This window comes from Doryrhamphus excisus, chromosome 16 (assembly GCF_030265055.1).
Source record: "Doryrhamphus excisus isolate RoL2022-K1 chromosome 16, RoL_Dexc_1.0, whole genome shotgun sequence".
Taxonomy (NCBI): domain Eukaryota; kingdom Metazoa; phylum Chordata; class Actinopteri; order Syngnathiformes; family Syngnathidae; genus Doryrhamphus; species Doryrhamphus excisus.
The window spans coordinates 4214748-4322139 of NC_080481.1; the positions used below are offsets into that span (position 1 = coordinate 4214748).

General features: G+C 42.8%; 2 protein-coding genes across 4 annotated transcripts; one reads left to right on the top strand and one right to left on the bottom strand.

Moving 5' to 3' along the window:
- Window positions 1-1543: 1543 nt before the first annotated feature.
- On the bottom strand, window positions 1544-72353 carry samd10b (sterile alpha motif domain containing 10b). Of its 3 annotated transcripts, XM_058051355.1 has the most exons (5): window positions 72075-72336; window positions 34099-34283; window positions 21617-21785; window positions 14047-14187; window positions 3688-7178 (listed from the first exon to the last, which is right to left on the bottom strand). In XM_058051355.1, the coding sequence occupies exons 1-5, from the start codon at window positions 72085-72087 to the stop codon at window positions 7156-7158; spliced, it is 531 nt and encodes a 176-aa protein (XP_057907338.1). In that variant the 5' UTR covers window positions 72088-72336; the 3' UTR covers window positions 3688-7155. The 3 variants fall into 3 exon arrangements, with proteins under 3 accessions (XP_057907337.1, XP_057907338.1, XP_057907339.1); XM_058051354.1 differs by lacking the exons at window positions 14047-14187; window positions 21617-21785; window positions 34099-34283; window positions 72075-72336 and adding an exon at window positions 12477-12985 and having other exon boundaries at window positions 1544-7178; XM_058051356.1 differs by lacking the exons at window positions 3688-7178; window positions 14047-14187; window positions 21617-21785; window positions 34099-34283 and adding an exon at window positions 44080-46034 and having other exon boundaries at window positions 72075-72353.
- Window positions 72354-86236: 13883 nt separating this feature from the next.
- On the top strand, window positions 86237-104820 carry prpf6 (PRP6 pre-mRNA processing factor 6 homolog (S. cerevisiae)). Its single transcript, XM_058052055.1, has 21 exons — window positions 86237-86478; window positions 90442-90604; window positions 90683-90801; window positions 91268-91346; window positions 91455-91631; window positions 92407-92535; window positions 92723-92817; window positions 92888-93044; window positions 93178-93340; window positions 95823-95941; window positions 96043-96261; window positions 98517-98639; window positions 98741-98862; window positions 98961-99099; window positions 99677-99796; window positions 100115-100291; window positions 103155-103288; window positions 103397-103488; window positions 103555-103669; window positions 103750-103876; window positions 104127-104820. The coding sequence occupies exons 1-21, from the start codon at window positions 86291-86293 to the stop codon at window positions 104277-104279; spliced, it is 2910 nt and encodes a 969-aa protein (XP_057908038.1). The 5' UTR covers window positions 86237-86290; the 3' UTR covers window positions 104280-104820.
- Window positions 104821-107392: the final 2572 nt, after the last annotated feature.

The following is a 107392-nucleotide window of genomic DNA, read 5'->3' on the forward strand; positions in this document are numbered from 1 at the left end:
GATGCGCTAGGCAAGGTGTTGTGGGCCAACTCCACCCACACGAGTTGTTTAGCCCAAGAAGAGGGGTTTTGAGAGGCGAGGCACCGCAACTTTGTCTCGAGCACTTGGTTGATCCTCTCTGCCTGTCCATTAGACTGGGGATGAAATCCAGATGAGAGACTGACTGTGGATCCCAGCAAGACACAAAATTCCTTCCAAAACAAGGAGACAAATTGAGGACCACGATCGGACACTATGTCCTGCGGGAAACCAAAAATGCAAAATATATTGTTCAGCAGTGCCTCGGCCGTTGGCAGAGGGAATTTTAACAAAAGGAATGAACCTTGACATCTTGGAAAATCTGTCCACGACTGTGAGTACCACCGTCTTCTCCTCTGACGGGGGCAGTCCACAAACGAAATCCAACGAGATATGGGACCAGGGCCGGTGGGGAATAGACAAGGGCCTGAGTTCTCCCATGGGTTTCTGTGGTGAAGATTTGTTAGCCGCACAGACAGGACAGGCAGAGACATATTCAGAAACATCCTTCGCCATGTTGGGCCACCAAAAGCGTTGCTGGGTTACAAACATGGTCTTTTTCACCCCCGGGTGGCATGAGGTCTTATTGGTGTGAGCCCAATGAATGACTGAACCCCTCATGGTTTCCACAACAAATAATTTATCTGGAGGGCAGTTTGGGGGCCGAGGCACTTCAAGTCCTGCCTCCCTGACCTTATCTTCTATTGCCCACTGCACGGCAGAGACAAAACATGAGTTAGGTAGGATGGTTGCGACCTCAGGTTCCTTTTCCGACAGGAAAAAAATACGGGACAAAGCATCAGGCTTGGTGTTCTTGGAACCAGGACGGTATGACAAGGTAAAATTGAAACGGCTGAAAAACAATGACCACCTAGCCTGTCGAGAATTTAATCTCTTGGCGGATTTGAGATATTCCAGATTTTTGTGGTCAGTCCATACCTGGAATGGCAGCGTAGACCCCTCCAGCCAGTGTCTCCATTCTTCGAGAGCCGTCTTGACTGCCAATAATTCACGATCCCCAATGTCGTAATTGCACTCTGCTGAAGACAATTTTTTTGACAGAAAGGCACATGGATGCAGTTTACCGTCCTTAGGACCGATCTGGGACAGGACGGCTCCGACTCCAATATCTGACGCATCCACCTCAACCACAAACTGCAGATGGGGATCAGGGATGGCAAGCACCGGGGCTGTGGTGAAACCATCCTTAAGCTTCACAAACGCTTTCTCACACTCCGAAGTCCAGTGAAATGGTTTGTAAGGAGAGGTGAGAGCATGGAGAGGAGAGGCTACCGAGCTAAAGTTTCTGATATATTTACGATAAAAATTTGCAAATCCCAGAAATCTTTGAACGTCTTTACGCGACGACGGAGTGGGCCACTGTGCAACAGCGGAGACTTTTCCCGGATCCATCCTCACCTTCCCCTCGGATAGGATAAACCCTAAAAATGATACAGAGGACTGGTGAAAGTCACATTTTTCGGCCTTCACAAATAGGTGGTTGTCCAGGAGTCTTTGCAGAACCTTCCTGACATGCTGCACATGAGTAGATTCATCGCGAGAAAAAATAAGAATGTCATCAAGATAAACAAACACAAAAATATTTAACATGTCCCTCAAAACGTCGTTGACCAGGCCCTGAAACACTGCTGGAGCATTGGTCAGTCCAAAGGGCATCACCAAGTACTCATAATGTCGGTTGGGGTGTTGAAGGCCGTCTTCCACTCGTCCCCCTCTCGTATCCTGACAAGATGATAAGCATTACGCAAATCCAGCTTGGTGAAAATCTTAGCTCCTTCCAGGAGCTCAGTGGCGGTGGCAATGAGGGGCAGGGGATACCGGTTCTTGATGGAGATGTCGTTAAGTCCTCTGTAGTCTATGCATGGCCGAAGGGATTTGTCTTTTTTCTCTACGAAAAAGAAACCAGCCCCCGCAGGAGATGAGGAAGGCCTGATAATCCCTGCTGCAAGTGACTCCTGAATGTATTCCTCCATAGCACGACGTTCGGGAGGGGACAAGGAAAAGAGTCTTCCCCGTGGGGGTGTGGTTCCTGGCAACAGGTCAATAGCACAGTCGTGGACCCGGTGGGGTGGCAGTGACTTGGCCTTGACTTTACTGAACACAGCAGCTAAATCGTGGTAACACTCTGGAACAGAGTCTAGATTGACCTCCCCTTGTTCCATCACTGTTTTGGCACTCACCAAACAGTTGTCCTGACAGCCGGGCCCCCACGAGACGATCTGACCAGACGCCCAATCGAAGTGGGGGTTATGCTGCTTCAACCAAGGATGCCCTAAGATAACTTCATGATCAGAGCTAGAGAATACATGGAGGCTTAGTTTTTCTGTGTGATTGTCTGGAAATGAGATCTTGACCGGATGAGTTCTGTGACTAATTTTGCCCAGAGAACTTCCGTCCACCGCCTTCACCGTTAGGGGGTGTCGTAGAGGGCACAGGCGAAGCTTTAGTTTCCTGGCGAGAGAAGTACTAATGAGATTGGCATCTGACCCAGAGTCCACAAATACAGGTACCATGATGGATGTATGCAGAGAGCAAAATTGGATCAAAGGTTTATAGAGAGCAGGATTGCTGATAATGACATTAAGACTCACCGAGCCATGTCCCAGGTTGCTTGTTTTGCCCATCTTGACCCCACAATTAGCCACTAGATGTCCCCCTTGACCACAATAAAAGCACCTGCCCTCACTTCGGCGGCGGGTCCTTTCTTCTGGAGACAGGCGGGTTAGTCCTAGTTGCATGGGTTCGTCAGCAGAGGGCGCAGCAAGTGGCACGGCGACAGGGGTGGGCCGGACGTTGTTGACGTGCCCTAGGTTGCCACCCCAGTGTGTGGTGGAATCTCGCCAGCGTGACCTGCTCTCCTCCTCATGATCATGAAGGCGCTTCTCAATCATGACCGCCAAGGCGATGAGCTCATCAATTGTTCCTGGCAGTTTCAGAGGGATCATTTGTCTACGAATGTGGGGGGACAGTCCAAGAAAAAATGCGTCTAACAACGCGGGGGCGTTCCAGTCGCTGTTAGCCGCTAGAGCGCGAAATTCGACAGCGTAGTCGGTGACACGCTGACGCCCCTGATGTAGCTGGAGCAGGGAGCGAGCTGCTTCTCTGCCGGACGGCTGACGTTGGAACACTTGCTCCAGTGCCTTGGAGAATGCTGCGTAGGACTCGCACACAGCGGACCGACGGCTCCATTCCGTGGTGGCCCACGCTCCTGCCCTGCCCGTGAGATGGGAGATCACAAAAGCCACCCGGGCACGTTCTGACATGAACGCGGGGGCTTGAAGTTCGAAATGGAGTTCACACTTGGTTAAAAAGGGGCGTACGTCACCCGACTCGCCAGAGAACCACTCCGGCCGTGACAACTGTGGACACGTAGCGGCCGGCAAGGCGGAAGTCAGGACCGGTGGAGGGAGCGGAGCCGCTGCTGTATCCACTGGGGCCGCGTGTTGAGCAGCGGGCTGAAGAGCCGACTGCAGGGAGTTAAGCTGGGAGCCTAGATTCCCAGCCATGGCGTCCTGTCGCTCCGACAGGGATTGCAACGCCGTGCCTAGAGCGGCAAGCTGTTCCTCTTGTTGGCTCTGGCGCTGTCCTTGCGTCCGGAGTGCCTGTCGAACGGACTCCAACTCCGCTGGGTCCATGATGGCAAGTTCGTTCTGTCACGAGGGGACGTGGGAAGGAGGACCCAAAGGCAGAGTTGGCAGGTACTACACGAGGGTGAAGGTCGGTACACGGTAAGTCAGTCCAATAAGGCAAAGGTATCCGAGAGCGGCAGGCAGGAGGGGTGGTCGAAAAGCAGGCAAGGGTCGAAAAGCAGGCAAGGGTCGAAAACCAGGCGAGGCGATAACAAGGAGTGCTAGGACGAGACATGAATGTACAACGAACTTGCACCAGACAGGAGGCATCGGAGGCAATAAATAGCAAGAAGGTAATCAGGTGATGAGGGACACCTGAGCGCAATCAGGCAGGAGGCGGTGTCTCCAAGGTGAAGGCGGGGTAGGCGATGACAGGCATGACACACTCATTAAAATCACAACCCAGCTACAGTAAATGCTGCTTCTCTAATAGGCAAAGCATTCCCCATCAGCTACAACACTTATTACAAATAACTCCCGTCCCTCTTTATGTAATTACTACATGTATATTATTGCTTCATCAAGCATAGATAATATCATCACATTACACTTGTGCTCTTGGGATTTGTCCTGCTGAAACACCACTGAGCCTCTGTGACAACACACAGACGTACAATATGTTATTTTAACAATCCTTGAAATGTACACTACCGCTCAAAAGTTTGGGATCACTTGGAAATTGTTTTGGCCAGTCTGACATATGGCTATGGATATGGATATGGCATCCTGAAGTCGCCGCTTCACTGTTCATACTGACACTGGTGTTTGACGGCTACTATTTAATGCAGCTGCCAAACTACACACTCTCAGATATTTGTCTTCTTGCACAGTTGTGCATCGGGGCCTCCCACTCCTTTTTCTGTCCTTGTTAGACCCAGTTTGTGCTGCACTCTGAAGGGAGTAGTTAACGACTTGGTAAGAGATTTTTTAGATGGGTTTTCTAATAGTCTATTAGCCTTATAAAATGATGAAATAGGATTAGCAGCCATACCAGGAGATTGATGCAGAGGGCTGACAGTTGTTGATAGTAGGCCTCTATGCAAAAATGTAGATCCTTCTTTGAAAATCATCGGATTCATTTTCATTGTTTGTGAAATGAATGAAAATGTGTTTTTCTTTGGAAAACAAAGACATTTTGCAAGTGATCCCAAACTTTTGAGCGGTAGTGTATATTCGGCAGGGGTTGGGAACCTTTTGGCTAAGAGAGCCATTAAATCCCCCCCCCCAAAAAAGCACTTCTGTTAATATATAACACCAAATATATAAGTTGCTCTGGAGTACAAGTTGCACAAGGCCAAAATGCATAATTAGGAGGAAAAAAACATACATAAGTCGCACAGTCGCACTGGAGTACAAGTCGCATTTTTTGTAGGTAATTTATTTTACCAACTACTTGACCAAAACAGACATTACGTTCTCTTGGAAGGCAAGTTCTAACAATAAAAGAATAGAGAACAGGCTGAATAGGTGTAAGATATGCTAACACAATGGTTATTCAGCTACACCAAAAATAAACGTGAACAGAAAAGGTGTCCAGTGTTTATGTAACATAAACACTTTTTTCATTTATAAGTCGCTCTGGAGTATAAGTCGCAGGAACAGCCAACCTATGAAAAAAAGTGCGACTTATAGTCCGGAAAATACGATATATGCATTTTCACATAAAACCAATACTTTCAAAATATCGTAAGTCTCTGCATTTATTCTTTTGATTAAAGTTGTTGTACTGATCCATCATTAATATACTTAGCATAAATGTGACTTCTGGTGCTGCATGTTTTTGCTGATGGTTTTGTAGTCTGTTTAATACGTGGTGAGTTTAAGCTTCATGCAGGCGTGGAGGTTTCACTTAGCTTGCCATCATGGTGGTATGATCAGGCATGCCTTTTATCAATCTATCTATCCATCCATCCATCGTCTGTGCAGCTCATCCTCACTAGGGTCGCGGGTATGCTGGAGCCTATCCCAGCTGTGTTCAGGCGAGAGGCGGGTACACCCTGGACTGAGGATTAATGTTTTGACAAATTCGCCATCTGTGAATGGCTTTCCATTCCTCACAATTGCTGAAGTAGTTCAGTCAGTCCAGTCGGTTCCATGCGTGGAGTTGTTGCTTGCTAGCTTGCATTGGGAAGGCATCTCTTGTCATGCCTTGACTGTCCTCCGCTGGATATTCATTTGCAAATGTAGCATGTGTGTCAAAATACTGCATTATATTTGATGTTCCATCGATGAAATACAGTGCATATTAAGCACACGGCCAAACCTGCTCCGTCCACAAAGGCCAATTCCTCGGTCCATTCATGTTGAAATTTACTGCTACTTTCTTTTTGACATCTTCTTCAGCAAAAGTGTGAAGTTCACCTCTTGACCACTCAATGAACTGGTAAGCTACCGCATTAGCCAATTATCATCGTGCATTGGCGTCTGGCCGGAAATTACCCCAAGGCTAGCCATTGGTAGAAAATGGACAGAGGAGGGATTAAAATATATGATAATGTTTACGTTAATGTTTATGATAATGTTATATTTGGAATGTTTTTTTTAACATGGTCATTTCTGTAACACTTTACTTTCAAATGTTGAAAAATACATTAAAAAAAGTGATAGTGTTAAAAAACGTCTGATAACCAGACGCAGACAATAAAAGAGCCACATATGGCTGGCGAGCCATAGGTTCCCGACCCCTGCTATACGGTATAAAGCCTAGTTCGGTCACAATACAAAAAGTGGGAGAATAATAGGAGAATAATATCCACCATTAGTCACTCACCAGAGTTATCATTTCAAAATGAAATCCTGAGAGGAAAATGCACTATGGGTTTTGGGTGAGGGATGGATTCGTTTATAATGACATTAGTCCACTGCATTCAAAACCTCATGTAATGCCCTCCAAGCAGCATTCATTTTACAGCTTGGATGGGATTGATTATGTCCGGCATTCAATTTAGGTTGCGAAATGGTGCAAATGTATCAGGGTAAGAATGAACCCATGTTTTCAGCATCCATTTCCTCAAGAGAGGTTACTGTAACTACAACATTATATACACCTGCATCCTGGAAACATATGCTATCAGGTCTCTCAGTATGATAAAATGCAGTAAACCATAATAATGCGATGAAATACGCTGAAATCAATGTCAGACCTAATGGAGCATTATTATCCTGGTCAATGGAGAGAAGTTGTAGGTTGTGTGTTTCCCACAAACCACAAAAAGTAAGACTGTCCATCAGGTATGCATTTGCTTGAAGTAGGCGTAAACCAGTGCCAGTGCTACATCATCATTCTCCCATCTCATCACTATGCTACAGTTGGTACGCAGGCCTTGAGCGTGTCTTTGTTGCTGCCTTGAGGTCTGGTAAACCAGTGTTGGATGGCCACCGACTGCTTGGCTTGGCTTGTCCGCTTGATTCTCTGCTCAGAAATCTGAAGACAGAAGCTCTTCCATGGCTCCTGGAGTTTTTTTGAGAGAGTGGACCAATAGATGAGCTAAGAAAAGTTTCCAAAGGAGGCTGCAGGGAAGGAGAGAGAGAGGGGAGGGCAGTGCATAATTAGGGTTCATCCAGAATCAAAAAGCTCATAGTTAATATCATTAAAAATTCTCTCTGTACTATAGATATCTCACTGTATATGCATTGTTATAGTTGAGCATCATGAAACCACGCGTCTCTCGCAAGCCACGTCCCCAGCAAGTTGAACAGTTCAGTTCAGTTTAGCATGCTCGTGTGGGTGCATGAGTGACTCGGGCTAGATGAGTATACGTTCACCGTGGGATTATAGAGCACGGGAAGCACGTTTATTCTTGTACCCAACTCATCATACAGACATTCTCAACACACAGAGGACATACTACCGCCCTTCAAAATAAAAGCGCAGTTTGCCGTATAACTGTGTAAACAAGAGTGTTTGTAGACTCTGCTGAATTGAAATTTTATATTGCGATTTCGTGATATATCCCAAATATATCATGATATACTGTATGTATGCTAAGGTCCATACCGCCCAACCCTACTTTTCATCTATTTTGGTATACTGCACTGCTTTTTGCATTTAACATATCGCTAGAACAAGACAGATGCCTACTATCTGCTGGGTAAAAAACAGGAAAAATGATTGCCTTTTCCAAAGTTTTTCCACATGATCTAACTTAATAAAAGTGGCTATGTACCTACAGTATATGAATCCAGTGTCTCGAGGATGCATGTGCTAAAGGGGAATCTGTCTTCCTGGATAAGATCCTTGGGCAAGATTGTTTTTAAATATTATAAGATTTTTTTAAATACTGCCATTAGCTGGTTAAAGCCAAAGTAAAGCTAAAGGTAAAGCTAAAGGTAAGAAAACAATGGAATATATAAGGCAATTCGGATATATTCTTGTTGTTACAGCGTGGATAATTACAAGTCTGCATCACATTTGTAGCAATTGTCTTTTGTGACAGTACCACTCTAGAGCTCACTTTAACTCTCTTGTGTTGCAGTAGTTTTGTCATTCAAATGTATACTTTTTGTGGAAGATTGCACCATATTAGCACCGTGTTTATTTTGTGTGAGTAAGTGGTTGTCTGTGTAGCATTATAGAGTGTGCATATTCCAAGCTCACCAATGTTTAGAACATGGGTAGTCAGCAGTGTCTGCGTTATCACTCTTTGAGTCCATACACTGTAAGTTAGGGGTTTCCAAACCAGTAGCTCCTAACCAGTCGTTCTCCGAAGGGTTCACTCATTTATTTTCAACTCCTATATCGACAAGATTAAAAAGTGAGGTTCAGCACTAGTGCGGAGGTACTCTCGAGCGCTCGGGAGTGTGACCAATCACAGAGGAGTGGAATAAATGAAGACAGGCCGTTTTAGAAATCCAAGGAAATACAGCTGAAATAGGTGAAGATTCTGGAAGATGTAGAAAACTTTCTGTGCAGGTTATTGTGTGTAGCTGCTCTATAGGAATCCACAACTCAATACAAGGGACCGAAAATGAGCATAACAGGTCCCGTTGAAATGAAGTACACATTTACAGAATCTGTTAGACAACTCCTCCATATTCAGTTTTAGGATGCCCCACAATGCTCAATTGGGTTGAGGTCTGTCGGAGACATATTTTTCACACCATCACATTCAGCTTCAGCTTCCTGGTGCATACTGAACTCATATTCCCCTCAGGGAAACATAGCTCCCCAGTAGGAATGTGCAAAAAAATGTTATACAAACAAATTGTTATACAAATAAATTGCTCTGATCGACCCATGAACCTTGGTAAATACAACCATATTACAAAATATATAACTTGGGCTGTGAAAATCGGTCAACACAGTAGCCATTGACATTGTTTTGATAGTTAGAAAGTCTAGGGAATTAAGTCAACTGTCATATTTCCCATGTAGTATATGCCTGAAACTGCACTGCAGCAACACATTGCAATGTTGATGCTTATAATTATGCAAAATTCACTTCTATACACTGAGTACACAAGTCTCAGCCAAAACAAGCCTTCCTCCACAACGTCATTGTCTTTTTCCTTGAAAACAACAGAGGGTCCGAGCTGGTTTCCCTGACAACAAGCCAACTCTGACATGGAGTGTCATTAGACGGTCATCCGATCCTGAACTAAACAGTTGGCATTTTCAACTGCAAGCTCACATCCCCCTGATAGCCGACAAAGACGTGGCACCAAGTGAACCTGAGCCACGACATGGAGAAAGCAGAAGGGTGGAGCGGCTGGAGAAATGACTCGAGGCGATTCCAGATGCAGGGGGAAACACTTCTCTGATAGAAAATAGTTTAAATGAGCTCCCAGAGGAGTTATCACAGAAGAGGGGAGGGTGGGAGATTCACATAACTAGCCAAATTCCGTGCGGAGAAGACGATACATTCTCAACGTCAAACTTTCATTCATGCTCTTGAAGGAAATTCTAGCAAAAGCAAAATAACTGCACCTTCCTTGTGCTGCTTCCAATCCCTTTGTAGTAAAATAAGGGTGAAAGGTGGTGTGACGGCTTGTAACAGTCATCTGGTTCTCGCTAATTATCGCTGAGATGCTGAGGCATAGCAGATGGCTGCATGCTACAAGGACAGACTTTGATGAAAATTCTGTGTTGAGAAGGAAGGAGGAACTGACAAGTTACAGATATTATAATGATAAACCAAAAAGGAGAAGATGCAGGAAGAGGAGGCTTGATTCCCACTGGGCTCTGATCTAAGTACACCACTACCCCTCCCCCACACTCAGACACAAACAATTCCAAAGCTCTCCAGATGTTACAAACACCCCTGTAAAGCTCATGGTACATTCCTCTTAGACAGCCAAGAGGCTTTGGACTTGGGAAGGCTTCCCCTTTACCTTCCGCTGCACAAACTACAGAATCCACCAAGGCTGAAAATATGTGGAATATGGAAAGTGGAGAAATCTGTGCAAGGTTCATGCTGCAAATATGAAGGACACTACATTTCTTACATCAAAGGGGTGAGAAGTAAAGTACAGTAGTGAAGGTTGAACTCGTTCTTACTTCCTAAACATACATTTGCATTCTACTTTGATGCTCTGACTTGAATTTCCACACACATGAATTTTTAGATGCACTGACTTTAGAAATGGACTAGCATATTATTTAACCATGACCTTAAACTTTGCAATGCTTTTTTATGTGCTTCAACAGCAATTTTTGCCCAAGTTTCCACCACTAAACTCCTGCAAACTTAAAGAGGTACTGCACTTTTTGGGGAATTGGGCCCATCATTCACGATCCTTATTTGAAACATGATCACATTTTTCTTTCCCTTTTCTGTGCATTATAACACGAGACAAGTTAATATCAGCCAGCTTACAATGCTGTCATTGGATAAGGCTATTTCAACTATGAAGCCCTCTAAAAACCTCTAACATGCATTAACACGAGTACTGATGATAACATATAATAGTTGCAGTAGTATCTTGCTATATTTTACTGATTTATAATACTACCGAAACTTATTTTCTCACTGCATTGACATGCATACTTGTGCTACTTCTGTCAACAACACTTACAATGTCCACTCTCCTTAGGATGGCTGTGTCATCCAGCACAAGACGGGCATCTTATTGAGTCTGGGTACTCAAATGGAGAGCTGGATATCCACTCTTCAGTCTGTGAACGACGCTGAGACTAACAATTAGCCATGCGTCGTGTTAGTCCCCGAGATAATTTTTTTTTAATTGTTAGCTGCAACAATAATAATATCGCTGTAGGTTCATATACAAGTCAGTTATGTCAGTGGATTTTCTGTGAGGGCTTTCAGCGTCAAAATAGGTATTTCCCATGACGCCCAATGCTAGCTAGCTTATATTAACTGGTTATAGCTATATTAACTCGAAGGATTGTGATGGGCAACATTCCCAAAAAGTGCAGTTAAGAAGTTGTAGTTACTGTAGATTCAGTGTTTTCTGTTTCAGTAGGTTTTTTTTAAAGATGTTTATAGACGTCCATTGGTTTCATGTGACAGCCAAGCACAAGACTGCATGCTGGGTTTATTCTAGTTGAGTTATTCCGTTTACACTTCCAGTTCCACTGCTCGAACTCTCATATAACAACGAAGGAGAATTTCTCAGCTTCAGTCATTAAGTTATTATGTGGGGAATTTCAGCTCTGACGCCAATTGGTGTGCCACAATTAGTACAGTGAACAAGTGTGCCTGTCACAAAATGGAAAGTGAAGACACTCAGGCAGTGGACAAATGCGCTGACAGACACGTTTTTCTCCCTTCACGCTTCATTATCCTCTGATTTGTCAACGTCTGCCTGTGTATTTTTCTGTCATGCACCTCAAAGCCAATCACAGCACTGTCATTTTTTCTGTTTTTCTTATTGCATATTCAAGCATAACCCCCTGGGCTCCAAAGAAAACTGCATCCAGTTAAACATTATGCCACATTTTCATCAAGGTCAAACTCAGGTCCGGCTGCCAAATCCGGCCCACACTGTTTTTACTCTTGTAAAATACATTGAGTTGGCCCACCTCATGGACCTTATCAAACAAAGCCATTCCTCCGGGATAAACTACTTGTTAAACTACTCTACTACAGCATTTTGATTTGAAGTGGAAACAACATTCACAACCATTCTTAATAAGGATGCCAGATTCAGACCAAAAGCCAAGATAATTGAAGTGTACACAGTAGCACCTTAACTATGGCACGCTGTCTGTACAAAATAAGAGCTTAAAAGGGAATAACACAATCTAAAGTGATCATTTTCCCGACAGCAATGTTGAGTACTATAAATCTGTACATGTTGGCAGGTCTGCAAAACATGAAAAGTAATCCCTGTCTCGAAACCTCCCTCCCCTCCAGCACTGCCCAAGCTCATGTTCTTCTTTTAGCTTTTGTTTATGCTATTTTTTTACTGTCCTTTTCTTTTGTACTACAGCGTTGGTCATTTCCTTCCTAATTTTGATCAGTGGCATGGAGGTAGAAATGTTAGCTCTGTAATAAACATGAAAAAGATAAATTTTAATCTTATTCATTGTATGAAGTCAAAAGGCACCAAAAACCCACACAAAAATCTACTACACGGAGTTGTTCAGGAAAATACGGCAATTGTTTACGAGAACTTACTCTATGCAACGCTAGTTATCCTGTGAACATCTGTTCTCGCAGTGCCTACCAGAGTCAGGCTGAGCGGCACGCCAGACAGGATCAGGACCGGAGCCACAATGGATTCAGTGTGAACCAGGGGTAATAATGTTAAAAACCATATTTAGCATAGTAAGATGTTTTCTATGCTCTAGCTAAAAAAATATTTCATTTATAAAGAGGGAAACCTATTTTCTGAAAGTTCACTTACCACGGTCATCGTTGTGTAGGATCTGAACTTGTTAAAGCTGTCCGTCATGGTTATAGTAGATACTGAAATGGGGGCGCTTGTGTCTGTTCACACTATATCCCGCCCTCTTTCTGTTCAAGCAAGACTGCTAATTGTGGCGAGCGTCTCTGAGACTGCACATAGTACGTGCACACTAACTACAGGATGTGCCTGTCCACAAGCCAGCAGCCATTAACAACATTCCCTCTTTCTCGGCTGAACCACAAATCTCATTCAGTTGACCTCATAATAGTGAAGCATATAGACATTTTTGGATAATAAGTTCTCTGAAACATAAGAGTGGTGGTGGGTTTTTGGGGGTGGAAAAAATATAATTTGCAGCCCAAGAGAACACTTTTCATGATAAGTGGCGACTGGTTTGAAATTGGGAAAACATTTTAACTCAAAGATGGTGCATGTTGAATTTGTTTGATCTCTACTTGCTAGATCAGCAGACAGATAGCATGTTCCCAATCAAGGCTCCAGTTGAGTTTGATTTCAGAGCCTTTACATTACATTACATTACATTACATTACATTGCACTGCATTGCAGTAAAACTGAACATACAGAAATAAAGAATGTCAATTTTACCTTATTCAATCCCAGTCATTTTTCAAATGCCGCCCCTCTCGGTACCGGTCATTTTTGGATGATTTTGACTGATTTTCAAGGCACACAAAAATATTGTGTTCTTGGGCATCTTTTTTTGTACCTCTAACTATGTCATAACATAACACAAAAATTGTTGTATTATATGAAAATAAATGTTGTTTTCCAAATCCGTACAAAACCGTGAACTTCAAGCCTTTTCGCTTCCTGGTTGCTGCATAGCAAAGATGCAGGTCATTTTCTTATAAAATGCACTTCAACTTAAAACTGCACAAAACTCACGCAAAAAAAAAAAAATTATGTTCACTTGGCATGTTGCCATGTTGCCCTTAATTCGTCGCCACAGCGAGCCACTACGCGCCAATCACATAATCTTTGGCGCCAACTGGCCCCGGCCAAGTGGACTCCTAGCATCATGGTAGTAACTCGTAACAAACACTGTTATATGTATATATGTATGTATATGTATAGCACTACAGTGTGTTTTTGAGTATTAATGAGTTAATAGCTGTATAAAAATCTGCTTTCTGAATTAAAAAAGGGCAACATTAAGCCCTGCAACCCATTGAAAACAGGTCAGTGACCAACTTAGGTCACGACTCACTAGTTGAAAAACCCTGGTTCCCTCCCTGGTATTGAATACAACTGGATCTAAGCCAGCTGTAATGAACTGGGTGATTTTATTGATGAGTGGCTGGTAAAAATGTTTAGTGCAGCAGTGTGCTAGATGCGGGGCAGAAACTTAAGTGCTGCCATCAATAAAACCTCACGCCGCTGTTCGATGTCCATTTCCATGTACTATGTCATAGCAGGCACGCCACAGTCGTCTTGGCTGAATTTAGCCAAACTGACTATTAATTTTTTTTAATCTTTCAGCTTTTGTTTGTTGTCCACTGCTCCTCTGCACAAAAGTAAAAAAAAACTGATACTGTACATACTCACTTCGACTAAGGAGCTGCAGGTTGCGGACCTCTTCTCTAACCTGAAGCTGGAGGACTTGTTGGAGGACTTCCTGCCTTAGTGTCTCCTGGACGATTCCCATCCTGTGTAGCTTCTCCCCATTCAAACGTAGCAAGGCCCGTCCTGTGGGGGGAGGGATGTGTTAACATACAACATTTCTCTTGGGATTGTTATGGTTTTACCCCAAGACAATGACCTCTAGAAACTGCAGTTCTAGGTCATGTTTTCCTGGGTGCTGGTGTATTTATGTATTTTGTGTGTGTCAAAATGCGTCATGCCAAACCAATTTTAATCTGGATCTGACCCAGATTGTAGTGGTGGGGGGATCGATCCATTCATTCATTTATTTTCTATTCCGCTTATCCTCTTTAGGGTCGCGGGCGTATGCTGGAGCTGACGAGACAAACAACCATTCCCAACCACACTCATACCGATGGACAATTTAGAGTCTGCGATTAGCCTAGCATGTTTTTGGAATGGGGGGGGGAACCAGATTACCAGGAGAATATCCACGCATGGGAAACCTCCACACAGAGATACCCAAGCGGAGATTCGAACCCATATCTTCCCGGTCTCCGGACTGTGGTCAACACGCTAACCACCCCTCCACCGTGGGGCCCGGGTCAATCCAAATATCAATTCCAATTTTGGTATCAATATGAATTGACACCAAAGCAAAAAGATTGATACTTTGTCTTCAGTTGGTTTCCAGTCCAACTGCAGCGGTTTCATTGAAGATGCAACCTGTGTGTCTCCGCTGTCACAGCACAAAGAAATCTCAGTTTGCCCCCTTTTCTCCTCTCTGTCTTGTGTTTCATTTACCGTCACGCGACTCAGTGGCGACAGGCAACCAAACAGCGCCCACCACAACCACTACAGCACCTGCCAGCCTGGCCGTCAGGCAGGTCAGCCCAAACATGCTACAGAGAGAGCAGAAATAAAGAGGAGCGCTGCTTGGTTATATTTTCAGCTCGAAAATGAGACCACGGCAAGTGTATCGGTATCAGCTATACTGGCCTTGCAGTCACTTGGTATCACATCGATACCAAATGTAGAATCAGAATCGCCTTTATTGTCATTGTATTGCAAACAACAAAATTTGAGAGTACACCACTACCAGATTGCAGCAATTCATCATGTTAAAGGCAATTGACGTTTAGTGGTTTATATTTTTATTTTCTGGGTCTATTATTAAAGAGTGGGCGTTTAACCCAGGGGATACACTCATTGAACAAACCCACATATGTTCCTGCAGGAAGGTGATGTCCTGGAGGAATCCATCATACCTGTAGAAGCTACCAGATAATAATTCGACTCATTACTCATCTTTGTATTGCTGTTGTCTGTCCATCTATATCTCTGCATATTTAGCTATCTAAGCTAACCCTCATCCTCATCGCTCCATCACACCCAGCCATCATCATCGACCGCTGCATCAAGTACTGTTATTCCTCCATGGATAGACATAAAGTATCTATGTATTATGCTGGTATATATTATCATTCATCCATGTCATTGTACCCTCGGATACGATTAAGTATGCCTCAATCCCCATGTTTGTTTGTTTTTTACATTCCTGCTATTCCCTTCACCAACAGCAGTGTTTGACAACCCACCACATCCCCAATGCCACCCTAAGCATGGTTAAGCAAAACATCGGCGAAGGTATATATGAATGCTGCTTGTCGACTGTGATGGTGAATTCTCTGCTGCAAGTTAGTGGTGGGCGGATCAATCCATTGATTGATACCAATATCAAAAGATTGATATTTGGGCTTCAGTTGGTTTCCACAGGACCATACGACTCACTCAGAGTTAAAAGCCAGAGAATAAAAGTGGGTTTTAAGACGATACTTAAAGCTTTCGATGTTGGGGGCCTTTTTTACTTGGAAGGGGAGAGAGTTCCATAGCTTGGGGCCAACCGCAGAAAAGGCTCGGTCTCCCCTGGTCTTAAGTCTCGTCTTGGGCACCACAAGTTGGAGCAGAGTGCCAGGTTTCCTTACACAGGTGTGCAATGTGGGCCACATACACTCTCTGCCCCCCCCCAGACTCTGCTTCTCTGTTTACTGTGTTAGCAAGGAAGTGTGTCTTCAGTAACGCTACATTTGTTTACAATTCCTAATGAGGCAAGCATCAGGCAGAAGTGGTTGGGGTTCTTGTTTCCCTTCCAGCCAAAGAAACATATGTTAATCTATCAATGGCAATTCAGACTGGACTGTTTAGTGCAGGGGTTCACAAACTTTACCAACTCAGGGCCCACTTGAAAATCTAAAAAATGTCCACAGCCCACCTTTGTCCTACAAACAGTACATAGATGCTGCGTTCTCAGAGCACTTAACTTATTATTATTATTACTATTATTATTATTATTCCCATTTTTTGCAATTAGAATTGCAATTCGGTATGACGCCTGCACCGCTCTCTTGTAGTCACTTCCAGTGACACACGTTGATTCAATTGTTTTCGTTGGCTCTGCTATTCTTTTAGTTTATTTTCAAAAAAAAATCTTGTGACTTTGAATGAATATTTTTCTTGTTTAGTTTCCAGACGGCGGCGCAGCTAACAAGGTTTCAGAGCTTCATTAGACAGCACCACGCAGCACAACAGGCAGACAGGTTGTACGTTGTCGTCTGGCCCAACACTTGTAAAACCAAACGATATGTACTCACTGGAATATTTCCGACCACACCGCTTCTTCTGTTTTTCTTTTTACACCCGTAAGCCACTGCTCCATTTTTCCCGCCACTACATACTAAGTGCTCCTCCGTGAATGAGCTATGTTCCAATCATAAACTGTATAAGGTTCTTAAAATATTGTGACAGGTCAATAACACACAATAGGTTATTACTCAGGCCTATAAATATATATATATTTTTAAATCGTGCAATAAACACTTTACAATAAAAATAATTTTAAAAATAATATTTGCAAAAATGAATCATATTTTTAATTACCTCTCATGGCCCACCTGCAGTACCACCACGAGGAAGTCCTCATGAGCACAGGAGTGTGACCAACCAAAGCACAGTGGCCTTGGGTAGAGTAAAGTAAAATAGACCGTTTTCGCAGGAAGTACGAAATGCAAAGACATACAGCTGGAATAGGTGCAGACTCTGGAAGATCTAGAATCCTTTCTCTGCTGGTTATCGTGTGTAGCTGCTCTATAGGAGTCCACAACTCCTGAAAAATGAGCTAATAGGCCCCCTTGAAATGGCACCAGATAAATACACAAGTTCATTATGTACATTCTGCCATGTCGTTAAATTATTTGTACTTGTTCTGCCAGCATGTCACTGGCATACAGTAGATAGACATGGCATTTGTGCTAAATAAATAACTTTTAGACCAATTAAGTCCAATTGAATAATTTACCACGCCACACTATTGGCAAAGTAGTTGGGAATCACTGTCTTACCACCCCTCATCAAATAAGCATGCTATCAGAGTATACATCCAATGCCCGATTTTAGAGCTCATAAAATATAAATAACCTTAAAGCACACTGCACTTTTTTGGGGGACTTTTGACATCCACATGCACAATCCTTATGTGAAACATGAGCATGTATTTCATTCCCTTTCTGGTGTATTATCATGAGAGAAAACACGTTTGTATGAGCTAGCTAATAGTGCACGTCATTGGGATCCACCTATTTTAACTACAAAGCCCTTGAAAAAAACCTCAACCACAAAGTTTTAGCGTTTGATATACATGTGTACAAGTAAACTGATGATAACATGTACTTACAGTAATACTTACAATATCTTGTTGTCTTTTGAGGATTTGAAACATTAGTTTAGCATGCTAGTGTGGGTTACTATGACACTTTTATTCGGGAAAGCTCATCACTTGACTGGTCACCGTCCTTTCACCTCCACATGTAACAACAACACGCCGGGCCTTCAAAATAACAGCATCTCCTGTCATCCTACAAAATAAGAGTCTCATAAATAATATCTTAAATTAGCCAAGCTACATCCATTTTTGAATTGCAAAATTGTCCACTGATGTATTGCATCAATAAATGTAAGGATTTTTGCATTTTCGATTCAATACAGTATTAGGCTATGGCAACTATGGCAACTGTGGCAGCTACAACTGTATTGTATGTGCAGGCATTCAGTGTGAAACTACTCAATTCTGTGATGACAAATACAATACGTTGAAAATTACAAAAATAATCGTCCATTGATTTTCTGCGCGATACCCAATCAAATCCACATATTTAAACACACACCTTGTTCTTTCATCCATACAAATCAAGCTACCCCCTTTACGCCATCTCTCCCATCCCACAGCCTTCTTTTGTGTGAGCTTACGAAGCGGCGCACCAGAACGTCCCAGAGACACAATGCCCTTGCGATATGCGTGCATAAATGAGACAAAGCAGTAGAATGGAATTCAAATCAATTCCCCAAAGACGTTCTGCAGCTCTCATTAATTTCATGGCGATAGGGAGTGAAGTGCTGTCAGTGGGAGAAGAAAAGACAAAAACAAAAGCTGCTCAATAGCAATCACTACTCTCATTTTGCCTTCAAAGGAAATTGCTTATTAACAGTTCAAATTCTAAATGAGAGGCTTTTCTGAAAGACATTGTGAAAACCAAGGAAATAAATATCCCTTTTTAAAACAAAGGCAGTGTTTCTTTATCCTTGAACTTTTTGTGCATGAACCAATTCAAGAAATTGTTTCCTATGGGATTAAATGGCAATTAGATGATATTGTTTGAATTTGAGAAATTCTGATTCCTCATTTTGATTCCAGTTTCGTAACGATTCTTAAATTCGATTGTTTTCAGAGGTTGGGTCATAAAAGTTTGCATGGTTTAAATGAGTACGCTATCCAAAGTTCTTGGATGGAATGTTTGAATGTCTCCATGTTTTTTTTTTTTATAATATGACCTTTTTATGAATGATGAATTAAAATGAATTTCTCACAGTGTTATTAATAACCAGTATACAAGTATCAAACCACTGAACAGGAACATGAACCATTAAAAAACTCTCATTTTTCATTAAGAGTACATGTTCACAAATGATTTTTATTTTTGAAAAGCTTAAGAAAAAACAGTGACATATCCCACACGGCCTCGACACTGTACACTGTCCAAATGTACACAGCGCACATTCCCACGCTAAGTTTATTTTTATAAAACCCAACCTTTGCATAGAAAGCTGTGTTCAATCCCTGTTTTGTGTAGAAGCAAGTTTTATAAAGGAGGCCTCTGGTTGTGTGCCATCAGGGCTAGCAAAGCCTCGTCTGCTGAACACTCAGAAGCAGTGACCTATATTTAGAACTTGAATTAACATACTTGTTCCATGAAATTGTATTATTTTATTCCCAACAGTCTGTTATTTTTATTTCACAACTTGCCTTGACTGCACGGCTTTCAGTAATGTGTGCTCGTCTATGTTCAATTTTTTTTTTTTTTGTCCAATCAGATTTCAGCTTGCCACGTCAATGTAATCTACCCAGGGCCTTCAATATCAGGAGTGCTGGCCCATCACATACGCGCAGACGCCCAATCACTTCCACCCTCCCACAATATCGGCAATGGGGCTGTTTTAATAATCGCCCCATTAGCCTGCTAGCTGGCCCACAGTGGTGTCAGCATTTTCTGTTCTGTGACTGAAAAGCCTATTTCCGAATGCTGTGCTTGAACGCATCATTACATGAACAGTGCAAAATTAAAGAAAGACAGCACGGTACTGCATGTCATATTTAGTGCTTCAAAATTATTATTAAACATTTTATACTGAAGTGATGAAGTGTTTGAGCTTGTTTAGAATGAGCCGATAAGCTCCCATTGTAGTTGGGAAGGCCAAAATATATCACCCAGATTCACCTTTTGTTCTTCTGTTTGTACGTATACCGACAGCCAGTCATTAAATAATTATTGCACAGTTTTTGTAAATCCTATAAAGTTCATTCCACTTCTTATCGATCCCTGTGTTGGTCTGCTATATATACTATATTTACCTGGAATGGATGATCCCAACAACCAGTCATTTAGAAAGGACAATAGTGAAAGGGGTGCCCAAACTTTTACTCATACCACTGTAACATATACAATAAAAAGCGGTGGCCCAAATATTCAAACATTAACTTCAAAATGAATAGCGACACTGATCTCCTTCGGCAGCTTGTTCTGCTGTGGTGTGCTTGCTGAGAGACTGTGAGAGACATGATTACTTCTGGGCCACTGAACAAAGATGATACAGAGAGGAAATCCATCTCTAGGTTTTATTAGGATCCACTATCCTTCAGTGAACGTGCAAGGATGAAAATTCATATGCAAAACATGTATTGATACTGGCCATATGCACCAGCAACAACAACAATACAGAACACATTCAGGCCTCATCTTCACAAAAAGGCTGCTTATGACAAAGGCAAATAGGAATGCACTCTATGTACACAGTATTTATACACTATGTATGCTCTACGTATACTGTTTGTGAATCAGCATGTGAATACCTGAGGCCAATTGGATGTGTTTCCTTCTTTTTGAAAATGCCTACATACACATCCTGTAATCCTGTCATTACAACTACAGCCTCAATGGGACATCCTAACTGTTATTAAAAATGCTCTACTGTCTGTGTAAGAGAAAGAGAGAGAGAGACCATGTTGGGCTGTTACATGGTGTGGCACCCTGGGCAATATTGGTGACAAGAATTGTTAACTGTTTAATTGTTTGCCTCCCTACAATGTTTGTTCGTATTAATGTGTCCATTCATCCTGAGCAAAGAAAGACCCAATTGTTGATGCAGAGTTGCAATACTCTTTTTCGTCACCGGGGGGCAGCCATGTTTCTTTTTTGACGTCATGGGTGGCTCTGATTGGTTAAAATTGCCTCATGACTGCAGCGCCCCCTACTTTGGCATGCACATGGCAGCCAGTGTGTGCTATTGGTGTGGATAGAAATAGGTTTAAAACAGTGACACCAGAGGGGCAGATGTGCGTTTTTGAAAATATCCGTATTCATGTGGACATGGCCTAAGTGATATTTAGCAACTGTTAAAAGTTCACTAATGGGCTATATTTGCAAAGTGTACAGAAGATGCAGCTATATTGTATAACTTCATTATAAACTACGGTAGTAGCAGAGCACATATGACGCACTGTCCTCTTCATGAGTGCAACATGGCTACCAAATAAACATCTATGTGTCTCTGTGTGAACTTGTTTGAACTTGGGCTGTAATGACCCATCATATTTTGCCCCCATAGCTTAGCTTTTTATCTCCAAAAATAGTCTGCAGTTCTTTCATGACTGCACATGAACGCCTATTCAATCTCCTTTGGAGAGATTTGGCTGCAAACCTTCTTCCAGTTGAGCAAGCTAAGCTGTGGAGCCACAAACCAAGCTAAGCTCTGCATCCACATAACCTAAAAATAAAACTTCCAACACAATATATAGTGAGCATTTTTTATGGACCCTATTTACATTGTCTGGCTAAATAGTAACAAGAAAATCACACAAGGTGGAAGAACCGTCAAGTACGCCCCCATTCATTCCTTTCCTGTCATGCATGTTGTGTACCTGTACCTGTGATGGCGTGATGAGAGAAGGCTTCTACATAGGCCAGGTAGTTGTGAGGACAGTGTTTCTTAAGCCACTTGCAGACATCCTGCTGAGTCCACAGCACTACTGGTTTGGACAGACTTGACAACGTTGGGCTGGTGTGATACACAGTAAAAGCTTCACCTGGATGCAGCTGAAAATAAAACCACACAGATTAACAGATGTTGTAGGCAAGTGTTGGGTGTGGAAACAGAAATGACAAGCAAAAGCCTGCGGTAAAGCATTTATTAATTTATTAATATATTTATTGTACTTGCCGGACCATCACTCAATCAGGGCCCATAAACTAATTGCTTGTTATTTTCTAGGTCTTACAATTGATTCAAAATATTATGCAACAATATACAGTCATCAGACACAACATTATGTACATCTGCTCAAACCAACAGCAGATAAAAGAGTGCTGTCAAAGTCAGTTTTCACAAGGACAATGGTGCTCATTTTGAGGTGACATTGATTTGTCCATCCATCCATTCTCCTCCGCTTCTCCGGGTCAGTGTCGTGGGGGCAGCAGTCTAAGTAGGGAAGCCCAAACGTCTTGGTCCCCGGCCACCTCCTCCAGCTCCACCGGAACGACACCAAAGCCTCCCCTAGGCCAGCTGTGAGACATGATCCCTCCAGCGTGTCCTAGGTCTGCCCCGGGGCCTTCTCCCGGCTGAGCATGCCCGGAACACCTCACCAGGGAGGTGACCGGGAGGCATCCGGTCTAAATGCCCGAGCCAGTTGAGGTGTTTCGGGCTCCATGTGAAAGAGGAGCATCTCTACTCTGAGCCCCTGCTGGATGACTGAGCTCCTCACGCTATCTCTTAGGTTGAGTCCAGCCACCCTAAGGAGGAAACTCATTTCAGCCGCTTGGATCTGCCATCTCGTTCTTCTGGACACAAAGCTTATGGCCATAGGTGAGGGTGGGAATATAGAACGCCTGGCTCAGCTACCTTTTCACCACGACGGTACATCGACCGCATGACTGAAGCTGCTGCGCCGATCCGCCAGAAGCTTCACAATCAGATTCAAACCGTCCCAGTACACAGTGAAGGTCACCACCTGAAGAAGCCATCAGGACCACATCTAAGGCCTTTGAGAGGTTCGACCAACAATGTTACACTTTCCCATGAAGGCTGAGGAGTGTGATCCCACCCTAGTCTGCCAATACAAAGTTACTGTTCCCGACTTCCACGCAATGTTGAAGAGACGTGTCAGTCCCTCAACATAAAGAGCCTTGAGGAATTCTGGGCGACACTCGTCCAACCACTGAAGAGCATTTTGACCACCAGATACCTCAGCCACAGTGATGGAACTGTCCTCTGACTCTGCTTCCTCTATGGAAGGTACGTATGTCAGTGGGATTTAGAAGGGCCTCAAAGTATTCCTTCCACTGTCCGACTAGCTGGACTGCCTGGCTCCAGGGTAAGGCCCAGGTATCCCACGTCCGGACCTGTTTGTCTTGGGAGACCCTACCAGGGGCATATAGCCATAGCCAACATAGCTCCTAGGATCACTCTGGCAATCAAACCCCTCCAGGAGACATTGATTTGTATTATTTATTTTTCACATTTGGTGAGTGTATATAAATTAATTTACATTATTTAATGTGAATCCCAAATAATATAAACGTCTGAAAAAACCCTGACATTATGGTGCAGTGTCTCGATCCTCTCCATTGTCTTGTACTCTTGCCTCTGTCATGGTGTCAAACGTAATGTGAGCAGAATCCAACTCTTCACCTCCCTCTTCTCATAATCTTCCTCATTTACAAATACTAAATCCATGGATTAACGTCCGATTGAGTGAAGCGTAAAACATGACAGTAACAAAGAGCTGCTGCCAAATGTTCTACTTCATTATTGACGACATGCCCTGGGGATTATTTATGCAGACATGTCATACAAACAGCTGCAGCATACACATACTTTTGCAGTTTAATATAAATCCTTGACTTGGCACCAGTTGCAAGAACTATTTTTCAGTACAGTCCATATTAGACACTGATTTATAGAGCAGCTTTGTTTTATATTAACAGACATGATAATTGGATCTGTGTCGCAATATTACACCTACAACCATTTAGCCAACACCAATTAGCCCAGGTCCCACCCAGTCCACTCACTCAAAGGCTCAAGTACTGAGCAGTAGTGTAATTGATCATGTACAATAAACACATATGTACTTCTGTCAGGTTATTGTGGACTGAAACTCAAACTTGAAAAGGGTGAAGAAAATTCAGACTGAGCGGTAAAAATACTCCATCTTTGGACGCTGCAAGCATGTAAATATCATCACAATCAATGTAACAATTGTCAAAATGAGGATTAATCACAGTGATTATTAGTGCAAGTGAGCCCTGCAAGTGCCTGCAGACCAATCATCAACTACTGTTAACATCAGACAACACATTAATGTTGTGTGTTCTTTCTTCCTCTTTTTGTTTTGATGGGATGTTGATTTAATTTTGCATCCGAGAATTAAGTATTCGGAAGCACACTGGAACTCAAGTACAATTACATAAATTTTATTAAAGATGTTGCTTCATATTAAAGCAACCAAGGGGAGAACATTTTGTCTGGGCCTCTGGATTTCATGGAAGTTTAGAATAGTTTACATACTGACTACTCATGGTTGTAAATCAAATGGGAATCAACTGCATATTTAAAAATGTCAGTCAGTATCTGATGTGACCAGCATTTGCCTCATGCAGTGCAACGTAGAGTTCAGATTGTCAATTGTGGCCTGTGGAATGTTGGTCCACTCCTCTTCAATGGCAGTGCGAAGTTGCTGGATATCAGAGGGAACTGTTACACGCTGTCATATACGCTGGTCAAGCACATCCACAACATGCTCAAAGGGTGACTTATGCGGTGAGTATACTGGCTATGCAAGAACTGGGACATTTTCAACTTCCAAGAATTGTGTACAGTTCTTGGGGCAAGACAACAATATAGTTCATGGGGCCGTGCATTACCTTGCTGAAACATGAGTTGATATTTAGAGGTTATCACATGGTTTGTCTGGTATCAGGCCAGGTATCATGTCCCCAAGTGTCAGTATCAGCCAGAGACCGAAGGTTATTATCACGTACTTTCGTTTTTCCATCATGTAACGTGCCAGAGAGTTGAAATTTGATTTGAGAGAATCAGGCTCGTATTCATCCCCATTTTCTTTTCTGATTGATAAAACAATGTAGCGACCCGGACGTGTTCATGTTGACATGTTGTGCTCTTGAGTGTCTGACTGTTCCGCGTGACTGTGAATGCACCAGGGGTGGGGGCATGTCGTGTTGAGGAAGCACTGTTGCGTTGCGTTGTTGCTGGCGGTGGTTGCAACGGCGTGGTTACGGCCGACAGTAGCCAGTATTGTTGTGTAATAAAAGCTTGTTAGCGATCACAGTCGTGTCCTTTCCATCGCGTCGGCAACGACGTTACAATAAACATAGACACGTATTTGTCTAACTCAGGCGGGGGAATACTTTCTACCAGTCTTCGTTCGTTCTTGCAGTTGCAGTCGCCCTTGGTTTTCCAACTTGTATTTGCATTTTTAGTTTTTTCGATCATTTCAAGAGTGTCCTCCTCATTAATGGTGATAAAACGTTCTATTTCTAATATTCTGTTTGCTATTTTCCCTATTTGTCTTTCGCCGGGAGCGTCAACCGCTGACATGTTGACAGAGCACAGACGGCAGCAAAACAAACCCTCGTGCACTGTTCTCTGATTGGTTGTTTCACGGGCACGATACCAGAGCAGCGCGCTCTGATTGGACAGCTACGGGGGCTGATACTGACATGGTTAAACTCTATAGTTTATCAGTATCACTGCCCTGGGCATTGACACAGTATCATTTCGGCCTTTTCCCGTATCATTCATGGGCGGTTTCTAGGGTACAGGGCCAATTAACACTGTAGTATGTGATAATCATGGATATATGGCACAACAAAGGGCCTCTGGATCTCATCACGGTATCTCTGTGGATTCAAAATGCCATCTATAAAATGCACCTGTGTTCTTCGTCCATAACAGATGCCTGCCCATACCATAAACCCCATCACCACCATGGTCCACTCCATCCACAACATTGACGTCAGGAAAGCGCTCATCCACACGACGCCACACACGCACATGTCTGCCATCCGCCCTGAACAATGTAAACCGAGATTCATCCGTGAATAGAACACCTCTCTGCTGTAGCCTGAAGTGTTGGGGCGTAAGCACAGATGATGTTGACAAGGCCCTCCAATGTTGAGTGACGCAGATTGAGAATTCTCTTTGTGCCGTTTGGTGAAAGGTTGATCATCCGGAGCAGCGTGTTCTTTACGGCAAAGCCCACTCCATGTTCCTCCATGTTCATCAGCACTTTCCCTTGCCAGAAGAAGGTATAGCGTATTCCTCATTTAGGGATCCATTGTCATGGAGTCGTGTTTCCTGCAGGGCTGCGATGTCGATATTCAGCCTGTGCAGCTCGTGGTCAATCACTGCTGTTTTTCGAGCATCATCAATTGCTTGAAGATCCTCAGTCAGTCCAGGCCACATAGTTCGTACATTCCAGACCGCAATCAGAAGGAGAGTTGGTGTCATGGTTTTCTTCGTTCTTTGTTTGCCTGGTGCGTGGTGAATGATCTGCTTGTTGAGCTTTGACTCGAATCTACAGGTACCCACTAAGCTGACAGACCGTGGCAGGTCAGTACCTTACTTGAAATTAATCTTTTCACAAAAAGCTGTTTTTCTCCCTTTTTTTGTTGTGAACTGATTTTTTCCCGAAATTTACCCATGTTCTACTGCTGATTACTAAAGAATGGAAAACGCTAGAAACAACCTTATTTTTGGCTGATGAAAAACAAGAGTCTAATCATTGTTTTGGTAAGTTCCATGTTTATATAACCCTGGCACACAGTATTATATGCGCCTTGAAGATCAGATTAATGATGATTAACAAAATTTGCAGATTTTTTGATCATATTCAGGGAAGAAACCTAAGGTGAGGCGACCTTGGTAGTTGTGTACGCAAGCCCCGCCTACCATCTGAGTGCACACAGAGTTCGATTGTGTGTCGCCACTACTATAATGCTGTAAAAACATTTATGCCTGTGTCATGTCTTGATTGTAAATGTGACATCATTATTTTTGGTAATCAGACAAAATAATACAGCAGTGCCTTGGTTAGCATAAAATACAGCAGTGCCTTGGTTAGCATCATCAAATATGCAAAATTATTTACAATTATTAGACATTACTTTTACCTATTCCAAAAATCCAGGCTGAAAAAATAATATTTAGCATATCAGATCTTGAGGAAAATGTCGCATTAGCACTGAGGAGAAGATAAGTAAGCAGCCTATACACCTCTTATCCCGGTTCCCTGTTCGTGCAGTGCTGGGATTAGAGCATACCATATAATGCACCCTTGTGGTTGAGATTTCAGGTGGGTACAAAATGTGTATGACAGCTAGTGAATGTTTCTTTATGTGGAAATACATTTTTGTAAAACTCGTGTGGATGGAGCCAAGATGGAGGATTAGGTACCCAAACTCAGCAGGAGGTGATCAGACTTTTACAATGAAGCAGCCAAACTTCTCCTGGAGAAAGAAAGGCTGCAGTACTTCCTTTACAAATAAATTATATGCCGTATTTTCCAGACTATAAGTCGCCCCGTCGCATGATGCCAAACACGCATAATACATAAGTCACACTGGAGTACAAGTCGCATTTTTTTCAGGTAATTTATTTTGCAAATTATGTGACCAAAACATAGTTGTGAAAGTTCTAACATTAATAAAAGAATAGAGAAACGGCTGAATAGGTGCAAGATATGCTAACACAATGGTTATTCAGCTACACGAAAAGTAAACATGAACAGAAAAGGTGTCTAGTGTTTGTGACATAAGCAGTTTTAAATACAGTAATTATAGCCTAAAGAACAAAACAAGTGTACCTTTTAATATAATTCATAACAAGCAAACTCACTCCACATCACTAAATCTGTTGTATTCTTCCGTCCTCTGTGTCACTTCTAAATAACTCCGCCAACTCCGGAGAAAGACGAAGCGTAGCTTCCTCTTCTACGTGGCTGTCTTCAGACTCAGACTCAGTTGCAGTTCCAATTATTCCAGCCTTTCTGAATCCAGACAAGATGGTCTGTCACTGAATCCCACGCTATGTGGATCCATTCAATAGCTTGCAGAAAAGTTGCATGGCGCATCCTCCCGGTTGCTGTAAAGCTATGCTTGCCGTCCGTCATCCACTGCTCCCACAGGCGACGCAATACTGCCTTAAAGCTCCGGTTTACCGAGATATCAAGTGGCTGGAGTACTTTTGTTAAACCCCCGGGGATGATTGCAGGTATGGAATTGACAGCTTTAAGTTTCGTTTTGAACTGTGACGTGATGTGCGCTTGCATACTGTCCATCACAAGCAGAGCTTTGCATGTCCTGAAGAAGCCATCGGGGCGCCTAGTGTAGCATTTTGTAAGCCAAAAGTTCATCATTTCCTGATCATTTCACTGACAAGTCAGTGCACCGTCTAAACGATTTTGAGGCTTTAATTTCAAGGACAATTTGTTTTTGAGTGCACTGAGAATTGTGTTTACAGTTAACCGAGTAAAGCCATTTGATTAAGTATAAATGCTGGAAGAAAAGAATATCTGACTGGCTGTTGACCTTCAAGCTTTAAAAAAATATGCCACAAGGGCCCATTGTGCCTGAACAGCCTGGATCCCTTTTTTTCCGAAAAACAGAGACATGACTGGCTGTTACTTCCTGCATGATGACTGCCACAGTTACCCAATCACATCTAAAGGTGCTTCTTCTCTGTCAGACAGCATAATGGGCCACCCACAAACCTATGTCCTTTACCCCATCTGGAAAACAGTGTGCTGTAAGCATGGTATCGAGTGAATCAATCAAAAATCTATTTCGTAGTAGATTGCTTGCTTGGACGTACACCTGGAGCAATGCAATCTTTTTTAACAACCAATCATTTTAAAATGTATTGCTTGAAAAAATGGGGGTCAGTGGGATTGAGAAGGGCCTCAAAGTATTCCTTCCACCGTCTGGCTACATTCTCAGTTGATGTCAGCAGGCCCCGTCCCCACTATTAACAGTGTGGACCGGGCACTGCTTCCCTTTTCTGAGGTACTGCCAGGCCAAGCGGCATGCAGATGAGGCAGTTGTTGTGGCAAAAACTCGGGTGTGGGAGGAATTGGGTGAGGCCCGACTTTCAGTCGGCCTTGAAGAGGTTCTGTCAAACCATCCGACCCCTCAGAAAGGGGAAGTAGTGGCCGGTCTGGGGGCCTGCTGACCTCGTCTGAGGATGCAGTCGGACGGTGGAAGGAATACTTTGTGGCCCTTCTGAAACCCACTGACATACTTTCCTTAGAGGAAGCAGAATCAGAGGACACATACTCGGACAGTTCCATCACCGTGGCTGAGGTATCTAGGGTGGTCAAAATGCTCCTCAGTGGTTGGACGAGTTTCGCCCAGAATGCCTCAAGGCTTTGGATGTTGAGGGACTTGGCTGGGTCTTGGCTGACACATCTCTTCAACATTGCATCGAAGTCGGAAACAGTACCTTTGGATTGGCAGACTGGGGTGGTGGTCCCCCTCTTTAAGGAGGGTGACTGAAGGGTGTGTTCCAACTACAGGGGATCACACTCCTCAGCCTCCCTGGGAAAGTCTATTCCAGGGTGCTAGAGAGTAGGGTACCGACCGTTGGTCGAACCTTTGCGGTTTTCGTCCCAGTTGAGTCCAGAAACACTGGACCAGCTCTACACCCTTGCAAGAGTGCTGGGGGGTGCACAGGAGTTTGCCCAACCAGTATACATGTGCTTTTTGGACTTGGAAAAGGCATTCGACTGTTTCCCTTGTGGTACCCTTTGGGGCAGTGCTCCAGGAGTACGGGATTGGTGGTGCCATCCTGTCCTTGTACAAATGGGGCAGGAACTTGGTTCACATTGCCAGCAGTAAGTCCAGCCTTTTGTCACAGATTCTGTTCACAATTTTCATGGACAGAATTTCTAGGCACAGCCAAGGCGTCGAGTGAGTCTGGACCTTGGGATCTCATCTCTGCTGTTTGTGGCAACCTTCAGCGTTTACTGGGACGGTTTGTATCCAAGTGTGAAGCTTCACACTCCAAATCAGAGGCCATCGTTCTCAGTCGGAAAAGGGTGGCGCGCTCCCTTTGTGTTGGGAATGAGGTCCTGCCCCAGGTGGAGGAGTTTAAGTATGTGAAGTAGCTGAAATGACTTTCCTCCGTAGGGTAAGAAGAGACACCCTAAGAGAGGTGAGGAGCTCAGTCATCCAGGAGGGGCTCAGATTAGAGCCGCTTCTCCTTCACATTGAGAGGAGCCAGTTGAGGTTGCCCGTTTGCATCTAGTCCGGATGCCTCCCGGACGCCTCCCTTGTGAGGTGTTCCGAGCATGCCCAGCCGGGAAAAGGTCCTGGGACACACGCTAGAGGGATTATTACTAGCCTGTTAACTATCTCCAACCTTGACCAAGATGGCGGCGCACACAGACGCAGCGGCTCACGGCTCTCCCTTCCAGTGCTTTTTTTGTTTATTTTATATGTGTCCACGTATACATCGGCATTATACACCCATCAGGACCTTGTGGACATCAGCTACCGACACAAACTGGTAGTTTGCAGAGACTTACACCATCGACACAACATCCCAGACGAACAAAAGACACCACCAGGTGCTCCGTGGATTATTGTCTGGTCCGGAAAGAAACGCAGGCGGCGTCGGGAGAGGAAGCCAAAGCGCGGTCGCAGGTCCCTACTGCTATGGCTACGAAACAACCCACATAATCCACCCCAGCCGATCCTGTATCTCACCAACGCCAGATCCATTACCCACAAAACGGATGACCTGGAGTTACAGCTCGTGGGAAACAGCTACATTCGTGACTGTTGTGTTTTAATCATCACAGAGATCTGGCTCAAACTGAGGATCCCCAATGCTAGCGTGTAGCTAGACGGCCTCTCGAACAGAGGACTCCGGTAAGAACAGAGGTGGGGGGCTCTGTATTTACGTGCATGAGGACTGATGCAACAACAGCAAGATCAGAGAGACTCACTGCTCCCCTGATATTGAGTACATGTTTGTTAGATGCCGGCCGTATTTTCTCCCGAGAGAGCTAACTGTTGTGGTCATCACCGCTGTTTACATCCCATCGGATGCACTCACTCTCCTGCTGAATGTCATTAATGAACAGCAGCAGACCCACCCTGATGGAGTTCATATTATAGCTGGGGACTTTAATAAGGCCAATTTAAAGACTGTACTGCCAAAGTTTCATCAGCAGTCATCCCTGCCTGCCTGAAATCCGCCACAATCCTCTCCATCCCGAAAAAGTCACCCGCATCCAGCCTCAGTGACTATCGCCCTGTTGCCCTCAAACCCATTGTCATGAAGTGCTTTGAGAGACTGGTCCTTCAGCACATAAAAGACTGTCCCCCCCACACTCGACCCACCAGTTCGCATACCGGGCGAACAGATCCACAGAAGACGCCATAGCCCTGCACGCGCTGCTGAGCCACCTGGAACAACAGCACAGCTATGCCAGGATGCTCTTTGTGGATTGTAGCTCGGCTTTCAACACCATCATTCCGGACATACTAACCATAAAACTGAACACCCGAGGCCTCCCGCGCCTCATATGCAGATGGATCAAGGACTTTTTGACCAACAGACCCCAGACTGTGGGACTCGGCCCTCACCTTTCCTCCACCCGCAGTGTGAGCACCGGATCACCACAGGGCTGCGTGCTGAGGCCCCTCCTGTACTGCCTACACCTATGACTGCAGTCCGGCCCATGAGAACAACATCATCGTCAAGTTTGTGTCAGTGGTCGGCCTGATCTCACAGGGAGATGAGGCAGCCTACAGGGGGTTCAGAGGCTGATGACCTGGTGATCCGACAACAACCTGGCCTGAACACGCAGAAAACAAAGGAGATCATTGTGGACTTCAGGAGGAGTGACTTGCCCCCCCCCCCCCCACATCAACGACGAATGTCCACAAATTCAGGTTCCTTGGAGTCCAGATCTCCGACAACCTCTCCTGAACAGCCAACATCACAGCTGTCAAAAAGAAGGCCCAGCAGCGTCTACACTTCCTGAGAGTCTTGAGGAGGAACAACCTGGACAGAGAGCTGCTGCTGGCCTTCTACCGCTCGTCCATCCAGAACCTGCTGACCTACTGCGTCTCCACCTGGTACGGGAGCTGCACTGAGGCGGACAGAGGGAGGCTTCAGAGGACAGTCAAGACAGCACAGCGTATCAACGGCTGCCCTCTCCCCTCCCTGACGGACATGTACTCCACTTGGTGCCTCAGCATAGCTTGCAACATCATCAAGGACAGTTTACATCCCGGTGCTCAGCTGTTTGGCCTGCTGCCCTCTGGCAGACACTACAGGTGCATCAAAGCAAAAATAAACAGACTGAGAAACAGCTTCTTCCCAAGAGCCATCACCACCCTGAACTCAGACAAACAACAAGCCTGGTCATTAGCGTAATGCAAATGTGCAATATTTCCATCACTGCCTCTGTCACTACCTCGAAAACATATTTATTATAACTCATGTGCAAAACATTCATATGTGACTTTTTTATGTGACGCATTTGTATATACCATTTATCATTTGCACTAAAACCCACTAAAATGAATACATATTCTGGTGTCTGTGCAATACATATCTGCTCCTGTGCAGTATTATGTGTATATCTTGTATGTATCTATCTGTTGAACTGTCTTTTTTACTTTTACTTTTTGTATACTTTTTTAACTTAACATTTGCACTGAAAGGAGAAGATCTCCAATCTTGTTACATCTTTGTATAATGACAATAAAGGCCCGAAAAGGAAAAAAAAAGATTATGTTTCACAGCTGGCCTGGGAACGCCTTCGTGTCCTCCCGGTGGAGCTGGAGGAAGTGGCCGGGGACCGGGAAGTCTGGGCTTCGAACCCGGATAAGCGAAGGAAAATGATTGGATGGATGGAAAAATGGGGGTCGACAATACAGTAATGTTTGGCAATACCTTTTAAAAAAAAGATTTTAATTAAATCTTTTTTAAATTTTAATTTAAAAATTAAAAACATTTTTAAGGAAATTTTCTGAACCCGCAGGGTCCAAAACTGTAAGATAAATTACACATCTTATCAGATTTGCATTTGTAGCAATAATTTATATTCAACATTCTTTCAGTGATGAAGATCCAAAATTGTAGCACTTTTGCTGGTGATACATTTCATGTTCAAGTTTAAGCAGAAGTCTGCACTCCACTTTCCACATCATTTTTCTTACTAGTATTTTTGTCTCAAAAACTAATTGTAAAAGGGAGCAGCAGAGTATGTTTTTTTGTTTGACACAGAACAATGTTTAAATGTTATAAGATAAGGAAACATGCAATGTAAACCTAGAGAATAATCAACCCCTGAATGTGCTTACATTGCAGTCAATAAATACATTACCGGTAATTGTTTTTGTTTTATTTTTATTTTTTTTAAAGTTGATATTCCCAAGTATGTGTAGATGGTCTTAATTGTGTATGTGTTGTGATTCTCTAGAGTGTCTGGTGTCTGCAGGTGGTATTGTTAAGCAGAAGAGGAATATTGTCAAGGTCACTCCTTATACAGTATTCAGTCAACACTGAGCAGGCTTTACCTTCCCTCATTGGAGTTGATGTGTGCATAAACAGTGTAATGAAGAATGAACTAATCATCTCTCGCGAGAGGACTTAAGTCTACTCTCTATTAGTCTATAAGTCTACTCTACTCTCCCTGTGCCCAAAGGTTTGCAAAGAGGCAACTGATGGCCGTTGACTGTAGAAAAAAGTATGAATGCACAAACGTCTGAATGAATGAATTTTGTGAATTTAAAGCATCTTAAATGTATAATTGGCTTTGTGTACAATATATTTGGAAACCATAAATCCATCCATTTTCTATATTGCTTGTCCTCATTAGGATGAGGCCACCCCGGCTGATTTGGGGATACACCCGGGACTGGTCGCCAGTCCATCAGATATACGTGGACAAACAACCATTCACACTCACACGATGGACAATTTTGTGCATGCTTTAGGAATATGGGAAGAAGCCAGAGTACCCGGAGTCACTTCCATGTCAGCATGTCCCACTGGAGATTCGAACCTGGATCTCCAGATTATGAGGCAGACATGCTTGCCATTAATCCACCATGCTGTCTTGGCAGCGTACAGTATATAATGTATCTATCATGTAATCTATCATGTATTGGTACTGAGTTGACAAGCTCGTCATGAGTTCACTGATTCACGTAGTTCACTGGCTAACTGCCAAAGAAAGAGCTTGTAGTCCGGTGCGGCCGATATACTGTATGTTTCCGTTTCTGTCTCTAAATTCAGTCGGTGCGGCTTAAACACCAGCGTGTCTCATACACTGTAAATTACTTAGATCTCTCAGCTCGACTTCGGCATTCATACCTGAATGCCCTCCGTGCCAGGCTGCTGCAGAAGTTTGACCGTGCGCGTGTGTGCCGTCGCCTGTCCGCGCCCGTCATGCCAGGTCAGGTTGCTGCCTCCCGAGCGACGTGGTAGCTGGTAGCTCAGCTCTTCAGCAGACAGTGTGTGCTCCAGGGAGGCACGGCAAAAACTGAAGCTGGAAGCCGCTGTGAAGAGCAAAAGGCCGACAAGGAGGAGAGAAAAATTGAGACGTACGGGAGATAACTTCATCTGGATATGAGCTGGAGTGCATATTGTTCGACTAATAACACTGGGGAACAATATTTTTTCAACTTTCTGTTGCATTGGATTTTTTAACTGATTCTGAATGATTTTTAGGTGCTGATTTCAAATCTGAAATTATTTTTTCTCCATAAGCTCTAGTTTTCATGCAATTTGAGATAGATGAAATAGTCTAAATATATGAACTTACGTAACCCAAATCTATGCGTTTTGAGATTATATACATAGATTCCATTCCTGTTCCAGTTTTCAAAGGTTTGCCTTCATTAAACGATAAAGACATTGGACATGATACGAACGAGGAAGACAGTTGTGACAATGAATTGCCAGAAACTGAGTGGGAACAATCCGAGGAATGTTCTTCAGAGACTGAATCTCCCCCAGTCCCCAAGCCTCTTCACCAAACTGAACTGAATGACTTAGTTCGGGATTTAGGTCTTTCAAAGAAAGCAGCTGAGCTTTTGGCATCAAGATTACAAGGCAAAAATCTTGTTGATCACACTGTTAAAGTGTCATATTACAGAAAGCGCGACCAGCTTTTTGTGACCTTCTTTTCTGAAGACAGACAGTTTGTTTACTGCCATGATATCCCAGGTCTTCTCAAAGAACTGGGTGTTCCTCACTATGATCCAACTGAATGGCGGCTCTTTATAGACAGTTCTAAACGCAGTCTCAAGTGTGTTCTTTTGCATAATGGCAATGTTTACGGGGCAGTGCCTGTAGGTCATTCAGTTCATCTGCGGGAAGACTATGATGACATCAGAATGGTCATGGAATTCTTAAAATATCGTGAGCACAACTGGATCATTTGTGTAGACTTGAAAATGGTAAACTTCCTTCTTGGTCAACAGAAAGGTTTCACCAAGTTTCCATGTTTCCTCTGCATGTGGGACAGTCGAGCACGAGACAGACACTGGGTCCAGAAGGACTGGCCTGTTCGTGAAACCCTTGAAGCAGGCATGCCAAATATCACACATGACCCAATTGTTGACAGAGATAGGATCATCTTTCCTCCTCTGCACATCAAACTAGGTTTGATGAAACAATTTGTCAAGGCACTGGATACCGAAGGTGAATGTTGTCGTTCGATAAGATCAAAGCAGGTGTGTTTGATGGCCCACAGATTCGAACCCTCATTCGTGATGATCAGTTTGTTGCCAAGATGACCGCCTTGGAGAGGGCAGCATGGTTATCCTTTGTGGCAGTCGCTTAGAACTTCCTTGGAAACAACAAGGCAGAGAACTACAATGAACTTGTGAACAGAATGCTCCTCGCTTTTGGTGCTCTCAGGTGCAACATGAGCATCAAGCTTCATTTCTTGAACAGCCACCTTGACCAGTTCCCTGAAAACCTGGGGGCTGTGAGTGACGAACAAGGAGAGCGGTTCCACCAAGACCTAAAGATCATGGAAGAACGCTACCAAGGTCGCTATGTATGATGGCCGACTACTGCTGGAGTATTAAACGAGATTGCCCAGATGAAGTGTACAAACGCAAAAGTTACAAACGCAAATTCCTGCCTGACTAAAATACTGTACTGACAGAAAGTGATAAGCGTTATTAGCTGTGATTGACTCTTATCTGAAGAACGTTGTAAATTATGCTTATTTCACGTTGCGATAAAGACTGTTTTCTGAGAAACGCTTCCAGAAAAACATATGGCACTTCTAACAATGGTGTACTTTAATCTAAAATCACATTTTAATGTTCTGTTTCTTTTGCCTTGTTAAATATACTGATTTGTGGCTGACATTGCAATATCCTATAATAATGCTCGATTTTTTTCTATTTTTAATAAAAATTAAAGATTGCATAAAATCTGTAGCTTGCAGAAAAAAAACAACTTCAGATTTGAACCCAGCACACTTAAATTGACTAAAAACAAGTCTTACTTTAAATGCAACATTTTGAGTGTTCCCCAGTGTAATAGGCCATCCACAAAAAAGTATTGTGTATTAATATACAGCATTTTAGGAGAAACGTAAGAGTGTAGCCACGGAATTGGAACCACAAAGTCTTCTGACTTATATTTCTACTGAAGTTCATTTTGCCATTTTATGTTTGATGAAGTTCAATTGTGGCCACATTTGAACAAAATAGTATTATTGATGAATTAATAATATAAAATAGGGTTGGCTGATGTAGACCTTAGCATATATCACAATATTTTTAGGATGCATCACAATATGACGATATAAATTTAAATTCAGCGTCTTGTACAAAAAGCTACAAACCTTAAGCCATATCATGAAATACACTTGTTTCAAATGGTAAAGCACATGTATTTATTGGTACGAAACTAGCTAACCTTTCTAATAGGATGACAGCCTCTGCACACATTGCTGCTAAATCAACCAACTGTAATGTCTGTGCTCGTGATTGAGGAAGATGCAGTCAGCCATGCAATTCCAACTGGCCAGATGAGAATCTCAAGCTGAACTTGCTGTAATAATCCAGGATGAAGTCTTTCACCTTATGACACTTTGTTTTGTTTCCGCATGTAAACCCATGTCACATTTTGTAGGCAGGTAACAGAACCTTAATATCGAATCTCAAATGAACTGGGGGCCAGTGCAAGTTGGCTAGTACTGGAGAAATATGGTTGAATTTACACGTCCTTGTGAGGAGTTGCTTTTAAAATGAGATATTGGAAGGCAGGACGTGACAAATACATGGCATTGGCTCTCTGCTCCAGTGATGGAAAGAATAGGCCATATCTTAGCAATGTTGCAATGATGCAAAAATGCATTTTGGTAACATTCTTAATGTGCTTTTGAAAGGATAGAGTCAAACCAAACATGACATAATTGTTACTGAGTCACACTGGGTAATTATGCTAGGCTGTGGTGTCCTTAAACAGGCCACTGTTTAGCTGGGCAATAAGTAACATCTCAGTTTTGTCAGGGTATAAGAGTAAAAACTTACAGGACATTGTAAGAATATATTAGTCATAGATTAGCATGCTAATCGTAAAAATGACATGATCTGTGTGGTAGATAACATGGCTATGGTATATACTGTATGTATACACAGTGATAATAAATATGATATTGGTCATATGTAAACATAAATGTATTTCCCTGTGAGCCAACATATTATGTACTTGTGATAAACTTTATCTCCTGTATCCTCTAGACCAGGGGTGGGCAAACTTTTTGACTGGCGGGCCGCATTGATTTAACAAAATTGACGGGGGGCCAGACTCGATATTTTACACGTAACAGTCCAGCTGGAATTATTGTATCTGTACAAGTGTCATGCAATCTGCTATATGTGCACTTTGAGATCATTTATGTGATGTAAAGTGTGTTATAAATTTATAATAATAAATTGATTATTATTTGTTATTATTATTATTATGGACTGGCTCAGTAGCCAGCCCATAGACTGCTACTTGCAGTAGCAGTCTATGGGCTGGCTACTGAGCCAGTCCATATTGTTATTCCTTGTGGTGTTTACCAATTTTTATTATTCTTATATCTTAATCTTCCACTTTTTGTGCGCGTAATGCGGCCAAAACCGCAAGAAGGACCCCCACACATGTTACACCGTCGGAATCGTGACGCTCGGGACTACAGCGGTATTTATTTTTTGGAACGTTTCGTGTAACCATGGCGACGCTATTCGCGATAGAAAAAAAAATCGGCCACTAGATTAGGTACACCATTCTATTTTTAGAACAGCCGCATTCCAGAGAAAACGAGAATTTACAGACTTTTCACAGCCTTGTAGCTCAGCCATACGACCACGTAGAAACGTGGTTGATGGCTCATTTTTTAGATAAACTTCTGAACTCTCTCTGTGGCTAAATGCTAATTGCTAGCATGTTAGCATGTTAGCATTTAAGCTAATTTACTCATGTTTAAAGGCAAATACACCCATGGCATGATGCAGGGAGGTTCTAGGACAACCCTGGCAGTTTCTAAACTTGAGGCTCTCTTGCTAGGTGCTAGCATGGACCCGTTAGCATGTTAGCATTTAAGCTAATTTACTCACGTTTAAAGGCAATTGCACACATGACATGATGTAGGGAGGTTATAGGACAACCTTAGCAGTTTCTAAACTTGAGGCTCTCTTGCTAGGTGATAGCATGTTAGCCGTTAGCATGTTAGCATTTAAGCTAATTTACTCATGTCTAAAGGCAAATACACACATGGCATGATGTAGGGAGGTTATAGGACACCCTTGGCACTTTCTAAACTTGGGACTCTCTTGCTAGGTGCTAGCATGATGACTGTTAGCATGTTAGCATTTAAGCTAATTTGCTCATGTTTAAAGGCAAATACACACATGCATGATGCAGGGACGTTATAGGACATCCTTGGCACTTTCTAAACTTGAGGCTCTCTTGCTAGGTGCTAGCATAATGACTGTTAGCGTGTTAGCATATAAGCTAATTTACTCACGTTTAAAGGCAAATACACACATGGCATGATGTGGGGAGGTTATAGGACAACCTTGGCAGTTTCTAAACTTAAGGCCCTCTTGCTAGGTGCTAGCATGGTAGCCGTTAGCATGTTAGCATTTAAGCTACTTTACTCATGTCTACAGGCAAATGCACACATGACATGATGTAGGGAGGTTATAGGACAACCTTGGCACTTTCTAAACTTGAGGCCCTCTTGCTAGGTGCTAGCATGGTAGCCGTTAGCACGTTAGCATTTAAGCTAATTTACTCATGTCTAAAGGCAAATACACACATGGCATGATGTAGGGAGGTTATAGGACAACCTTGGCACTTTCTAAACTTGAGGCTCTCTTGCTAGGTGCTAGCATAATGATTGTTAGCATGTTAGCATTTAAGCTAATTTACTCACGTTTAAAGGCAAATACACACATGACATGATGTGGAAAGGTTATAGGACAACCTTGGTAGTTTCTAAACTTGAGGCTGTCTTGCTAGGTGCTAGCATGTTAGCCGTTAGCATGTTAGCATTCAAGCTAATTTACTCATGTCTAAAGGCAAATACACACATGGCATGATGTAGGGAGGTTATAGGACAACCTTGGCACTTTCTAAACTTGAGGCTCTCTTGCTAGGTGCTAGCATGACAACTGTTAGCATGTTAACATTTAAGCTAATTTACTCACATTTAAAGGCAAATACACACATGGCATGATGTAGGGAGGTTATAGGACAACCTTGGCACTTTCTAAACTTGGGACTCTCTTGCTAGGTGCTAGCATGATGACTGTTAGCATGTTAGCATTTAAGCTAATTTGCTTATGTTTAAAGGCAAATACACACGTGCATGATGCAGGGACGTTATAGGACATCCTTGGCAGTTTCTAAACTTGAGGCTGTCTTGCTAAGTGCTAGCATGGTAGCCGTTAGCATGTCAACATTTAAGCTAATTTACTCATGTTTAAAGGCAAATACACACATGGCATGATGTAGGGAGGTTATAGGACAACCTTGGCACTTTTTAAACTTGAGGCTCTGTTGCTAGGTGCTAGCATGACGACTGTTAGCATGTTAGCATTTAAGCTAATTAACTCACATTTAAAGGCAAATACACACATGGCATGATGTAGGGATGTTATAGGACAAACTTTGTAGTTTCTAAAGTTGAGACCATCTTGCTAGGTGCTAGCAGGGTAGCCGTTAGCATGTTAGCATTTAAGCTAATTCAGTCATGTCTAAAGGAAAATACACACATGGCATGATGTGGGGACACTGTAGGACTGCCCCAAACTTTTCAGGACCTGAGGCTGTTTTGCTACGTGTTAGCACGGTAGCCATTAGCATGTTAGCATTTTAGCTAATTTACTCAAGTTTAAAGGCAAATACACACTTGGCATGATGTGGGGACACTATGGGACTGCATCAACCTTTTCCGTACTTGAGGCTTTCTTGCTAGGTGCTACCGCGGTAGCCGTTGGCACACCGGGCCCGAGGTTCACAGCGCAGGTGGCCAGTCCATCAAAATTTCCGCGGGAATTTTCTAGTTTTTATTCTTATATCTTAATCTTCCACTTTTTGCGCGCGTAATGCGGCCGAAACCACATGAAGGACCCCCACACATGGTACACCGCCGGAATCGTGACGCTCGGGACTACAGCGGTATTTATTTTTTGGAACGTTTCGTGTAACCATGGCGACGGTATTCGCGATAGAAAAAAGAATCGGCCACTATATTAGGGACACCCCAGTTCTATTTTTAGAACAGCTCATGCCAGTGAAAGAAACGAAAATTTACAGACTTTTCACAGCCTTGTAGCTCAACCATACGGCCACGTAGAAACGTGATTGATGGCTCATTTTTTAGATAAACTTCTGAACTCTCTCTGTGGCTAAATGCTAATTGCTAGCATGTTAGCATGTTAGCATTGAAGCTAATTTACTCATGTCTAAAGGCAAATACACACATGGCATGATGCAGGGAGGTCATAGGACAACCTTGGCAGTTTCTAAACTTGAGGCTCTCTTGCTAGGTGCTAGCATGTTAGCCGTTAGCATGTTAGCATTTAAGCTAATTTACTCATGTCTAAAGGCAAATACACACATGGCATGATGTAGGGAGGTTATGGGACAACCTTGGCACTTTCTAAACTTGAGGCTCTCTTGCTAGGTGCTAGCATGATAACTGTTAGCATGTTAGCATTTAAGCTAATTTACTCACGTTTAAAGGCAAATACACACATGGCATGATATAGGGAGGTTATAGGACAACCTTGGCACTTTCTAAACTTGAAACCCTCTTGCTAGGTGCTAACATGGTAGCCATTAGCATGTTAGCATCTAAGCTAATTTACTCATGTCTAAAGGCAAATACACACATGGCATGATGTAGGGAGGTTATAGGACAACCTTGGCAGTTTCTCAACTTGATGCTCTCTTGCTAGGTGCTAGCATGGTAGCCGTTAGCATGTTAGCATTTAAGCTAATTTACTCATGTCTTCAGGCAAATACACATATGGCATGATGTAGGGAGGTTATAGGACAACCTTGGCACTTTCTCAACTTGATGCTTTCTTGCTAGGTGCGAGCATAATGATTGATAGCATGTTAGCATTTAAGCTAATTTACTCACGTTTAAAGGCAAATACACACATGGCATGATATTGGGAGGTTGAAGGACAACCTTGGCACTTTGTAAACTTGAAACCCTCTTGCTAGGTGCTAGCATGGTAGCCGTTAGCATGTTAGCATTTAAGCTAATTTACTCATGTCTAAAGGCAAATACACACATGGCATGATGTAGGGAGGTTATAGGACAACCTTGGCACTTTCTAAACTTCAGGCTCTCTTGCTAGGTGCTAGCATGACGACTGTTAGCATGTTAGCATTTAAGCTACTTTGCTCATGTTTAAAGGCAAATACACACATGCATGATGCGGGGACGTTATAGGACATCCTTGGCACTTTCTGACCTTGAGGCTCTCTTGCTAGGTGCTAGCATAATGACTGTTAGCATGTTAGCATTTAAGCTAATTTGCTCACGTTTAAAGGCAAATACAAACATGGCATGATGTGGGGAGGTTATAGGACAACCTTGGCAGTTTTTAAACTTGAGGCCCTCTTGCTAGGTGCTAGCATGGTAGCCGTTAGCATGTTAGCATTTAGGCTAATTTACTCATGTCTACAGGCAAATACACACATGGCATGGTGTAGGGATGTTCCAGGACAACCTTGGCACTTTCTAAACTTGAGGCCCTCTTGAGGCTGTCTTGCTAAGTGCTAGCATGTTAGCCGTTAGCATGTTAGCATTTAAGCTAATTTACTCACGTCTAAAGGCAAATACACACATGGCATGATGTAGGGAGGTTATAGGACAACCTTGGCACTTTCTAAACTTGAGGCTCTCTTGCTAGGTGCTAGCATGATGACTGTTAGCATGTTAGCATTTAAGCTAATTTGCTCATGTTTAAAGGCAAATACACACATGCATGATGCAGGGACGTCATAGGACATCCATGGCAGTTTCTAAACTTGAGGCTGTCATGCTAGGTGCTAGCATGGTAGCCGTTAGCATGTTAGCATTTAAGCTAATTTACTCATGTCTAAAGGCAAATACACATATGGCATGATGTAGGGAGGTTATAGGACAAACTTGGCACTTTCTAAACTTGAGGGTCTCTTGCTAGGTGCTAGCATGATGACTGTTAGCATGTTAGCATTTAAGCTAATTTGCTCATGTTTAAAGGCAAATACACACATGCATGATGCAGGGACGTTATAGGACATCCTTGGCACTTTCTAAACTTGAGGCTCTCTTGCTAGGTGCTAGCATAATGACTAATAGCATGTTAGCATATAAGCTAATTTACTCACGTTTAAAGGCAAATACACACATGGCATGATGTGGGGAGGTTATAGGACAACCTTGGCAGTTTCTAAACTTAAGGCCCGCTTGCTAGGTGCTAGCATGGTAGCCGTTAGCATGTTAGCATTTAAGCTAATTTACTCATGTCTACAGGCAAATGCACACATGACATGATGTAGGGAGGTTATAGGAAACCTTGGCACTTTCTAAACTTGGGACTCTCTTGCTAGGTGCTAGCATGATGACTGTTAGCATGTTAGCATTTAAGCTAATTTGCTCATGTTTAAAGGCAAATACACACATGCATGATGCAGGGACGTTATAGGACAACCTTGGCAGTTTCTAAACTTGAGGCTCTCTTGCTAGGTGCTAGCATGTTAGCCGTTAGCATGTTAGCATTTTAGCTAATTTACTCATGACTAAAGGCAAATACACACATGGCATGATGTAGGGAGGTTATAGGACAACCTTGGCACTTTCTAAACTTGAGGCTCTCTTGCTAGGTGCTAGCATGGTAGCCGTTAGCATATTATCATTTAAGCTAATTTACTCATGTCTAAAGGCAAATACACACATGGCATGATGTCGGGGGGTTATAGGACAACCTTGGCACTTTCTAAACTGGAGGCGCTCTTGCTAGGTGCTAGCATGATAACTGTTAGCATGTTAACATTTAAGCTAATTTACTCACGTTTAAAGGCAAATACACACATGGCATGATATAGACAGTTTATAGGACAACCTTTGTAGTTTCTAAACTTGAGGCTCTCTTGCTAGGTGCTAGCATGATAACTGTTAGCATGTTAGCATTTAAGCTAATTTACTCAAGTTTAAAGGCAAATACACACTTGGCATGATGTGGGGACACTATGGGACTGCATCAACCTTTTCCGTACTTGAGGCTTTCTTGCTAGGTGCTACCGCGGTAGCCGTTGGCGCACCGGGCCCGAGGTTCACAGCACAGGTGGCCAGTCCATCAAAATTTCCGCGGGAATTTTCTAGTTTGTTATTATTATTATTATGTGCCTGTGTCCCTCTTTTCAGGAGCACTTTGTAAATAACAGACCGCATCAAATAACAAAATTATTGTATCTGTAAAAGTGTTATGTAATCTGCTATGTGTGCACTTTAAGATAATTTATTTGATGTAAAGTGCGTTATAAATGTATAATAATAAGAATAAATTTATTATTATTTGATATTATTTGTTATTATTATTTTATATTATTATTTTTATTATTATTATTATTATTATTATTATTATTATTATTATTATTATTATGTAAAGTGCGTTATAAATTTATATTAAGAAGAATACATTTAGTATTATTTTATATTATTTGTTATTATTGTTTTATATTATTATTATTATTATTATTATGTGCCTGTGTCCCTTTTTTGGAGCACTTTGTAAACAACAGACCGCATCAAATAACGAAATTATTGTACCTGTAAAAGTGTTATGCAATCTGCTATATGTGCACTTTGAGATCATTTATTTGATGTAAAGTCTGTTATAAATTTATAATAATAATACATTTATTATTTATTATTATTATTATGTGCTTGTGTCCCTTTTTTCAGGAGCACTTTGTAAACAACAGACCGCATGAAATAACGAAATTGATAAAACCGCCAAACCATGAAAATGTCGGCTCAAGCCATGATGCCAGCTTGTATGTTGACTTTAAATGAAATACTTTGGAAAGAAAGGGCGGACCGTATTCAAACACTTGGCGGGCCGGATGTGGCCCCCGGGCCGTAGTTTGCCCACCCCTGCTCTAGACTGTTATTTGATTGTAGTTATACAGAGCCCAAATGGTAAAGAATGCAAGTCTCCCTTTTTCAGGACGGCCACCTGTAATTGATTCAATCAATCACACTGTAAAATAAATCTTAGACGGTGAATCTAAAAATGAAAATTTCCTGTGCTAACAACATCCATTGTCTAATATCAATAAGACACGGCTCCAGATTAGAGCAGTCCTGTGGGTCAGTTAGCTTTAATGGCACATTACATTACACGAGTGTTGTCAGCATAACAGTGAAAGCTAATCTTATGTTTGCAAACATCGCCGAGCATCAGCGTGTAAATATTGAAAAGAAGAGGGCCAAACACTGATCCTTGTGGAACGCCTCAAGTGACACCACAGTATTCAGGTCACATTATAATTAACTACAATGTGTCCGATTCAGGAGGTAAGTCTAAGCTTCTAAGTCAAGAAAGTCCCGGACTGGTAGCACCATTACATGTTTTAAGGTGTTTAACGATATTGAAGAAAGCACTGTGATCTCGTAATAATAAGGAGATAAAGAATATCACTTTGCGAGGGCTGATTCAGTAGAGTGGTTCACCCTAAAACCAGACCGAAGAGATTCAAATAAATTGCCGTGGCCATGTGATTATTTAAAAACAACCTTAACAAAAAAATAATAATGCAAATCCTTTACTAAAAGTATGTTGTTGAAACTCAGTGTTTCTCAAAGAGTGGGGTGTCAGGAGGAGTGTGAGAAGCAGGTAGGATTCAATATTGAATGTATTACATTTGTTGTACTCAATATCTAATTTGACTTTTGAATTGTATGCTTCACTGCTCTCCATTTTGTAGCATTTTGCTCTTTTTAGTTCGAGTTCAATCTGTACAATAGATATCAGGTTTATCTGGAGTCTCCATACAGACCATTGACATCTAACTCTTCAAGTCAGCAGCTGCGAGAAGACAGAGCTTGTCGAGTCATGGCCAGTCATGGTGGCCGGAAAAAAAGAGTGGAGATGAGAACAAGAAAGCACCAATCACTGATGTTGCTGCTTCGATGTAGACAGTGTCTGCTGCCTTTTTAACTCCTTTCCCCTCAGAATTTCCTTCTGCCTTTTTCCAGCTGGCAGGTCTTTTGGGTCATTGGGACTAACCAGTGTAATTATTGCCAGTCAGACTGTGGAGGCGGGGACAGAAGGAAGAAACGTGGGAGGCAAACACGCCAACCCCAAAGACCTGACAGTCGTAAAGAAAGAGACTAAGCCAGACAGACAAGAAACAGCAAGAGACGTTTCTATTTATCTCTTCTACATTTATGAAGTTTTCCAATTGGTCATATGTTGGTGACATCTTGATATCTGATATCTTGATGAACAAATGCAGCAACATTGCATGTCTGTCACGTTCCGGCTTGGAGGTGTGGCGTCCCGCCGTGAAAAAGGTGACGCCGGAACAGGAGGCGTGGTGTCCCGCCATGGAAGAGGTGACGCCGGAACAGGAGGCATGGCGTCCCGCCGTGGAAGAGGTGACGTTAGAACAGGAGGCGTGGCGTCCCGCCGCGGAAGAGGTGACGTCGGAACAGGAGGCGTGGCGTCCCGCCATGGAAAAGGTGATGCGGGAACAGGACGCGTGAGCCCTGGGTCTTGGCTGTACTGTGGAGCAGAGGAAGAGGAATGTGAGTCTTGGACAAGAGGTAATGTACCGGACAGCACATCCCGGTTAGCCGGAAGAACCAGTTGTGCTGGAGGTCCGGCGGGCTGTTCCTCCTCGGGCGACCAGCAGAGGGCATCATCCCCACACTCCTTGGACGGGGTGTGATGTGCGTCCTCCGACACACGGCTGGTCGTACCGACCCCCCTTCCGAAGGCGGATTCCAGACGCTGTAAGCTGCTGGATGTGGAACCAAGGAAGGGAGGAGGGGGATCTTGAAGAGGGTTTTGAGTTCTGCCTGCTCTGCTGCCCGGACCGGGGAATGACCTCAGAAATAGTTTGGGCTCTGGGGGAGTCTACAGCGTCAAGCCGCTGGGCAAGGGAGCCGGGTCTTGGGAGCCCCTGGGGCTGCGCGGCTTGGGCACGGAAGGAATCTGGGACACCACACAGCTTGGCACGGGGGCCGGGTCTTGGGAACCCCTGGGGCTGCGTGGTTTGGGCACAGGAGGACTCTGGGGCGTTACGCAGCTTGGCACGGGAGCCAGGGTTTGGGAACCCTTGGGGCTGCGTGGTTTGGGCACAGGAGGACTCTGGGGCGTCACACAGCTTGGCACGGGAGCCGGGCTTTGGGAACACTTGGGGCTGCGTGGTTTGGACACAGGAGGGGAACGCGTGCCGTGCTCCTCTTCGTGTTGCACAGGAGGCAACAAGGATCCGGAAGGGGGCGGCAGGAGATCGGCGTGCTTACGGGGAGTGGGAGCCTTCTTGTGCTCGTTCGCACTTGGAAGCAGCGTGAGCCGTGCGGTGCACCCGGGCTTTGCATGGAGGTGAGGAAGGAGACGGCCTCACGTCATGACTCCTCGCTGAAGCCAAAGAAAGAACTTAAGATGAAGATGCAGAAGGTGGAAAACACTGTTGAATTCAAGATAGTCCAAAGGTAGCATCGGTTACAATAGCATTGTAATGTAAAGTTTCCTAGTTACCACAAGTCTGCCACTCTCTGAGCAAGGCCTGTGGCCCACTAGGCATTGCAGGTGGGCATAGCAGAGCCATTAATAACAATGTGAAGGCTGCAGCAGAGACCAACCGCTAGGCCATGCAGTGCACAGGCAACACCACCAGAGCCCACATCAGACTTTAAACTAAAGGAGCCTAAGGGAAGTGGAGGAAGTGGTGAGCAGAGCAAGATCAAGCTCAGCCCCAGGCCTAAGTGGTGTTTTTAAGGTTTATAAGAACTGCCCGAAACTACTCCATGGGCTTTGGAAGGCCTTGAAGGTGATCTGGAGAAGGAGGAAGGTTGCCCAGCCATGGAGGTATACTGACGGAGCGTACATACCAAAAGAAGAGAAGTCTGAGAGCATTGATCAGCTTCGGATGATCTCCTTGCTCAGTGTGGAGAGCAAAACCTTCTTCAGCATTGTGGCCAAGAGCGGCCAATTTCCTGTCAAGCAATAAATACGTTCACACATCCGTTGGAAAGGGAGGAATACCCGGAGTCCCCGGTTGCCTGGACCATACAGGGGTGGTAAACCAGCTCATCAGGGAGGCAAAAGCCGGCAGAGGTGACTATACTGTGGCTGGATCTCACCAAAGCTTATGGCTCAATTCCCCATAAGCTGGTGGATGTCACACTGGAAAAACACCATGTACCGCAGAAGGTTAAATACATCATCCTGGATTATTACAGCAAGTTCAGCTTGAGAGTCTCATCTGGTCAGCTGACATCTGACTGGCACCAGCTGGAAGTGGGTATAATCACTGGTTGTATTTTATCAGTGACACTCTGTGCTGGCAATGAACATGTTGGTCAAGGGAGCAGAGGCAGAATGCAGAGGTCCACTCAGTAAGTCTGGAGTAAAGCAACCACCAATCAGAACTTTCAGCTCTCACGGTGACAACAACAGCTGGGGCTAGGAGGATCATGGCATGGGCGTGCATGAGTTTCAAGACTGCAAAGTCCGGTCCTCAGTTCTAAGAATGGGGAAGGTCTCAGACAGCTTCCGCTTCAGGCTAGGAGAAGAGCTGATCCTGTCACAGAAGCCAGACAAGTAAAGTGAAGAACTAGATGTCCATGCAAAAGAAATCGGTCTTTCCCAGAACCCCTTTGTTGCCTACATTGATGAAGGCCAGCCTTCTTATCAGTGTGAGCTGGCTGGCTTACAGAACTGTGATATTCTGACAGAAGCAGGGTCTACTAAGCTAGTCAACTATAACCTTCAAGCTGATCGGCAGAGTGGATCAGTGTTTTAAAGCATGTATCGGCCGGTGTCGATACCATCCTTTTTCACTGATATCGTCCAATACCGATCTGTGGCCGATCGATAGGAGCACCCCTAGTACGAGCTGTTGGACAACAGCCGGCATAGCCTAGGACATCTATGTTGGGTCTTCTGTCGTTTTGTCTGTTGTTCTGTGATTTGACTGTTTTTCACTTTTTTTGTTGACCTCTGCGGCTCTCCTCTGTCATCGACTACACCAGGGGTGCCCATTACATCAATGGCGATCGACTGGTCGATCACAAAGGCATTATGGATAGATCGCATGGCATTGAAAAAAAAAATGTTGCCGCCAGCCTAGCATCCGTCGTCACAATGACATCTGACCTGACCTTTCTCTGACACACGGGTCACATTTGTCAGTCTACAATTGCTTTACCGAAGAGGGAAAATGTGCAGCGCTATTTCCGGACTGTTCATAAAAACTATGACACAGAGTTCCCTCCGAAAAGCGAGCTGAGAAGGAGAAAGTTGAAGGAACTACAGGAGTGGACAGGAGTCATTTTTCACACAGCTAACTTCCCTGTGCATCCCTGGCTGATTCCATGCAGTGCAAGTCATTAGAGTAAGGTAATGACAAAAAAAATGTACAGAGTACTGTGTATTGTGCAATATAGATGCAGTAATACAAGGTACACCAGCATATACTGTATATAAAAATAATTCTCAATATATTTATAAATAATGTTTTTTGCATTTTTAGTAGGTGGTAGATCATTTTGACTCAGTCATGTCATAAGTAGCTTATTTCTTAAATATGTTAACTGCTTTGGGTTTTGTAAGTTTAGGTTTTTGTCTGACCTTTTGGTTAACTAACAGGTTAATGACAAAAAACAAGATTCCAACGTAATAGCTTTTTTAATTAGTGGTGTGCCTCGCTGATAAAAAAAAATTAAAAGTGTAAAACCCACAAGACATTGGACTGTGGAAAAGCCTAACAATAGGGCTGCATAGTGCAAATAATTCAACTGGCATATGCGCCTAGAAATTAGACTTTGCAAGTGGAAAAGAAGTAAAAAGGAAGCACTCCTGCAAGTACAATTTTCAACCCTTTCATTAGAATTTCCCCCCCTAAAATAAGTCCATACAAAGTGAACCGCACACAGCAGCATAATAATACAAATATAGAAACTTATGATCAATCCATGTCAATTTCAGACTTCAACTAACCTACTGTACATACGTAAGCTCCACACATTTCCGGTAAAACAGCACCCACTTCCGGTTTATACCCTGCCCACTCCGAGTATTGGCACGGATACAGATACAGATCATGGTGTACTCGCTGGTAACTGGCTTGGTTATGAGCGCGAGCTCGGCGGTGGATGTGCTATCTGTTGCAGCATGCAACGGGAACAAAGGGTCATCTTTGATAGATACATCACTAGAAATGTTATAATAATAATATGGGCTGTCATGCCAAATGGCTAGCTAAACACGGATTGCTGTCACTCGTCTTTCAAGCCTATCAGTAAGTAAACCCATAGTTTTTTTTTTCCAGAAAAAAAGAGGGTGCGTTATTGACACATTATTTCCACATTTCCGTATATAAAATGATGTCATGGGCCCCAGGACTTGTTTTACACTTGTGTCCTACAGAAATAACCTGCAAGCGAGATGTTATCTGGCAACCTCAAATATATGTAGTTTTAATTTTGAAAATCTCAATTGAATAGTTTCCTTCTTTGGCTTGGAACCATAATCCCCCAAGAAATACAGTTGGGAAAAAATGATCGGTTAGTAACTTCTCAAAACAGACAGGGTGGACCAGGGCCGTATCCTGCAGTTTGGCTGGGGCAACAATGGAAGTCAGTCAGGTCTTAGAACGTGCCCCCTGTGCTCAAGAGTGATTAGTGTCCTCACTGGTCACAATCTTGAGTCTGTCTGTCACCTTTCTGTCTCAAAACCAAGCACTTTATCAGCTTGGACAAGTGCCAAATCTACTATGTCCTATTCGTCACTAACTGGGGTTGAATTATCACCCTCTGCACAGTGACTCTAACGACTTCTAGAAGTAAGACGTAAAAGAATTATGTTTGGGGAAAATGATATGCTGGTGATGCTCAGGTTCCATCCAAGTTCTGTTCCTAGACGGTGATGTAAGTTGAGTTGAGGTGTACATCGGATCTTATATCTAAATTAGCACTAAATTAACTTCTAAGTCACTCACACTGTATACAGAACATGAGGGTCATTAAATACAATAATGAAACACTAAAAAAATACCAATAAAAAGTCCACTACACTGCTTGATTATTGCTGTCGTTTTCACAGGATCAGTCACCTGGCCAGTTATGTGTACTGCTAAGTGTTAAAGAGTTTTGCGATTTCCAGTTGTCTGTGAATGTGACATGACTCGGGGGACAGCTGCGTGAAGACAGAACAGTTGAGTTTCCTGATTTTCTTTAAGTGTATTTCAGCCAACAATAGCCTCTCTAAACAGACCACCTCATCGTTATCCTGACAACTTGGATTGATGATGAGCATGTTTTGTGTTGTTGCTGTGGACAACGCAACAGTGAAACGTGTGCAATGTTGGAATTGACATGAATTGACCTGTTGTTTGACTATTGTTGGCATAGTCAGGTTGGCAATAAAGACTGTGGTTCTCTGTTGAGAATTACAAGATGTTAATTGTGTTGGGCCATATGGAAAAGAATATATACCGGTATCCTAATATAGGTGATTGACTGAGACTGTAATCTGATTACGTGAAAATACTGAGTGAAATGTGTCCCCATTCAAAGTATTCAACTAACATGACCATTATGTCATTTCCAAAAGACAAATTTTGTTTGTATTGAATGCATCACATCTATTAACATCTAAATCAGGTTAAGAACAAACAGAGTGGATGTGTATTACGTTTCTGTGGGCTCCAAACTGCTGGAGAGGGGCAGTGGTTAATACAAGGATGTGTCAACATGCTTCCTAAAGTGGCACAAAGAACGAAAAGTTGGACTAATACCTGTTGTGAGCTAATACATTGGGTAACTCATTTTATCAGGACCCAGTTTATTAAACAGTACGTTCAGTCAGTCAGTCAGTCATTCATTCATTCACTCATTTATTTTCTATACCACTTATCCTCACTGGGATCATGGGGGTATGCTGGTGCCTATCCCAGCTGACTTCACACACACAAGAGGTGGGTATACACTGGACTGGTCGCCCGTCAATCACAGAAACAGCACGTTCCTGTGTAATATCACCGTGGAGATAAACTGACACAGAAATTACGTTTGCTGAAGTGGATATGATGAAGAAGATGGATGGTAAATAATGTAATGCGAGTTTTCCAGGTGTGTTTATTTTGGTTTTTGAATAAACTAATGTAGTGTGCATATACAGCTGAAAATGTGAAACTCGTTAATAGTTTTGTTGTTGAGAACTGATATTTGAAACGTACTTATGTTTTACTATTGATTACTAAAGAAAGGAGAAAGAAAAGAAAGCAAGAAGCAAACCGTCACGGTACAGCATGGCGGCGTTGCGATGCGACCCCAGGATGCAGAGAGCAAGACCAAGTGCAGGTAAAAAGTCTTTTTGAAAGAACAATTGCGCATAAGCAGCAGCAACGCAGCCAACAAACGGCAACCAAATGACAATGCTCCAACAAGAGGAGCAGTGCACCTGAATTAAATAGACAACATAATTAGCGGCAGGTGCGTGCAACAAGAAAATAATGGCAGAAAGGAACAACAAAGGAAATGACTACAAAATAAGGGCATGGAACCAAGAACTAAGGCATAGAAAGGAAACTAAACAAACTGTCACGTTTTTTTTTTCTGATGGAAGATGAAAGAGTCTAATCTTTTGGTACATATCATGTCTATAGAGCCCAAGAACATAATATTCTTCGTGCCTTGAAAAATCAGTAGAAATGGCTGATAGCAAGAGGTTGTGAATTTCGTGCTATATGCCATATTGTTTCTACTTTTAATATCAAAATTCCACATGACCAATTTATACAGAGGAATAGCTGACTTCCTCAGACCAATCCAAGCACTTTGTTTGATAGGGTCGATGAGGCAGACCAGCTCAATGCTATTTTCCAAACAGTTCCGCGGGCTGGGTAAAATTGCAGCGTGGGCCGTATTTGGCCCGCAGTCCTGAGTTTGACACTTGCTCCTGCCAGCTTTCATATGCATGTATCAGTGTCATAAAGTTATTTCAGGTGATTATTTTTTTAACTAATTAATCATGATTAATCACCTTTACAACTATGTCTGCCCATGTTTACTGTATTTAATCAATATGCAGGGTGGTTTTTACCCCCACTACCATCGCAGTGTTTTGTCCAGCTGTGCTACACGTACTGTATACTGTCTTTAGAACCATGGCATCAGTGGTACAGGAAGGAATGGGATCATGTACTTTATTTTAGGCATCTGTGGCACAGTGCAATGATGTATTTCAGCAGCACCATTTTGGCATCAGATTAATCTCAACCAAGCACCTCTTATTCAACTAAAAAAGGGCATTTCTATTCGCCGTTTTAAAAGAATCGTTATCCTCAGTCTTGCAAAACTTCATCATAAGTTGATTTCAAGCCAGTAGCTCACATTAAACCTGATCTGAAATTGCAGCTTCCGGCAACAATTGCGGCGACTCACAACATGTCTCTGGAACAGCTATAAATGATCTGCATTTGTTTGTGTTGTAATATGTTGGATGTAAAGCACAGGCCTGTTTGCAACTCCTCCACTCCTCTGTACCTGGCTCTACCCTCAGGAGTGAGCCATGAAATGACAATTTGGAGAGCATGCTGGGAGATATATGTAAAACCCAGGGTTTTTTCCCATGACGCATCGCAGTCCATTATCCACTCTGACATGAGACATTGTTGCAAAGGCTGGGGCTGAGGTTTACTTTTCACAAGCTATTACTGTCACTGGGCCATGCATGTATGGGCACCCACAAAGCAGGCTTATAGAGGATAACATACCAACTATCATCAGGACACAGGCGAGGAAAACGGCAACTAAATCTGTGTACAAATACGTGTGTTAGTCAAAGCTGGCAAGCTCATGCATATGTGAATGTGACTCACAAAGACAGCATGACAACTCAGGCCTTCACACATCTGCATAATTATCTTCTACTTACATAGGTTTGGACCAATGGGTCTGAGTGATGCTACACAGACCCTACAAGCAAGCGTGCGGATGGTGCCTGGATTCTGGATTGAAACCGCAGGGCACTTATGGTTCACAATGTACTGAAGTTCTAGAATGCAGGAGTTGCCAGTTCTGCTATAATACTGGTCATTATACTGGTCATTAATAATTTTTAAGATGTTCCTTTGTAAATGGCTGGTTGTTGGGATCATCCATTCCAGGTAAATATATCATATAACAGACTAACACAGGGATAGATGGGAAGTCAAATGAAGTTTATAGGATTTACAGAAAGTCTGCAATCATTATTTCAAAAAAAGTAGGCAGTTGTGTGTGTGTGTGTGTGGGGGGGGGGGCTTTTAATTTCAGTGCAGACCTACCAACATGTATGTACAAATTTGACTCTTGAATATGCTTGTATGCTCTCCATTTGTTTCATTTTTACATACATATTCATTTTTTATGTACACATAAATGAATAAATGTGGAACAATCTTTGCTGTCAGGTCATGTGACAGTTGTTATGAGGCTACCATGGTGCTACTCTTCAGTAGCACTTGCCATTGGCCACCTTATGTAAATACCCTTTCTATGATTGGCTTCACTTGTGTATGTAGGTCAAGGGTCAATGAGCTTACAAAACAGATTTTGTGTTCCATTTTGTGCTAAAGGCATTCAAATCAATAGACAAGGGTGCCCACATTTAGGCACCTGCCTACTTTTGTTTGAATAATTATTATATTTATTTCTGTGAATCCTATAAAGTTCATTTGACTTCTCATCTATCCCTGTGTTGGTCTGCTATATGATATATTTACCCGGAATGGATGGTCCCAACAACCAGTCATTTATACAGGAAAATCCTGAAAATTACCAGGGGTGCCCAAACTTTTTCACACCATTGTATTTGGCATAAAACATAACCGTGAGAATCTCCCCTCAATCTCAGTCATAAAGGCCTAATTTGGAATGCAAACAAATGTGCATGCAACTGCTATTGAAGGTCATGCAAACTCATAAGACGAATTAAGATTCATTCATTTTCTGCCGCTTATCCTCAAGGGTTGTGGGCGTGCTGGAGCCTATGCCAGCTGTCTTCGGCAAGAGGCGGGGTACACCCTGGACTGGTGGCCAGCCAATCGACTAATGAACATTTTAGGGAAAAATACTATACTGTTAACACAGTTTAAAACAGGACACTTGCATCAATAGGCAGATAATGTAAAGGTAAGGCTAAACATACTAGTCCATATTGTGTCAGACCAGGTCTGACACACAACTTTCACTATTTGACAGTAATAATTCAAAGTCGTGGAAGTGAAGCTCACATTTTCCATATAACAATTTAGTGCTTCTTTACAGCTGCTCCCTGTACTGGTTAAATGTACTATATGTGTGGATTAGCAGATCTTTGGCAGATCATTCATTCATTATGTGATGCACTCAATTGTAATCTGATGAATGTTCAAATTAAATAAAACCATTACCATTTTCTGCCGTTTATCATCACGAGGGTCACAGGGGTCCTGGAGCCTATCCCAGCTGTCTCTGGGCAAGAGGCGGGGTTCACCCTGGACTGGTGGCCAGCCAATCCCAGGGCACATATAGACAAACAACCATTCCAACCCACATTCATACCTAAGGACAATTTGGAGTGGCTAATTAACCTAGCATGTTTTTGGAATGGGGGAGGAAACTAAGGATTGACCGAAACATTGGCTGGCTGATATAGCGGGCAGATATTTGCGTTCTTTACTTGAATCGGTATCGGCCAATACGCGCAAGGGTTCGCCGATATATTTTCCGCCGCATGATTTACAGACAGGCATCCGCCGGGCAACTATGTGTTGCCGGGGACCCTGCAACTCACGCAGTCGCGGCACCCCGCCGCCACATCATAAAAGGGACTTTCAACTTTTAATTAGCCTCAAACAGTTAGGCTTAGATGAAATATTGCCACCTGAAATAGGTAACACGAACGCCAAGTAAAAGAATAAGACCGCTAGGCATAACAGTTTAAGTCATGGTGTGACAACAAGAAATCCCCAAAAACATCACATACCAACGCAACAGACGAATAAAAGCACTCTACTAGTTGAGCAGACTAATAATGAACAACTATGCAACTTTAACTACAAACTGCCAAACTATTTACATCGATGGTGCCGCACAGCACGCTGGGAACCAGGAAGTGCTCCCAGCGACGCTACAATATATTTTAGTTTGTGGGTCTGAAAACCAGGAATGCTGCTGAATGCTTCATCTTTAAAAATGCCTACCGTTGGAATTACACTCTTAAAAATGCTGGGTTATTTTTTTGACCGAATCGCTGGGTTGAGCCTGTTGGGTCATTTAATTGGGTTATTTTTATTGAGTTGGGTATTCTGAGAACCCAATTCGCTGGGTTATTTCTGTTGGGTGCTGAGTTATTTGCTGCTGGGTTGTGATTTCCATTATATTGTGCTGGGTTATTTTGGACAACCCAAAGCATGAATTCAACATGTGATGAATTTTGATTGTGATCCATCTTGTGATTCCAATATATATTGCTGTTATAGTCAAAAAGTTTGCTCACCACTGCTCTAGACAATGATGACAAACCCTCTATGGTACACATTATGATCCCAATTGGTAAAAAAATGTTTGGGGTGTGTTTTTGTGTTTTAAAATAGACCAAGTAAACATAATCGAGACATTTTCTCAATATTATGTTAGGGTTGATTGCAATACGACAACACTGCACAGTAGTGGGACATATTGAAAACAAGACAGTTTTATCTAAAATTGTAATATTATATTATATTATTTAAAACTCATGTTCTCAACAATCTGGTAATGACACCCATAATTGTCCTACAGATGCCAGGGGAGAAGTTGCCCTGACGCTTCTGCCCATCCTGCTCCCTCCGCCTGTGTTTAAAAAGGGCAGGAAATTGGTCCGGGCGAGTATTCAGGAGGTGAAGAGAGCCTTCATCGATGTTAAGCACGTAAGTAATTTACTTTTCAATAGAAATTAAAATGTAAATGAATTGTGAAAGGACTCCAGTTGTTCTTTTACACAGTTTTAAAGAAGGACTCTTTTTATGAGGAGCTCCTTGAAAAGATTGTATTTCGTGGAATGTGTGACAACGTAACATTTGGCTGTGTTTCTCATTTCATGAAGCACTATTCTTACAAGTTGTAACTTGGTGTAAGTTGTTACTCCATAGTGATGTGTGACGTATAAACCACAGACCAAACATAAGACTGGCCAAACCCCCTGAATAAATTGTTGAACACTCCATTGAATTTACAGGTGTCATACTTCTCCCTGTAGAATGTATATTGAAATAGCTTCAGTAGAGAGCTGATGACAATTGCGCTGCACTGCTAGAAATACTTACAAAATACTTACCTTTTTTTCTTTTCTCATCATAGGTCGGAGCTAACATGGTGGAATACTTGCAGCAGGCAGAATCGCCTCCCCATTTGTGCTGCTGCTCACAGAGCCTCTTGTTCTATGTATATATCACTCTCTCATAGCTGTCCCCCTCACTTGTTCTTAAAATGTTATTTTTTTTTGTACATAATTTGTTCATATGTGAAGGAAATGTTGTGAGTTGTTATATTTGTATGTTCTGGAAATGTTGAATTTTAATAAATATTTTATTGTTACATTGGTGTCATTATCATTGTAATATATTATTAATAGTATTAGCATACAATAAAAATAAATAAATAATAATTAAATATATATATATATATATATATATATATATATATATATGGTATATTGGCAACCCAACTTGCTGGGTTGAAATAACCCAGCCGTGTAGTAAATATGAACCCGGCGTTGGGTCATTTGAACAACCCAATGTACAACCCAATTGTTGGGTTAAGAGAACCAACCACCCCTCACATTTCTGCAAATATTTGATTATATCTTTTCATGGGACACCACTGACGCCTGCAGTTTAGACATTAAGGTCTGTGTATTGAGTTATTTTGAAGGGAACAGTAAATGACATGTTACAGAACAATACAATACCTTCAGTGACAGCCTGCCAGGTATCCGTCACACTCAGTCTGGTCACCATTGAGAAACTGCATTGAGAAACTGGTCATCAACATAATCCCATGATTTATTAGTCTTATTATCCCAAAGCAGCTTGTTGCCATCCTCAGCCAGAAACAAGTTACTGTTTAAAACGTTGCACTTTCATTAAGCAGCCTCAATTGTACATGGACTTCATTGTGATTGTCACATGGGGTCCATAAATCAATGGGGAGCGCTGAAGCTGTGGCCTTCTGAGTGAATGGAGTGTGGCATGGTTCGCCGATCAATACTCTGTTGAGTGTCCTTAACCAATGCCTATCACACAAGCACACTATTCTGTTTCTGCATCAATGTCAGAGACCTCCAAGGCAAATGAGGGAAGAAATGTCTCAGTGATGGAGCACGGCTAAAATACGTAACACCCAGTCAAAGGCATTAAATGGAACAGCACATACAAATACCCTCACACAAACCAACGGTTATCGATCGTTATTGATCATTTGCAAACAAATGGATGAATAAATGGCTGTTTTGAGAATTGGATGAAAACCAGCTCATTATCCACACAAGGACAGAGAACAAGATAACCAGACTATATTTATGATAAATTTGTTATTGGACACCCTCAACTTTTGTTAGTGTTTAGGATGTACTGTAAATGCAACAGCCTTAGCTTCAGTATGTACAAACAAAACTGCTCAAAAAAGATGGTTCTTCTCTCCACACAATAATATTCACATACGCATGAAAAGTTGTTCATATCGTGATGCTGTTGTTTATTATGATCATTTATTTAGATACTGGCAAATCTTGCTGAGGCGGATTGGGAAAAACATCCCTATTGTTGCCCTAATGTTCCCTAGCAAAGCTGGATAAAGGAGCTCAGAAGGAGAACATGGGAGTGTGCCATTGAATTTGAAATTGAGATAGACTGGCCCAGTGAAAGTAGTAAACAGGACTAGAACTCAAAGCTTTGAAGCGGTCTAGGTTTGTTGTGCTCCTGAGTGGGTGAGTGTCTAATCGTTCCCAGAGGTAAGGCAACAGACAAGTAAAAGAAAGGTTGGTAAGACATGCAAGAAGTTGGTGGCCACACTGCAAATCTGAGTAAGTGAAGAACTGCAGCATTGCCACTGGCAAAACACTTTCAACAGGGACATAAAATAACACTGCTCTATTTCCTGCAGACTGTCCAAGGATGATTCCAAACAGTGTAACAAATATAGCCACGATTACATGAGGAGCATTTCGTTTTTCCGAATTGAATCTTTCTGAATGATTTTTTCGAAAAAAAAGGAACAACATGGGAGGGAATAATCCAATCTCTGGTCTACATGCGCCATCATCAAACAGATTAGTCAATGGGGCATGCACAGTAAAACGTAAACATCAATAATGAAATGACATCATTGAAGGAAGAGATTGTTATTTGTGTTGTCCTGAGCTGACCCACATGGCTATGCAATGCATGTTTTGTACTTGTTTTTTTACACTCATATACTTGCTATTTGACAGCTATATAACTTGCTTCGCACACTTTTTGACTGCTCACACTTATATAACTGTGTTTTTAACTTGTTCCGGCAACGGGATAAATATTATTCCCATATCCTGATAACGAACTAGAATGTTGTGAGAAACGAACTAGAATGTTGTGAGACATTGAGGTGCCTGAGGCAGAGGACGGAGGTGACGACTCCTCTCCTGCGGAGACAGGCTGGCCACCTGTTTTCGCACGGGCGAGTCTATAAAGCATTTGTTTTCTCAATCCCGGTTAGAGTCTGCTGTGAACTGTGCACGAGTGTCCAGCTTTCGGTTTCCAGATTACTCTACCGGGGTGTTTTGGCTCTCCGCCCTCTGTCAACGGTAAGGTATGCTATTCTGGATCTGAACTGTGTTGTTTGGAGTGTTATGTGGGGGCATGGGGGTGACAGCTTGTGTCTAGCATAATAACTCATGATGGGAAATGTTGTGAACTGCTGTGTGTTTTATCATTAAATATCATTAATATACATACAGTCGTTGTTTGTGATCATTTCTCTGCTGCGATCTCTCCGAACCTGTAACAAGCTATTTCATAAAACATTTTGGCGTCACGAACCTAAAACTTTTTGAAAAGGAGAGACTCAGTGAGAGAAATGTTTAGGAAAAAGGAAAATACTCCCGCCGCGGAGAGCAGAGTTGTTCCGGGGTGGGGGGCAGCGCCGTGGAAGACGGTAGCTGATAAGTTGTTGCAAGCGGGGAGTTCTGGTCCGGAAGCATGGACAGAAAATACCGCTGATGTTCATGATTTGATTGAGGTTTTGTCTAGGGTTGTGGTGAAACCCAAAGCTCCGCTTGGAGGAGCTGTTAAGTGCATGTGGGCATGCGCGCAGGCATGGAAAATTCAGACAGAAAAATACACTAGCCTGGAGCATGAAATGTTGAAACTAAGAGGACAAGTTGATAAAGTTAACATGGAGAATCAGATGTTACAAACTAAAATAACATTGCTGGAGTGCAAAAAAGCTAATTTACAGCGGATGTGTGAGAAGGCTGTTGCTAGCACGAGGCATGTTACTTGCAAGCAGAGGAAAAATCTCAGGGGTGATGAGGTGAAAATACGAACTTTTGTGGTAAGTGGTGAAGCAAAGCAGCGCCTCACTCGCCTTATGGTAAGAAAAGCATTGTTCATAGGGAAGCTGGACCATGTATATGATTCAACACTCCCAAAAAATGTGAGGGATTTGATGATTCGAACGGCACCCTCACATTATAAACTCACTGTTCTGACTGTGTTGATGGGCAACACAGATCAGCCCCTTAGTCAGATATTGGCTTTGTTGACAGATCTGGGCTCGCTCGGGATGTGGGAGAGACAGGGTAAGAACCCCCTTTCGGAAGGCGGTGGTCTTTACCCCCCCTTAGCTGAGTTTGAATAGGATGGGGGTCAAGCCCCGGAGGCAGCGGCCAAATTTGTACCCCGCTGGTCGCAAGAAGACCCTAGGCCTCATGTAAATATGATTATTCATTGGAAAAGCTCAGATCAGGAAGTAAGAGCTTTAGTTGATACAGGGGCAGAGACCACGATAATTTCAGGCAATCCTGCTAAATTCAAGGGACCGAAAATATCCATGATTGGACTGGGAGGAGCATGTGTTTTGTTTTTCAGTCACAGCCTGGTGGCGAGCGTCGGAGCGTGGATGTTGAGGCTGCTGGTGGGACGTCCGGCGGAAGGGGCCCGAGGATCACCGTACCATGGGGTCCCGCCCAGGAGATGGCCATGTCGTTGGTTGGGGCACTCTCCTGGCTGTCCTGCCTGCATGCGGCCCGAGGAACACGCACTCTTGGATGACACCGGTGGAAGGAGCTGCTCGCTTGCCTCGCGTGGTTCAAGTGGGATGGAAGAATAGCACCAATAATCGCACGCAGGATAACTTCCGCTGCCCTGCGTGGTCCGTCTGCCAGACTGCAAACATCACCTTGGATTGCGACCCCTACCAAGGACCACACGCATGGTCCATGATCCTGAGAACGGGATGCAACGTCACCGTTGAAGCTGAAGCAAGCCTCTGTCGATTAACGGGAAATCCCTTCCTGACGGAAAATCCCTTCACATTTCGTGAGGATGTATCATGCTCATCGACCAATGGGACGCAATGGACGGTAACATCAGGTGACACTGACATCTGGATTTCAAACTCAACGGAGATCACGGGACGCAGGTCAACAATCTGGGTCATTTTGGTAGTACCACAACATCAGCAGGTGACACACCCTACGTTAGTGCCAATAGCGACATCATGCACACACATGGCTTACCAGATGACACATAATGAGATTCACTGGGAGATAAGGTTACCATCGATACCAACCTGCAAGCCACGAAGGAACAAACGAGCGTGGTATGATACACTGTTAGGGGGAGCGCATATCATAGACGCATTTCTGGGTTGGAACATTGATATTTGGGATGCAACATCAGAAGTTTTACACAATGTTAGGATCGTGTTGAATAGTACCAAATGTACCTTACAAATGCTTAATGCTAAAGTTCAGCAGGAACGTTTGTTGAGAACATTGACCTCCTCAGCAGTGCAGCTGTGGAGACACTTATGGAACATATCGGACCGCGTATGGTTCCAAGTTAAACCTAGCCTGACTCAGTGCAATGAAACACACTGTCAAGGAATGTGGTTGGAAGTAAACGTAACCCGACCCATGACCATATGCAGATATCGGATTTTGCCATTAATAGTGGGAAACCATTATTATTTCTTGAAAACGCATGGGGACTGGTTTAGTCCACAGACTAACCCGACTTATGATCTGGAAGGTTGTGACGTAATGGACAAGGGGACTGTATGCTTACAAATGCAAATATATCGAGACCCATGTTTTACGAATGACACGGCACTGTGTGATTGGAATGTGGAGAAGCCTGAGGACTTGCTATATCAGGTAGGGCCCCACTCTATTTGTGTAGCAACAGTGAATCCACATCCCCAGTTGCCAACGACACCGTTTTCCGGATGTTTATGGGACGTGCATCTGTTTACCTGGCACAATCAATCGTTTCGATTGACAAATTTCAGTTGGACAAACCGACTGTCTACTGTACAATGGCAAGCCCTATCGCTGCCTTGGCGGGTGGATCTGACACGCTTCAGCAGCGCACTGAACCGTTCGGAGACACTTAAGCATCTTGTGAAAACTCATTTGGCAGATGTGTCCAGGTTGCAGGTGTCCACCATGATCGCCCGGAATGAGGTGGTACATGCCGCCAGAACGATTGAGCAATCTTCGGCCCATCACTGGTGGGATATATTTGCAGGAATGTCGATAACAGCGCGGCAACACTTAGCCCCTCCATTATTGGTTCTTATCATATGCTTGGCTTTGATGACTTTAGTTAACTGCTGCATGTTTTGGTATATTAGACGCACCCGAGCTATTTTGTCGCGACGAATTTATAACGCAGTTTCTTGAATAATGAAAATAGAGCTATACGATGATTTGGGGCCGTTTGGGAGGGAGATTACAAAGATGGTTGTGAAAGCTGACCCTCCGGGTCATCATGTATCCTGGTGGCCAAGGCGTTCGGACCCCCTGCATTTAACATTTCCCGATCGTATTCTTATGTATCAATTTGTTATTGGGCACATGTTAAGCGGGAGTCATGACATCATGATGTTGTTTCACCAGGGGGATGCCTATGTTAATTGGATGTTTGAAAATGAGGATGACCTACCTGAACGGTTTATCAATTAAGTGGTGGTTTCAGCTCAGGCCACAGGGTGGAATGAAGGAAGAGATTGTTATTTGTGTTGTCCTGAGCTGACCCACATGGTTACGCAACACACGTTTTGTAAAATGAGGATGATCTACCTGAACGGTTTTATCAATTAAGTGGTGGTTTCAGCTCAGGCCACAGGGTGGAATGAAGGAAGAGATTGTTATTTGTGTTGTCCTGAGCTGACCCACATGGCTATGCAATGCATGTTTTGTACTTGTTTTTTTACACTCATATACTTGCTATTTGACAGCTATATAACTTGCTTCGCACACTTTTTGACTGCTCACACTTATATAACTGTGTTTTTAACTTGTTCCGGCAACGGGATAAATATTATTCCCATATCCTGATAACGAACTAGAATGTTGTGAGAAACGAACTAGAATGTTGTGAGACATTGAGGTGCCTGAGGCAGAGGACGGAGGTGACGACTCCTCTCCTGCGGAGACAGGCTGGCCACCTGTTTTCGCACGGGCGAGTCTATAAAGCATTTGTTTTCTCAATCCCGGTTAGAGTCTGCTGTGAACTGTGCACGAGTGTCCAGCTTTCGGTTTCCAGATTACTCTACCGGGGTGTTTTGGCTCTCCGCCCTCTGTCAACGGTAAGGTATGCTATTCTGGATCTGAACTGTGTTGTTTGGAGTGTTATGTGGGGGCATGGGGGTGACAGCTTGTGTCTAGCATAATAACTCATGATGGGAAATGTTGTGAACTGCTGTGTGTTTTATCATTAAATATCATTAATATACATACAGTCGTTGTTTGTGATCATTTCTCTGCTGCGATCTCTCCGAACCTGTAACAAGCTATTTCATAAAACAGTCATTTATCAAAGATGGAGGACAAATGTCTCTAGCTGCGTGTTACGTCATATCTGAGCATGTGCTGAGAGAACGCACCCTGACAACTTTCCATTTGAGTGGATGCATGATACCTCAATCAGTTTGGGGAAAGGAATATTCCACCCCTGAGAAACCGATTAAATGTCCATTCGGATTGGCACTTTTCTTTCGGACAGGGGTGTATACAAAAGGTAATTTATTTCCGTATGCAAGTGGAATACTTAGGTCCATATAGTATATGTGGCTAATGTAAAGCATGTGGCTTACATGCTTACAAAGCTCCAGCAATTATTTTAGCTATTTTTTTTAGTTGCTTATAAGTGCGTTGGTGACATAACCGTGTTACATCTTCGATTACTTTTTGTATCGTACCCCTACTATAATGATAAGATATTCCTCCATTCATGAATGCATGAATATACAGACATTTATATATTATCATTTGTATCAGCTTCTCCAAGATGAAAATTGTTCTCCGTGCCACAGGCAACCCAGCAGTGTGAATGTCTTTATGATGCAGAGTATGTTATGCATGTGCATACGTATGCATGGGTGTGTAGGTATCCTTCTGCAGAGCACCAGTGACCTGAAATGTAGGGCGAGACCGCAACGCTGTGTTGACAGCATATAGTCCGCCCCCTCTAACTCTGACTGACAGCACTGTGACCTCGACTGCTTCCCACAACATTTTGGTCTTGCTTCCACTTGAACAGCTGTCATTTCCTGCGATATCTGACAACTTTTACTGGACAAAACTCATGATGGGGAGACGAGGGGGAAAATAGAGACAGGGATGAAGAGAAATACATTTCAGAAAGACATGACGGCTGCTTATTTTTAACGCAACTGTCAAGAATAGCAAGGCCCTCAGGTGCCGTTACTTCACCGATCACATCAAGATTTTGCCTTCTTCATCCCAATACAACACTTAACCACACACCTCTCTCTATCTGCCACTCTCATGCAAGAGCAAATCCCTGCTAATCTAAGGAAAGGGTACAACAGCCACATATCTCAGTGGATTTGTACAAAACCAGGTCAAACGGGTGAAGACAAGCAAAAGAGCATTATTGTACAGAGGGATGGACATTCCAGGTATAGTCCGACCAAGGAAAATGCTCAAATCATAGAAAAATCTAACAAATAAAGACCCATGCAATGCAAGGTGACATGTCTATATACAGTGCATCCGGAAAGTATTCACAGCGCTTCACTTTTTCCACATTTTGTCATGTTACAGCCTCATTCCAAATTGTATTAATTTAATCTCTTACCTCAAAATTCTACATAAAATACTCCATTATGACAATGTGAAAAAGTTTTTTTTGACTTTTTTTGAATTTATTAAAAATAGAAAACTAAGAAATCACATTTACATAAGTATTCACAGCCTTTGCCATGAAGCTCAAAATTGAGCTCAGGTGCATCTTTTTTCCACCGATCATCCTTGAGATCTTTCTACAGCTTAATTGGAGTCCACCTGCAGTAAATTCAGTTGATTGGACATGATTTGGAAAGGCACACACCTGTCTATATAAGGTCCCACAGTTGACTGTGCATGTCAGAGCACAAACACCAAGCATGAAGTCAAAAGAACTGTCTGTAGACCTGCGAGACATGATTGTCGTGAGGCACAAATCTGGCGAAGGATACAGAAAAATTTCTGCTGCTTTGAAGGTCCCAATGAGCACAGTGGCCTCCATTATTCGTAAATGGAAGACGTTTGGAACCACCAGGACTCTTCCTAGAGCTGGCCGGCCTTCTAAACTGAGCGATCGGGGAAGAAGGGCCTTAGTCAGGGAGGTGACCAAGGCCCCGATGGTCACTCTGTCAGAGCTCCAGCGTTCCTCTGTGGAGAGAGAAGAGCCTTCCAGAAGGACAACCATCTCTGCAGCAATCAACCAATCAGGCCTGTATGATAGAGTGGCCAGACGAAAGCCACTCCTTAGTAAAAGGAACATGGCAGCCCGTCTGGAATTTGCCAAAAAGCACCTGAATGACTCTCAGACCATGAGAAACAAAATTCTCTGGTCTGATGAGACAAAGATTGAACTCTTTGGTGTGAATGCCAGGCGCCATGTTTGGAGGAAACCAGGCACTGCTCATCACCAGGCCAATACCATCCTTACAGTGAAGCATGGTGGTGGCAGCATCATGCTGTGGGGATGTTTTTCAGCAGCAGGAACTGGCAGACTAGTCAGGATAGAAGGAAAAATGAATGCAGCAATATATAGAGATATCCTGGATGAAAACCTGCTCCAGAGCGCTCTTGACCTCAGGCTGGGGCGAAGGTTCATTTTTCAGCAGGACAACGACCCGAAGCACACAGCCAAGATCTCAAAAGATTGGCTTCAGAACCACTCCGTGAATGTCCTGGAGTGGCCCAGCCAGAGTCCAGACTTGAATCCGATCGAACATCTCTGGAGAGATCTGAAAATGGCTGTGCACAGATGTCTCCCATCCAACCTGATGGAGCTTGAGACTTATTGCAAAGAAGAATGGGCAAAACTGCCTAAAGATAGGTGTGCTAAACTTGTGGGATCATATTCAAAAAGACAAAAGAGAGGCTGTAATTGCTGCCAAAGGTGGATCAACAAAGTATTAAGCAAAGGCTGTGAATACTTATGTAAATGTGATTTTTTTGTTTTCTATTTTTAATCAATTCAAAACACGTCAATGGAGTTCACATTGTCATAATGGAGTTTTTTGTGTAGAATTTTGAGGTAAGAGATTAATTTAATACAGTTTGGAATGAGGCTGTAACATGACAAAATGTAGAAAAAGTGAAGCGCTGTGAATACTTTCCGGATGAACTGTACCTTCAGTGTAAAGACATACTGTCTTTGACAGATATTGTGCCAATGCCCAAAGAATGCTCCAGAATCTTCACAGGACCAGTGTGTAAAAAATGAATATGTCAAAACAAACGCAGTGATAAAATGTGGAATGGGGTGAAAGAGCGTATGAGAGCAGTTGTTTCTGGAGGTTTAAGGATGTCACATTTGATCTGCATTCATACCAAACATCCTCCTTACCTCAGCTGCAAAACTCACAGACACCGTCACCATTTGCAACTGCCATGCACATCAGACTAATAACATAAGGAGAAGGAGAATGTGCAAGCAAGTAGGAGGGCAACAGATGGTGAGCCACACAGAAGCGGGACATCTCAAAAAGGGTCAACAGTGAAAAGACAGGAGAAGCAAAGTTCTAACTTCCTCACATGTGTATCCGAACCACCACATATCAAGCTGTTAAGAATTCATTCATTCATTCATTTTCTACCGCTTATCCTCACGAGGGTCGCGGGGGTGTTGGAGCCGATCCCAGCTGTCTTGGGGTGAGAGGCGTGGTCCACCCTGGACTGGTGGCCAGCCAATCACAGGGCACATATAGACAAACAACTATTCACACTCACATTCATACCTATGGACAATTTGGAGTGGCCAATTAACCTAGCATGTTTTTGGAATGGGGGAGGAAACTGGGGAGAACATGCAAACCAAGGGTGGAATCGAACTTGGGTCACCTTGCTGTGAGGTCTGTGCGCTAACCACTCGAGCACCGTGCAGCCCTCACTAAGAATGTGACAGGCAATTCTAAGTGCTTTTATAGTGCATGAATGTTACTTGTGTAAAGGGAGTCATGAGAGCAATTTCTGTGTTATTTTATATATACTGTATGTATTTTCTGACACTTTACATTTTCTTTCATTCCATTTTGATTTCACTCCTCTTTATTCTCTATCCTGTTTAAAATGAAAAATGTTGTATTTCATAGTGCAACCGTGGATTTTCCCCAACCAAATTAATTATAACATGAAAAATAAATGAAGTTTATTTCCTCTGATCCTCTATGGCCGCATCAAAAGTGAGCATGGTTCATAAGCTAGAAGACTTGCATGTCATGTTACACAATTAGTACAATCCTTGAAAAATATTGCATCCTTTTTTCCCATCCACCCCTGCTCCTTTTCAGACCATTTTCCCTGTCTATTTAATTAAAATGAGAGAAATTGGATACGCAACTATGAGCACTCTAATTTCAAGAACGCGCGTGAAAAGTCGGCCCCAATGATGCAGGCACTGGATAAGAGCGCTGAGGCCTTGTCACTTGCGGAAATACTGGATGCTGCCAAGGTTAGCAGTGAGGGCGGACTGGATGAGACAGTTGAAGCGTGACCAACAGAATCCAACACACACGGCACACACTCGTGCTAATCCGGTGGCCATTTTTATTGAATGCTGCGCTCCTCTAATGCATCAGTGCCTCGAAAGGCCCGGGAGTAGATGTTTATCGAATAATTCATTCATCCATCCAACCAGATGTCAGAGAGACACTTGACAAAGGTATTATATGAAATACTCGCTAAACCGATTATTTTTTTCCTCACAGAAAAGGGTCAGTAAGTAATCAAAGAGAAATCATCATAATATAGTTTATTAGTACAAAGGTTTTTAGGACTACATGGTTTTGAGGATAGATCCTAGTTTTGAGGATAGATGGAGGTGCTCCGATCGGTATCGGTCAATATAAGTCAAAAGGACGGTATCGATATTGGGCAATACTTGGGCCGATACCCTCTGCTGATCAGCTCCGCCCCTGCAGTGGCATTCAGAGCAACCAGCTTATAGTATATTCATGATGCACAATTCTCGTTTTAATACAGACCTTTGCATTTCACACAGCTTCTTCATGCTTTATGCTCAAAGTGTAAAGATAACAATGAAGGCTAATCGCATAGGTGATGACAAAAAACAATACAGTAATCTCTGGTTTAATGGCGGTTAATTGGTTCCAGACCCCACCGTGATAAATGAATGTCTGCAAGTCGGATTCCTTGGGCTCTACTGAATATTAAATGGGCTATTTTTGTACTTATAGCACAGAAACCCTTTTTACGTTTTTTCAAATAATTTTTTTAACATTATTAGGGCCCTCTTAACATGAAATACTACCCGTATAATCACCTTTATATTCATATTACTCAAGACAGTAGATATTAGCCAATTTAAAAATGTGCGTATCTCAGTAAATATGTTCCAATGCTCGTAAGGCAGCAAAATAGGTCAAGGACAGGGAGTGACTTTGAGGTTTGAGTTGAATTAACTTGTCCTGGGTTATGGCCACAACAGCAGCCTGTGTTATGATGATTATGATGATTATTATTATTGTTATGTTATTGTGCCTGTTGTGACAGGCAAAATGCAATAAAAGTATTTTGTTCCGGTGATCAACAATTACTGACACCTAGTGACCAGTGTAGAAGACTACAGTCACAATTCCAATCCTCTATTGAATGGCTTATATTTGTGTTTTAGTTCATTTAGTCATTTTTATGCTTGAAGGTGCTCAATCTAGGCCAAAAATATGTATAATGTTCTTAAATGTGCATATTTGTTTTACTTATTGGACCACAAAACAGAATGATTTACTAATTCCCACATAGTTAAACAAGTGTGATAGAGTGAAGCCGTGAAATTTGAACCACAATATGGCTAAGGACGAATGTACATCCCTTTAAGAGCCGCAGCACAGCACCCATGTGAAAGTGTGAAGTTTGGGTTTGTTGTCATCGTCTAATAAAAATAGTTAACCATGATGCATGTGCATGGAATTTTTATTGGTCTGAATTTCCATGGATGAATTTGTGGCAGGCAAAATGAGTAGAGAAATGCTGCTTTCCAACATTGAGACATCCACACCTACAAAGGTGGGCCAGCTGTCCAGAGCTGTGGCATTGAAGAGATTGCATGCGTGCATGTGCGAGTTCAACAAGACTCTCCATCTCTGCAAATTAGACTGAAGAGACACTGCATGCTGTGAACAAGAGGTCAGCAGAGGTCAGTCAACAGCTTGCACGCTCTTTAAAATGCATGCACAAGATCGTGCAAGTGAAAGGCTTGACAGACTTCCACCATATCACGACTTACGTCAGAGGACAAAAGGTATTTGGAGTCAGTGCTGAATTTGCCAAATTGACCTGCCAGCAGGAGACACAGGGCACACCAGGAAAGCAACAAAGGGTGAGTTTGTCTGTTAAACTAACACTCGACACCCCCTCGGATCTCCATCTTCCCACCCACAGGGGGTCCTGGCTGCCCTTCTGGTTCATCTGCATGTTCACAGCAACACAAACAAACACACACACAGTCCACAATGGACATTTCCACATCCACATAGACATACAGTGCCCAGCAGCTCCATTCTCTCATCCAAGTTAAATTATGCTGATGGGACAATGGGATAGGCCAAATGCCAAACCTGAAGCACCAAAACCACAATGTATAAATCAGTGGACGTCGTCATGGTGATAATGTCCACTTCCTTTGGAAATGTGTGTTTCAGCTTCATGTGCACAAAGACTTGGGGTGGGGAATAATAAGGGAACTGCCCTTTTTTGTAATTTTTGCCCATCAGTCACAGTCCTTATGTGAAACATGAACACATATTACTTTCCCTTTTCTGTGCATTCTAGGACGAGACAATGAGTTTATATGAGCTCGTTAAAATATGGACATCATGGGAAATACCATTTTGGACGCTAAAGTCCTCACAAAAAACCAACAATGTGCCATTTACATAACTGACTTGTATATGAACCAAGCAACAACTATATTATTATTGTAGTAGGTAACATGAAAAACTATTTTTATCTCACAGACTAACACAACACATGGCTAATGGCTAGTCTCAGCGTCATTCCCTGACGGAAGAGTGGATAGCTAGCTCTCCATTTCCCCCAAGATGCTGGTTTGCCGCTAGCATTTTGACCTGAGGACTGGAGCACACATCTTGTGCTGGAAGACACAGCCATGCCAGGAGAGCCGACATGTGTATCAATGTGCCGAGAGAAGAAATGTCATTCATGTTTTAAATAATCAAAATCATCAACATACTACAACTATTACATCATCAGTGTACATGTTAATGCATGATCACAGCATATAAATCAAATGATGCAAAATTGGTAGAGGATTATTTAGAGGACTTCGTAGTCGAAATAAGTGTATCCCATTACAGCTTGTGTGTGTGTTGGGGGGGTGGGGGCTTGTGTGTATGCATGTGTTACATATGTCTAGCTGTATATGAATGGAAAGGAGCCAACAGTGAGAGTACTCAGAAAGCCTCCTGGTGAGGTTGGGTACACTGAAAACAAGTACATTTACCTTAAATCACATGATGTCTTTGAACGCAACCCCTCGTTGCTCATAATAACACAGTTTAAAGTGTGATTCAAATGTTTTGCTACTATTAAAAAGACACTAGTGCTACATTTGTGGGGTATTTGTTAGCTTGACTGACATTCAGTTGATTTGGAGCTGTTAATATACACAAATATACTACATCATCTTGTCCTGTCATTTCTCTTTCTGTTCATTAAATACAGTAAAAAAAAATTGCATATTTCAGACATGGTTACTAATGGTGATTCATTGTGATGAATTAATTTGTGATTAATCTGATTAAAATGTTTTCTAATTTGACAGTTCCAATATGTTTATACATAAATGTGTAAAAATAACTCTTTTTTTCTACATTTTACAAGTTTTCATCTTTGTTTTAGGGGAACTTGAAAAGTGATAAATCTTTGGACAAGTCTTTGGATCATTTATTAGAGCAATTCATGGTTGAGCAATGTGCCGGGACATATTTACAGTGCAATGTTTCTGGATTCAGGGCATATAACGGAAGTGGATGCAGAGTCGTTAGTCCTATTTATGTCTACTGTCTGTGGCTATAACTATTGGGTGTATGTGGAAAATGTCCATTGTTCATCCATAATTCAATGCAGAGAGCATTCGTAATACGTACTGTTGGCATTTTTGTAAGGGCTCTCGCGTCAAAATAGGAATTACCCATGTCATCCGTTGTTAGCAAGCTCATATTAACTCGTTTTCTCACACGAGAATGCACAGAAATGAGGAATAAAAAAGTGTTCATGTGTCACATAAGGATTGTGAATGATGGGCAACATTCCAAAAAATGGTTTGGCCATAACAATGAAATGCATGAGAAAGCCCATCTTCTGGGAGGAGCTTATCCATTTATGCAAAAGTGCACATTTATTTACAGTGCTTGATCTCTATTTATAGCCAAACAAAAGAATGAGGAACACATAAAAGCTGCCTCACTATTGTATAACTGGAGACTGCATGTACTGTATTCAGGAGGGCAGATTAATATATTAAATACACCGTTTATAGGAAGTGCAAAACAAAGCAAAGTACATGCTAAATATTTTAAGAAATGTTGCTTTTGGCCAGATTGTGGTGTGTTGGTATAGTGTCTGGGTATAACTGGTGCATTTCAATAGAAAAAGTGCCAATGCACCCACAGAAGACACAGGTCAAAACAGAAGACGAAACACATGAACGACAACTAATCTCCAGTTATTGACGCGTCACCCGTTTCGTGCAGTAGAAACGCCCGACGTGTGTAGTAACAAAAACTATTGTATTGGGTCACGTCAACACAACGTTTGCCCACTGCCTACCGTCCACAGCCATGCCCGGTCTCAGCGTTGGTCTGTCCGTGGTGCTGTCACCAAGGTTCTTCCATTCTGCTGCCGGACCAAGGACCAAGAAAATGTTCGGACGGTCTGGATGAAAGTCGAACAAGAGGTCCTCGAATGTGAACAGCAGGACGACACACTCTCACTCCCTACCACCATTTGTTATCAAGGAAGCCGGCACCCGGCACTGGCGAGGCGGCAAACACTCAAGCTCCGCCCCCTCTTAGCACCTGACGGACCAGCGAGGTCACTACGTCTCTCTCGCTCTCTCGCTCTCTCTCTCTCTCTCTCTCTCTCGCTCTCTCTCTCTCTCTCGCTCTCTCTCTCTCTCTCTCTCTGTCTCTCTCTCTCTCTCTCTCTCTCTCGCTCTGTCTCTCTCTCGCTCTCTCTTCTCTCTCTCTCTCTCTCCTTTTGTCCGGATTTGCGCTGTATTTGTTAAGGGGCCATCCATAATTTTCAACATTTTCACAAGAGTACAAAGAGTACTCTTTTGAGCACCCCCCCCCCCCCCTAAAAAGAGTACAATCCCAAATGAAAAATGTTGATAGGTCCATGACCAACTGACCCAATACAGCCAGGAAATTCGAATGTCCAATAGTGTTCTCTGGCTGTATTTTGGGTCAATCAGTCACTGCCCATCAACATTGTATTGAACACGAACAAGATAAAAAATTATATCAAATGCCTTTTTTGTATTTTTCTTTCAAGAAAATACAAATGTATTACAAATTTGGTCTTTTTGTATTGTTCTTTCTATCAAATGATACATGTAGAAAAGTCCTGATGCAACAACTGTTTTCCACAGGATTTTTTAAACAAGGGAATACTTCTTGTATACACACATGATTACTCAAGGAGCAGAAGAGTTGCCCATGGTTTCCAAAAGCCTGAGGAGATAAAATCTTCTTTGAAATGATGGACACAACCCTTGAACTCAACTCTATGCAAAGTATGCAATAAAGATGCCACAACTGTTTTGAAAAGGCTTAACAATCACACCTATAGTCTAGTCAGTGTATCGCAGGAAGTGAAAATCACATTGATTGTTACTGTACTGTCCACAAAGTCAAATTCACCACCACAGAGTAATTCAGAAAATGGCAATCACAGCCAGGTCCATGCCCAAATATAGAAAATAAACACAGAGCTGGCGAATAGATTCAGGTTGGTCGGTTTAGTTTTGATCTTCTCCATTTTCGCAACGGCACTTCGGAACAAATCCGCCCTGCTCAGTCCTTCGATTTGGAACCTTTCCAAGCTGCCTGGCCAGCCGCTACAGCGTCCTTCCGCTTTCTTTCCGAACGCACAAAGCAGTAAACATTGATGTATTGTTCGTATGCATTGCTCGGTGAGCAGAGATGAATGGCAGTAATTCTCTTTTTGATGAACGAAAATAGGTAATCGAAATCACCGGGGTCGGCCATTGTCTGATTGTTGTGTTGGAATGCGAAGCACGCAGAGCTACGTGGAGTATCGCGTGGACTGGTACGCTCTCGACGACAGGGGACCAGTCTATTCGCGCTAAAATTTGACTGCGTCCCGCGGTTCGAACATACAGACATCGACATTTTCTGGTTTTCAAAAAAGCGTACGTTGATGTCTTAACCCCCTCCCCCCCTCGTACGGTTTGTACGCACGTGAAAATGTTGAAAATTATGGATGGCCCCTAATGTAGATCTATCTTTGATATATTGTCTTATGTATTTCTTAATGTAGAACATCTATCTTTAATATATTGTCTTATGTATTTCTTAATGTAGATCTATCTTTAATATATTGTCTTATGTACTTCTTAATGTGGAATGTCTATCTTTGATATATTGTCTTATGTATTTCTTAATGTAGAACGTCTATCTTTAATATGTAGTCTTGTGTATTTCTTAATGTAGAACGTCTATCTTTAATATATTGTCTTATGTATTTCTTAATGTAAATCTATCTTTAATATATTGTCTTATGTATTTCTTAATGTAGAACGTCTTGCTTTGATATATTGTCTTATGTATTTCTTAATGTAGAACATCTATCTATAGCTTTGATATATTGTCTTATGCTAAGTGGCTTGATTTTAAAACGGAGCTGTCGTATTTTCTTTCAGGTATTTGCATTATATGTTTGCTATTGGCAGGACTCAATAAATGTGATATTCTTCCATCAATGTCTAGTCACTCACTACATTTTCCAACTGGCAGCAACATTTCACTTCAAAAAGCATCTTTGGGGAGCGAGTGGTGATCAGGTCATGATTATAATCCCACCATATCCTCAACTAATTGATTCTCTTGGCAGTCAGATGGTTGCAGACTACAGTATAAGGGTGCCAAGAGACCCGTCCCTCAAAGACCTTAAAGACGAGAATGAGGGCAGTGGTGTTTTCGTATTTCAAGGTGACTAGAGTAATCTCAGCCTGACATTATTTTTCTTCCAAAGTGTCTTATTCTGCTTATTATAATAGCAAGTATTAAAGCTACTGCATTTGGTCAGTTGATATTTTAATGATGTTCTTCCAGTAATATGTGTGTATGTGTGTAGTATGTGTGTCCCCACTATGTGCACATATACAAATGGACTTGTGGAAAAGACCACTAGATGCCAGTCCACTCGTTAGGGTGTGCAAACCTGGGCCCTGGTAACCAACCCAAGCTTTGCCACTAGTTGCAGTCACTGTCTTTGACACACACACACACACCTCCCTGAAGACACACACATTCAGATTTGCAAATGTGTTTAATCTCCAAGACAGATCTTCATTTAGAAGTGTGCTGGTGTATGCCTGAAAGGACATTTGGTTGTGTCTAACAGCGAACAGTCAAAGCATGTATCTTTAATTCAGGCCGTAGTCAGCACCGTGAATAATGAAACACAGACCGCGTAGGACTGAGTGAGAGAGTTGTTGGGCAAGCTGGCTGGCAAAGTCAGCAACATGGATCCATGTAATGTTCCCACTGTGTTTGGCGTAACTTCTTGATGTGAACAGGTGAAGGCATGATGTCAACGAACCGTACATTGCATCCTTTAACCAACACCATTAAGCGTTCAGTATATAAATGTTTAAATATATATATATATATATATATATGTATATATGTATATATATGTATAGAGGCTTGCTCATGCCACCACATAAGTCCTGTCCTCCTCGTGCCAAGAGGGTTTTTGATTGGATGGCACAGAAAACAGATGAAGCTCATGCACACACTTTTATGCATACCACTTCACAAATAGTTGCTAGTATGTTTGTGCTTCAACAGGGCATTGCGGCTTGATAGCAGTAAGAAAAAGAGAGTTTACTGAGCTTGAGCGCTGTTCAAGGAGAGAGGAGCATTTTTTGAAAAGACATAGAGAAGCTATTGATCCTGGAGTGTGGCATCAGCCTCCCAAAGCTGTTGTTGTGGTGAATGGCTGTCCTTTCGTGGACACGGACAAAACACTACATGGAAAGAAAAGAGAAAAAACCCTGGCTGGTGTATTTGAATAAGCAGAAAGTTTCAAAGAAGTGAAACCTCAATGAAGCTTCATCCAGTCGTTAATCTGATATGAAAGGGCTGGTTCTTTCAGGTGAAAGTGGGAGAAATCTCATGAATTCCCACAGGAAGGATTACACTGCTGAATGCAAATGATAGAAAGGCAGACACTTTATATTAAAGGGTTGCACTCTTGGGCTGTTTTCTCAATCATAGACCTCGGGAAGTGCTTGTACTTGTACAGACAGAATGCTGACAGGAGCCCTTTCTCGAAAACAATACTTATTACTCAAGATGTGGCGCAAAGGAGTACTGCAAACTTCATATTACAGGTTACCTTACATGTGTGCAAGCCTTCCATAGGGGTGTTTTAGTATGAATACGCTTATGGAAGGAGGCACTCCACACATAACCTCCTGCACTTTGCAAAAATACAGGCTGAAAAGGTGGCCTCCAGGCGGGAAGAAATTGGACTGAAATGTAAGAGAAGAAAGGAAATAGAGGATGTAAGATTTGCACCATCGCTCATCATCCTTTCTCATCTTGTGTTTCATCTTTGAAAGTCACTTGTGTATACTCTTGTGTTCACACTGCTTCCCCTACCCAAAGACAATCCCTTTAGCCATGATTACTTTTTGCTAGGGATGGCCCAAACTATCAGGCCACCAATAATAATGGCCCGATATCAGTATGAAAATATGATATCGGTGAACTTCAGTATCGGATATCTTCACGTATTCATGTGCTTGAATAAAGAAACAGAGCTACTTGGAAGGCAGACACTCCACGAATTACGTACGTACTGTAGACACATATAGACACGCTCCAAAAGAAATTTACATTTCCAGCACCTCTGGAAAAAAGCATCCTGTATATTCTCAAGCCTCTCAAGCATGTAAAGAAATCGGGATAGCTACTAGCAAGTTGGCTTGCCCTTTGAGGCTCTTTTGTGATTAAGGGCTATATAAATAAACTTGACTTGACTTGCTCCTTCCATCCATCCATGTTTTTATATATGCCGCCTCACCTCACTTGTAGGAATGTAACAATTCCCGGAAGTAATCCTGGTAAGATCTGATGCTGCCTGTGTGCACGCTTGACTAGGAAAGTCTGCGGGGTCGTCCGTGAAAGGCATCTTTTTCATATGATATGGGGTATACTTTCAATCGTTTCAATTACTTTTCCGCTTCCAATGCTAAGTCCAACTTTAAGGCTTGACTTTAGCACATGGATTGGAGCGTCAGGACAAGATAAGGGTGTCAAAGAGCTGTACAAGTGAAAGACCATTTACCATAAAAGGTGGGGAGGATATAACTTCACCATCCATCCATCCATTTTCCTCCGCTTATCCGGGTCCGGGTCGCGGGGGCAGCAGGCTTCCCATGCACCCTCAAGCACCCTTGTGAGGGTGTAGAGCTGGTCCAGTGTTCCACGACCAGGACGAAAACCACATTGGACCTCTTGTATCAGAGGTTCGTCCAACGGTCGTACCCTTCTCTCCAGCACCCTGGAATAGACTTTCCCAGGGAGGCTGAGGAGTGTGATCCCCCTGTAGTTGGAACACACCCTCCGGTCACCCTTCTTGAAAAGGGGGACCACCACCCCGGTCTGCCAATCCAAAGGCACTTTTCCCGACTTCCATGCAATGTTGAAGAGACGTGTCAGCCAAGACAGTCCCTCAACATCCAGAGCCTTGAGGAATTCTGGGCGGAACTCGTCCACCCCCGGAGCTTTGCCACTGAGGAGCGTCTTAACCACCCCAGATACCTCAGCCACGGTGATGGCACTGTCCACGTATGTGTCCTCAGACTCTGCTTCCTCTATGGAAGGTATGTCAGTGGGATTGAGAAGGGCCTCAAAGTATTTCTTCCACCGTCCGACGACATCCCCAGTCGAGGTCAGCAGGCCCCCGTCTCCACTGTAAACAGTGTGGACTGGGCACTGCTTCCCTTTTCTGAGGCGCCAGATGGTTTGCCAGAACCTCTTCGAGGCCGATCGAAAGTCGTGCTCCATGGCCTCACCGAATTCCTCCCACACACAAGTTTTTGCCTCGACAACCGCCAAAGCCGCAAACCGTTTGGCCTGACGGTACCTGTCAGCTGCTTCCGGAGTCCCACAAGCCATCAATGCTCGATAGGACTCGTTCTTCAGCTTGACGGCAGCTCTTGTGTCAGCCATCGGGTTCGGGGCCTGCCGCCACGACTGGCACCGACCGCCTTGCGGTCATCTGCCGGTCATCTGCCTCAGCAATGGAGGCACAAAATATGGCCCATTCGGACTCAATATCCCGGTCCTCCCCCGGGATGCAGGTGAAGCTCTGCCGGAGGTTGAGAGTTGAGAGTTGACTCGACGAACGGGAGACTCTGCCAGACGTTCCCAGCACACCCTCACTACTCGTTTGGGTCTACCAGGTCTGTCCAGCATCCTCCCCCGCCATCTAATCCAACTCATCACCAGGTGGTGATCAGTTGACAGCTCAGCCCCTCTCTTCACCCATGTGTCCAGAACATGTGGACGCAGGTCTGATGATACGACTACAAAGTCGATCATAAACCTGCGGCCTAGGGTGTCCTGGTGCCAAGTGCACTTATGGACATCCCTATGTTCGAACATGGTGTTAGTTATGGACAAACTGTGGTTCGCACAGAAGTCCAATAACATCACACTGCACGGGTTCAGATCAGGGAGGCCATTCCTCCCAATCACGCCCCTCCAGGTCACACTGTCATTGCCCACATGGGCGTTGAAGTCTCCCAGTAGAACGACGGAGTCACCAGCTGGGGTGCTATCCAGCACCCCTCTGACTGACTCCAAGAAGGCCGGGTACTCCGAACTGCCATTTGGTGCGTACGCACAAATGACTGGACCCTTTCCCCGGCCCGAAAGCGTAGGGAAATGACCCTCTTGTTCACCGGGGCTGACTCCAACACAGAGGCACCAAGCCGGGGGGGCTATTAATAAGCCCACACCAGCTCGCCGCCTCTCCCTTGCAGCAACTCCAGAGTAGAACAAGGTCCAGCCCCTCTCGAGGAGTTTGGTTCCGGAACCCAAACTGTGGGTCGAGGTGAGTCCGACTATGTCTAGTCGGAATATCTCAACCTCTCGCACAAGTTCAGGTTCCTTCCCCACCAGCGAAGTGACATTCCATGTCCCAAGAACCAGATTTGGCCGCCGAAGACCAGGTCGCCTACGCACCCGCCCTTGACCGCCACCCAACACACAATGCACCGGACCGTAGGTGGTGGGTTTACGAGGGGGGATATAACTTCACTTACATACGTATATATCTGTAGATGAAATGTCATTCAAATCTGATGATGCAAAATATGTTCATTTTGGCCCAGATTTGCTGTGTGCATGCACACATTTGTAGTGTGATGTAGAAACCAATACAATGTGGTGGCCAGGGGGGGCGTGACCACCCTCCCTGGCCATTTCTGCATCACAGGTGTCAACTTATTGCCACCCCAATGTGAGTAATGGTCTCACCTTGGCTAACCCTATGAAACCCAATGAAGGCACTGAGTGCTTGACATAAATGACAATTATGACAATTATATTCTTCCCTGGGTTTTTTGATGATCAAAAAATGTAGATGGATACTCTGACTGGCTACTCTTGACTTTTACAACAAATGTCACAGCCTAACGGCAAGTATTTCTCAGGTGATTCTTAATGTTGTACAATGTTATTTACAGCCACGTTTCCAATTGTTGATGCTCTATCCATACACATCACATGTTTCATTCCACCATGGGGGATATGGCATGCTACACATTTCGGTACTCTTTGCTGATGGCTTTTTCTTGAACATTTAAGCGGAGTTTGTTTTTTAATTGAACTGTTGATGATGATGGATAAATTGATGTTCAGAGATCTTTGTCTTTCCTTTGCTTTGTCAAACCACACATGGTGACAAGACAATAATAGCAAAATGCCAAGATTCGTCTTTGTCAGTCCCTGCCCATCTGGTTCTAAATGTCGCTATTAGCGCTTCCCAGTCTCTCCGCCTCTTCCAGTTCTACTTGTGTTTAGCAGTCATTCGCTGCATGAATTGTAAGACACTTCTCTCCTTCATAAATGAAATGGTGTACAGTCTTTTCATGTCATGTTCATGTGTCTTCTCAAGATACAAGCACTTGACGTGTTTTTGGCTTAGCTTTTTTTAGCACAATGTATAAAAGTGAACATTGCGTGAATGAAAAGCATATTTATATGCAAGAGGCTTTGTACACTATTTACTCAAGGTGACTGTTTTGTGAAATAGTTTGTTACAGGTTCGGAGAGATCGCAGCAGAGAAATGACCACAAACAACGACTGTATGTATATTAGTGAGGTTTAATAATAAAATATACAGCAGTTCACGACAGACTCATCATGAGTTATTATGCTAGACCAGGGGTGGGCAAACTTTTTGACTGGCGGGCCGCATTGATTTAACAAAATTGACGAGGGGGCCAGACTCGATATTTTACACGTAACAGTCCAGCTGGAATTATTGTATCTGTACAAGTGTCATGCAATCTGCTATATGTGCACTTTGAGATCATTTATGTGATGTAAAGTGTGTTATAAATTTACAATAATAAATTGACTATTATTTGTTATTATTATTATTTGTTATTATTATTATTATTATTATGTGCCTGTGTCCCTTTTTTCAGGAGCACTTTGTAAATAACAGACCGCATCAAATAACAAAATTATTGTATCTGTAAAAGTGTTATGTAATCTGCTATGTCCTCTGCCTCAGGCACCTCAATGTCTCACAACATTCTAGTTCATTATCAGGATATGGGAATAATATTTATCCCGTTGCCGGGACCAGTTCAAAACAAGTTAAAAGCAAGTTAAAAACAAGTTATACAAGCGGGCAAATACAAGTATATAAGTGTAAAAAACAAGTACAAAACATGTATTGCATAGCCATGCGGGTCAGCTCAGGACAACACAAATAACAATCTCTTCCTTCATTCCACCCTGTGGCCTGAGCTGAAACCACCACTTAATTGATAAACCGTTCAGGTAGATCATCCTCATTTTACAAAACATGTGTTGCATAACCATGTTGGTCAGCTCAGGACAACACAAGTAACAATCTCTTCCTTCAGTGACCTTGCTGCTTAAGGGGTTCATTTGGTTGGCATGGCAATTAGCCTAATGAATCACATCCAGTATGATTGACCCCTAATTCACATGTGTCATGTTCTTTGACGCATTACTATTCAAAATACGAATCCAGCCTTTGTCTGCTTTTCACAGTGGCAGCTTTCAGCACAAGCATCATCAAAGTAAAAACGTTGTGGTTGCACCGAGCTAAGAAGAGTGATAATTTCATTGGAGCATGCCTTGGCAAAAATCACTCCAGCTAGCTTGTGCTTTGCTTGTGCCTATAAAGTACAGCAGTGACTGTTGACCTTTTCCAAGGGTACTTCGATTTCTTGTTACAGAGCTGCTAATTTGTGCTTGCATTCAAGAGATGCTAATTGAACTTAGCATATGTGTGTAGTGGTGGAAAACAGGCATTTTCGTGCCCCATTTGGTTACACTGTTTCATGGTTTGAAATGAGCTAAACTCAGAGATGCTGGATGTTGCATTTGTGTTTCTTCCTCTGTGCCCATGTACCATGTATGATTATGTCATTCCACCAACACCCTGTGCCTCTTTGTCCAGCCAGAAATACCACAGTATGAACTAAAAGGCTCTAGAGCCCACGTCGTTCTTTCTGGCTCTCAGGATTGTCAATTGTCAATTGTTCAGAAGACCCATATGAATAAAAACAATAAAAACCTCGCCCAGATGTGGGATACCGGGGCCTCACCCTGAAGCCAGGCCCCGGGGAGGGGTTCACAGGCGGGCCCCTGGTGGTCGGGCCTTTACCCGTGGAGCCCGGCCGGGCCCAGCCCAAAGAAGCCACACGGGATCTCCCCCTCATAGACCCACCACCTACGGGGGTAAGCATAAGGGTCCGGTGCATTGTGTGTTGGGTGGCGGTCAAGGGCGGGTGCCTGGACAACCTGATCTTCGGCGGCCAAATCTGGTTCTTGGGACATGGAATGTCACTTCTCTGGTGGGGAAAGAACCTGAACTTGTACGAGAGGTTGCAATATTCTGACTAGACATAGTTGGACTCACCTCAACCCACAGTTTGGGTTCCGGAACCAAACTCCTCGAGAGGGGCTGGAACTTGTTCTACTCTGGAGTTGCTGCAGGGGAGAGGCGGCGAGCTGGTGTGGGCTTATTAATAGCCCCCTCTGCTTGGTGCCTCTGTGTTGGAGTCAGCCCTGGTGAACGAGAGGGTCATTTCCCTACGCCTTCGGGCTGGGGAAAGGGTCCTGACTGTCATTTGTGCGTACGCGCCAAACGGCAGTTCGGAGTACCCGGCCTTCTTGGAGTCCATCAGAGGGGTGCTGGAGAGCACCCCAGCTGGTGACTCCGTCGTTCCACTTGGAGACTTCAACGCCCATGTGGGCAATGACAGTGTGACCTGGAGGGGCGTGATTGGGAGGAACGGCCTCCCTGATCTGAACCCGTGTGGTGTGATGTTACTGGACTTCTGTGCGAACCACAGTTTGGCCATAACTAAAACCATGTTCGAACATAGGGATGTCCATAAGTGCACTTGGCACCAGGACACCCTAGGCCGCAGGTCTATGATCGACTTTGTAGTCGTATCATCAGACCTGCGTCCGCATGTTCTGGAAACACGGGTAAAGAGAGGGGCTGAGCTGTCAACTGATCACCACCTGGTGGTGAGTTGGATTTGATGGCAGGGGAGGATGCTGGACAGACCTGGTAGGCCCAAACGAGTAGTGAGGGTGTGCTGGGAACGTCTGGCAGAGTCTTCCGTTCGTCGAGTCTTCAACTCTCACCTCCGGCAAAGCTTCACCTGCATCCTGGGGGAGCACAGGGATATTGAGTCCGAATGGGCCATATTCCATGCCTCCATTGCTGAGGCGATAGACTGGTGCTGCGGCCGCAAGGCGGTTGGTGCCAGTCGAGGCGGCAGGCCCCGAACCTGATGGTGGACACCAAGCTGAAGAAGGAGTCCTATCAAGCATGGATGGCTTGTGGGACTCCGAAAGCAGTTGACATGTACCGTCAGGCCAAACGGTTCGCGGCTTTGGCGGTTGTCGAGGCAAAAACTCAGTCTACATGTGCTTTGTGGATCTGGAAAAGGCATTCGACCATGTCCCTCGTGGCGTCCTTTGGGGGGTGCTCCGGGAGTATGGGATTGGTGGCGTGCCACTGCGTGCTATCCGGTCCTTGTACAAACGGGGCAGGAGTCTGGTTCGCATTGCCAGTAGTAAGTCGAGCCTGTTTCCGGTAAATGTTGGCCTCCGCCAAGGCTGCCCTTTGTCACCGATTCTGTTCACAATTTTCATGGACAGAATTTCTAGGCGCAGCCAAGGTGTTGAGGGAGTCCGGTTCGGGGGCCTTAGAATCTCATCTCTGCTATTTGCAGATGATGTGGTTCTTATAGCCTCTTCGGGCTGTGACCTTCACCGTTTACTGGGACGGTTTGCATCTGAGTGTGATGCGTCTGGGATGAGACTCCAAATCAGAGGCCATGGTTCTCAGTTGGAAAAGGGTGGAGTGCTCCCTTCGGGTTGGGGTTGAGGTCCTGCCCCAGGTGGAGGAGTTTAAGTATCTCAGGGTCTTGTTCACGAGTGAGGGAAGGTGGGAGCGTGAGGTCAACAGACGGCTCAGTGCAGCCTCGGCAGGAATGCGGTCGCTGTACCGGACCGTTGTGGTGAAAGGAGAGCTGAGCCGGAGGGCAAAGCTCTCGATTTACCGGTTGATCTATGTTCCCACCCTCACCTATGGTCATGAGCTTTGGGTCATGACCGAAAGAATGAGATCGCGGATACAGGCGGCTGAAATGAGTTTCCTCCGTAGGGTAGCTGGACTCACCCTAAGAGATAGGGTGAGGAGCTCTGTCATCCAGGAGGGATGTAGAGCTGCTTCTCCTTCACATCGAGAGGAGTCAGTTGAGCTGGCTCGGGCATCTAGTCCAGATGCCTCCCGGACGCCTCCCTGGTGAGGTTTTCCGGGCATGCCCAGCAGGGAAAAGGCCTCGGGGCAGACCTAGGACACGCTAGAGGGATTATGACTCACAGCTGGCCTGGGAACGACTTGGTGTCCTCCCGGTGGAACTGAAGGAGGTGGCCGGGGACCGGGAAGTCTGGGCTTCCTTACTAAGACTGCTGCCCCCGCGACCCAGACCCGGCTAAGCGGAGGAAAATGGATGGATGGATGGGAGTGTCAAAAGAATATCAAACCAAGATTTTTTATTGGATAATGATGCTATCAGCAAAACTCAATGTGGTCTCCTTAAACAGGTGGCTTTGTTTAGCTGGGGCCAATAATTAAACGGCAGTGTCAAACAGGATATATTGCGAGTTAGTCGGCTTCTTGTTTTCAAAGTAAAAGCAGTGATTTATCACTAGGTTTTTTGTATGAGAAAAGTAAGGGGATATTTTATTTTGTGAAAATAACCGAAAGTGCGTTGCTCACTTGGGCTCGCTTAAATTTTGCTGAATTCGTCCGAACAAAATTGTACCATCACCAAATGCTATTGCAATTGCAGCACTAATCACAAAATGTTTCCACATAGACACACTTGCCCTTCTCATTATTCCAAAAGTAGGGGTTTTATTATTTGAAATCATCAAACCAATGTATTCCAAACATTCTGCCTTTTCTATACCATAAAACAATGAGTATTTTAATTCTGTTTCCAAGTGAATTTAAAATGAGTGCCAACAGCATATAGACAGTGATGAGACATATATATGTATATCTGTGGTGAGACAATGTGTATATACTTCAGGCTTCAAGGCCTTCCAATAAAGTAGCATGTTCTATGGCAGGGGTGGGCAAACTATGGCCCGGGGGCCACATCCGGCCCGCCAAGTGTTTAAATATGGCCCGCACGTTCTTTCCAAACTTAACATACAACCTGACATCATGGCTTTAGCCAACCTTTTGATGGTTTAGGTAGTTTTTTTTTTTAATCAATTTGTTTATTTGATGTGATCTGCTGTTTACAAAGTGCTCCTGAAAAAAGGACACAAGCACATATACATAGCAGGTTGCATGACACTTACAGATACAATCATTCCAGGTGGACTGTTAGAATTATATGCGTAAAATATATAGTCTGGCCCCCTGTCAATTTTGTTAAATCAATGCGGCCCGCGAGTCAAAAAGTTTGCCCACCCCTGTTCTATGGCCTACACTGCAACTACTGGTATTGGTGGAGGGTGTATTGAAGATGTTTTGATGAGTTAGGCGGGTCCAGTAGATGGATACATCAGAAACGAGACAATGGACCATATGTGCTTGAGCGAGAAGTGCTATTTTCTCTACAACTAATAATTTATTAACCCTAATGAGAGAGACTGTTAGTGTCTTTCAGCAAACCAGTGACGTTAAGTCAAGCTATACATTATATATTATGAAAAATAATCAGACTGTGGATCGAGCTGGATGAAATGAGCCACTTTGTCTTTAAATGTATTCCTTACAGTGCAAGTTTTTATATCTGCTGGGCAGTCCATTTCCATGATAGTATCCTTTCCCAGCAGCATGATGATCTGTACACTCCCGGCTGGGTAAATTAAGAAAAATGTAAAGGCTCGTGCAAAGGCGTGGAGTGTGGATGGGTGAAGTGAAACTTGAGTGAAACCAATTGATGTATAGCACCTCGTCTCCTCAAGGAATGAAACCCAGGGATGTCATACTAATTTTTACTGTCACTCTAATCTACTCTCTCAAGTTTGAATGTGGACTTGCTGGAACTTATAATAGAATCTACCTGCCCCTAATTGGGGGGGACTGCTGTCCTGATCAGGACCTATGGAGCATCTTTTGTATATGGACCGACACTCTCTCCACAAACACACTTACCTCATGGCACTCACAGCTTCGATGCAATTAAACTGCATCTAAAACCAGAGCAGTTGATGGCCCAAGATTTACATATAATTAAATACAGAAATTACAACAAAATAAGTCTTAATCAATAATATGTCTCCTACACTACTTTATGCTATATATCAGGGATCACATGTGGTGCCCATGGGTACCAGGTAGCACCCCAACAACCACATGAGGTGCCTGCATGCCTGCTGTTCATTCAGGTTTTCAGATAATAATGTTAGCAGATTTGTTTTGTTTGGTCTGAAATAAGCTATGAAAATAAATGTGTCCAAAATGAGCAACTCTTGGCCATTTTCATTTTGTAAAAGTAGATGTAGATGTCACAAGAACAAACGTTGGAGACCACTGCTGTATGCATTTGAAAGGTGCGATATTTACACAATACTAGGATGCTTACATGTAAAACTGTCATGAAAAGAAATCCCTATTGCTCTCAATGTAAAACTCGCATAGACATGTCATCTATTTGCCAGGAACTAGCGCCCCTCTGAGGCTATATGTTTTATGACAGCCAATGTAACACAACCCATGGCGAATTAGTGCCTACAATTTCATCCTTTTCTTTGTATTAATGTCGAAACCTTGAGTGTTAATAGTGTAATTGTGCACGATTACGCCACCTCGGTCCCACCATCAAGTGCCCGCTTATTAAATTAGGTGTTATAAATCTGCAAGGTAAGCAGTGACCCGCCTCTCCAGTGAGGGCTCTGTTCTATATCTAGTGAGCGGATGTGCCGGTGTTGTTTATCCGGTATTGAGCCGCGTCGTCGTTGGAAGTGGAGAAGCGATGTCTGCCAATGTGGCTAAACAAACGTCTAAAAATGTCTCTAAAACCAATGCAGGAGGCGCCGGGGCAGCGGGAGGGAGCAGTGTCCCCCCAGTAATACCGCTAGCCTCTCCGCTCATGGGGAAAAAGAAGAAACCGTTCCTGGGCATGCCCGCCCCGCTTGGCTATGTTCCCGGTCTTGGCAGAGGGTAAGCTAATCTTTTTAGCTAGCTTGCTAACTATTTCTTGTGTTTATCACTGGTACTACCTTCCATGGAATTAGAATGTTAATGAAATCATATCATAAGTCGTATGTCGTTGTAATTGCTGTGAAGTGTAGTCACCGTTGTCTCACATTAGGGGAGCTAATAGATTGTAACTCTGCTACTAGCAATGTTGCAAAATTTAGAAATGCGCTAAACCAAGTCTGTGATTACTTCTGCCTGATAAAGCATGACTGGAATTTTAATTTGATATCGTGTTCACTTCTCTACTCCAAATACTAAAGACGTAAGAGCATATTTGATATGGGAAAATAGTGCATGTGGAGTCAAGACAAAAGCTGTGATCGACCCACGGACCTTGGCGAGTACAACCGTACTACAAAATATAGAACTTAGGCTGTGAAAATCTATTTTAAAAGCCAAAAGTGTAGCCATTTACATTGTTTTGGTGATCAAAATGTCCAGGGAAGAAAGCGGTGTGAGATATTTAATGTAATGGCACACTGCACCGCAGCAGCACGTAGCATACAAAACCCGCACGGTAGCATGAAAAAAAATCTCATAGTGAGAGTCCGTGCAGACGTCATCACAAATTATATAGATATCGGGTGCATTTTCATAGGTGATGTTTTTTAAAGATAGATTACTTATTCATCTTCAGTTTCACATCGGATTTATATTGAGTGTTGGACCACACCAAGTCAGTTCGTGGGCTGTGTTTGAATTCCGGGTCTGCATCCTAAAAGTGCGCATTGTTAGGCTGCATGACGTCATCTTGCTGCGCGAAGGCTGTCCGAATTAAAAAGTTACTAAGGCTCCTCCAAACCAACCTTCGTGGGCCATCATATCCCAACATTCTTTGCGCACTTCCGTCCAGCCCTTAAAAAAGTCAACATTACGGTGCAAAGCTCACATAATCAAGTATTGATTAATTAATAAGTATTCAATTGTTTGTACATCGTAAGTTTTTATTTGGGTAAGCAGAATTTGATGTGCGCAGCGTTAGAATGTAACATAATTCTTTAATGTTTGTACAACGTGAAGAGATGTGACTTTTGATATTACTACCGTTAATACTTAACACTTCATATTAACATAAATGGAGCATTATTTGTGTACATAACGTACATTTTATTGGCAAATTCAGTGTGTTAACGTTTATGAATGGAAATATTAAGACGTTGCTGCTGATCAGCGTTGAAGAAATAAGGAAGTAGCCAAAAAGGCGCTATGAATATTGCCACTGTTTAATATGTCAGGTTTAGCTATGAAATGGAGATACATCTGTTGGATTCAAGTTCTTCTCTCTCCTGTAAAAACTAATAAACATGGATAAACGTGAGAACACGTGACACAACCAGGAAGTGTGGGGAAGGTTAGACCGTCTAAATTCACCAGAGCAGGAGCCCCCTAAGGTCTGGTCCTCGAAGACCGGGTTGGCTACTGGCCTGGTAGGATTCCAGCCGTTACCTCAATGTACGCTAGTGTATTGAACGCTAACCACAATGCAAACACGACATGTAGTATTCCCGGGCAAAAAAACCAAACAAACAAAAACGGCCAATTCAATTTCAATCAAATTTTGCCTGTAGATATTCAAAATAAATTAATCTTCCATATACGGTTTATCTTCTTCCATAGCTCCTGTCCATAAACATAAAATGCTTTAAATTGGAATTTTCCAAACACTTAATTTAAATACGGTGTGAAATTGAAGTAATGTATCGGATCACAGCATGTATATCAGACGATAAAATGTTGTTCTAGGTTTTTGTAGAGGGCTTCATAGTCGAAATAGGAGGGACCCAATGTCGTGCATTGGTACGAAAATTACCCCCAAAAAGTGCAGTTTCCTGTTTTTTCAAAAATTCATGTCAAAACCATAAAAAAATGGGATTTATAGTACAGAAATTTCAAACCACTGGAAATGATGTTTAATTACTGTATTCAATACTTGGTTGCAGCTCCTTTTGCATGAATCACTGCTTTAATTTGGTTTTACATGGGAACAATCAGCCTGTGGCACAGTTGAGGTGTTACGGGGGCTCAGGATGTTCGATAGCAGCCTTCAGCTCATCTCAGTTGTTAGGTCTGATGTTACTCATCTTCCTATTCACAATACTGTACACTACTTTTTTAAATGTACCAAACACGTGTGAATTTGCACCTACAATTGGCTCAGTATCGCTCATACCAAGCTGAAGCTTTATACAGTATCGGCTCGGAAATGAAATCAATGGTACCGCACGTCACTGGCGCTCACACTGCAGCAATGTTTACTTCCATAAACACATGGAAATGCAAGTGATATCTTGCTTTTGGCCATGCAAGTCACTTTCCAGATGCTTTCCCATATTAACATATGGTACATGTTAATATGCCATATGAACATGTGGTATTTGTTTGCTAATAAACAAAAAATCTGAATTGTGCATCATAGCCTGAAGTGTGAATGTAGCCTTATTTGTCCTAATTCAAAGTGCTTGCTTGGTTTCAACCATGTGACGTACATGAAGCTCAGGTGAGCAGCCTCGGGGTGGTCTGTAAACGACCGTCACATACACACTTAATACAACTGAACTCTTTTACTACAGACAAATTTGGTAGATTTTACATGCCAAGTCATTTGAGCATTTACACAAAGCAGCAAGGTTCGAAACGCTTCTCATAAACAACTTCACTCAGCAAACAAATGGAACAAATGAAATTGTAAAACCACAATGTCTTATTTTAAGTAAAAGACTAGCAATTGAATAAAGATGAAATATTTCACTGTCTAATGTTGGGTTTAACAGCATTTCCATCTTTTCACTTGAACTGCAATGATTTTATATCTACAGCAGAGGTCACTGTTGAGTGACCAACAGAGTTTGTAATGTGTAATGTGTAATGTGTCAATGCACTCCTTGAGGTATCAATCCATCACTAGTTTGAGCTTCATAATCCAGAATTTACGCACCATTTCTCGGCTGCTAGATGCTAGCTAGCCAGCCTCACTCTCAAGCCCGCCGACCAGTGCAGCTGGTCACATTTTTGAGTTCCAACATTGTTTTGACTTTGACTTTAGTAAAAATTCTAGATAACGTTTATCTGAATATTGACAAAAATCAGAGAAATAACCTGCAAATACTCTGAAATACACACTGTGTAAATGTAGACGTCAGCTCATTTGCATAGACACATTCTTGATTCACTTACAGTGTGTGTGGAATACAAGTATTTACTTTTAAAGGGGAACTGCACTTTTTGGGGTCTTTTGCCCATCATTCACAATGGGAAACAAGAACACATTTCTTTCCCTTTTCCCTGCATTGTAATGGGAGAAAACTAGATAATATGAGCTAGCTAACAATGCACGTCATTGGGACGTACCTATTTTGATTATTTCTTTGGAAAAAACCTCTGAACAACATTGCATTGTTTGATGTACATGCTGTGATCATGCATTAACAAGTATGCTGATGATAGCATGCATAGCATACTTTGGGTATCTTGCCGTATTTTGATGATTTAAAACACTACCGAAACTCTCATTGGCATGGTTGTTTCTTCCAGCACATGACTCATGCTCCAGAAATAGAAAATTAGCATCTTTGGAGCGAAATAACCGCTAGTGAGGTGTCATTTTAGGCCCAAGATAAATACAAATTTTCATGTTAGCCGCTACAACATCGCTGTAGGTTGGTTAATATAGAAGGCCGACAAAGAAAATATTCGCTCATGTGCACTCTCTCGCGCCCTGCCTCACCCCACTGGGACAAAGATACTGAATGACTGACAGTAGGGTTCTAGAGCCCTCCTTCATAATTCATGCAACATGTTGGAAAGTTAGCACCCCGCATGCAGTACCAGACGAAGGTAGACTGCACCTACAAGGGGAATAAACTTGACATGCATCCAAGGTCTCATTGTTTATGTATTGCATTTGTTGTCGCTGTTTTTCTTCAGTGCTACTGGTTTCACAACCCGATCTGATATTGGTCCTGCTCGTGATGCGAATGATCCAGTGGATGACCGACATGCACCCCCAGGGAAGAGGACAGTTGGGGACCAAATGAAAAAGAACCAGGACGATGACGATGAAGATTTGAATGACACCAATTATGATGAGGTGAAAATAAAAAAGAAATGGCCAGATGACTTGCAGTATTTTTGTCATTTAAATCATGCTCCTCTCCATGTCTTCTAGTTTAATGGATATGCTGGGAGCTTGTTTTCCAGTGGACCTTATGAGAAGGATGACGAAGAAGCGGATGCTATATATGCAGCTCTGGATAAAAGGATGGATGAAAGACGTAAAGAAAGAAGGTTGGTAGAAAAGCATGCAGGGCTCGACAATAACGATGTACCGATGGCCCGGGGCAAGTTAAAACAAAATTCGGGCAAGTAAATCCAATCAGTGATATTCCCGTCGGGCAAGTGCACTTTGGCATGCCATACTGCCAAGAGTTTTTTTAAACGCGGTTCTTGTTGGGTGTTGGTAAAACACAGACTGCGTAATTCCGGTGGTAATTTGCAAACCAATCCTTGCAAATCTTGAAATGGATCAATCGGAATCGTTTATTTAGACCGCGGTCCGTAAGACCGATCCCTTAGCAAGTGTCCAGCAATGGATGTTCATATTGTTCCATTTGGCTGCATAGAAGAAGTGCACATCACACATGTTTACGACCAATTTTACTCATTGACACGCAAAATTGCATACCACTACGGGGATACATTGCATGCAAGTGTAAATTTGGCTTAAGATGATGTCTGACCTCGATGTTTTAAGGGAGCTGAGAGAAAAGGAAGAAATTGAGAAATACCGTATGGAGCGACCAAAAATTCAACAGCAGTTTTCAGATCTAAAGGTACAGATTTACTGTTTACTGTATGTCTTCTTGCTACATTTATTTCCATCATGTCATGACCAGTATATGTCATTGCCTAAATTATGGCGCTCGTGTTTCTCTACACAGAGGAAACTGTCAGAGGTCTCAGAGGAGGAGTGGCTTAGCATTCCTGAGGTGGGAGATGCCAGGAATAAGCGCCAGAGGAACCCACGCCATGAGAAACTCACTCCTGTCCCAGACAGTTTTTTCTCCAAACACCTTCAAACTGGAGACAACCACACCACTGTGGACCCTCTACAGGGGGTCAGTATACATGGTCAAACTGCTCACAGGCTGTTCACATCACCATCAGCAATTGGGATGTCATTGTCAATACTTTTTAAATACTGTTTCTTACACTGTAGTTAAAAGAACAAAAACTGTCAAATAATGCGTTGACTAATATATTTCATTAATTATGTAAAGAAAATGTTGTGTCGTTAATGCATGTGCACCACTCTCTGTTATGACGGCGAATGGAAGCACAGTGGCGCATCCCCACAAAGTCACACAGAGTCTGATTTTCTGAACTCTGTTCTGAACTGAACACATCAACAGCAGTACAATTCCAACACCATATACTGTATGTCTCTCCAACTTATAAGTCTTTAGTCTGTTCATCCTGGGAACAACACTTGACTCATTGTCATTACTAGAGCTAGAGTTGTATTCGGGGTCACTCCAAACAACACAAAAGCAGTTTTATAATGCCTGTGTGTGTGTGTGTGTGTGTGTGTGCGTGCGTGCGTGTAATTAAACAAGAAGACAAAGAAAAACAAGAAGTGAAAACCAGATATTGTTATCACACTTTGTAGCTCTGAATTCAGATGTACAATTCACAATGTGTAATTATGCTTGAAAATACACTGATAACAAGTAAATTTACCTTGTCTTTGAACGCATTTATCATTTATCTTTTAATTAGAGTAAAATAAGGCATATATCAGTTATTATTGTTAATGCTGTCTAATCATGATCAATTAATTTTAAAACTGCGATTAATCTGATGAAACTTCAACTGTCATTCTTTCTTCTCTAGCTTGGTGGACTTAATACACCGTACCCAGGAAGCATGACACCAGGCCTGATGACGCCGAGGACTGGAGACCTGGACATGAGGAAAATCGGTCAGGCCAGGAACACACTCATGGATATGAGACTCAGTCAGGTAATTGTCGCAACATATGCAGCTGATTGCAATGTTAGCGTTTTGTCTGATGTTTGGAGGGAGTTTAGGTCAGTCTAACACCAGTAATGCATGCAATGGAAGTTACAGGTTACAGCAGTCTATATTTTCTAAGATACTGAAATGTTAGATTAGTTTCTCAAGTGTGCGCCTCTTTTTCTGCCTTCAGGTGTCTGACTCTGTCAGCGGTCAAACAGTGGTAGATCCCAAGGGCTACCTTACAGACCTCAACTCTATGATTCCCACACACGGAGGAGATATCAGGTAGATGTGCACTCGAATGCCAGTGTCATATAACAAGTTCTTAACAGCTGGCCTTCTTTGTATTATCCAGTGACATAAAAAAGGCTCGTCTGCTGCTGAAATCTGTGAGGGAAACGAACCCCCACCACCCACCTGCCTGGATAGCCTCTGCCAGACTGGAGGAAGTGACTGGTAAACTGCAGGTGGCCAGGAACCTCATCATGAAAGGCACAGAGATGTGTCCTAAGGTAAAGAACATATACTGTAGCTGTTGGCTAAAGACCATGTTCAATGACTGAAGTAGGAAGTTGTCTTGCAGATGATTTCCATGACATTGATTTAGGACTTGCCATAAAAGTTTTTGTTCGCTCTGCCCATCAGAGTGAGGATGTGTGGCTGGAGGCAGCCAGGCTTCAGCCTGGTGATACAGCCAAAGCTGTGGTCGCTCAAGCTGTCCGGCACCTGCCGCAGTCAGTTCGGATCTACATCAGAGCTGCAGAACTGGAAACCGACGTCAGGGCTAAGAAAAGAGTCCTCAGGAAAGGTAAGGTTGCAGTTATTAAATGTTTATTCTTGTTTGCATCTTTCAACAAACATCAGTAAATTGCTGCGTAAATAGTAAATAGTAGCGTACTGTATGTGGATAACAAAAGTCTCCATGTCTTAACTATAAATACAGATCTTATCCCTGCGTCCGCGAGAAATGTTTTTATTTGTGTGATTTACTTTGGCAGACGTGATTATATCTTATTTATATATACAGGGCTCTACGTTAAAAACAAAAATGACTTGCCCATAGGGAATCCTTAAGGTGAGAACTACTTGCCCGAACTTGCCCCATGTAAAATGAAAAGTGCCATAATGATATCATATATCAATATATGCTGATAATTCATCAGATAATAGTACTGATGCATTGTATTTGGAGGAATGTCTGAAAATTTGTGGAGATGTATTTAACATACATCTCCACAAATTTTCAGACATACTACCTTACACATCGTAGTCGTAGTAAGCAGTGATATTTATAAGTTGTGCACCACAATTAAACATTATTGAATAGACACATTTGTGTACTAGTAAAGTGTTTTTAATCCAGAAAAAAATGTTCAATGGTCAAACAATATTTTGTGAAGCAAAGGTGAGAAAAATCCACAGAGAAATTGAACCGATAGATTTTGCAGCTTGTGCAAAATCAGCACTTGGTATTGGATCTAATGGGTGGTGTTTCATTGTGACCACTTCAAATTGTCACAGCAATGTGATTCACTCACCTGTGTCATCATTTGATTTGCTGCCGCTAATAAAATACTTGTTTAGGGGGCACTGGTTCATCACTTTTTGCTGTTTTCCTTCAGAAGTTGTTGAAGAATTAGACGATGTTTGCAGGGACGCCATGATAGATGTTTTCCTAGTAAAACGATCGCTGATTGGTTGATCGCGAACAAGAACGGGTGTGGGTAAAACGCGGACTGTGGATTACGGACCACGGTCTAAATAAACGATTCTGATTGGTCCATTTCAAGATTTGCAAGGATTGGTTTGCAAATTACCATCGGAATTACGCAGTCCGTGTTTTACCAACACCCAACAAGAACCGCTTTAAAAAAAACTCTTGGCAGTATGGCATGCCAAAGTGCACTTGCCCGACGGGAATATTAATGATTGGATTTACTTGCCCGAATTTTGTTTTAACTTGCCCCGGGCCATCGGTACATCGTTATTGTCGAGCCCTGCATGCTTTTCTACCAACCTTCTTTCTTTACGTCTTTCATCCATCCTTTTAAAAATATATATATAAAATATATATATATATACGTATATATATATATATATATATTTTTTTTTTATTATTATTATTTTTTTCCCCAAGTAACATACCCAACTGACACAGATAGAAGTTTGCCTTCCTCTGAACATGTTCAGAATCTTCCTCTTTGCATTGTTTAATTGTACTCTAGTTTATTGAAGTTATTGATGTGTGGTGCTTCCTCTTCCTTTTCTACTTCAGCATGTCTTGTACTTGTGACTTCAAGTAAGAAGTCAAAGAAGCCAGTTGCTTTCTGTATATTGCACAATACAGTACAGTCAATTCCAAGCACCCACCAAATTTAAAGAGAAAAAAAGTGTACCGATACATATATAGGCCGCACGTGTCGACGTTATAACATGGGATATTTACACTATAAACCTTGCAAAACAACCTGCACAGTGTTCCCAGCATCATTCGCTAGCTCCATTAAGAGAGACATGAGATGCTTTCTGAAGATTTGTCAGATGAAAACACAATTGCTGCATAAGACTTCAAACCGTGATAGTGGTGTCCAGTTAACTTCTTTGTGAATCTGCACATAATCATTATGGGAAATGTAGTGCTTTAGCCATAATTTAGCCGCACCAATGTTTACGCCACAGGGCTAAAAGTGTGTGAAAAAGGTAGAGGCTTATAGTCTGGTCAACTTATATTGTTTTATACACTTATACATTTTCAAATGTGTAAAAGACCACATCGTATCCCAAAGCATGAAGTACGGCGCTCATAAAAAGACAACAGACTAAAGAATAACAAAAATTTTTTTCAATGCCGCTTATCCTCACAAGGGTATGCTGGAGCCTATCACAGCTGACTTTGGGCACGAGGCGGGGTACACCCAAACTGGTCATAAAGAATAACATGTTGAATCAAATCTTATAAGTTGGCAGCAGCCCTGCAAAAAAACTGGTACCATAATCGTCTCCGTCTCCCTCGCTGGTCAAGATTTGTTGTGCGACCAGTGGACTTCAGAGCTGCTCGAAATAGCTGACAAATGGTTTGGCTTTTGTCCAGTTTTCTGTCCTCGTAAAATCTAAAGACGTTCCAAACTTTAGATTTTTGTTTTGCTGATCTGGTGAAATTATTTCTATGTGGCTAGTCCACACACGCGAGGTTGTGTTTACAATTCTATTTTCTTGTTATTTGGAGCGGGTTGCATACAGCCCCTCTTTGAAGATTCTTGAGGGTCTAAAGTTTCTTGATTTTCACGCAGCCTTGGAGAATGTTTCCAAGTCAGTTCGCCTTTGGAAGACAGCTGTTGAGTTGGAGGAGCCAGAGGATGCCAGAATTATGCTGAGCAGAGCAGTGGAATGTTGTCCTACAAGTGTAGAGGTACATTTACAGCACATGCTATCCTTTGTGTCCCACCACATACAGTATAGCGTGAACTTGGTATAATAAACTCATCACTGTTGTTGTCCATTATCTTTTAGCTTTGGTTGGCTTTGGCCCGGCTGGAGACTTACGAGAATGCCAGACGTGTCCTGAACAAAGCTCGAGAGAACATACCCACCGATCGCCACATCTGGATCACTGCTGCCAAGTTGGAGGAAGCCAACGGCAACACACAAATGGTGGACAAGATCATTGAGAGAGCCATCACCTCGCTGCATGCTAATGGTGTGGAGATCAACAGAGAGCAGTGGATACAGGTATGTTTGGCTGCAGATAGACATCTTGTGTTCATCTCAAAGTAATGAGCATATCTGAGGCAGTCTTGCAAACTGATGTGAGCAGCTGAGATTTGTAAAGAAGGTGCAACATCTGAAAATGAATGCTGTGGCTCATACTGTAATATTAATTAATGTAATAATAATCATTTATAGGGGAGTCCCGGTACAACTTTATCGCTTCTGATATACATTGCATCCGGAAAGTATTCACAGTGCTTCACTTTTTCCACATTTTGTCATGTTACAGCCTCATTCCAAATTGTATTAATTTAATTTCTTACCTCAAAATTCTACACAAAATACTCCATTATGACAATGTGAAAAAGTTTTTTTTTTTACTTTTTTTGAATTTATTAAAAATAGAAAACTAAGAAATCACATTTACATAAGTATTCACAGCCTTTGCCATGAAGCTCAAAATTGAGCTCAGGTGCATCTTTTTTCCACTGATCATCCTTGAGATCTTTCTACAGCTTAATTGGAGTCCACCTGCAGTAAATTCAGTTGATGGGACATGATTTGGAAAGGCACACACCTGTCTATATAAGGTCCCACAGTTGACTGTGCATGTCAGAGCACAAACACCAAGCATGAAGTCAAAAGAACTGTCTGTAGACCTGCGAGACAGGATTGTCTTGAGGCACAAATCTGGGGAAGGATACAGAAAAATTTCTGCTGCTTTGAAGGTCCCAATGAGCACAGTGGCCTCCATTATTCGTAAATGGAAGACGTTTGGAACCACCAGGACTCTTCCTAGAGCTGGCCGGCCTTCTAAACTGAGCGATCGGGGAAGAAGGGCCTTAGTCAGGGAGGTGACCAAGGCCCCGATGGTCACTCTGTCAGAGCTCCAGCGTTCCTCTGTGGAGAGAGGAGAGCCTTCCAGAAGGACAACCATCTCTGCAGCAATCCACCAATCAGGCCTGTATGGTAGAGTGGCCAGACGAAAGCCACTCCTTAGTAAAAGGAACATGGCAGCCCGTCTGGAATTTGCCAAAAAGCACCTGAATGACTCTCAGACCATGAGAAACAAAATTCTCTGGTCTGATGAGACAAAGATTGAACTCTTTGGTGTGAATGCCAGGCGCCATGTTTGGAGGAAACCAGGCACTGCTCATCACCAGGCCAATACCATCCTTACAGTGAAGCATGGTGGTGGCAGCATCATGCTGTGGGGATGTTTTTCAGCAGCAGGAACTGGCAGACTAGTCAGGATAGAAGGAAAAATGAATGCAGCAATATATAGAGATATCCTGGATGAAAACCTGCTCCAGAGCGCTCTTGACCTCAGGCTGGGGCGAAGGTTCATTTTTCAGCAGGACAACGACCCGAAGCACACAGCCAAGATCTCAAAAGATTGGCTTCAGAACCACTCCGTGAATGTCCTGGAGTGGCCCAGCCAGAGTCCAGACTTCAATCCGATCGAACATCTCTGGAGAGATCTGAAAATGGCTGTGCACAGATGTCTCCCATCCAACCTGATGGAGCTTGAGACTTATTGCAAAGAAGAATGGGCAAAACTGCCTAAAGATAGGTGTGCTAAACTTGTGGGATCATATTCAAAAAGACTTGAGGCTGTAATTGCTGCCAAAGGTGGATCAACAAAGTATTAAGCAAAGGCTGTGAATACTTATGTAAATGTGATTTTTTTGTTTTCTATTTTTAATAAATTCAAGACATGTCAAAAAAACCTTTTTTCACATTGTCATAATGGAGTATTTTGTGTCGAATTTTGAGGTAAGAGATTAATTTAATACAGTTTGGAATGAGGCTGTAACATGACAAAATGTAGAAAAAGTGAAGCGCTGTGAATACTTTCCGGATGCACTGTGTGTGTGTGTGTGTGTGTGTGTGTGTGTGTGTGTGTATATATATGTGTGTGTATATATATATATATATATATATATATACACACACACACACACACACACACACATAATCATAATAAAAATAATCATTTTTAATATATTCTTTCCTCTGACTCTGGCCATCTCAACATCCTCATCGTTCTGGACCTCACTGCAGCTTTTATCAGCCATTCCATCCTCCTGACTGCTTGTATCAGAGATTTAGATGCAGGCCAACATGATCTGATATTGTTTTTTTTTTTACATCACCCCAATATCCGATATCAATATCTGATCAGGAAATCCCTAATAATTATGTAGTACTGTAGCATCACGGTGATGAAAGTGAAAATGGAAATGACGAAACTCAAAGCTATTCTTTCCTTGAAGGATGCAGAGGAGTGTGACAAAGCTGGCAGTGTGGCCACCTGCCAGGCCATAATCAGAGCAGTTATTGGGATTGGCATTGAAGAGGAGGACCGCAAACACACCTGGATGGAGGATTCGGATAGTGTGTGTATATGACTTTAACTTAAGACATGCTCAGACCTGGACATCTGCATGGGTCATTGAGATCGAATGTAAATGCGAGGAGCTTGTGTTTTGTCTTTCAGTGTGTGGCCCATGGAGCCCTGGAGTGTGCCAGGGCTATCTATGCGCATGCTCTGCAGGTGTTCCCAAGTAAGAAAAGTGTGTGGCTTCGAGCCGCCTACTTTGAAAAGAACCATGGTACCAGGTAATAACCAGAAGTTCGGCGCAAATATGACTTTTTGTATTGTATAATCCAGTTTGTATTGTTGGCAATAAATGTGTTTTTATGCCTGTATCTATTAGGGAGTCTTTGGAGACCTTGCTGCAAAAAGCTGTCGCTCACTGTCCCAAGGCAGAGGTGCTTTGGCTTATGGGAGCCAAATCCAAGTGGCTGGCTGAGGATGTCCCTGCTGCGAGAAGTATCCTTGCTCTCGCCTTCCAGGTAATGCGTGTTTCCAAATTAACTTGAATAGCGATGATCCTGCTGGCCTGACACGTAGTGCCTCCCTGTGTGCTTAAGATGCTCAAGCTTCTTTTATGGTTGTCTATTGGGTTGACTATTGGGCTGATGGGTTTATCTGCATCTACAACTCATCTAGTCAGAATATGACATCAAATGGCACAATAAATGCAATCATATACGGATTAAAGTTTACAATCCCTGTAGTCAAGCATTAACTCGCATGATTGTTCTCAGTGATTATTTTGACTTTTGGTCTGACTCTGGCAGCCTTATCAAGAATGGTTGTGAATTTTGTGCTATATACAATATTTATTTAAAGGGCACCAGATATGCTCATTTATCGACCCTTTGTATTGAGTTGAGGTCTCCTTTAGAGCAGCTACACACAATAACCCACACAGAAACCCTTTTTAGAGTTTGCAGAATCTGCACCTATTCCAGCTGTATTTCCTTTTGATTTGTGCTTCCTGCCAAAACGGTCTGTTTGATTTATTCCGGCCACGGCCCGCCATTGATTGTTATAGTTTACATACTTAAATTCACACCCTCTCCACAGGCTAACCCAAACAGTGAAGAGATCTGGCTGGCTGCTGTCAAGCTGGAATCTGAGAACAATGAGTATGAAAGAGCTCGTCGACTGCTGGCCAAGGCCCGAAGCAGCGCCCCCACAGCCAGAGTAAGTGCTCCATTCCCACTTTTCTCTCACACAGTTTTGAAACTCTGGCTTTATCATACCACGGTATACCTGGAAACCGCTAACAGGCCCATGGGTAGCAGGGACCCTGTTTTAATAGCCATGTTTATAAACATAACTACCATAAATCTAGCTTTCAATAACAATGACTTGCTGAAGCTTGTAACTTGTTAAGTACAGTACAGTTGTTAAGCACAGTAGAACAACAACTTTCACCAATAGTTCTGTGGAATTTCAAATGTTTATAACCTCGCCGTACATACTTTCAGTTTGAAATGTGTGGTGGTGTTATCCTTATAGGTGTTCATGAAGTCAGTGAAGCTGGAGTGGGTGTTGGGGAACATCGAGGCCGCTCAGGAGTTATGCTCGGAGGCCCTGAAACACTATGAAGACTTTCCAAAACTTTGGATGATGAGAGGCCAGATAGAGGAGCAATGTGACAACATGGATAAAGCCAGAGAGGCCTACAACCAAGGGGTGAGTTATATGCACACAGTGGTGTGAAAAACAGTTTGGCTGCTTCCTGATTTCGTATTTTTTTACATGTTTGTCACACTTGGTTGCACAGTGAAACAGATAATCAAACAAATTTAAATATTTAGTCAATGACAACCCACTTATTCACACCACTGTCTATACTTGGGGTATGCTGGAGACTATTCCAGCTCACTTCTGACAAGAGGCGAGGTACACCCTGCCTGGACAGGTCGCAGGGCCCCCATTAAATATTAACACAACATTAACAATATTAAATTGATCTTGTTTTTGGTTTGATGTCTTGTGATTAAATAATAAAATCCACATGCAATTAATGAGCTAAAACCTTATCAAATAAATTAAAAGATACAATACATTCATTCAATAGTGGAAAAAATGTACTACAAGAACATATTTTTAACTCACTGTGACTATTGAGTCACCGTGAGTCGAACCTTGAGTCAAACTTTCGTTTGAAAGTGGGATGTTGAGCAGCTTCTTGGCAGCGGCCTCTCGATCATCTCCCTGCACATATCAGCTGGCAGGCATGACCCACTCGTCCACTATAGTGACTGGCTCTTTGGTCTGTGCCACACGTCTGGTTGGGTGGTAGCTAGCATTCCATTGTCACAACACACCTTTTTTGCATCTGTTGCCCATTTTCTTTTCCTCCTAACAATTCCACCGGCTTTCCCACAAACGTTGAATGTTTAGTCTCCAGATTTAGTCCAGGGTTTTGTCCATTTAATCAGTTTATTTTTGAACCTAGCTCCTCTTTGTCGTAAATACACATTCTCCACACATACAGAACCCACTTCTGTGACTGTCCGTTTGCCCCATGTCTGCGTAAACAAAACACAAGTGTCTTAAAAAATATCAATATCTGCAGTTGGAATGGCATTGGTGACTATCTTCCTTCATGACAGCCGCAGGCATTACAGTTTGTTGGACATTTAGTAGAAAAGTGTGCAGAGGCTGACATCCCTTAGAAAAGTTAGCCAGATTGTTACCAATAAATACATGTGCTGTACAATTTGAGACAAGTGTATTTCATTATATGGCTGAAGGTTTGTAGATTTTATACAAGACTCTTCTGAATTTCAATTTCATATTGTCATATTGTGATACTATGTAGGGCCATATACGTTAATAGGAGGGAATACAGACGAAATCATTAGAAAGGTCAGAGAAGAAATGCTCACACTAAAAAGATGGTTTGATGATAATAGATTGTCCTTGAACCTAAGTAAAACTAAAATCATGCTGTTTGGTAACAGCAGAAAGGACACGCACCAGCAAATACAAATAGACGGCGTAGACATTGAAAGGGTCAAGGAAAATAAATTTCTGGGGATCACAATACATGAAAATATGAGCTGGAAACCTCATTACAAATATACAATATAAAGTTGCCAGAAATATTTCAATATTGAACAAAGCAAAATTTGTTCTCAATCAGAAATCACTCCACACTCTTTATTGATCTCTGGTTCTATATGTCCAGGACATACGTATCTTACTTATTGTGTGGAAATATGGGGTAATAACTATAAAAGCAATCTTCACTCGCTAAATGTACTGCAAAAAAGGGTAGTAAGGATAATTCATAATGCTGCCTACAGAGAACACACAAAGTCCTTATTTCTAAAATCACAAATACTTCAACTTGCTGATATAGTTCATCTTCAAACAGCTAAAAGTAACCAATTACCTAAAAATGTCATCCAATACTTCTCTACAAGAGAGGAGAAATATGATCCCAGGGAAGAACTAAATTTGAAACACTTATATGCTAGGACTACGTTAAAAAGCCACAGCATTTCAGTATGTGGAATCAGACTATGGAATAGATTGAGTAAGACCGTCAAACAATGCACAACGATGAGTGAATTCAAGAAACAATACAAGCAGTTGATGTTTGCTAAATACAAGGATGAAGAGTCTTGAACCAGTCATGATGTGCTATACATATTGACAGTTACTATGGTACCCATTATGTCACTGTTGGTCATATCACCTCGTACTTCGGTATGTGACCAAAAAAAAATTACAAAAACTTCAACTGTATTGGGAAAGAAGGAAGTGAACAAATGTAACAGTTACTGATTGTAAAAGTACCAGATGGAGGGGTAGGATTTAATAAGCTTTGCTTCTTCCTACTCCTTTTGGACATGTGGAACTGTGAACTGATTATGTGATGCACTCAATTGTAATCCGATGCATGTTCAAATGAAATAAAACCATTACCATATCGCCTATAGTCCCATTTTATATCATTTATGTATGTATTTATTATATTATCTGATTAAAATCATGGTATATATATATGGTAATCATATATAAAATATACCATGATTTTATCGATCCGGTCCACTTTGATTTTCTTCCATGCGGCCCCTCAGCAAAAATGTGTTTGACACCCCTGGGTTAGAGCAACACTTCCCATGCCAGCCCCCTGCAACATGACACAGCAGTTGGGCACAGTGAGGGGGAACTACCGCTGTAGCTACAGAGCCTAATAGCCAACGTCCCAAGTGAAACTAACTTCACCACGGTACACGGCGGACATGTCTGCATGGTGGTGTTGCCTTTTCTTCTTCATGCGGGTGGCGGGAGTCGAGCGGCAACCAGCTTTGAAGAGCATTACTGTACCTGGCAAGTTGGTGTGTAGCCCTTTGTTACTTTGAATGTGATGCGGCAACCGGATCGGCCCAATCTCATGGCAGAAGCCAATATTATCCGATCTTCAAAAATACAGTGGATTGGCCGCCGATCCCGATCCTGGAGATCGGATCGGGACATAGTTAAACTTGTTTCAGTGTCCTTCTATGTAAAGCTATTGTTGTCTGTTATTCTGCTTCAGTTGAAAAAGTGTCCCCACTCGGTGTCCCTGTGGCTGCTGATGTCACGTCTTGAAGAGCGAGTAGGACAACTGACTAGAGCCAGAGCCATCCTGGAAAAGGCACGACTCAAGAACCCCCAGAGTCCAGAGCTGTGGTGAGAAACACACGGAAAAGGCTTCAATTAGGCTATGTTTTTGCTGTCTTGGCATCGCACTGTGAAGAAAATAGCTGGACATGTCACTCATGTGTCTCCTGATACCAGGTTGGAATCAGTCAGGTTGGAATTCCGATCCGGACTGAAGAACATTGCAAACACCCTGATGGCAAAAGCTCTGCAAGAATGTCCTAATTCAGGTGAGAATGTGACCAGTCAGGAGGAAGACATTCATCTCATTTCCTTTTCATTACGTTTTCCCCAAGGCATCTTGTGGGCTGAAGCAGTGTTTTTGGAGGCCAGACCACAGAGGAAGACCAAGAGTGTGGATGCTTTGAAGAAGTGTGAACACGACCCGCATGTGTTGCTGGCTGTAGCCAAGTATGACTGCATTCTAAGCCTCTATAATATTTAGGCGTCGCCTTAATCCTATGTTTTCCACTGAAAATGTATTCACTCAGATTATTCTGGAGTGAACGCAAGATCACCAAAGCCCGAGAGTGGTTCCTCCGCACAGTAAAGATAGAGCCCGACTTGGGAGATGCTTGGGCTCTCTTCTACAAGTTCGAACTGCAGCATGGAACAGAAGTAAGAATTTGATCCTTTACCTACCGACCTGTGGGATTGCCGTTATAGCGAAGGGGAAGCATCCCATACCTTTCCGAGTTCATTTTACTTGTCCCCAGATGATTGCTCTGAGTATGAATAACATGGGACAAACAATTGTTTGGTCCCATCCATATTCCAAACCAGATGGATCACCAGGGGAATAATGCCATGATTAATATGCATGTGGGTGTGCAATGACGTCCTCGTGCCCATTGTCTGTCTGAATAAGGAGCAGCAGGAAGAAGTGCGTAAGCGTTGTGAAAATGCTGAGCCCCGTCACGGCGAGCTGTGGTGCGCTGAGTCCAAACACGTCCTAAACTGGCAGAAGAAGACAACAGAAATCCTTGCACAGGTCGCGAGCAAGATCAGAAACACATTCTGATACTGAGGAGGTGCACTACAGGAGAACGCTTTGAAATCACCAATATGAAAGTGAAGCATCATGGACTCATGCACATGATCTTTTCTGCAGTATTCAGTATTCATCCATTTGCAGCAGACGCAACGTGTTTGATATTGATGTGTGGAGTTATGATTTCATTTCATGTCAAAGTAAATGTCACGCCGAGACGGTGATTACCTTGTGCAACCATTATGATGATAGCCTGATGTCTTTATCCATGTGGGCAGCTACTTCTTGGCTATTCCTAAATTCTGGCATTGAAACTGAATACCTGAATACCATGTAATGAGTCTTTCTTCTGGTGTAATCAATTTCATCACCCGCACAACCACACGTGGACTTGTCAAATGAAGTCATTGAAATATACTTTTACAACTAAAGCGAGACAAATGCGTGTTGATCCTATTTTACTGATTTTAGTTGATGTAGTTCTTAAATTGCATTTAGTTTGTATGCTATCTCTTTGTACAGGTCATGATATGTCAATATGTTTCCGACCTCCAATAAACAGTTATTGTGCCACTGTTGTGGAAAAAATATGTTAACTAAGAATGAGAATACCTGAAATAAACTCATAACTCAAGAACTTATACTCAATCACATCAAAACATTAAAAAACAACCGCAATCCACCAGGTGCAAGTGTATCACCGACAAGAAATTACACACAACAAAACTCTTTGACAAAACCTGAACTGGAGATGATCCTTTGAGCTCATCAAATTCCTGTCAATGTTTGTCTATATGTGGCTTGTGATTGGCTGAAGTCAGCTGGGATAGGCTCCAGCATACCCCTGCGACGCTAATGGGGATAAATGAAAATGGATGGATGGGTTGTATATAGCATGAAATTCACAACCATTCTTGAGGGTGCCAGATTGAGACCAAAAGTCTGTGTAGCCAACATGCTTACCACTCATCCACAGTGTGGTGCGTGTGTGATGTTTTTGTGTTGATATTGAATTATTAATGATTCATGAATTTGTTATTAATACTATAGCTTTTGCCACAACATTGAGAGATGAATAGATGGGCGATTTTCTCAGAGTGCGAAATTCTCAGAGGCTTGAGCATGTTGCGTTCCATAAATCCAAATGTGTGGGTTTTTGTTTGTTTTTTTGTGTTGTAGCATATTTCATATTTGACAGATTCAAGTGGTCCATCTAAAGGGAGAGATCCCTGTCCTGGAAAGGTAAATGTAGTCATCTGCAGCAGCCAAAGGCCAATACTAAGATCCGTTGACTTACAGTCTATAATTTCCCCACAATTTCTATTCCACATATTACCTACCATCACTACCATACGTTTGGTGGTTTCAACAGCAGGCGTATCGGATCATGTGTTCCATCTTTGTGCTGACTCGGCACACTCGCTGCCAAAGAGTTGGCAATCATCTGTCTGACCTGGATAGGCCCCTACAGAACATGGAGAAGCTCGTTGTTTTTAACTGCAGCCCTGGTTACCTGGTAAGGAGCCGAACACAATGAGTTATTTCAATATGTTACAACACTAAACAGTGTCAGAGTTGAATAAAAGCTCATATTTTGTTGAATAATAACTATTTGTCTCTATCACTATCTTGTTCAGCCGTCAAGGAAAGACTAGAAAGAGGCTCAGGTCAATCAAATCTATCAAAGCATTGTAATTATTATTATATGCTGAAAACAAAATCACTTGTTTTCTGGATGGCAAATACAGTGGTGTGAAAACGTTTAGAATAAACTATATTTTTTAAGATTTTCCTTTCAAAATGACTGGTTGTTGGGACCATCCATTCCAGGTAAATATATCATATAGCAGACCAACACAGGGATACATAAGAAGTCAAATGAACTTTATAGGATTTACAGAAATGCATAAATTTGGGCACCCTCAGTTTTATCAATATTTAGTAGAGCCTCCTTTTGCAGAAATAAATGCTTCCTATAGCTTCCAATGAGGGTCTGGATTCCGGTTGAAGGTATTTTGGACCATTCCTCTTTCCAAAACATCTTCAGTTGAGTCAGGTTTGATGGTTTCCAAGCATGGACAGCTCGCTTTAAATCACACCACAGATTTTCAATCATATTTAGGTCTGGGGACTGAAATGGCCGTTGAACAATGTCTTACTTGTTCCTCTGCATGAATGCCTTAGTAGAATTGAAGGAGTGTTTAGGGTCATTGTCTTTTTGGAAGTATCCAGACACGGCGTAACTTTAATTTTGTCACTGATTCTTGAAGACTGTTGGCAACAATCTGCTGATACTGACTGGATTCCATGCCACCTTCAACTTGAAACTGGCCACTCAGCCCCCCAGCATGATGGAACCACCACCAAATCTTACTGTGGGTAGCAAGTGTTCGTCTTGGAATGCTGTGTTCTTCATCCACCATGCATACTGCCACTTGTTATGTCCAAGTAACTCCATTTGACTTTCATCAGTCCACAGCACCTTATTCCAAAATGAAGCTGGCTTGCCCACAAGTGCTTTAGCATACCTCAAGCGACTCCCTTTGTGGCATGTGATCATGCTCACTCTGGGCCTTAACTAGAACGGTGCCTGTGGGCTTCCATTTCCTCGCTATGTTCCTCAGAGCAGAACCTGACAGCTGAAATCTCTGGATTATGTATCCTTCCCCTAGACCATGATGTTGAACAACCTTTGCTTTCAGGTCATTTGACAATTGTTTTGAGCCTACCATGTTGCTACTCTTCAGAGAAGATGCAAAGAGGACAACAACTTGCCATTGGCCACCTTAAATACCCTTTCTATGATTGGCTTCACTTGTGTATGCAGGTCAAGGGTCAATGAGCTTACCAAATACATGTTGTGTTTCAATAATTAGTATTAAAAGTATTCAAATCAATAAAACAACAAGGGTGCCCAAATGTATGCACCTAAATAATGATTGCAGACATTCTGTATTCTGTAAATCTGAGGGTGCCCAAATTTATGCATTTCTGTAAATCCTATAAAGTTCATTTGACTTCTCATCTATCCCAGTGTTGGTCGGCTATATGATATATTTACCTGGAATGGCTGATCCCAACAACCAGTCATTTAGAAAGGAAAATCCTGAGAATGATCAACTTTTTCATACCACTGTATTATT

Coding starts and splice junctions, on each gene's coding strand:
- samd10b (XM_058051354.1), bottom strand. CDS start 3,674: ATGGACCCAGCGGAGTTGGAGTCCGTTCGACAGGCACTCCGGACGCAA.
- prpf6 (XM_058052055.1), top strand. CDS start 86,291: ATGTCTGCCAATGTGGCTAAACAAACGTCTAAAAATGTCTCTAAAACC. Junction 90,605..90,682: donor ATGACACCAATTATGATGAG/GTGAAAATAAAA, acceptor CATGTCTTCTAG/TTTAATGGATATGCTGGGAG. Junction 92,818..92,887: donor ACACACGGAGGAGATATCAG/GTAGATGTGCAC, acceptor TGTATTATCCAG/TGACATAAAAAAGGCTCGTC.